Source organism: Passer montanus, unplaced genomic scaffold, assembly GCF_014805655.1.
Source record: "Passer montanus isolate IOZ18808 unplaced genomic scaffold, ASM1480565v1 scaffold5, whole genome shotgun sequence".
NCBI classification, from domain to species: Eukaryota; Metazoa; Chordata; class Aves; order Passeriformes; family Passeridae; genus Passer; species Passer montanus.
The window spans coordinates 61692-174922 of record NW_024369929.1 but is presented as its reverse complement, the minus strand read 5'-3'; the positions used below and the strand labels follow the sequence as shown (position 1 = coordinate 174922).

The window sequence follows — 113231 nt, the reverse complement described above, 5'->3', positions numbered from 1 at the left end:
GAATTTTCAGGAGTTATCCCATGCGCACCCCCCTGCCATGGGGCACAGAGGGAATTTCAGGAGTTATCCCATGCACACAGCCCTGCCATGGTGCCACACAGGGAGTTTCAGGAGTTATCCCATGCACACACCCCTGCCCTGGTGCCACAGAGAGATTTTCAGGAGTTTTCCCTCCCAGGTACCCCTGCCATGGTGCCACAGAGGGATTTTCAGGAGTTATCCCATGCACACAGCCCTGCCATGGAGCACACAGGGAATTTCAGGAGTTATCCCATGCACACACCCCTGCCATGGTGCCACAGAGGGATTTTCAGCAGTTATCCCATGCACACACCCCTGCCGTGGTGCCACAGAGGATTTTTAGGAGTTATCCCATGCACACACCCCTGCCATGGTGCCACAGAGGGATTTTCAGGAGTTATCCCATGCACACACCCCTGCCATGGAGCACAGAGGGATTTTCAGGAGTTATCCCATGCACACAGACACCCCTGCCATGGAGCACAGAGGGATTTTCAGGAATTATCCTTCCCACTCCATAACTTCAGTGGAGCAGAGCTTCACTGCCATGAAAACACAGCCAAGGGCACAGAGTATTTTTTTCTGCCTGCATTTTGTTCTCACTGGCACAAGCTCATCCTCTACAAACATGCAAACAGGTTAGGGCAGCCTGAGTCCTCCAGACATCCCCATCCTCCTGCAGGGAAAGGAGGATTTGTGCCACCACCCTGTGTGTGGCTCAGCAGCAGTGTCAGCAGTGCCCAGCACCTCAGGAGCCAGGAGATAAGGACAGGAAAGGCAAAAGGCTTCACTTGATAAGGCTGCAAATAATACTGAGATTAAAATAAAGCTTGTCTGGGCTTTGCTGTAGAACTCACCCTTGGGTGGCACTGCCTGTAGCCACTCAGCACCAGAAAGGTCTTGTGGTTATCCTAAATCCAAGGTTATTCCCTGCAGTTTGTTCCTGCCTGTGTCTTCACATGCAATTTGTGCTTGTGCTGATCAAGCTTTGCCTTCAGTTCTGGATCAAAACTGTCCCATCTGTGTGTCATTTGTTGCTGTGTTTAATTATAGGTGTTACAGAAAATCCTGCTGATGTCAAAAGCCAGCAGAGAACAGAATATGGCAGCAGAGAAAACAAGCTCATGGGCTCCAAATACCAGCTGAGAGCTGCTTGCTTTTTGCTTGTTTAGGTTCAGAGAAAGCTTTGGTGAGAGGAGTTGAGCAGGGAAAAGACAGAGAAGGGGGATCCAAGCAGAAGAGGAGGGCAGAGCTCCATGAGAACATGGGGAGAACTGTCTGCACTGCATGATGAAGTTGTGCTGCAATGCCACCATTAAGGACAAGCTGAACTTCCATTATAAACTGCTTTGTGGTCATTCTTCATCTCAGCTATCTAAGTTGACATTCTGAACACCTTATCTTTACCAAAAAGGGAATTTCCTTCTTTTGAAAGATAAAGCAAAACCTGCTGGCTTTGTAAACAAGAAGGTTGTATGTGAAGAAAAAGAAAAAAAAAAGAGAAAATGTGGTTTTCGTGCCCAGCACCTCAGGAGCCAGGAGATAAGGACAGGAAAGGCAAAAGGCTTCACTTGATAAGGCTGCAAATAATACTGAGATTAAAATAAAGCTTGTCTGGGCTTTGCTGTAGAACTCACCCTTGGGTGGCACTGCCTGTAGCCACTCAGCACCAGAAAGGTCTTGTGGTTATCCTAAATCCAAGGTTATTCCCTGCAGTTTGTTCCTGCCTGTGTCTTCACATGCAATTTGTGCTTGTGCTGATCAAGCTTTGCCTTCAGTTCTGGATCAAAACTGTCCCATCTGTGTGTCATTTGTTGCTGTGTTTAATTATAGGTGTTACAGAAAATCCTGCTGATGTCAAAAGCCAGCAGAGAACAGAATATGGCAGCAGAGAAAACAAGCTCATGGGCTCCAAATACCAGCTGAGAGCTGCTTGCTTTTTGCTTGTTTAGGTTCAGAGAAAGCTTTGGTGAGAGGAGTTGAGCAGGGAAAAGACAGAGAAGGGGGATCCAAGCAGAAGAGGAGGGCAGAGCTCCATGAGAACATGGGAAGAACTGTCTGCACTGCATGATGAAGTTGTGCTGCAATGCCACCATTAAGGACAAGCTGAACTTCCATTATAAACTGCTTTGTGGTCATTGTTCATCTCAACTATCTCAGCTGACATTCTGAACACCTTATCTTCACCAAAAAGGGAATTTCCTTCTTTTGAAAGATAAAGCAAAACCTGCTGGCTTTGTAAACAAGAAGGTTGTATGTGAAGAAAAATAAGAAAAAAAAAAGAGAGAGAAAATGTGGTTTTCCCTCTTTTTTATATGGTAGTTTAGGAGGCAATGGATTACTCAAGTGGTTAATTACAAAATGAGATTAGGACTCCTTAATAAAGGAAAGTGCTGGTGCTGTTCACTTGACAAAGGTGAAATACCCAGCAAAGGCAGGAGTGGGGAGGCAGAAGGTTCCTTCCACGTTTCCTTACCTGTGCCTGCCCTTCCTGGATGCCCCTCACCTTGTGCTCATCAATTCTATCCTGCAGGCACCTCCCTGGTTCCTGGCCAAGGACAAACTAAGATTTGCTCCTCCTCAGTGCCATTCTGGTTAAAGAGTGCCAAATTCTGGGATGCTCCTGGAGCTGAGCAGAGGGAAGCAGAGTGCCCAGCCCTGCCCCCTGTTCCCTGAGCCCACCCAGGGAATCCCCATGGATTGATTTTCACAGCCTGTGCTTTCATTTGTTTTCAACACTCTGCTGACCTTTGTGTGAGGGTTTAAACAAAGCTCTGCAGACCCTTGAGGCTGCTGCCTTGATAGTATCAGTTCATCACTGCAATGAATTTGCCTGGGTGGATGGCAGCCTTGTGTGTGTTTGTGCGGGGGAGGGATCCCTCACCTGGCTCCTCTGTGGATACTGAAGCTTTTTTTGGTGAAATCAATGAGAAACTGCAGCTGTTACTGCTCAGTGCTGCTGAGGCAGGGGCAGGGCAGCAGCTCTGGATGCTGCTTCCAGGGCTGCCTTCAGACAAGGCCGTGTCCCATGTGAATTGTAGACATTCCTGGAGCAGGACAGAAGCCAGGCCTTCCTGATTTCCCCTGAACCATTAGCTGACAGAATCAAATTCCTACTGTGCTTTCTCTACTGCCTGATGGTGTCTTAAATCTTCTGTTCAATGGAGCAGCTTCACCAAGATGCTTCCTGTGGGACATCAGGCAAACAGGGAAGGGGTATTTGCTTCACCAGCTGCAATTGAAGAGAATGAAAATGCTTCTGGTTTTTGGGTTTTTTTAGGAAAAAAGCTTGCATCTTTCTGGCAGAGTTCTGGATGATGTGACAGCACATGCAGCCCCACACGTGGCTGATCTGTGGTGGGATGAGGGGGAGCAGCAGTTTGTGGGTACCTGATTTTGGCAGCACTTCCCTCATGGCTCAGCTGCTCCCTGCTTGGCACACAGACTACCATGGTGCCCAGAGAGCCACCAGTGCACAGAAAGGTCCAGTGTCCTGCTCTGGCTGGCCCCCAGGACCCACACACTGCACTTCCACCCTTCTCTGGGGCTGGTAAAACCTTGCCTGAGGTGGCACAGGCCACGTGCCCACGCAGTTCCCCAGGTTATCTGTGTTCCCACAGAGGCTGGCACAAAACATTGATTTCTGCTGGCTCTGTTCACATCCATAGATCCAGAAAGCAGCTGAGTAAAGCCCACCCAGACACTGCCACCATGTCCTGCTCCCCTGGAGAGAGGTCAGGCTGAAGAGCACTGTGGAGTGGGGACATCCCAGGGCACACTCCAGCCCAGAGGAAGCACTTCAGGTGAAACAGCAACACAGCCACTGCTGTCCCCCTTCAGAGAAACGTCATGTCACAGCAGACACTTGACAAGCTGTGATCAAAGTCTGTTCCAGGAATAATTGTGTATGTTATTAGCTACTTCTGGGCTTGTTAATTCTTTGTTTTTCACCTTTCTGCAAAACCTTTCACAAATCCCTGTTTCAGTGAAGCAACAAACTTCCACTTCCTTGGATTTGCAGGCTGCGCTTAACAGGATTAGGTGCCAGGATTTCTGTGGAAATGTGTGGTGATGGAAACACCTCCTTCATGAGTAACGGGGGGAAAGCTCACACTTGTGTTGTTGCTTCTATAAATTCAGACTTCTCAGGAGGGGAAGGGGTTCAGAGCAGGTGTTTGCCCTTCCAGTACGAGGGAATGCTTAACTTTCCCTAGCAGGGACAAGACTGGAGTAGGATGGGCAGAGAAAGATCCTGCCCCTCCTCTTGGCTGGAAGGGTCTCCAGGTGCAGAAGACCCTCACAAAGGTGGTTAAACTCCACCCAGGACTTGTGGGAGCAAGCGTTTGCACCAAATTCAAGCTGAAGATCCTGTTCAGGGAAAAGAACTGGAATGCAGACTTTAACAGAAAAGATCCTGGCAGCCTAATCTTTTCTGGTTAAGCAAAAGGAAGTGTAAGTAATTATTTGATAATCATCTGTAAGTACCCACATGGAGAGGTGGAGGCCTGAACACGAAGGACTCCTCACACCAGCAGATGGAGTTGCAAAAGAGACGCTGCCTGCGAGCTCCACGCCTCCAGGCCAGAATTCAGTTAACAATTTTTCATGTTGAGGGCAACTAACCCCTAGATTGACACGATGAAGTTCTCGTAGATTCTCTGTCACAGGAAATTTCAAGCAGAAGATTAGATTTTTTTTTCATAAAAGGTCTGCCTTAGCTCAATCCCAGCTACTAGATTTGAATCTGCAATCAAATTGGGTCCGTCCCAGCTCATGTGGCAAAGGAAGCCAGAGTAAATGTTAATAATGTTCTTTTCTATATTGAATCCTGGAAAACAGAAAGGCAAATGAACAGGAATAGTGACTAGAACACTCACACCCTCTTCTGAGTCACTTGTGAATATGCTCTACTGCTTACATGCAGCACAAATCCCTAAGGAGTTCTGGCTATTGTGGGGCTCCATCCCTTTCTTTGTCTCCCCATGGCAGGACCTTCCCTTGCCCTCTCTGGCTGCTCAGTTTCATCAAAAATGGATTTTCCAAAACCTTTTGAATCTTCCAATGGGCAGTATGAATCAGATCTTGCTATTCCATTTATTGATGACTCTTCAAAGGTGTCCAAGAGGTTTGGAAACTCTCAGGACTCCTTTTGACCCTGCCCAAGTGGAACCAAGTAGATCCTTTGTATCCAAGCTCCTGTCCTGTAGAGGTTTGTGTGCCCAGAATTCAGTATTCTGGGTTTAGTTACAGTGATCTATTTGACCACTCTTTGAGTCTGCTTCAAAGGAAGACTCCCAGTGAATTCTTGGGGATTGTGTCTGCTTTTTGCCAGACTCTTGCTGGGAGCATGGCAATGTGATGAGATGCTGACTCCAAACTGAAACCCACAAATAGTAAATTCTGTTGGTGCAAAATGTTTGTTTTCCTGGAGAAAATGAAAGCAAAATAATGAGATTTCCCAGCCTGGGTAATTATATTGCATGAATTTCCAAGTGCAGTGAAGTCAGCTTCAGCCTTCATGTTTTATTAATGCCTCGTAGCTCAGTAAAATGAGTAATAAACTGGCACTTTGGAGAACTGATGGAGCCATTCCCAAGGCTGGATGACAAGTAACCATTCATTTACTGAGTTCCCTCCAGCAGTTTTGCAGGATACACACAAAGAACATCAAGGAGCCTCTGCAATAGCTCCTTTGCACCAAAGGTGCTGCTCAGAGTAGGTGCACAAATTCACTTCAGCACCTTGTGTCTGGTTTCTGTGTAGAGCAAATGAGCAGAATGGTTACCTTGGCCAGATTACCACAATGAAATCAATGCTGGACTCAGGATTCAAAACCTGCAACAGTCTTGCTGTCACTTTCAAATCATTCCTCACCATTCTGTAGCAAAAATCCCAATTAATTGGAGGGGTTCTTTCCTCATAAATCCACTCTTTGATTCTAATTCCTCTTTATAAAGGGACCAAGGAGAGAGGATCTGAAATAGGAGAAACAGAAAGAAGTGCTTTCAGATCTGTGTTTTCCTCCAGTGAGAACAGGAAATTCTCAGATATTATCACTCCCATGAGTACTCCTGGGACAATTTTCCTCTCTACTAAAAATTAAACCAGGGAAACCATATGCCCTGCTTAAATTTTCTGAGCAAGGCTCATTTGTAGTGTGTCAAGCTGCCAGCCTTTGTGACTGTTCACTGAAGCAAGTTTTATTGCTACAGGAGGTGAAATAAGGAAAATGCTCACTAGAGAGAATCCAAAAGATTTCACCAAGGCCTCTTTGCAAAGCAGTGGTAGGAACTAAACTGCAGGATTTCCTAATTCCTTGTGCCATAATCAGCCCACTGGAACAAGCCATTCCTCTCCACTTGTGCTTGCTCAATGCTGCCTCTTAAAAGCAGAATCCAGCTGTTGCCACTGAGCTGAAAGCAGCTTTTGTTAAGCATTTCCCTAAATGCAGTCCAAGGCAGGTTTGTTTGCACTGAAGCTGATGAGCAGCTGCCCCTGGAAGGGTCTCCTCAATCCCCAGCTGACAGCCACGTCCTGAGGAGGTGGCCCTGGGCACCAGGGAAAGCCCAGGCTGCAGTTTCATCACCTGACATCACGTTTTTCTGGGGTGGGTAAGGAAAGGAGTAACAGTGCAGCACACCAGAGCTGCACTGCATTGTTCAGAGGAGCTCCTGCACCTTCCACTGCTGTGCTGCAGATTCCATGCACTGGAATTAGGAACTGGGAGTCTTCTTAAGTCAAACAGAGCAAGTGGGATTAAGGAAAAAAAGAGGCAAGGTTTGTAGTCAGAAAAGGAGAAGGCCCTGCTGTTCCAAGGTTGTTCTGCATTTCAGATCAGGCAGAGTCAGCCAAGGGCTCTGAGCCCCCAGCAGGTCTCTGTGCCCCATCCCCCTGTGTGCCCCAAGAGCCTGAGGTAAGGAAATGGGGATCCTCTGGAGAACTGAACCTCACTGCAGCCCATGGGAATCACTATGCTGGGACAGTCCTTATCCTCCTGCTCTTGGCAGAGGTCAGTCTGGAATGCTGGAGGTGAGAGTGTGCTTCCCAGAAGGAGTGGCAGTACATGCATGCCATGGATTTATGCTTGCAATTCAATAAGTCTGCCTGCTTGAATCCAGCCCTAATTGTAGTGTGTCTCACTGATGATTTAGAGCATTTGATTTACTGATCTGATTTTACTCTTCCTGCAATTTCACCTCTTTGAGCAGATCTTGCCAGCAGGTTTTCATTACCAAATAGGTGGGTTTTTTAAATAGCACAATTGCAAGTCATAATCATAAATATCAATCTTCATAACTCATCCAAGCACTCCATGTTCTTGTAATGTCGTGTGTCAGGATTCTGCTGCAGAGATAAAGCCCCATCCATGCAGCTGCCAGCCTCTCATTCCTTTATTGATTCTGCCCTGGTTGCTGTAATTGAGTTTTTATACTTACCTTGCTCTTCAGTGTATAAATGCCCATCAGAGACAGGAAAAGAGCCAGCCCAGGGAGTTCCACGGCTCAGCTCCTCTCAGCAGAAGAGGGTGCTGTGCAATTCTGATTAAAATGGATACTTCAGCAACTGAGGCAGTTAAGCTGAGGATTGCCTGTCCAGGTATCAAACCATGTTACTCACACGTCAGCAGATGACTAGGAAAAAGTTTATATCCCTTATTTTCCACTGGATGGGATGAATAAGAGAGTAATCTGCAATTTTCCAGCACTGACTCATCTGTTCTGAGCTGCCTGTGTTAAAGCAAGCCTTAAAGGGAACTTTTTGTTTAGTTTATAATCCAGGACCCTGTTCTGAAATGTTTGCATGTTTAAAATCCAGATCCACCTCTCATTTAGTTTGGACTCAACTCTATTTAGAGGTGTGTTTGCAGGTGTGAGTTTAAGGACTGTGTCCTCAGCTGCCAGGCAGCCAAGGAGCCTCTCTGCTATTGCCACTTTTACTGCATGGAACAGTGAGCTAAAGGCAGAGCTGGGCAAGGACTTCACTCTTCTTTCAAAGTTTCAAGAGTGCAGCACAAGGGTTGCTCTGACACTCTTAAGAAGCACTGTGCATACACATATATACTGCACTGAACTACTCCAGCTTGGAACTGGCAACCATTGCTGGGGCTGTGCAGCAACAACGAGGTGTGAATGTGAGAGCTGGCCGGGAAGAAGCAGAACATTTTTGGCCTTTTTGTGCTTCCACCACTAGAGAGCAGGAGAAGGTTCTCCAGGGTGAACATGGAGCATGAAAGAACAGCCTGCATCCAGAGTTACAGGTGGAAGTTCTGACAATGTTCCACTGGGACAAGCTAATTCTTAATTTTTTCTAGCCTAGATGCCATCCAAGGAGTAGAATATTCACCATTAGGGGCTGCACTCTGCCGAAATGTACCTCAAATGAAGGACACTATATTCATGTGGCTTGTGGTCTGTGATAATTATCCTGTAGGCATTTTTGCAACCTTAGGAGAAGCGTCTCTCTGAACCATGAAAATTGGTTCTGTGTTTTCATCTTTTCAGTTTTTCCCAATGTTTTAGAAAATACAGGGTGAAACTACAGCTGAACTACAACTTTACCAGGTGGCAGATACTGAAAGTGGTCTTCACTCTCCAGTTCTGCTCTCCCTTCCCTTTTCTTTGCACGCAGGAAACTTTCACAAACGTTTCTATTTCCTAATCCAGAAAATGTAAGAGTTTTTTGTTTTGCTTCCTTAGCTGCCTGAGAGCTTAGAAGACTCCCTGAGTTTGTAAAGCCCTGCTGAGAGCCCGAGGCAGGGAAAGCAGCAGAGGGTAGGAGGTGGCTGGGGAAATGCAGCTCCCCCCGTGGAGCAGCAGTAACCTTTGGCTCATTGTGACACACAGAGCAGCAAGGTGAGGCAGAGATGCCAGGAAGGGACTCCTTGCCAGGAAAGAAGGAGAAAGAAGGCCTGGAAGCCCTGCAGAACACTGTGTCCTGGGCTCTGCCTGGGCACCATCAGATGGTACCTTCAGGGGAGCCTCAGGACTCTGGTTTCAGCTGTCACTGCTGCAAAGGAGCATGGAGATCTGCCTTCATCTGACCACAGAGAAAGGACAGAGCAGTGAAGACACAGTGAAGGAAGGTCACAAATGGATGCAGAGTGCATTTCCCAATCCACATCCTGGGCAGGGTCTGTGGAATATTGTTCTGCCTGCCAGCCACGTGGTCCTGCTGGCTCCTGGGAAAGGATGCTGCCAAGCTGCCTCTTACAAGGAAAGGTTGCCTGGGCCTGGAGTCATGATTGGTGTTTGCATCCAGCAGCCCTGTCAAAGCCATGCCACTGGCACAGGAGTGACACTGATCCATTCAGGCAGAATTCCTGGCATTTTACACTCCAAGGAGCTTGTTCTGCTATGGATTTTAGAGCACATGCACAGGAAGGACAGCGGAACAACGGCAGGCAGGTACCAAGTGGAGTTTCTCAGCTACTCCGAAGTCCATTCAAATTCCCTTCTGCTTTGTTCCTTCACAAAAGTAGCTTTTTCCACTGAAGTAATTTTCCCCACAGGTTGGGTCAGCAGCTTGTGCTGAAACCCAAGCCAGCACTTTTCTCGAGGGTGATAACCAGCTAAGGTTCCACTTCCCATATTGCTCATCTGTTCTGAGCTGCCTGTGTTAAAGCAAGCCTTAAAGGGAACTTTTTGTTTAGTTTATAATCCAGGACCCTGTTCTGAAATGTTTGCATGTTTAAAATCCAGATCCACCTCTCATTTAGTTTGGACTCAACTCTATTTAGAGGTGTGTTTGCAGGTGTGAGTTTAAGGACTGTGTCCTCAGCTGCCAGGCAGCCAAGGAGCCTCTCTGCTATTGCCACTTTTACTGCATGGAACAGTGAGCTAAAGGCAGAGCTGGGCAAGGACTTCACTCTTCTTTCAAAGTTTCAAGAGTGCAGCACAAGGGTTGCTCTGACACTCTTAAGAAGCACTGTGCATACACATATATACTGCACTGAACTACTCCAGCTTGGAACTGGCAACCATTTCTGGGGCTGTGCAGCAACAACGAGGTGTGAATGTGAGAGCTGGCCGGGAAGAAGCAGAACATTTTTGGCCTTTTTGTGCTTCCACCACTAGAGAGCAGGAGAAGGTTCTCCAGGGTGAACATGGAGCATGAAAGAACAGCCTGCATCCAGAGTTACAGGTGGAAGTTCTGACAGTGTTCCACTGGGACAAGCTAATTCTTCTTTTTTTCTAGCCTAGATGCCACCCAAGGAGAAGAATATTCACCATTAGGGGCTGCACTCTGCCGAAATGTACCTCAAATGAAGGACACTATATTCATGTGGCTTGTGGTCTGTGATAATTATCCTGTAGGCATTTTTGCAACCTTAGGAGAAGCATCTCTCTGAACCATGAAAATTGGTTCTGTGTTTTCATCTTTTCAGTTTTTCCCAATGTTTTAGAAAATACAGGGTGAAACTACAGCTGAACTACAACTTTACCAGGTGGCAGATACTGAAAGTGGTCTTCACTCTCCAGTTCTGCTCTCCCTTCCCTTTTCTTTGCACGCAGGAAACTTTCACAAACGTTTCTATTTCCTAATCCAGAAAATGTAAGAGTTTTTTGTTTTGCTTCCTTAGCTGCCTGAGAGCTTAGAAGACTCCCTGAGTTTGTAAAGCCCTGCTGAGAGCCCGAGGCAGGGAAAGCAGCAGAGGGTAGGAGGTGGCTGGGGAAATGCAGCTCCCCCCGTGGAGCAGCAGTAACCTTTGGCTCATTGTGACACACAGAGCAGCAAGGTGAGGCAGAGATGCCAGGAAGGGACTCCTTGCCAGGAAAGAAGGAGAAAGAAGGCCTGGAAGCCCTGCAGAACACTGTGTCCTGGGCTCTGCCTGGGCACCATCAGATGGTACCTTCAGGGGAGCCTCAGGACTCTGGTTTCAGCTGTCACTGCTGCAAAGGAGCATGGAGATCTGCCTTCATCTGACCACAGAGAAAGGACAGAGCAGTGAAGACACAGTGAAGGAAGGTCACAAATGGATGCAGAGTGCATTTCCCAATCCACATCCTGGGCAGGGTCTGTGGAATATTGTTCTGCCTGCCAGCCACGTGGTCCTGCTGGCTCCTGGGAAAGGATGCTGCCAAGCTGCCTCTTACAAGGAAAGGTTGCCTGGGCCTGGAGTCATGATTGGTGTTTGCATCCAGCAGCCCTGTCAAAGCCATGCCACTGGCACAGGAGTGACACTGATCCATTCAGGCAGAATTCCTGGCATTTTACACTCCAAGGAGCTTGTTCTGCTATGGATTTTAGAGCACATGCACAGGAAGGACAGCGGAACAACGGCAGGCAGGTACCAAGTGGAGTTTCTCAGCTACTCCGAAGTCCATTCAAATTCCCTTCTGCTTTGTTCCTTCACAAAAGTAGCTTTTTCCACTGAAGTAATTTTCCCCACAGGTTGGATCAGCAGCTTGTGCTGAAACCCAAGCCAGCACTTTTCTCGAGGGTGATAACCAGCTAAGGTTCCACTTCCCATATTGCCTGACCTAGTTAAGACACAGGCACAGCCTGCAGAGCTGCAGAAACCCAAGGTGGCAGGCAGGGGAGCACAGCCTCCCTTCCTGCTGGTGGGGAAGAAGGTGCATTTGCTTGCACACTTCAGCTGCAAACTTCCTTAAGTGGACTGCTGCAATCAAGGAACAAATTATCTCCATTATGGTAATGTGGTTCAGACAAAAATCCTGTTAGAAATCCCCACTAAGCAGCCATAGTTTCTCAGTTTAGAATGGACAGGTAGAACCCTCTGACCTGACCTCAGCTTGGTTTACAAATTAGTTTAGATTCTTTTTCAGGTTAACTAAAGGAAATGCTTGGTAGGAATTAAAGATAGAAAATAACTAAGGAAATTAAGATCTGACATGGCTTTGAGAAAGGGAGATATGGAGTAGGAATCTGTCTGTAAACTTCATTAGTTGCCCATGTTTTAAAGTTAAGGTTGTTCACAGTTAGTACAAAAGGTTATGTCATCTGCCTCCAACATCCTTAGGGGGAAACTCTGCCAGAACATACCTGGCTTGATGCTTAGGAAGTTCTTCCACTTTTCAGCTTAAATTTACTTGTGGTGCACTCATGGCCATGCACTCCTGTCCCAGTGTGTGTTAGCTCACACACAGATCCATGGAATGGTTTGGTTGGGTTAAAGCCACCTCCTGTCATGAGCAGGGACACCTTCCACTGTCCCAGCCTGCTCCAAGCCCTGTCCAGCCTGGCCTTGGGCACTGCCAGGGATCCACGGGCAGCCCCAGCTGCTCTGGGCACCTGGGTCATCCCCAGGCTGACCACACCCCACACCACACACCCCACACCACACAGCTCTGTGTCTTGGCAAACCTGCTGGGGGTTTTCACAGGGTGCCACTGTCCCTGTCACTGACAAAGATGTTCAACAGCACCAGTCCCAGTCCAACCCAAGGACACCACTGGTCCCTTGGACACTGAGCCACTGGCCACAGCTCCTTGGGTGTGACCATCCAGCCAATTCTTTACCCACCCTGTGGCCCAGCCATGAAATCCATGTCTCCCCAGTTCAGAGACTGGCATCATGCAGGACAGTGTGTGATGCTTTGCACAAGCCCAGGCAGATGATTCAGTTGTCCTTCCCTCACCCCTCAACACCATTATCCTGTCACAGAAGGTCACCACATTTGTCAGGCAGGATTTGCCCCTAGAGAAGCCACGCTGGCTGTCACCAATCACCTCTTTACATCTGCTGTAGTGCAGATCTGCTCCATCTTGCTGGGTCCTGAGGTGAGACTGCCTGGCCTGCAGCTCCCCTTCTTTCCCTGTTTAAAAATAAATATATTACATTACTGAAATTCCCTTGCTGCCAGCCTTGTCTTTAGCAGATTGAGTGGGATTTAGTCCTGCTGCAATTCTAATAACTTAGTGAGGGGTTACCACTCTGCTCTGCTTTTGTTTGTTCTGTTGTGATGGGCTTCATTAGAGTGATTGAGAGAATCTAAACCCAGCTAAACCCAGCCCCTGCTGCTTAGGCACTGCATAAAAAAAGTCCCCAAGCTGCTGTTTGAGAGGGCAGATGTTCTAGATGAAGGGTCAGGGAGCAAAGAGAGGCCAAGGGAGGGAAGGTGCTCCAGCCATGCCCACACAGTCAGTCAGGTGTAGGGCAGGGTGTCCTCAGCACCAAGCCAGGTCAATGTACCCACACTGAGTCTCTGCTGTGACACTCTGAGATGTCAGCTCACGTTCCATTTCCACAGCTCCCCCTGTCACTGCCTCTGGAAGAGATCACACCTAAACCAGCTCCAGTCTGAACAGATCAGGTCACACAGGGCAGCAGGGAATGTGTGTGGCTGCATTTGGGAATAACCCCGCTGTGCCCAGCTCGGGTGTGCCTGCACACACAGCAGGTGGAAGTGCTGCTGCTCAGGTTGCCAGGGCAGCTCCGAGCAGGCACTCCAGATAGGGGCCACTCCCCAGCCTCTGGGCCTGGGGTGTGAGGGCAAAGGTTGGTGCAGAAAATAGCAACCAGAGCTCCTGTCTTGTGTTCTCAGCTCTGGCTGTGACTCATTACCTGAATTCTGTTTCAACTGCTGTGCCCCAGGGGACTCCTACCAGCACCTCTCTCCATCCTGACAAATAAGCCCACCATCCTTCTCAAGTGGGCTGAATTTACTTCCTATGTACTATATGTGACCCTGGGCAACACCTGGGGCTTCAGGAGAAACTGGCAGTCAGTTTTCAGTAAAATACATCAGTAAAAGGGAAGAGAAAGCAAAGGAATTCCGAGGGAGACTCTGCAGTGACACTGCATTAAGGAAGCAGGAAACAGCAAAATTTCTTCTTTGTCACTGTGGTGAAATTGCATCTATAACATGGTGTTCTGTCATGGACTCCTTAGTGACAGAGTTTGTAGACAGTTCAGAAAAAATGACAGAAGTAATGAGGGAGCTGGAAAGACTGACTTGTGAAGAAAGATTAAATTAACACAATTAAATATGTACAGCTTGACTCAGCAATGACTGGGGGTCCTGAAAACCACGTGCCAAAAGCTGAAGGGTTTGAATACAGGAAGGGCAATCCAGTTTGTTACAGAGTGCTGTCATGAGAAGGGAAAGGGAAGGGAGGAAAGGCAGCAAGGCTAAAGCCCAGGAGTCTCCTGCCAGTGATGTATTGATGCTCCATGAACCGTGCAGCTGAGCAGACAGACATGTCCAAGGCTTGTGGAAATAAAAGACCAGAGCACAAATGCTGAAACAGCTCTGACATCCAGCACTGGAGCACAGGAAGGGAAAATGCTCTGAAGCCAGTGTAGAAGTCAAGCTCTGGACAAGTGTGTAGAGTCCTGAGTTGTGAAGAGGCACAAGGGAAAGGAGGCAGCGGCCCCTGTGAACCCGGGCAGTGTCACCTACCAGAGGTGTTGGCATCAGCAGAGGCCTGTGCACACACAGAGGGACAGCAGCCCTGAGGGCAGAGCTCGTGGGGACACTGAGGACAAGGATCTCCTCGGAGGACACTTGAATGAGTCCCACTGTGCTGAGTTTCCATGAGCAGCTGAATGCAGCTGAGAGCAGAGTCAAAACAGAGGGAGGCACCTTCTCTACCAGGGCAGCTTTCAGCCTCACCCCTCAGTTTTCTTTTGCACACATATTTTCAGTCTCAGAGCAAACTGAAACTGGTCCAACACTTGCTAATTGCCTGGTATCCCACAGAGCTCTCACAAAACCAGGGACTAATCAGAGACCCAAGCAGGGGAGTGTGTGTGTGAAGCACAGCTACACCTGTTCAGTTCCTGCAGGCAGCCTTCACAACTCTGCTAGAAAGCACAATGCTGCCATAGTGCAGGAGAGAATTTCACCTTGGACCTGTAAAATAGGAAGCATTACAATCCCCGACTTCTTCCCAATATTATGAACTTGATAATCTATTTGCAAAAAAGCCCAGAACTCTTGGATGAAAGAGCAAAGGGCTGATGCTTGTCCAGCTTCCCTGGACATTAGCAGCTGTGCAGACAATCAGCATTATGTTATGGACAAAGGGTAAAAAACCTCCCCTTTCTGCAAATTATCCTGCTGCCATTAACTGATACCTCCCAAACCAAGAACAATCAGTCCAGTTACTTCCAAATCCAGCTATTTATTCTTAGGTAGTAAAGGTCTATATCCAGTCATGCTGTCCGACCTGTACACACCCCAAAAGGAACAAGGGCCCAAGGGTCAGGGACAACTTTTTCCCCAGAAGCTCCTCAGACAGTCCTTTCCAGCAGGTCTGATTTGCAAGCTGCTGGAAGATCAGCTCAGAGTATCTTTGGAAATTACAAAGTATTGAGTGCACACCTTGGAGAAAAAGCAACACAGATAAAATCGGGATATCAGTTTCAGCTAAAACGCTGGGATTGTACTTGAAAGAAATCAAATGCTTTCAAATTACCGAGCTTATCTCTTTGCCTTGTGTTTTTCCTGTGCCTTGAAGGCGTCTGTGCTCAAAGCTTCTCCCTTTCTCCGGACAATGGGGGCTGCAAAGGAGCCTTTTCAGTGTCAGGTCAATAGTCCAAAGACTGAGAAGGATTTGTGCTATAGATAGTAACAGCATCAAAGAGGCCATTACATCTTCAGCACCAGTAATCCCCATTTTAAAAACTCCATTATCTGACTGGTTCTTCATTTGCTTGTCACGTAATCCTTGTTGTTGTGGTAACTCAGGAACGAGTGCTGGGAGCTTAACAGAGACAATGATGGAATTGCCTGTCCCTGGATTTAGTCAGGATGGTTATGGGCAAGACAGAAAGAAATCAGGGACTAATGGAGAGTTCAAAGATGATAACTGAGCCAGGAATACAGTCTGGGAAGGTGCTGCTGCAATTCTGAAATACTTATCAGACTTTCTTGGGGACTGACCTTTTTTCTGATTTCCATGAATCATTCAAGATCAAATCCCTGACTCTATTTTTTAGAAAACCATTCACTGTAAGTCATAAATAGTGAACAGGTCTGTTCTCTGGATTGCTGAATTGAGATTGCTGAATTTCTACAAAAATCAATGCCTGCTCCTGGGATGATGGAAAATGGCTTCTTTTATTAACCAGAACAGCAATTATTTGTTAATATTTATATCCTCTTCTAGAAAATTAGATGTCTTGGGAGAACAAAAAGATGCAGCACCTCTCTGCTCCTGGGCTGCCAGCTGTAGCTCAGCTCAAACTGGTCCAAAACTCAATGTCCTGACGTAGTTCAGCTCAAACTGGTCCAAAACTCAATGTCCTGACCTCCACAGGAGTGTCTGGCTTCTTTTGGAGGACATGGGCTGCAACTCGGGCAGCTGCCTTCTCTCTTTTCACTGAATTGAAGGCAGAAGTGGGACTCATTTCCCATCAAAGCCAAAAAGGAAGCCCAGTAGGTTTGTAAACCCACCGTGGCTTAACTGGGGAAGAATCCCTTTCTTTCAAAGACAGTTCTCAGTAACCAAAAATGAGTCACAAAGAAGAGGCTGAGAATGAGAGTGATCATCCCTCTGATCCGGAAGAGTCCATCAGGTGTAGAAAGACCATGCTGCCAAGTGCATTTATAGCCCAAATGCAACCTCTCCTCAGCAGAGCCCTCAGCAGCCCAGCAAAAACCAGGTTTCTGCAGGATTAGGGAGAGATTATCTCAAAGCTATCTTCCTAAGAACCTGCTAAAATAGGGAGCACAAAGAGAACAGTAATGGCACTAAACATTGCCAGATCATCTTTAACTCTCTGAAATCTGATGCAAAGTCTGTTTTAAAACAGCTTTTGTAGAGACAATCCCTCAGGCAGCCCCAAGGCACAGGACCCATGACTAAACAGCACCAAATGAAAAAATGTGGCTGCTCCCTTAACAAGCAACCTCTGTAGTGCTTCTCCTGGTGGGACTGAGAGGGCTCAGCACTCAGCTGGAGCATCCCATGGAAATTTTGGGGAACAGCCTAATATTTAGCCTTGAACTGGAGCAAAGTATCCTGTGGAGGAAAAGCCAAGTTGCCATGGCTAAAAGGATAGCTCAGGAGCTGTCCATTGAAGAGCTTGTGAATTATGAATTATGCTAAAAGTGGTTAGGAAATAAGGCAGCTTTTGGGTTGCCTCGAAATTAAATGGTTAGGAATTAAGGAAGAAAAGATATCCCACACGTGTGTGTGAAGGAGGGTAGGAAAAATGTTTCCTTTAGAAAAGGCTCCCAGTCTTTGGTCAGTAAATCAGATGCAAATTCTCCAGTGCTGTTTAATGAATGGCAGCTGGCACACATCAAGGGCTGAAGAGATATGATAGCTGGAATCTCCTGCCTGCCACTGAGGGAGGGGGCAGCATCATCCTTCACTGCCTCCACTGTCACGCAGCAAAGGTGTGACATCTCTTTCTGGCTGCAGTGTTTGGGCACCAAGCAGCCTCAACAAGAGTGATTTATTACTGTGTGCTCTTCATTTATTCAGTGCTGTGAATTTGCAGGAAACAGCAGTTAAAGAAATAGGAAGATAAACCTGCATTTCAAATTGCCTTGGTGTGACACTTCAGCAAACAAGCGAAGTGCTTTGCCATAAATTGCTTGTGATGGTCAGGCAGTGACTGGCTTCAGGAGATTCATGTCATTGGGATGAAGGGAACAGCAGCCCAGCACTGCCAGTGCCAGGCAGGCTGCAGGAGGAGACAGGGAAGGGAGCACTCATCTTTGAATGGCAGCTCTCTCTTCAAGCTGTGGAGCTGGGATCCCCGGTCCTGCAGCCAGTCCTGCCCTGGGCTCTGCTGTTTCCATGTTTGTTCCTGAATTCTCTGACTTTCCTGGACCTGTGATGGTCACCAGCCCTGTCCTGCCTTCCCAGCTGAGGTGCTGTGGGGCTGTGGCCCACTGGGGAGGATGCTGCCCCTGCCTGTGCCTGGGCTCCCTCAGCTGCTGACCTCCCCGTGGAACAGCCCTGCTCTTCCTGCTCCTTCAGCAATTCACCTCTTTGTGAGGGCAAGGGGTGTGTGCCTGAGAGGGGTGGGATGGAAGCAGCAATTCTGCCACAATCACCTTCTCTTCTGTAGTTTGCTGCTTTTGCATACATTCATCATGGAATTCACTGTCAGTAACAAAATGAAATGATGGTCTCAGGACTAACTGGGGTGGGGGATATGCTAAGGTGTGCTTCATGAACTTGGGACAGGGTTCAAAAAAGCCACCAGAGAATGCCAATGGCAAGCAGAGCCTCAAGAACAAAGCCAGCTCACACTGCTCCTCCTGCAGAGAGCCAGAACCAATGCCTGCACCTAATGACTGCACTGAGAACACTAAATGATTTCAGGTCTGCTCCCAAATTAAACTGCCTTGCCTATTGAAAACTGAATGAGCCATGGAAAGCAAACTTTCCCCCTTTTCAGAGCAGCGTATGCAAGGATAGGACAAGGTTTTCTGCTTGAATCATTTGATAAATATGCAAAATTCTGCAATTCTTCAGGGCTGCTAAATATTTATCATTATGAAAACCATACATTTTCAGTGGGAGCATAATCTGAAAGGAAGGCACAAACTTTTAGGCAGGTGAGTAATCGGAAGGATGCATGCCTCAGTTTCCCAAATTAAGCTTTTCACAACATAAGCACAAACTACTTCCAATGGGATGTGCCCCTGTCTAAGGATATTAAAGCATGAGTGCATGCACTGAAGTATGCTTCAATTCCATAGATGGATTTGCCTTCATGTCCTATTCAATTTAAAGTAATGAAATTATAAAACCTCAGTACAACAGAATGAAGAAAATGCTGTTCATGCTGCAGAGCTCACAGCAAATTGTACTCATGTCTCACTCAAGCATGTGAACTGCAATGATGCTCATTTCCCAGCAGTCTGCCTCCTAGGGAACTTGATAGACTTCTTGCCCTTCTTCAAGAAGAGGATTTTAATATCCCAAACTTGCAAATAGGGTTATATGCAATTCCATGACTCCCCCAAGGTTACACCATGTCGGCTTCCAAACCAAGCACTAGACAGTTCCTAAGCAAAGGAAATTTCAAGTGTAGCCCCCACACCGGGGAAGATGTCCCTGAACAAACCTGCCTTAAAGCCAGAGCAGATCCATCTGTGAGGATGGTTTGTCACACACTCAGGAGCCCTTTACTTGCTTTGCTCTTAAGTTTATCCAGAGAAAACAAAGGTCAGGATTTGTGCACTGAACTCTGGGCACTTCCAGCTTCTAGAGCTGTTGGACAATAGAGCCTGGATCAAACTTCAGCTGTTCAAACAGCCCCACACCCCACTGAAAACACGGAGCCCCCTAGAGCAGGACTGCCCGCAGCTCTGGAGCAGGGATTACAGCGATGGGATTGTGGCCCTCGGGGCACTCAGCTCATCAGAGCAGTTAGAAATAAACGACTTTTCCCGGCGGTTCAGAAGGCATTACCTCACTCAGAGCAGCACTTCACAGCAGAGGGACCCCGCGGGATCCCTGTGTCCCGTCCCGCAGGAGCTGGGGCAGGGCTGACACGGAAGGAGCCTCTCGGCTCACTCACCCGACGCCCATTAAACAGCAGCAGCACACGCACATCTGGCCAAAGGCTTGCCTGCATTGTTACAGCGCTTTGAGAGGTACATGGATGGATGAGACCAGTGAATAAGTGGGACAGTGGGAATGCTTCAAAAATAGCATCTCCTCCCACTAATAGAGCCTCTGCTCTGTACCTGAAGGGGAAACAGCCTGTTTGCTGAGCCTTTCTTCTTCCTCTTGTTGTTGCTACTACACAGAGCTCTGAAAATAGATCAGTAAACAGCTCTGGGGGAAAAGGTATAATTGATGATGTCTTGGACAGAGGCACCCTGTTGATCATCAGACTGGGATAAAAAGGCATTTTCTACACCATATATTTTCACTTTTCCCCCCCACCGAAAGTGACACGTTTGAGGTTCTTTTGAGTTTGTCAGAGGTATATATTAGCCATAAAGTATGTGAGATTGTACCACCCAGCCTTGACAATATTCTCTATACCCCCCTGGCCTGAGTCTGATAAACATTTCCTTTTGTGCTCCTTTACTAGCAAATACTGATTTCTCTAACTTGGTCTTTTAGCTCAAGCTGAACTTAGCACTGGTGGTCCAATGTTTTATCTTGTCAAAACCAAGACAGGGATATGGAAGCAGAACTCTCAAAGAGTCTAAAGTGTGATGCTCATTAAACAGCAAACACATGAAAGACACACAATCTGTTAAGTAATGTCTACCTAACAATTCACTCCATGTTTTTCCACATCTACAAAGTTATCTTTCACCGCCACTGCTCAAAATAACAACATGAATCTGTGATGTTTACCTTGTACTCTCAATTTGGAAGGTGCTGCATTCAAGAAGGACCAAATGCTTTACAAATAAAAAGAAAGAAAAAATTGGGATGTAACTGTGTTTTTGTAGGAGCTGTATTTAAACTGCCACAGCTGGCAAGCTCAGCCAGAGAGGCAAACTTAAAATACACCAGATTTCTCCAAGTGTGCTGCTGCTTACATAGAAGAAATGATGCAGGCGTCCTCTCCAGATGGCCCCAGGCAATTGGAATTCCTTATGCCACCACAGCATGTGGATCAATGAATTCTTCAAAATCTGATTTAATGGAAGATATTTTGGAGTATCTGCACTGATGACACTGGGATGGATTCCTGGCTGTTTGCTCAGTGAGCCTGAGAGCAGAGCTAAGCCCATGAACCCAAAGCTGAGCACGCTTTGGAAAAGAGGCTTCATACAAATGGCTCTCACCATTGCTGAAAAAAGGACCCCATCCAATTCCAGATTCCACAATGACATTAATATAGCAAAAGCACTGATTAATTAAGCTGTAAAGCTTCCACCTCCAGACCTCAGAGGCAGAAGGAATGATATAACCAATTAATATACAAAAGCAGAAATAAATAGAACAGGCAGCTGCCCGGAATCCCATTAAATTCTAAAATAAGCACAGTGCTGAAAATAACATTCAATTTTATGAACTTTTTACTTGGAAAAAAACTTACCTGATCAGTAAGATCTATGCAAGTAAAAGGATGATTCTAGGATTTCACACTAACAATAACAGAAATAATAACATAATTTAATTAATTTATGCATTTACAGGGTTTAATTAGTGGCTACTGAATAATTACTGACCTGGAGGTTATACCCAGCACTTATGTATTTGAAACATTAAGAAGTACTTGAAATTCAAACCCCCCCAGCCTAATTCTTGACTACTGGAGGACAGAAAACTTTCTGAACTCGTTCCTTTCCAATGGCTCTATGCACTGAGTTTATTAATGTGCATTAACAGTTAATAATTCTTAAATTCTTAATCTTAGTATAATTCTTCTACTAACCATGAAACTTCTACTAGCATCCCATATCCTAATGGATATTCTCCTAAGGCGCTTGATGCTCTAGAAAGCTGCAGCAGGGACTCAGGGTGCTGATCAATAAATTCTCAGACCTGCCACTTTCCTGAAGCTGCTTATGGAAGGAAAATGTACAGGATCTCTTGACCCTTCACAGAATCCTCTTTATGTTCTGGTTAGAATGTGTCCTATCTATGCATGAGATGGCACAAATAATCAATTTGTTTTTCTTACTTGAGACCTGTGCTCTGTCAAGCACCTTTTGTATTATGACCATGACAAGCTGCTTCCAAAGGAATGATCTGGAGATTCCAAGAATAAAGCAGGCAGTCCAAAGGGTCCTGCAGTGACACAATGCTGCTGCAGGGCCCTGTGCTGCTGTCCCTGCCTCTCTCGTGGCACCAGGACAGTGTCCCATGGCATCCCTGGCTGTCCCTGCCGTCCCCAAGGACACGCTGCTCCCTCACCACAATGGCCCTGCCAGAACAAAAAGAGAGAAGCCTTTGTGAGTCATGGGCAGAGCTTTCCAACAGATGCTACAGGAGCATTTCAGAACTTCACAGACAGGTAACAATTCCTCTGCCTGGTTTTTAATAGCTGCAAATCTTTCCACTGCCTGCAGTGAGCTGAATGCAGCAACAGCAAGGTGAGTGCTGCCAGAGGAGCTGTCAGTGCAGCATTAATGCACACTTAAATCTCAGGGAATTCAGTGGGAATGCTACATCCATTACCTTGCACCGAAACACCTTTCAGAGTGCTTGGAGCACCATGAGTAATACCTGTCACTGGTTCTTGCGTCCTCTCAGTAGGAGGAAAGCATGTGCAGGTCAGCTGGAGCCAGCTCCACCTCCCAGATTCGGTGTCAGATGTCAGGATGTTGTGCACCTCGCTCTGAGGCAGGAGGAGCCCAGACCTGTCAAGGTCCCTGGCTCCTTTCCAGAGGGTAACAGTGATGAATGCATTGCTCATCAGTGATTTGTTTGACCAGAGCCGGGTGCCTGCAGTCAGCTCTAAGTCATTGACTCATCTCTCCCCACAGTCAGTGCAGGCACAGCTCCACTGCTGCTGAGAACACAGAGACTGGGGAGACTCAGGCAGGCTGCAGAGTTAATTTTTCCTTCAATAAATAAGTCTTCAGATCGTTTTTACTATGAAATGCACAAGTTTGCAGATGCTTCTCTGCAGCTTTTAATTACGAACACCCTGAGCTGGTTTTGTGCAGCCTTGGGCTGGGTGTTCAGAATCCAATGAGAGTGTGTTTGACATCTCTGTAATGGTTTTTTTTCTGGGAATGGATGTGCCATTCACAAGGAAATCCTATTCAATAACCTTCTTGTGTCAGCACAGTCAGAATTAATCACGTCCTCCATTACACATGGGAGAAGTTGCCATATCCCACAGGAATATGCTGCAGCCTGGGTAGAAATCCTCTCCCTGAGTTACTGATTGTTTTGACAAGTAGGGTCAAAGTGTGTCCCACAATTACCCCGGGTTCTGAGCAGCTGCAGTGCTGGTGAGCTGAGGTGTGTATATATATTTATATATGAGCAGGAGCACTGAAGTGCCTCACAGTCCTTGTTTCCTGGATCTGACTGCACATCTGGAGCACACACAGCAGTTCCACAAAAAGCCTGAGACCAAACACACCAGCATTCTGCTGACTTCCTCACCTTGCTACTGCTCAGAGAAGTATTACAGAAAAAAACTCCTCCAGTCAGTTCCAATTGCTGGATAATACACTGGTCTGACAGCCTTCCCAACAGAAAGCTAAGTGGAAATCATTTGAAACTCAATGACTGCATGTTTTCAGAGGCAGGGTATGGACTACTGAGATTCTGACAGTGTTTCAAACAAGGAAAGGATGCTGCAAATTGACTGAGAGGAATCAAAGTAGCCCCTTGCCTACAGTTTAATAAAAACCAGCACTTCAACTGCAAACATTTGTACAAGTAATACATGAGCTCAACACCTGTAGGTGCTTCTGCTTCCCTGGGAATGTACAGGATATTGCTTAGCAAAGCTTCACCACTGGCTTCTTGTAGAATTAGAATATGGGGCAGAAATTACACTTCCCTATTCTCAAAAGTCAGCAAGATCAAACAGGAAATCAGATTTCCAAGCAAATCTGTCGTGGTGGAGTTGTCAAAACTGATCTGGGAAAAAGGAACTAAAATTCCCTGGATCCAACATTTAACACTGGTAAGAAAGCAAACAGAAATGTCCAACTGCACCCACAGAGAAACACACAAAGTAATTCAAATTAACTTCCTGAGGATCCACAGATAGGAAAGCTTTGCCAATTCCTTGTGGGAATGAACAAAGGTTTGCAAAGTGATAAATAACAATTTATCTGTCAGCACAATAGAGTGTGATTTAATACAGCAATATTCAAAGTCAAACATATAGAAAGAAAATACAGAACTATCTGTAGATTAGAGGTTTGTACCCTGACTGTGGCCGTAGAAAGAACTGCCTGTGTGAGGTCACAGAGCTTCTGTGACCATGGATTATAAGCAGCTGGGGAGTGAGGAAAAAAGAAAAACCTCTGTAAAATGTTAGCCAAAACCTCATTCCTTCCATGTACAGCTCAGGCTTCAGCAGTGTACTCCAGGCCACAGGCACTTGGGTGTGCCCACACTGCAACTGGTGAGTGCCAGGCTGGACTCTGCCCACCCAGGTCAAGGGTGTCCTTCATTGTTCTCCCCTCTCTGAGCTCAAGACTGAGCTGTCCAGGCTGCTCAGCTCGGGCTGCTGAAAGCCAGGCCTGTCCTAGTTAAACCTGTGTGCTTGCTTTCCTTGCTTTGCTTTCTGGAAAAAGCCAACTGGCTCTTGCCAAGCCCCTGTTGCCAGTGCTGCTAACAATCAGTGGCTTGTGTGGCTCCGGACATATTCCTGCCTCTGTGGCACGCTTCTGGCTAACAATGTGTCAGTTCAAGTTACAACTGCTCCCAGGAAAGAGCCTAAAAATAGAGGCCTTCCAGGTGGCTCAGCAGACGGATCATCCGCTGTACATGGCAGGACAAGTTAGCCTTTTCAGACTGTGCTTTCAGAGTCAAAGTACCCCAGAACATCATGGCAGGAGTCAGTGCCAGCCTCACACAAGAGGGCCTCACTCAGGTGCCTGGCTGCAAGCAAACACTGGAGCCCTTCTCCCCCCTGCCATCTCCTCCAGGAAGGTTTGGCATCTGTGTACTGGAGAGAGGGCTGGCTCTGCCCGGCCTGCACCTGCCCTCAGCTCACTGCTGTGAGGCTCTTACGTTTTCAGCACCTTGGCTAGGTAACAGCAGTGTCCACCACACACACCCCCAGCTACTCCTCACAACACGGACCATGATTCCACCACCATTCCCCAGCAGCCAGCAGGAAGAATCATTCCTACCAACCCTATCTCAAAGGGTTTGAGACACTGCAGTTTTTCCCTTCAATTCCTGTTGGACTCACATCTCTCTGCTTCAAGCCCAGCACTTGCATGAAAGCCTGCAGGAGCAGCTGTCCCTGGCCACAGCCATGCCTGCCAGAGAAACTGCTCCATCCATCCTACTCTGCAGGCCATCAGCCAGGGATAGATTCATGACTTCATTCAAGAACTTTGACATCATCTCCAAACCAGGCTGCATGTTCCCAGCAGAGTCCTGAATCCCCAGGAACCTGCATCCTGAGCTGTGCTCTTCCTCAGGGCAGTCCTTTTTTCCTGGTGTATGAATAAAGCACTGACCAACAGCACCTTCCTAAAGAGAGAAGATTCCAACTAAACTGCTCCTCTGAGGGCATCTATGAAATATCTCAATACAATTGTAAAAATAAATTGTGCCCTGTCACTGTGCAAAAGGAAGAAGAAAAATGAATATTGAACAGCCACAGATCCAAGCAGACATAGCTCCTGTCTGTCCCCCAGCCAAATTTATAATTACTTTTGCTATTTTATCAACTTTCAAGCAATGCACTTCAGTGGAAGAAGGTAACAAGAACAATTCTGAAGTCAACATGGGTGTAATGGAATTTGTAAACTCTCATATAAGAAAAGTCATCAGCTGGAACCTGAGCACCCTGGCTTGTTCCCTTGAACCAGCAATGACTTGCCAGTGTCTTCTGGATCTTCACAGCTTTAGGGAGTAGTTTGAAGAGAGCAGCTTAAAGAGAGCAGCATTTTGTCTTCTTTCTATTTAACCCCTTTCTGGACATTTATTTCTGGAATGTTCTCCTCACCCTTGCAATAATATATCCATACACTTCAATAATAGGTATCATGACCACTCTGGCACATGACCCAGATTAAATTCTAAAGCTACATTTGCTGAAGTCTATAATAGGTATCATGACCACTCTGCACATGACCCAGATTAAATTCTAAAGCTACAACATTTGCTGAAGTCCTCAGTTCTTACTGTCACACCATTAACAGACATTCTCACTTTTGTTGTAAATCAAAGTTGTATTTCTAGCCCTCAGACTCACAAACTGGAGTTTGGGAAATGTTATGCACACACCATGAGTGTGTAAGCTTCTGCCATCCAAGGAGGGGATGAAGTGGCTCATGAACTGCTGCTGATATGAACAGTGTTCATCAGTGCAGGTAAAATGCAAGGTGGGCTCAGGGGAGCAAGGGAGCTGCCTCCTGGTGCCCGTTCCAGAGGAACTTTGGGAAGGATGAGGCTTTACATCATCTCATTGCCACGTCACAACTCACAGTTATCCTGCAGTGCTCATGGAATGGAAGAACACAAGACTCTGCCCAGGGATCACCAATTGCAGAGGTAATAACAATAGGATGAACACTTAAATACTCACCTGTTAATTCTCGATTATTTTACTTTTCAGAGACCTTGGTCAGGAGAAAATATTATTCATTTCCATATCCAGGAGCATATGATACAACACTTAGATACTGTGACATGCCAACATTGCTTTGTGTGTGTTTCAATGAGAGAAAGTTCACATCATCTGTTGCAAACTTTTCCCCCAAGCATTGTCTCTGATCCTCTGGTTCTGAAGGTCATTTTCACAAATTCACAACCATTTTAAGAGAAAATTCTGAGTTCAAAATGTGTGACAAAGTGACCCTGCTGGTTGTCCCCTGGCATATTTCAGGTAGCTGAGGATTTACCCAGTTTTATCTGCTTTCATTCTGCCAACAGGGAGCAATTTGGAAATCCTTCTTCACGGAAATAATAACTAAGTTCAGAACTGAGTATTTGAAAATTGAGTGGCACTTCATGGTATACATTAAATACTGACGAGTGGTGCTTGAGCTTAAGCGGTTTGGCAAATCTAGAAAAGGTCACTGAGCAATTAAGTAACCCTCAGAAGTTGTTTCAGGACATGTGTTCTTGCTTCTGGAAGGCTCATTATGAAAGCAGGTAGGAGACAGAGAATAAAGGTGTGCACGCTGCTGGAATGGATAATGTGTGTGCTGTGCAAAATTCACTTCCCCAGCTGCTGGGTATGATATGCTGAGAGCTTCTTTTAGTTTGAGTTGTCTGGATATTTTAGAAGAATGAATAAAGGGATTTTATTCATTCCTTTAAAAAGCATGAATAAAATAGCTTCCCTCCCTCCCCCCTCAAACTGTAATATTAATAAAGATGGTGCCTGGGTTTGTGCCTGATTTGATTTCCTGCATATTATACATGGCTAATACAACATACATCTCTGTATGGTTTCTATCACTCACAGAAGCAACTAGAAAAATGGGATTTTGAGTAAGAAAATGTTATTGAAGTTGATGAACAGACATAGAGGTGCAGACTAAAGATTTGTTTAGAGTTCAGCCTCCCACATCAGCCAGTGGGCACATTCCTGATGCTCCTCAGGGTCTCCTGAGTCCTGTTTCCTCTGAGCAAGAGGGAGACCACCACACCATGTGCTGTGCCAGGCTGCATTCTTCCAGCCCTGCTTTTACCTCCCCATTTCTTATTTATATCACCCCAAAGCTGCACTAAGACTTTCTTATCAGCCAAGCTTACAAGCTTTGCTTCCCTGTAGCACCAGGAAGTGCCTGGGAAACCTCTCTCAGAATGCACCATCTCCCTGGATAGCCTGAGGAGGGGGCAGTGGCCACTGTCGGGAGCCTTTTGCAGGAAAATGCTATGAAAACACTTCCCTGCTATCCTCTCAAACCTTCAGCAACCTTTGGCTCCAGGGCTCTCTGGTTCCAAGGGTTATCCTTTCCAACTGTAATGGCCCATCACAGCTTTCTTCCCTGGCATTTCTCCAATTACTTTTCAGATCCACATAAACATTTGGCATTCACAACACCCAATGGCGAAGAGACCAGCAGATGAATTGTTTGTTTCTGTACAGTCAGGTGTGTGCTCTGTATTTTTATGTACTTTTCTTTAAAATAATAAAACCTTCTAAAACACTGAATACATTTTTGTTTTACAAGAAATTCTCAGATCAATGCACTCTACTTTACTTTATAAAACTTTAAGAAACGTTGCACAGCTTACTGGAGAACAGGTACAGATGGCTTTGAATGGAATGAAAAACCCAAACAGATTTAAAAGCTCATTGTTTCTTAATAAGAACAGTGCTGAACTTCACTTGCAAACACGAGTCTGCTGTGCACTGTCCAGTAATACCTTTAAAACTTTCCAACTGTTACTATCTCTGTTACTCTACTGTGGTATAATGGCTTTGCTCCACCAGTGAGATGTCTACAAAAGAAGACAGCACTCACCCTGATAAAAGCAGGGTCACCTCACTCAGCACCTTCCTCGTGGCACTGAAGTGTCCTTGAGACACTCTGGACTTTGATGGCAGAAGCACAAATCCTGGAGACAACTTCAGGCTGGTTCCCAGACAAACAGCAATTCCAGCAAACTCGCAAACTCTTTTCTGGTTTGAAGGGAATTTAATGCAGCAGCCTGGGTGACACCTTATTTCTACAGGGAGCATGAAATCCTGCTGAAGGATATGCAGGGATCACACCAAAGTCATCTCTTGGGAGAAGAAATAAATGCCAGCATGGCAGAAAGTTTAGGTGATCTGCAGATTCTCTGCAGCAGTGGCTGTCAATCCCAGAGACACATAAACCAGAGTTTATGGTAGCACAATAAATATAAAACCATTCCCTTTCAGTCCTTTACCCTCAAGTCAAAATATTCTCTGTCAGATTCTTAAAGCACTAATAATTATTTGACATCAGCACTGCTGGGATTAAGAAATTTTAAATCTACCTTTATAATTAATGCAGTGAAGCCATGAACATGCTTTTTTTGGAAAGCAGCTGTGTTTTGAAAATATTGTTTTGAAGCATGTGAGGAGAAAAAGCAGCTTGAGAATGATCTCCAACCCTCCACTGTAACCCCAAGCCTCATTTCTGTTCAGGTAGCAGAAATGCCTCTCAGAACTTACATTTTTCTTGATTAATGTGAGAGCTTATGTCAAATGGCATCTGAGTTTTCCACTGACATCAGGCAGTTGTTAAACGTTAGCAAACACTCTATCTCTGGAAAGCTGAGATAGGAAAACAAAATCTCTTCCATCACAAAAGACATTCCAGCTATCACACTTGATATTTTGCTGAGAATAACAACTAAGATTGGATTTATTTGCATCCCTGTCTATCCAGGTTTTGTGTAACAACCACAAATAAGACTGAGTGAGGCTCTCACTCTTCCTTCTATCAAAGAGTATCAGAAGAAATCAGCTGAAACTGGCAAAATTAGGCTGTGAAGTTGCTGGATGATCAGAATCATGCCCAGGTTCTGTACAGAATGACAAGAGACATCTCTCCATTTTCATGCAGAAAATAAATTAGACTGAATTGAGCAGCTGCCTTCTGTCTCAAAATTAACAAAACCACGAAGCACAGAGAAGCTTTTCCATGCTTATGAAATGGTGGTATTATCTTGGCTCCATAAAAGGACAGGAAAACAAAGCCAGCTCACGTCCAAGAGGTACAAAAGCAGGCTCAGAGATGAAAATGGATTACAAAACTATCCTGAAGACATGTCCAAAGTGTAATCATGCTTGCCCATTTGGCAAATGTCCCCTGTGAAGTCGGGGACAATGGAGGAGAGCAGGAGGATGGGAAATTCATATTTGCACTTGTTACAACTTCACTGATTAATTTCTTATGATGTACAGGAAGAGAGCACCCCAAAACAGGGAGATGCCCTGTGCCTGATGCTGACTGAGAGGGGACAATGTCATGGCACAGCCCCTTTCCCTGGGTGTCTGTGAGTCAGACAAACATTGCAGGGCTGTTTAGTGCAGTCACCAGTGAGACTCCATCAGTGTGGGCTGAAGGGAACCTGCCCCCCCCCAGTGCTGACAGGAAAAATGATCAATCTGTCTCATTTTAATTAACAAAAACAGACCAGTGTACATTACAGCACAGCATCATTTCTACACTGCACCATATGCAATCCAATAGCAAGGCAGGAGCCTTTGAGTGACAGAGACAAATCAGGCTTTTCCTTGTGTTTTAGGCTATGATAGCAAACAAGGAAAATCAGCACTGTTCTCGTCCACATCCCCACTGTGTCCTCTGTGGTGAGACAGGAACATCTCCAGTATCCCATATTCCAGTATTTGGGGAAGCTACACAGAGCTGAGATGCCACTCCCTGGCTCACAGGCCCCTGGCAGACAACAGAACTTGCACACAAGTTACTGCTCCTGCTGCAGGAGATTAGGCCCCCATTTGGTGGGTGGGAAATACGAGTAACTACATTAACCTTAGGCTGAAGGAGAACATTTTGTTATATAAGCACATCCCTGCTCCTGTAATGCTATTCATATTAATACAAAACACAGGGGAGATTATAAGCAAGTAAATTAAATTTATTAGCATTCTGCTGCTTGCTTCCTAACCAGTGTGGGATTCAGGGGACTAAAGGCTCCTTCTCTTGTGGCACAGATTCCAAGTTAGGTGTCAGAGGGACAGCAGAACGTGGCAAGGCAGGTTTCAGTGTCATACTTTTTAATGGAAGGAACAGCAACTGCTCAGGTGCATGTCAAAGTCTCATGTCACTAACATTAGACATTTATTTCCCTCTATTTTAAAAGGCTGAATATTAGGAACAGGAGCTGAAACATAATATTCTATTTCATTTTATTTTATTCAGGCACAAAGAGGCACAGATGTATTACACTAGCTAGACATATTTAGAGTCCTCTCTTCACCTGCTCCACTAAATCCTTGGTTGAACACATGATAATCCAGTAGTCTAGAAAGAGAATTCAGAATTAGGGTGGTGAGGAGGGAATATCCTTCTTTGAGAATGCACACAAGTTCAAGACATTTTCTTCCTCTTTATGCACACATAACTCTCCCTGACATCAGCTCTGGGACTGAGGCTTAAAGAAAGAATCAAAGATATATTTTCTTCTACAAGCTCACTGCAAGAACTGCTAAAATCTGTAAAATGCAACCTGAAGGGGAAAAAAATTTGATTTTTCTTTACAAAAGAAACAAACTTTGACAGAGGTGTCCAAATCAGAATTCCCTTTACTGCTGTATTTATATAGCAGTATGTAAAGGTTTACTTTAGGAAATGTTCCGAGTTAATCAGTGCAAGAGTTAAAAGCAGAGATAATTCCAGCTGCTCTTCAAATCCAAGACTGTCAGGAATTCAGTTTACAACAATCCCTCTAAGTTCAGACTCTCCCCCTGCTAGGGTCACTCTTCATCCAGTGGTTAAATGAAAAACAGAGTTGATTGTGATGGGAAGTCCTGGCAATGGCTTGGACTACTTCTCCTACAATCCTCATCAAATAAGGGGCACACAACAAATTGCTTATCTCCAATCTGCAATTCTCCCCTCCACCCAGCTGTAAATCTGAATTAATTAATAAACGCCCTAATGTTTTCAAGGTCATGGAAAATGAAAAGCACTCAGCAAAATGGATGCACTGACAGTGAAGGGTGTTTGTGGGTGGGGTTTTTATGTAAATGGAAAAGCTGTGAGGCAGCAGCTCCTTCATCTGTGCCCCAAGTGCTAAAGTTAGACAATTTACAAGAAAATAAAGGAAATGCAAATAAATTATGTTTTGAACAAATGTGACCTTCCCTGGAAAAAGTGCAGAGCTTTATGCAGCAGGCTCAAATCACACAAGGAGGTCAAAGACCCCATGAAGTCAGGGTGACACGCTGGCTTTGGTGTGTCCCTGCTGACTGAGGGACAGAGGACAACTCTGCTTTCTGTCCCCAGCACCCGCTCACCAAAGGCCTGGCACAGGGCTCGTCCCTGCCTGCCACACAGCCCTCAGGAGATAAAGCTGGTGTGGCATCTCTGGTCACCAAGCTGTCCCCAGCTTCTGGCTCTGTTTGAAACAGTCCAGCACAGCCCACGGCTGTGATAAGCACGAGCCACAGCCCACATGGCTCCTCTGTCTGTGTGTCCATAGCAGGCACTGCTGCGGGGGCTTCCACAGCTGCCTCTAAAGCTCCAACACCTTCACGGGTTGTGTCATTTGGGGAGTAAGATCATAGGAGCACAGAATGGTTTGGGTTGGAAGGGATCTTAAAGATCATCCAGTGAAGGTGTCACTGTGATATTTGACAAGCTAGGAATGTCATTCCCTAGATAAACAGAAACAAGATGTGAACTTTGGAGACACACTACAACTGAGTAACTTCTGAAAATAGAAAGGATAATGGAAGACACTCAGCTGGGAGCTCATGGTGCTTGAAGGGTGGATTCTCAAGCCAATCTTAATCTTGAGATGGCCACAGGAAAGAGTCTGTGAAGTATAACTGCAAATTACTTGGGGTCCTCAGCACATTACAGACCAAAGCTGCTGGAGCCAGTCCAGAGGAGGCCATGGAGATGCTCTGAAGGTGGAGCCCCTCTGCTCTGGAGCCAGGCTGGGAGAGCTGGGGGTGCTCACCTGGAGAGGAGCAGGCTCAGGGAGAGCTCAGAGCCCTGCCAGGGCCTGGAGGAGGCTCATAAAAAACAGAGGGAGGTTTTGTACAGGCAGGCAGTGCCAGGACAGGAGGCAATGGTTTTAAACTGCCAGCAGCAGGGTTCGATGGGATAGTAGGAATGAATTTTTTTCCAGAGCACCTGTGGCAGCCCCTGGATCCCTGAAGTATCCAAGGCCAGGCTGGACAGTGGGGCTTGGAGCACCCTGGGATAGTGGAAGCTGTCCCTGCCCATGGCAGGGGTGGCCTGAAGGACCCTTCCAACCCACACCATTCTGGGATTCTGTGGGTGCCAAACAATTAATCAGACTTTATTTCTACCTTACACTGATACTTGCAGTACAAGACATCAGAAACACATTGATTTGGTCTCAGATTTTCACTTGGGAAAGTAAAGCTTATTGCAAAGGGGTAGATTTTATCAAGGAAAAAAGTGAAGCAGCATAAAAGTGATGAGTAAAATTCAGTGCCTGCAGTTCCCACAGGTGAGTGTGTGAACACCTGACAGTCCCCAGGTCAGCAGAAGCCATGAACCAGAACAACACCAGGGCCTTGCTTGCAATTTGTGAGTAAGGAACCTCAGAGCCCATCTGCCCCAGGCAGAATCATGTTGACAGGATTGGATGAGGTGTTTGGGGGAGAGGAGGGTACAGAAGTGCTGTGCAGTAATCACAGATGCTGTGATTTCATCAGCACCGAGATCTGGGCAGGGAGGCTGCTGCCCACAGACCACATTCCAAGGAAAGCAGGAACAACTCAGTGAAACGTTAATTAATGCAATGAACCTGGGGAAATGCCACAACTCCTAACAAAGCAACTAAAGCACAAGACAGCACTAATTATTGCAGCAATCAAAGCAATAAATCAGATATTCTGAACAGAACCTTTCCAGTAGCCTTTGATTTATGCCACTGTGAGGAATCCCATTCATGCCTTGAGCACAGCTGGGCAGAAGCAGACGGGAAGTGGTCAGTACCACAGGGAAACTCCAGAATTGCTAAAAAGCACCTTTTGTTGCTCATTTCGATCCATTGCATGCATCTGCCACCCCCGATGGTGTTGATACATGGTTTGTCTAATCTGTGTGAGCTCCTCCAGCCCATCCCCAGCACTTGTGGCAAATCTAAAGTCACGGTGATGTGATTTTATTGCTGCTGTTATCACCACCATTGTTATTAAAAATCAATAATGTAGATTGTTCAGCAAAGCACCCAGTACCAGAATCGACTGCTGTACATCTAACAATTACCAGCACATTATCAAATATGGTGTAGGGAGGGATCTGTGTCCCTGCACGGAGAGCTCTGCTTTTGGCAGATTCTCTGATTTATTAACAGGAGCAGATACTTCTGCAGGGAGAAAATTAACTTGTGCCACTGCAGCCTGTGAAGTGTGAGGCAAACCTGAAGCACACAACAGTGACAAACCCTTGGCATCTAGATGGGATTTGCCATCTCATCTCTGATGGAACACATTTTAACCTGTCAGACTCCTGACAGCTTTTACTTGTCTCTTTCTTCTACATTTTATTCCATAATTTTTAAATACTGGCAGCTTCTTTAGCCTTTTACCAAAAAATAATTTAAAAATCAAAACACATTTTAACCATTTTCCTCTATGTCTACTCTCTGAATCCAGAGCTAATCATGCAGTTCCCCAAGGAAATCAGAATCTGCAAAGGCTGTGCACTGGTCTCAAGACAATGCTCATTTGACTTTATATATATTTATATGTAAAATCACACATTCATGTCAAAAAAAGTAGAAGTAAACTAGCAGAGCAAAAATCTATGAGGAGACTGAAGTATCTGGTGCTCCTGGTTTCCATCTGCCTCTCTCAAACCCACACCTTGACATTTTTGCTTTAGTAAAATATTAAGTTTTTGTTTTGTTTATGCAGAAGCCAAAAATCACTCTTGGAAAATAGTCACTGGAAACAGTTTTCCACAGAAAATAAATGCTGCAAACAGTTTCCAGCTAAAATAGGGGGAAATATTTTACCTAGATGTACTTATAACATTTTTCTCTGACAAAAAATGTTCAGCTTCTGTAGATTCCAAGAAAGTCCCAAGTCTACTAGCAAATTCTGAACGTTTGACAAGCACAATTTGAGAAAGCCTCGTGGGCAAGCAGTGATTAGAGAAGGCAACTGGCAGCTGGGAAGCCCACGCTGTATTCCCTGTTTCATTACTGATGTCTCTGGATGACCTTGTCAAGTCATTTAATGCCTTTCTGCCTGCCTTTCCCTATCTGCAAAATGCTTAGATAAACACCTCCCTTTTGGAAACTCTGTAAAATTGTTTATTTTGGAAATAGTTCCTTGGATGCTAAACTGGCTCTCGGGTGCAGCATCAGATGAAAAACACAGGGGCCACAGGACATAAATGTCAATCTAATATTTTCTAATTAAACCATCTAGATTAAACCATGCAGATTAAACCATCACAGTTTAATAGGTTAACCTCGTCCCTGAAGGTTTTATTTCAGATGAGACAGTAGTTATTTAATTTTATTTATATCAGCCAACACAACATCATCAATGCAAAGCCTACAGGTAAAGAAAAGCAGCAAAAAAATGCCATAAACTTATTTTTTCTGCTCATATATACCCAAGTTTCATCTTGGCCAGGTGCTTTGTATTGCAGTGGGCTATGCAAGAACAGGGATTAAAGGTACTGGGATGGCACCCAGGGGCAGGGGATGCCTTAACTCATGGTGATGGGCACCCACCAGCCCATTTGGGGCACTCCTGAACGGTCCCTGGCTCCCCTGGGCCCCCTCAATGACCTCGACCAGCTCATGCACATTTTTATTGTTAATGAGCCAAGGTACGTACTATAAATGGAATACCAAAGTGCAGTTATGTCACCATCACTCCTTGTGCAAGGGAAGTGCAGCATTACAACATTGTAGAAGCACCTAACAGCTGAAATGGGGAGGAGAGCGCAATTTTGATTTATTAATCCAGCTGTTTGCTCACTCTGGCTAAAACCATCACACACACTGAAAACAGCTTTTTTGATGGACCTCAATTCAAGTACCACAAAAAACCCTGTGGCAACTTTAGGAAGCAAACGCCATGAAGAAATGGAAAGGGAATTGAGAGTGTAAGACAGTGTTTTTACGGGGACTTGTCACATTCTACCTGAGGAAGGATGCATGCTGACACCTTGGCCAGGTTCCACGGGCATGTCACAGGGGCAGTGACAGACAGCGAGAGCCTCACATCCTCGCCCTCCTCCTTGCTGCGCAGCTCCGACCGCGCTCCCTCACGCCACAAAATGGCGGCCACGGCCTCGGCGCGCCTCTCTCCCCTCAGCGCCGACGGGCGGCCCCGCCACATCGGCGCGGCCGGGGGCTGCTCGGGAGCAGGGAGAGGCTGTAGCCATGCTGCCCTCGGAGCGGGAGAGGAAGAAGAGGAAAAGGAAGGAGAAGAAAGAGAGGAGAGAGCCAGGAGCTATGCGCGGCATCGCCGCGGCCAAAGAAGCGGCCGCCCCTCACAAGGACGGGCCGCCATGGTAGCTGCGGCGCGAGCCCCCGCGCGCCTCGCGCTGATTGGAGAACAATTCCCGCCGCTCGCCCTCTCGTCTTCCTATTGGCTGCTGCTTCCCGCCCAGCGCCCGCGCGCGGCCCGCCGCCGCCCCTCAGCGCCCTCAGAGCCCTCAACCCCCCCACAGCCCCTCAGCGCCCCGAGACCCTCAGAGCCCTGACCCGCTCAGAGCCCTCAACCCCCCCAGAGCCCCTCAGAGCCCTCAGCCCCTCAACGCGGGATGGCGGCAGCTGGCAGCAGTCGTGGCTCCCAGCCTGGGCTGGCTTCGGCTCCGGGCAGCGCCGGTGACACCTCCCTCCTCGGTAGCGCCACAGTGTGGCCCTTGAAGCGCTACGGTCGCTTCCTCCCCCCGAAGGACGGTGACGATGAGGGGCAAAACACCTCTTGGAAGGTGCCGGCGGCGCGGGGAGGGTGGTGGGATGGTGTGGGGTAACTGACTCTGCTGTGAGGCAAACACGAATAAATGAGGTCTTTCGGGTGTCTTTTTGCGAGTACAGAGCTAAAGCAGGAATCGGGAGAGGTTTTGCGTCATGAATTATTAATGACAATACATCAGTGTTAGTGGCCCACTTTTTTTTTATTCCTTCAGTCAGCAGTAACCTGTGGCATTAAAAACTAGAGATGAAGGTGGAAGAATCCAGAGGGTCCCAAGTAGTTAAATCTCTATATGGAGGTATAATTAGTGAAAAAAAAAATCATTTAATGTGCTTCCTGTCTGTGGGAGTGAAAGATAAGTTGCATTAGTGAGATAGGAATTACACACCTGGCTTCTAACAGCGACCTTTGAGACCTTTTATTTGGCACTAGAATGGGAATTGTAGGTTCTGTGCTTGCAGGGCCAGATTTTCCTTTGTCTGTCTTTTTAAAGGTGTTTGAATCAAATGAAGAATCAGGCCCTCTTGTCCTTACCATTGTGGAGTCTGGCCACTTCTTCATTTCCCAAGGGCGAACAGTGCTGGTAAGTTTGTCACGTATAATGAACATTTTTCCTTCATGTTACCATCAGTATTAACTTGGTTTCTTTTCTCAGCTTCATCTTCTCTCCCACTGAGTGGGAACTGTCAATTTTGGTTTGCTCATGGTAATTCTCATGTGCTGCTTTCCCTTCACATTTATCAGAATAATACTAAATGCAGTATTTCCTGCTGTGGATCAACATTTCTTTTGCAGTTCTAAAAATCTAGATTAGGAGGTAATGTTAAGTGTTGCTGTTGTTGAAATATATTTGGGTTTTTTTTTCCATGATTCTTCTGACTAAGAAAACAGGAAAATACATTGTTTAGAAACAGGTAAAACTATAATTTGCTATGTGGTCCAGCTGACTGCTTGCCTGCTAATATTTTGGTTTGACAATCTGGTTTATCAAAGGGTTTGTATTGTCTGTGCTGGATGATAAGATTTAACATACAACATAAGTTCCTTGGAGACAAAATCCAAACTTGTGTCAACTGCTTTTCCTGTAGCCTGCACTTGCTTAAGCATAACCAGCTACTAAACTAAAGATTGCACAATGGCACCAAAAGGAAAATTCTGTCTGGAGGGAGTGGGTTTGATGCTCTGACACAGAAGAGCTTGCTGGAAGGTGGAATTAAGTGTGTTCAGTGCACATCACCAGTACTCAGTGGTGATAACCACTAGGAACTGGCTGATAAATATGTTGGAAAGGTATTACAAACCACTGGAAGATGCTGCAGTGTAAAGATAGCAAAGCTTTTTTAACAGAATGTATAAGAGACTGTGTTGCAGCTTTAAATATGTATAAGCTTATAAATTAGTTTTTACTGTGCCTCTTAAAGGGTCATAAACTTATAGAAATTTAAGTATAGGGAGAACTATGGATACCCTTGAATTTTTTGGCCAGCGTGTTAGGAACATGAGCTAACAGAGAGCTGCTGTGGGTGGCCCTCAGCTCATTTAGTGAGGACAAGGTAAAAAGGGACCATGGAAAGTACTTTAACTGTTGTGTTGAATAAGAAAAAGGAAAGAGGTTTTGAAAATGTGGATGGGAATGAGACTTGCTGCCATCCCTTACCACATTCTGCTTGGAATGCCTCAGTGCAGGATGCTCCTGTTCCTGTTAGTGACCAGTGTCTGACATTCCTCTGGAAGTCCTTGAAGTAAACATAAAAGCTAACAGCAACTCCTGATAACTAACCCAAGTGCAGGAAAGGCACACCCCAGAGCTGCAGCTCTTCAGAGACTTGGCTGGCAAAGGCTGAATCTGGCAAGTACCAGGGCAGATAAAAGTGTGCTGTGGGGAAGGATGAGGATCAGAAAAGCTGCTAAAAACTTGGCTGAGAAAAGCACTTCTTGCAGCTCTTGTGTTCAGTGGCCAGTGAAGCTTTCAGGCAGCTGCTTTGCTTGAAATGCCAGATGAGGAATTTCTGGGATCTGTCAGGACTGTTCCAGCTTCTGAGAGACACTGAGATACTGTGGGAGCTATCACATAGTGCAGGAGAGGTGGAACAGACATGCTTGGTAGATGTGACCAAAATAGAGTACTGAGAGTTCAAAAAAAAAAGAAAAAAAAAGTTGTTTTGGTTTATTTCAGACATTTCTTTTGGCAGCGTTAAAGTTGACACACTAACATTTAGGATTTGTTAAAGAAAAGTTACATACAGTTGGTTTCACAGCCTGTTGACTGCTTTGGGTGCAGCTCTTTGGGCAGGAGTGTTTGGGCTGGTGGCACAGGTGTGTTCTGTGCCTGCAGGACTGAACTGGTGGGACTGCTGTGTACTGGCACTGTGTGTTTCTGAGACTGGAGCAGCTGCAGTCCTCCCACTTTCCTCTTGAACACACCTGAGGGGCTGAAACCCCCACCAGGTACCCCATGTGCTGGTTTTCATGGAATCCCAGCATGGTTTGGGCTGGCAGGGCTCATCCAGTGCCAGGGGCAGGGACACTTGCATGTCCCAGGGTGCCCAGAGCTCCCTCCAGCCTGTTCCTGAGCACTTCCAGGGATGGGGCATTTTGCAAACTCCTTCCAGAGATGCCACATAACAACAAACCACCTTGCAGTGCTGCTCAGGCTGATTTCTGCTGCAGAAATCATCAGAAATGGTTAGTCCCTGTGGTTCCATCTCTCCAGTCGCAGCTGTCAGTGCTGTCACAAACCTGTCACAATATTTCAGCAGGCTTTGCACGACTAAGTACAGCCCATGCCTGGAGCCTGTCACACTCCAGATGCACTCACTGGGGGTCCATTATCCTGTTCTGTCAGAGGGGATCGTGCACAACCCCTGCTCCACAGGGAATGTGTCAGCTCGGATGGAATGCTGCAGCTGGTGGCACAATTTCACTTGTGCTCTCATTTCCCCTTGCTGGCCTGGCCTGGGCAGTGTCCCTTGGATTGCCACGGTGTCCTGCCACTCCCGTGTGCTGCCTTCAATTGAAATCTCCTCTGTGTACTCACAGAACTGCAGCCTTTAAACTCTTGATGCCTTGTCTTTTGATCTATCTCCTAATCCCTACTTTCCAGCCCTTTTGATGTGCTCCAGGCTCCTGGTTTGAGGGAACTGGATAACAATTATTGTAGCTTTGTTCCTCTGCACAGGAACAAGAGCTGGGTCACAGGGACACATTTCCTTCTCAACGTGCAGAACTTCAATTTTTGTTACATTTTCATTGATGAATAATAAAAGGATTTTTTTTCTGTTTCTCACCTATGAACAACATTTGCACAAAACTGAAAGAGTTGTGAAGAAAAATTTCTGTTTTGCTGATGGCTGGATCAATATCCATAGTAGGAACAACATTCAGGTGTTTCTGATTGCTATCAAAATATTTTGTCTGTGATGGGTGTACTTACATATTCTCTTAGTCCTTTTAATTTTATTGAAGTAGGAAACTTAAGAACCTTTTCCTTAGGGCCCACGGGTTCTTTTATGATCCGTTTCTAAGAACAATATTTATAAAATAGCAATAAAATATTCACATATCCTAACAACTGTTGTTTTTAATAAATACAGAAACAACTGTTTTCCTTTTGAAATACCATCTATTCCTTGTGTAATGGAATGAAGAGGAGGTAAATGGAACTTCAGAGCATGGAACATAAAAATCTCTGATGCGTAATACAAATTAAAGAGTGTTTTGATTTGTTTTATTTTATTCTTTTTTAAACCAAATTCTTCATTTGGAATTAAATTGCATAATGTATTTTAGGAGCTCTTTTTGCTGCAGTGTTGTCTAACAGACTGCATATTTGATGGTAGAAAAACCTCATTCTTGTCTACTGTAGTCAATGGAATTTTACAGGAAGATCTCAACAGCATCTCTGGTAATTTCTGGCCATGCTCAAGACACATCATGTTCCATTTACCACAACTCTTATTTCCTTTCCCCTCTCTATCAACACATCATGGAAATTATATTTTGGTGTTTTATTCAGTGCAATTATTTCTGGTGCTAGAATTCATAATATCCTACAAATGAAACAAATTGAAATTGTGAAGAGGACTTACTTAATAGGATAAAATTAATCCAGAGTAATTGATTTGTGACCTGATCTTTTGAAGTGTAGACTGAATGTCCTCAGTGCCCTCGTGGTCCCCTCATGACTTCCAATAAGCTACCAGTGCTTAGGGTACAGTAGATTCTCACTCATTAATTAGGCAGGCATTCAGCAGGCATCCTCATGTTCCTGATGCTCTCTTTGCAGTGCCTGAAACTCAGGCACCAAATTTTGCAGATGAGATTCACAGCAGTGCCCTGGGCAGAGCTGGTCCCTGTGCAGTAACTGAGGGCTCCTGACAGAGAGCTGGGCAGTGAGCAGGTTGCTAATGCTGCTTTGTGGTGGAGCCCTGCAAAGCCACAGAAGGTTGTTCTTTTATTAAAGTTTTGCTGGATTATTTAGTACCACAATTGCAGTTCAGAAATCTCAGTTTCAGTCTGTTTATTTCAACGTGTGCTGTTGACAAGATTGTTTTGGACGAGCTGAGAGTATCCTTCTGCATCAGCTTTCCCATTTCTGTTCCATGTCAAGGGCTCCTGCTCTTTCCTTTTCTCTTGCCCCAATTCTCCTAAACCTAAGCTCTTAGAATTTTTTTTTGAGATTAGTGATTCTGTTAATGAAGTGTATTTACCCTAGAGTTTAATGTGTGCTACCAGTCAGTGAAGTACATATTTTATACTGAGAATGAAAGAATACATTAGTGGGATGCCCTGAAGACCTTCAGCCAGCTCATCCCTGAGCATCCAGTTCCCCTCTCTGTGTCACTGGGAAAAAACCCCAAACCAGCTCAGGCTGTCCCTCTGTGCTGAGGTAAGGGCCTGCCTTTGCTGTCAGGGGCTGTGCCCATCCACAGCCCTGCTCCTGCAGGCAGTGTGTGCCTTTGGCCAAAGCCACTGTGCTTTGTCCCCTCAGGGGTGGCTCTGTGTGTCCTGCATTCCCTCCCTGCCTGAGTGCAGCCCTGTGTGTTCTGTGCCACACAGAGCAACATAAGAGATGGAGGCTCCAGAACTGCCCTTGCAAAGCTTAACATCCTTTTGTTCCTTACTCCTGTCTCTCTGCCTTGATTGGTAGAGTTGGAATGTTTGCAGGGACAGCTTTGTGCTTCCCTCACTCTACAGGTTGTCTTGTTTGGGGATTTTTGGGGTTTTTTTTTGGTTCATGTTGTTCTAATCTTGACTCAGTTTTCAAGACAGCTCATGCTGCAGAAATCAAGCCTGATGTATTTGGCCTTACTTAAATATTGGAAATAGATACAAACATTTCTACTTCCAGGTGTGTTACAAGGTAGTAATGAAGACTGGAGTGAAATGATGTTAGAAGTTTAATTTTCACAACTTTATTCCACAGTCATTAATGAAGAATGTTTACTTTTTAAATAGAAAACTGCTTACTTTAGGAAAAAAAAGTGTAAAATGGCAACTCACATTCTCTTTTGGGAAGGCAAGGAGTTAGAAATTGCTATTTTTCAGATTTATGCAAGCATTTAACTTAGAATCTATATCATGTTTTAAGCATTTGCAGCTTTTTTATTATAATAACCTATTGATATAATAATTATAATAACCTACTAACCCTTACTAAAGTGATCACCATTGATCACCACTTACCTGTGAACACCTTCTCCAGTTTTCTGAAAGCATCTCAGTTTTGCCTGTTAACATTCTATATAATTCTTGAACCAGCTTCTTCACCAGCTTTTTCTGCCTGCCTGCTCACACATCTTTATTTTCCTGTCTCCTGGGGGAATGGTTATCAGCAGTCCTTGCAGCTCCACTATCTGGGTTCTGTTTTGGTCAGGAAGATCACTGTGGGGACACCTGGAAATAACATTACCATTGCTCTGGTGCCAAGTCAGGCACTTCCAAGGATAAGCAAGGTGTTGGGCAGTAAAAATGTTCAATTGTAATAATACCCACAATATAAGGGTCAAAAATGTGGGGATTGGAGCACGCTTTAAAGCCAGGCAGTGAGTCCTGACGCTGTCCCAGCGTGGGGAGCAGCCCCAGGGCGTGCAGCTCTGCACGGGGTGGCACAGCTGGGCAGTGTCTGTGCCTGGGAGGAGTGGCACGGGATTTCAGCCATCCCTGAGCTTTGGTGACACTGCAGGAGCTGGCAGGCTGCTCAGAGCAGCACAGCACAGCCCTTCCCACAAAAACTCTCCCAAATCCCTCCTTCTGCCCGGGCTCCAAGAGTGGAGCTGAGCGAGGTTTGCTGCCACTTGTGTAGAGGTGCCTTACCCTGGGAAGGCAAGGGTTAAGGAGCTGTCTCAGGTGCCTCCCTGGAAGCTTCGGAGGTAGATTGCTCTGTTTTCCATGGAATTGTGTCCATGGTGCTGCCCAGTGTCACAATGGTGCAAGCAGGATGTTGTCTGAGGCCTGTAGCTTTTCTCTTCTCCCAGCCAGCACCACCCTGGCAGCTGTGCACTACTCATACATTCAAATAATTAATAATAATTCATTATTAAAACAATTAATAAATAAACTAAAATTTTTAAAATTAAATATAATTTCTTAATTCTATAATTTATCCTTTAAAAACCTTATTAAAAATACATTACCATTTTATACTATATACTATATATAGTAGTATACTATAATATAGTATATTATAGTATACTATAGTATACTATAATATAGTATACTATATACTATATATAATAGTACACTATAGTATATTATAGTATACTATAGTATGCTATAATATAATATAATAGTATACTATATACTATATATAATAGTACACTATAGTATATTATATTATAGTATACTATAGTATAACATACTGTATAATGTTCTATATTACACTATATACTATAACATAAATAAAAATACTATATAATATATACTATACTATAGTCCTGTAGTTGTTAAGACACTCCCACAGCTTTTTAATTTGTTCTCAGCCACAGTGGCATGCTGCACATATTAATCATTCTGTTGTATCTTCATATGGGGGGAGCAAAAGTGTCCTTAAAACACTTTGTCAGCATCCATTAGGTAAATGCCAGCAATAAGAAATCTCCTCATTTCCTAAGCTATTCATGTTTACTGTCTTTGGTCATTTTAAATAGTGTTACCATCGCTCAGCATAGAATCTGAGTGAAATACTATAACATAAACACTATACTATAACAAAATACTGTAACATAAATAAAAACTCATAAACATCTACATATAAACAAAAATACCATCTTACCATTTAATCCCAACCTTAACAAAAAAACCCCAAAAAGCCCATTAAGTTGCAATCCTGTGTGAAGAACACCTGTCAGTGTTGAGACCTCCCTAAAGAAACAGAGACAACTAAAAACTAGAAAAATCCCCAGAGAAAAAAAAAAGAATTAAAAAAACCCCTCAAAAATCCCTACCAAAACACAGAGTCAAGTCCAGAGCAGGAACCATGAGGTCAGAAGCTGACCTCATCCTGTCCTGCAAATGCCACAGCTGAGTCCTTACCCTCAGCCCCTACCTTCCTTTGAGCTGTAAACTGAGAACACACTGCTGGATTTGCATTTCATGGGCCTGGTAGAAGGGCAGCCCAGACTGGAGATGTTTCTCTATAGCACTCCGGGCTTTAGTTTGTATTTTTAAATACTGGTTGTGAATTAAGGGCAGACTAGACCATGTTTGTGACCAAGGAAAAGCTTTTCCTCCTAAGCTATTCTTTACAGAGAGTTTTGTTTGGAAACATCTGCCTTGTGCATGAGTGAGTCCAAACCAAGAGATGCAAGCCAGCACAGCTGAACTGCTGCACAAATAACATTTCTTAGACACAAAGTCATTTTCCTTCAGATAGGCTGCAGTCTAACAAAACACAGATAATCTATTCCTGTGTTGTTTAGCTCCACAGGGTTTCTAAATGCTACAATAAAAAATATTCATAAATCACACACAATACCTTCCAGCACAGCTCACAGCCCTCATTACCCAGCAGGTTTCTGAATGCTCAAATGTGAAGTCAGAACAAAAGTATTTCCCAGGCAGTGCTGGACTCCATGGCTGTGAGGCTGGATCAGCATTTCTGGCTCCTGCCTCGTGGCAGCTGTGGTCACATCTTGCCTGCTTCCAAAACATTTGGGAAACATCTTGCTTTGTTTTCCCCTTCAGCTTAATTCCACTCAGTCCTCCCTCTGAGAAACTTAGATTTTGGTCACAGATGTAGGAAAGAGCTTTCCTTTACCCCACTTTTGTTACAAGTTCAGTCATGAAGAACAACAGGGGTGTGTGCCTGACTGAACATCGATGACCAAACTTAATAAAGTGCTGCCGTTTCTCTCCTCACATGGTGAACATTTGGGCTCTCGTGCCCCTGCCCCGTTCTAGGCTGTGTTTTGGGGATATTCTGGTTAATCTTACACTGCCCTCTGGCTTTGCCCCTGCCTGCCTGGCGGCAGCAGCCGCAGCCGCTGCCTGCTCAAGGGAAGGGGAGCAGCCTGGCACAGTTCTGTGCAGTCCCTGACAAGGGAAGGGGAGCAGCCTGGCATGTTCTGTGCGGTCCCTGCTCAAGGGAAGGGGAGCAGCCTGGCACAGTTCTGTGCAGTCCCTGACAAGGGAAGGGGAGCAGCCTGGCATGTTCTGTGCGGTCCCTGCTCAAGGGAAGGGGAGCAGCCTGGCACAGTTCTGTGCAGTCCCTGACAAGGGAAGGGGAGCAGCCTGGCATGTTCTGTGCGGTCCCTGCTCAAGGGAAGGGGAGCAGCCTGGCACAGTTCTGTGCAGTCCCTGACAAGGGAAGGGGAGCAGCCTGGCATGTTCTGTGCGGTCCCTGCTCAAGGGAAGGGGAGCAGCCTGGCACAGTTCTGTGCAGTCCCTGACAAGGGAAGGGGAGCAGCCTGGCATGTTCTGTGCGGTCCCTGCTCAAGGGAAGGGGAGCAGCCTGGCACAGTTCTGTGCAGTCCCTGACAAGGGAAGGGGAGCAGCCTGGCATGTTCTGTGCGGTCCCTGCTCAAGGGAAGGGGAGCAGCCTGGCACAGTTCTGTGCAGTCCCTGACAAGGGAAGGGGAGCAGCCTGGCATGTTCTGTGCGGTCCCTGCTCAAGGGAAGGGGAGCAGCCTGGCACAGTTCTGTGCAGTCCCTGACAAGGGAAGGGGAGCAGCCTGGCATGTTCTGTGCGGTCCCTGCTCAAGGGAAGGGGAGCAGCCTGGCACAGTTCTGTGCAGTCCCTGACAAGGGAAGGGGAGCAGCCTGGCATGTTCTGTGCGGTCCCTGCTCAAGGGAAGGGGAGCAGCCTGGCACAGTTCTGTGCAGTCCCTGACAAGGGAAGGGGAGCAGCCTGGCATGTTCTGTGCGGTCCCTGCTCAAGGGAAGGGGAGCAGCCTGGCACAGTTCTGTGCAGTCCCTGACAAGGGAAGGGGAGCAGCCGCTCTGTTCCCTGCTCTGCAGCCTGGTGGCAGCACCAATCCAGACGGAACACTGCTTTTTTCTGTGCCGTCGCCCACACCCCGAGCGTGTCGAGGGTCAGTCCATCACCTGTGGGAAGGCACAGTGGATGGAATCCCAAAACACTGCCTTGCCGTTCCCAGGCCTGCCCCACGCCCCGCTGCCGGGTGTTGGCAGGGATCCTCCTGCCTTCATGGAATCCCAAAACACTGCCTTGCCGTTCCCAGGCGTGCCCCACGCCCCACTGCTGGGTGTTGGCAGAGAGCAGGTAAGGGACACGTTCATTGTGTTCTCCCCTCGTGCTGCTCTGGTTCATTCAAGCAGGTAAGGGACACGTTCATTGTGTTCTCCCCTCTTGCTGCTCTGGTTCATTCCCCTGACTTCACACACCCTGCTCCAGCCCTGGAGTGACCCGGCCAGGCTTGGAGCAGCCTGGGCTGGTGGCAGGCGTCCCTGCCCATGGCACAGGGTGGCACTGCATGGCCTTTAGGGTGCCTCTCAAGCCAGACCAGGCTGGGATTCTGGGAATACAGGGACAATGATTTTAAAAATAAAGTGGTTATATTTCACTTAAATCAAACTTGAGGGTTGGAGTTGGGTAATCGGGAGTACATAAATAAAAATTCCAAACGCTAGTTTTTCCCACTTGTTTTACCTCAGAAACAGAACATATAAAAGAACCTGGGAAACATCAATAAAAAAGTTGGTAGGAAAATTAAACAGTGACTGCCTTCTGTAATTTCTTTGAAAACAGTTATTATTTATAGGAGACAACATTTGTTCAACCTTCATCTCCAGTGAAAGGAAAAACACTGTAAAACCAGACTGAATATGGGAATAGCTATATTTAAATAAACAGTTGGTGTGTCTCCAAAACAGAAACTACTTGAAATGAACAGAACAAGCACAAGTGGCCACAACTTAAAGTGGCCTCGTGAGGGAATGGTTCGGAATTGCTTCACTGACAGCATTTGGGGCTTGGTTCAGCCTCTCCCCGTTGCTCAGCAGGTGATCTCTCCCTGTTTTCTGGCCTTTAGTCCTTTCCAGCTTAGCACGTCCTGCCTTAGGGCACTTTGAGTGTGTTCAGTGCACAGAGACACTGCAAGGGACTGGCCCTCAGCTGCTTTGGCAGCACACAGGGCAGTTCTCCTGTCCCTCTGACCCCAGCTCTTTTGGGAATGGTACTTCCCTGCTGGCTGCATTCTGGAGGCTGTCACAGCAGAGTCTGTGATCCACTCTGCCTTTGCTTCAACTCTTCATGGGTTTTGAGAGATTCCTCTGTGAAGTGCAGCTAAAAATGCACATGCAGTTGCTGCATGAGACTGTAAAGCCAGTGCCAGCACAGCAAAGCAGCAGTCACTGAGGTGATTCCTGTTCCAGAATAGAATGGCAGATGGCTTTGCAGCCTGGACCCACCTAACACGGGTGTGACTGTGCAAACACCACTGGCCCTGCAGGACGGATGGGACTTGGGGGGTTTGACCCTTAGGACCCCTTGAAAGCAGCCTGGGCTCAAGCCCTTGGTCATTGAAAGTACTGTGAGTTTGGGTACAACGGGTGCCTGATTTCCTCCTGCCCTAACATTGATTAATTGTTTGGGTTTTCCCCTGACTTTGCTAAGTAGTGGCTCAGAGTGCCTTGGGACACACAGTCCGTTGCTTTGCAGTTGTTTTTCACTTGCCTGTGGTGCTTTTACAGGAGGCTGAGCAGCCTGTGGAGTTTGAGAGACTGACAGTGATGCGACTGGAGTACAAAAACATCTTTATGGTGGTGCTTTTACAGGAGGCTGAGCAGCCTGTGGAGTTTGAGAGACTGACAGTGAGTACAAAAACATCTTTATCCAATTAACGGCGCTGCTGCTGGGCTCCCTGAGCGGCACCTGGAGCCGGGGCCTCCCCGGGGCTGGGATGAAGCGGGGCTGTGCATTCCCCGGCTTCGCCTGCCCTCTGCTGCCCTCCCGGGCAACTTCAGCACTCAGAGCTCCGCTCGCAGCTGCTTTATTCTGCTTTTCAGGGCCTTCCATAGCATGCACAAATGTAAATGTACGGAGGTGTGGAAATGAGAACATACTTGGACACAGTGCTGCTACTGCATTTAATCCCTGGAGTGGTGAAACTTCCACAGTGCAGCTGTTTGACAGCTCCAAAAACTGCCTAGCTGCAGTGACTGGTCTTCATTAGGGCTTTAATTACATCACTTAAACTTAACTTGCTCCTGGTGCTGCTGTTTGCTGGGACCTTGTTTGTGCTTTATTTCAGGAAGGCTTTTCCCTGATTGATTGCCACAAGTGGCTGAAGATAGTGAGGAGAGCAGAGTGCCTGCTGCTCCGGGCACAGGCCAAGGTGAGCTCAGCTGCTTGCAACGTTCCTAATGCATAACACAGATGGGGAAAACCTCTGCCTTTTGGCTAAATTAAACTAGAAGGTGTAAATTATCTATGTAAATTAGAATTTTTTTTTACTCTAGATACTAAACAAGAATGGATTGAATATTGAATATCCTTTGTAACTGCTAATATTCAGTTTTCAGACTGCTCTCTGAGAGTTAGCTGCTAAAACAGCCAGCCTGGTTTTATTTCCCAATCTATCTGCCACAACTAACAAAAAGATGAAGCAAATATCTTCCAAGATTCCTCTGAGTCAGACTGCACTTCAGGAAACACTCTCTAACCAAGCAATAACTGAGCCATTCAATTAACGGCGCTGCTGCTGGGCTCCCTGAGCGGCACCTGGAGCCGGGGCCTCCCCGGGGCTGGGATGAAGCGGGGCTGTGCATTCCCCGGCTTCGCCTGCCCTCTGCTGCCCTCCCGGGCAACTTCAGCACTCAGAGCTCCGCTCGCAGCTGCTTTATTCTGCTTTTCAGGGCCTTCCATAGCATGCACAAATGTAAATGCACGGAGGTGTGGAAATGAGAACATACTTGGACACAGTGCTGCTACTGCATTTAATCCCTGGAGTGGTGAAACTTCCACAGCGCAGCTGTTTGACAGCTCCAAAAACTGCCTAGCTGCAGTGACTGGTCTTCATTAGGGCTTTAATTACATCACAGAACTTAAACATGCTCCTGGTGCTGCTGTTTGCTGGGACCTTGTTTGTGCTTTATTTCAGGAAGGCTTTTCCCTGATTGATTGCCACAAGTGGCTGAAGATAGTGAGGAGAGCAGAGTGCCTGCTGCTCCGGGCACAGGCCAAGGTGAGCTCAGCTGCTTGCAACGTTCCTAATGCATAACACAGATGGGGAAAACCTCTGCCTTTTGGCTAAATTAAACTAGAAAGTGTAAATTATCTATGTAAATTAGAATTTTTTTTTTTTACTCTAGATACTAAACAGGAATGGATTGAATATTGAATATCCTTTGTAACTGCTAATATTCAGTTTTCAGACTGCTCTCTGAGAGTTAGCTGCTAAAACAGCCAGCCTGGTTTTATTTCCCAATCTATCTGCCACAACTAACAAAAAGATGAAGCAAATATCTTCCAAGATTCCTCTGAGTCAGACTGCACTTCAGGAAACACTCTCTAACCAAGCAATAACTGAGCCATTTTGTGGCTCCTGGCACAGCAGCAGCAGACTGGTGGTTAAGGTGTTTGGTACTCAAGGAAACAAAATGGACATGGGTTTCTGGTCACCCACTCAGCTCTCCTGAGGAAAAGTGGTTGGTTTGCCTTTAAATAATCAAACAGCACCTTCTTATTACCAGTTTGTGTAAAAATCTCAGGGTTTTTTGCTCTTAGATTAACTCTGATACTCTGTAAGTACCTCAGTGTTTTCAATTCATAGGTTATGCCTGAAACCAAAACACCTGGGCACTCTGCTTTCTATCAGCTTGTTAGAAAACCTGAAGGCAGCTGGGGCAGGAATTGGTTCTGATGAAGCTGCAGGCTGTTCCTTCCCAGTTACCAGAGCCAGCCCCCCAGTGCAGCATCAAGGGATTCTGCTGCTCCTCAGCAGCAGGACAAAGCCAACACCACACTCACTGCCAGGCTCCAGCAAAGCTCTGAGGGGCACTTGGGGAAAGGAGGAATTTTAACAGCCTGAAGTTAATTTGGTGCATCTCAGTGTTTTCTTACCATAAATTCACCCAACTTCAGCTGCAGTGGTTTTACCACACAGCTTCTCTGCTTTATATCCTAACAGTGGATGCAGCTTCTGTGCTCATCTTTATGATAAATTTCTGGTTTATCTTGTTTTTTGTAAGTCATGAATATTGCATTTACAGTGGAACTTATTCATCCCTTCAAACAGGGCTTCAGTAGGGCACTGTGGCTCTTAGCCAGCAGAATGAGTTTCAAAACTATGAACAGGAACAAGATGAAAATTCTTGATAATTTTGCAATAAATCATTTCCCTTTATATTGTTTTTCTTGGGCTCAGCCCCCCACCCCAGCATGGAAGAGATACAAATGTAACAATTCCATGACATCAGGGTTCTTTAATACTTCAGCTTTTGCGTGGTTCAGGTGTGACTGCCCAGGCCTCAGTTTATGCTATAAACCTTGACATATCACAGCTCTCTTTCCACAAAGGAACAATGTTTAATTTTCAAAGTCCACTGTTGTTTATGAACTGCAAACTAAAGTATTTAACAGTCCTTGTGAGAAACCCAAGGGAGTCCAAATAGCTCAGCCTCAAAATTGATTTGGGGATCTAAACAAGCAAGTGCTCTTTGAAAGTGTCCTAAGGAAACTCCAGCCAAGTTCCTTTTGTGCACTGAAATCAGAACTCACCTGTCTGGCACTGCCTGGCTCTGAGAGCCTGCCCAGTTCCTTAATTAAAGAGGGCAAATCCAACTGGACACTGGCAAATGAGTGCTACACTTCACAGTAGTTTGACATTTTTCCCTTTAAAAAGCACTGAGACAGGCTTTTGTGCTCACCCTGCCCTAAACATCTTTTTATGGGATTCAAACATCTTCAGGCAGCAGGCATGTAAACACAGGGGCTGTCAGGAAGGGCTGCCTCATCTCTGAGACAGGAGCTGTGAGGTGAGAGGTGTCCTCGTGTTCCAGCGTGGGATTAAAATGGGCACTGAAAATGGGGTTGACATTGGAACATTAGGAAGGTGAAGACCTAAATAAGCCAGGCTGGGTCAAGAGAATTTGCTGCTTTTCTAGTACTTTAAGTTTTTTAAATTTGAAATTTCAAGATCAAACAGAAAGTTCCATTCATTTACTCTCTAAACACTGAATGTGCACCTCCCTTATGTCAGCTCAAGGTGCTTAGGCCAAGCTTATCACACACCATAGATTCCATCCCCATTTCAGGGCACTTTGCTGAACCTGGGGCACTTACTAAAAATATCTATTATGGGACAGCCCAACAACCTGCTCGGGAGGGGTCAGAGCTATCTGGGAGTTTTCAGTAATTTTTAGTATCATTTCACTCTTTGAAGTAATGCATTTGAATTTCCTGCACTCCTATTCAGCGTGCTGGTTTCTGTTCAGGGAACATTCGGGTGAGAGCCAAACTGAATGTGCTGGTTTAGCTCCACACAGGCAGAGCAGGTAGGGTTGACTTTGATGCATCAGGAACATAAACCCTAACTGGAACATGCCATTCCCAGAATTTCTAGTTCAGATCCAGAGTTAACTTCTGCTTACTGTTGTGTTTTTTGTCACAAATAACTGCAGAGCTGGCACACCCTTACAGGATACTACCTACAGCAACAATAAAACTTAATTTTCCTGCTACATTTAAAAGCTGAGTCCTGGCAAGGCTTGCCCACTTGGCTAAACCTTGAATTAGTGACAGGTGGCCCTGCATCACTTACCCTTTTCTTGCATATTTTCACCTGATTTTCAAATCAGCAGTCACAGTCTTCTGGTTAAGCTGCTGGGAAAAATGAAAATACAGCAGGAGAACCTGTTTGTTTGTTTTTAAATTGGCCCAGTTATCCACAAATCTATTGCCTGCTTCCCAACTCCAGCAAATATGGGTTTAGTCCAAGCAGCTGGAGGGGGTTCCGAGTTCATCTGCTGTCCCTGTGGTTGTGAGCAGAACGAGTGCCGCATGTTCCGCGTGCAGTTCGGAGGCAGCTGCAGGGAGGAGATGCAGGAGCACTGCTGCAGCTGCGTGCAGAAACTCAGCGACTACGTCCCGGTGCAGGGGGCTGAGGAGCAGAGCCTCAGCCAGGACACCCAGGCCATGGACACCGAGCACGCAGTAAGTGACCACACCCCCCAAAACCAGGCACCTCAGCCTCAGAGAGCTGGACACGAGGAGTTTCCCACAGCTGTGGGACTGTGCATGAAATGGGATTGGGAACTCAGCTGTACAGGGCCCCAGAGTAACCCTGGATCCTGGCTGCCTGCTGGGTGCTCCTGGTGTGCAGTGGCAGGAGCTGCTACAGCTGCCTGTTTACAATTTGAGCCCAACCTGGCACATCTAAAAGCAATCACAGGAGGAACAGAATGTTTCCCCTCTCCAAGTCCTGAGGTAACTGGAAAAGGCACAGACAGACAGTATTTTCCAGGGTCATTATTCCAAAATCTCTGCTCTCTTGGGTATTTGGATCAATGGAAAAGAAGCAGTGTGCTCTTGTGAGCATCCGTCCACAGCATTCTTTGAAGTTGCTCCTAGGAAGTTGTTTGTGACTTCAGTTTAGCCACGAGCTAACAGGCCTGTAGTTAAACTGTCATGTCTTTCATTTTTAAAGAGTGGAGCAGATGTGCATGCAGGTTCCATAAAAAGATGTCTTTTTACTGCAGAAGGTAGCTGAGCACATTCCCTTCCCGTCAGGGCTAAAAATGGAACTGCTTCCCCCCCTGCACATACCCACACTGCTTGGTAACAAGCCCTTATTTGCATTTGGTATTTTCTAGCCAGATGAGCCTCTCCCAGACTCCTGCACAAGCCTTGGAGAAAGAAGATCTGTAGCACAGCTTGCACAGGTAAAAAACAAACATCTCCTGTTTGGAGTCTGTAACTGAGCCTGAGAATGAGCTGTCTGAGATTCCATCTGGGAAATGCCTTCCCTGAACACTGGGATGCCATCATCTACACCAGCAAAACACTGGATCTGTGTAATGATGCAGAGCCAGGGAATAAGCAGCAGAACAAGGTGTTTGGTGGTGTAATCACCCCATTTGAATAGGAACAAATGACACACTGAGAGCAAACAAATACCCAGAGGCAACATCCAAATGAATGGCTCTGGCACTGGTTTAACTCTGCAGAAATGACTTGTGCAGATCAGAGCTGAAGCCTGAAAACGTCAATCAAGGAATCACAGAATATCCCATCTAACCCTCCTCTCTGGCAGTGGGAAGCCATTCTCCCTTGTCCCCAGTCCCTCTCCAGCTCTCTGGGAGCCCCTTTAGGCACTGGCAGGGGCTCTGAGGTTCTCCATGACCCTTCTCAACCCTGACCCACAGGAAAGCATCCCCATATTCCATGGACAGCTTCACTGAGCAGTTCCGGGTAAATACCTGGAATTAACTGCTCATTTACTGGAATTCAGGCCAGTGCAGGAGCAGATGGGCAGAAAACTGCTCTTTTCTGCTCTGCTTTAGTGCAGGTCCTTCTCTGTGTCTTCCTCCTTCGTAGTCATCACAGAATGACAGCACAGAATCCCAGACTGGGCTGGACTGGAAGGGACTCAAAGGTCACCTCATTCCAACCCCAGTGCCACGATGCCCAGAGTTCACCCACCACCATGGGAAAAAGCTGAGAGGGGATTAAACAGGGATAAAAAGGAAGTTTTAACATAAAAGCCCCATACCTTCTAAAAGACATCTGGCTAAATGAAAAGCTTGGAAGTGCACACTTGGTTATCCCTACACAATCCATGTGGCAGCATGTACAGCTCAGAGAGTGTACACTGATTACAGGATGGATACCCACAGGAAATTGGCATTTCCAGGGTCCACTTCCAACTGAACTAACTGCAGGGGCATTTGACAGTGTGTGAAAGCTACATGCAATCACACCTGGGCATCAGAGAAAAGCTCACACACAGCAATCCCAGCTGACTGACAGCACTCTGAGAGCATCTAACTCAGGCAGCTCCATGCTCCCCAGCACGGGGAGGGCTGGGGCTGGCTGTGTCCTCGTGTCCCAGCTCAGGGCTGGGACACTTCCAACTGAACTAACTGCAGGGGTATTTGACAGTGTGGGGCTGGCTGTGTCCTCGGTCCCAGCTCAGGGCTGGGACACTTCCAACTGAACTAACTGCAGGGGTATTTGACAGTGTGGGGCTGGCTGTGTCCTCGTGTCCCAACTGAAATAACTGCAGGGGCATTTGACAGTGTGTGAAAGCTACATGCAATCACACCTGGGCATCAGAGAAAAGCTCACACACAGCAATCCCAGCTGACTGACAGCACTCTGAGAGCATCTAACTCAGGCAGCTCCATGCTCCCCAGCACGGGGAGGGCTGGGGGGTGGCTGTGTCCTCGGTCCCAGCTCAGGCCCCTTCCCGCCCCGTTGCAGTGGGTGCTGCGGCAGCGGCCGGAGCTGCCCGCGGCGCTGCGGCAGCCGGGCTGGAGCGCGCGCGAGCTGGGGCCCTTCATCCGCCTGTGCCTCATGGACCAGCACTTCCCCGCCTTCGTGGAGGACGTGGAGAAGGAGCTGCACAGACTGGCCAAGGAGTGAGGCACGCCCGGCGCTCCGGGGTGCACGCAGCTCTGCTGATTAAAGGTTGAAAAATGAGACCTACAGCGGTTTTTGTCGGTGTTTTATTTTTAAAAACAGGTGAATCCACTTTTTATACATCATTGCACTTCAACAAATACACGGAACACGAGTTCATGCAGCTACAGTTACGCACATCATGAGAACCCTGGTAGGTCTATTTCTACAATCTTTAAATCATGAGAAATTACAGTGTCAAACTAAAGAGGAATAACTAGTTGCATAGAATATCACCATGCTGTAACATTTCATCATTTAAACAAAAAAAAAAAAAAAAGAAAATTATAAAAGTTTGCCTGAATTGAATGTACAAGAATATGTCGAACACATCAGTGCAAAAGGATTTGAGAATTTACATGAGTTAACAAAAAAAAAAAAATCACTTAAAAAGCAATCATATATATATATTTATAAACTGAAGGTTTGTTTTTGTTTCCAACTGCATCCCACCACCAGCAGCAGCCCCTGGCAGCACCCAGCCCCGACGCCCAACAGGACAGCCCGCGCTCCTTGGTTAAAGCCCTTAAGGAAATCCAATGGCCCTGCTGCGAGCACCGGCCGGCATCACTCCCTCCTTCCAGCCATACAGTAAGGAATGAATATCAGCAGCTTCAAAATGAACCACAACGACTTCTGGTTTCCCCTCCCCCAAATATAAATATATACTGTATATATCTTTAAGTTTTGCTGTACTTTACAAAAGAAGTCTCACTAGATGGCAGCGGTGCGGTTTGAGCGGTGCCGAATTTAACAGCTACAGGAAGTAAAAAACTGCGCATGCGTGAACCCGCCTGGCTACTGCTCGTGTCAAGAGAGGAAAGGAGGAAAAAAAAGCAACATTCACAGCACATCAAGCCCAAAAGAGTTTACACCTTCTACACGGAAGCATTATTAAAATTCATCTGGCTAGGTCATCCTTGCAGGAGAGGCTAAATAAGGCATGCGTTAGACAGTCATATTGTTGCTCACTTGGAAAGGAAAGGAAAAAAAAAAAAGAAATCAGACAGAACTGGAGTTCTAGAACCAAGAGTTCCAACCCTTAAATTTAGCAGGTCATATTGCCATCAGTCTCTCAGAAACTTAAAGCTCTAAAAAAGAAACGAGAAAGAGGTGCTAGTCAATGGTGAACAGCGCGAGCCCGCAGCCTGCAACCCCCGCTCCCACCGGGGCTCCCGACAGCCGCAGCTCCGCCAGCCGGGCTGGGGGGCTCGGCAGCTTTGTCTACATGTTAGCAAGCAGCTCCTTAAACCACCCGCCTGCGGGAGGAAACCAAGGGCGGTCCCGCGCTCCCCGAGGCGCAGCGGCAATGTTGAACAGTGTTGAACAATGTTTAACACGTTTAACATGTTGAACAATGTCTAACCCTTTGCTGCCGCGCCCCCAGCGCGGGCACCGGGGCTGGGCCTGCCCGGGGCGGTACTTACATGATGAGCATTTTTAATTTGTGTTTCTCTGACGTAAGTTTTTGTCTTTGTGATTGTTTGTAGAATTGGTTTTCCTGCAGAAAGGGACGAGAGAGAAATGCAGCAAAAATCAGGCACAGGTACAGGAAAAAGGGACGTTATTTGTGCTTCATTAGGCAGCGTTTCAGTCTTCCTTTAACTGGCTGAAGACAACACGGTTTTAGACTTTGCATTTTAGCACAATATTTGTTTTCCAGCAAGATGTTGCTTTTCTTTCCTGCAGTGCTAAGAAACGCACCAGACGGTCCAACACCATCTGTAATGTCACATGCAATATCAATCCTATGATTTATCACCTCCCACAACCCCCCAGATTAACCCAAGGAGTATTTTTTCCCCGAAAACACACTTACATTGGCCCAGCTGGTTCATCATCTGCAGCAAGCATCCCGAGGCACCCAGGCAGAGACAAGGGAAGGAAAGAAAAAGAGAGTCAGTGTTTGCAAGGGGCTGCAACATGAGCAGCAAAGTGATCTATCTACAGCATCAAAGGCCATTCCAGTCGGGAGTGCAAGGATCATGGAGTTACTGCTCTGGAGTCGGGTTTAATGGCAGGTATGTTGCTTCAATGGGTTTAGTTAACACTTGGAATGCTGGTCATGAAGGACTGCAACTGTAGCGGACAGATTGGTGCAACATGGTCAAGACTCATCTTGTCCCCAAGTTCCAGTGGTTCAATCTCATAAAAAATAGATGAGGAGACAAACCAACGGTTCAGTTGTAAAATCCTGCTGGATGTTTGCTTGCATTGACTTTTTTAAACATGTGGTTTAATTTTTAAGCCATTTTTCCACTGCTGAAGGGTAACTCCTGGTATATACCCTAGAGGGTATATACCCCACACTCATTTTCCCCCACAGATGAAACAACCTCTACCTTCCCCATTTTTCTCAATGTTTAATTAGAAGGGACCAGGTCAGGAGGAGGCTGAAGGGGAACACTCGACTCCAGCCCCAGCCATGGTCCTTGGGCAGCAGCATCCGATGTCACCAGGGGAATCGGGGTGCTGGGACACCTCAGGACACACTTCAGCTGCAGAGGACTGACAGCATCGTCCTGCCCATGGCCCTTGGCACAACTCGTTTAGGAACGGGCGGGGGGTGGGGGAAATCTGCCAATGAGCAATGTTTCATATTAACTCTCACGACCAATTGGGCTTTTTTTTTTGAATTCTCAAACACTGTTTTCTCCCACACTGTAGTACAGAAGACAAAAATGCATTTACACAACAGTACAAGAGTCAATCCAGGAGCCCAATGCTCCCACAGATGGATTTTGGGGGGACCAATTCAGGCCCTGCTGGCTTTGGCACTTGACAGTTGCCGTTCCCACCTCGTGCCGGAGGGATTTTTCAGGGAAGTCTTTGAGAAACTCTCAGCAGGATTCCACAAGGGTGCTTAGTGCACATGAAGCAGTTATGGAAATTACAGTCTTACAGTGTAGGCATCCGCATGAGCACACGCCAGGAGTAATGTCAGGGAGAGGGGACATTACTCCACCTGGGCCCTCCAGGCAACGGAGAGGCAAAGCCACCGCTAGCACAGACAGTGACCAGAACAAAAAATACTCCAAAAATAAAGAACTAACCACAAACCAAGAGCTTTACAGCCAAAGTAACAGACTAGCGACACACCGGTGTCCACAGAATTCCAGTACCAGCAACAGTAACTATCGGACACGGTACAGAGAACTGGGACCAGGAAGGACAGCCAGACATCAATGTGCTGTTGTATATACAGTGAGATATACAGAGACACATCAGGTACTCAAACACAAAGCACAGCAGAGGAATCTACGGCTTCCTTCCCAAACATCTCTGGGAATGAAGGATCCGAGAGCAGCCCAGCTCCGCGCTCCGGGCGGGCCGAGCCCGGAGGGACAGCGAGCCCCGGCCCCGGTGCCAGCGCTGCCTCTGGCACCCCGCTCGGCTCCAACAGCACCGCCCACTGCTTTGGGAGTTTGTTTGGTTGGACTTCAGCAATAGCAAACTGCACCGAGGACACTCGCTACAAAATACCCATTTCCCCTCCTCTGCTCAAAGATTTAAGTGCCTGTTTCAGATCAGCAAGTTTGTGTTGTCAAAAAAAACCAAACAAACAAAAAAAAAAAGCAGCTTCAAATTTATAAAGGCTGCCATTGGTGATTCCTCACGAAGATCCCACAAAAAAGCCTACTGGGAATACTTTATTTGGTGGATCCCCACCACTCCTCCCTGTCCCATCTCTAACCTAAACCAGAGACAAAAAGACCAAGGGAAATTCCTGGTCAGCCGTTAAGAGCTGGCAAAGCATCCCCAGTACAGTACAGACACAGACCGAACCCTCAGCGAAACCAGGGGCAACAGAACAACAGAAAAACCAGTACAAAATCAGACTAAAGAAAAGGTTCAAAACAGCAAACTGAAATCCAAATTAGTTGTGAACGTGAATGAGGAAGTTTTCAAGAGTGTTAACGTTATGACTTGTGCGTTGTATAGACTGAAGCGGAGGTTAAACAAACTCCAAAGCATGCAGAGCTCTCACTTACCACCATTTTTTAAGGGTATGATGCAATTGAAGGGGGGAAAAAAAAAAAGAAGTCATAGTAACCGACAAGATCAATATCACCCAAAGCTTTAATGCCACAGCCCTGCTCTAGAACAGTCAGGAGCACCTCGGGCAGGGGAACGTGCCCTGCTCCTGCAGCACCTGCAGCCTCCAAACCCCCTGAGAGCACAGCACAACCCCACAGCCAGGCCCTTCCTCAGGGGTGGAATGGCCTGCTCACGGGGTCCCAAAACTGCACATTCTGAGCCAAAATGGGGGAAGTGCTGCTTGGCTTTGACACAGGTAATCAATCCCTGCAGGCAGAAATAGCTGGGGATTAAAACTGGAAGATGATGACAAGTAGATCTCCCTTAGCTCCTCCACTTGGATGGGAATGTGTTTTGTGCCCCCCCTCCCATTTTCAGCCTTAATTTACAAGGTATTTTGCATGTCACTCAGTTTCTTTCACCGCCTTTGGAAAGCTACAGGGTTTATTTTTAGTATCAAATTAATCCTGGGTAGCATCTTGTGACTGGTAGAAGTTAAAAATGAAACACAAGCGGGTTCTTCCAGCACTAAGATGCCAATTTTTGATTCTGAAGGGATTCTACATCTCAGCCCATGCTTTAAAACCTGCAAAGAATCAATCCCAGACTGGTTTGGGTTGGAAGGGACCCTAAAGCCCATCCAGTGCCACCTTCTGCCATGGGCAGAGACAACTTCCACTATCCCAGGATGCTCCAATCCTGGGATCCAGGGGCAGCTCAATGCTCTGAAGGAGCAGCCAGAGCCCGTGACAGCTCAGGGTCCTGTGTCCATTGCCACTGGGACACAGCAATGCTGCTGGAACAGCTGATGGCCAAGGCCTCATGAGGTACCTGCCTCACAATCTGCTCACCCTGACACACCTCAAGTGTGGGAGAGAAAGAGGTGCATAAAAGGGAAAAAAAAACCCACCAAAATCACAGGTTACAAAAGGTAAATGGTTGCAGTTAAAACAGTTTGTTTCTTTCAATTACTTACAGTAATAGCAGGAACAGGGAAAGTCAAGAAAAAAGCAAAAGAGGGTTAGAAAGAATGTGGGGATTGGGATGGAGCTTCTGCAGAGCCAGGAGAAGAAACACATTTATGGGAAGTCTTTGGATTAGGCTGAGGAATGAGAGGGGAAGAATGAAAAGGGACATATTATAACCCAGTCACCTCAGGCTGTGGATTTACAAGTACAAACCATTCCCATTCCTATGGGGAACGTAGCCAAGAGGTTTTTGCTTTCTACTTACCCCAGAAAACACCCTTTAAGCCAGGGGCTGTGCTGACTTTACACTATTTTGATGCAACAACAGCAGAAAGCCCACTCCTCTAGCAACCTTTGCTAGGCTACACTCAGGTGGTGCTGGCTGATCTATGGAAACCAAGCAGCTCGAGCTGTCCTAGAGAGAACAAAGCCATTCCCTTCTCTCCCTGCCCAGGGCAGCACCCTGGCATTCCCTGCTGGCACCTCCTCGCGCCGGGCATGCAGCCACGTGCCAGGGCATGCCACACATGCAGCTCTCACCCCAAAGCCACGGAAGCTGCACGTGGCCAGCCCCCCAGGCTCTGCCAGCCCCCAGGCTCTGCCAGCCCCCCTGGCTCTGCCAGCCCCCCAGCTTCTCTCTGGGAATGAGCTGCATGCTGCCTTGCCAGTGTAAGGCAGGTCAGAACTCATGTTCTGAGAGGATGCAGGAATTCAAGCGCCATCTGCCCTCCCTTCCTCCTTCCAGCACGGGATTTGGGTGTGCTGGGAGAGCCCCTCATCCGCAGGCTCCGCAGCAAAGGCTGCTCCAGGCACCCCCTGATGCCACTGCTTTGGTGGAAACAGGGATTTCACGGGTGCAACACTCCTTTTTCTGCTCTCCAGCAGCAGGAAAAAGAATCAACTCCCAAATCAGAGTTCTGAGAAGGAGGAACCATCAGCGAAGGAGCTCCTGAGCAGCCCTGGCCCGAGGCACCCCAAGCAGCTCACGGGACACACAAAGCAAGGTCCATGCACAACCCAGGCCTGCAGTCAGGAAATGCCAAAGTTAAAGGAGTGTCCCTGCTCTTCCAGCAGGGCAGTGCTTCCACAGAGGGAACATCTTTACACTGAACTGCTCCAAGTGTCCATCACCCTCCCCAGCCTCCCAAGGGGACGCTGAAGCCTGGAGAACATGGAGATCTGAGGGAAAGGGAAACATTCAATTGTTTCTTTGGGCTGGTTAGGCAGAGTTCCCAGGTGCTGGAGATAAAGTTCCAGAGGTCTGAGGATCCTCTCACCCAGAAAAGACTCCTGTCCCACCAGTCACATCCCCCAGGACTAACTGGGCACTTGTGCCCAGCACCAGACTGGTCTCACCTGAGAGCTGACCCAGCACACCCCAAACCTTGTCATTTGTGTAGGTTTAACTGAGCCAGCCCTGAAGAATCACCTGGGCACAGCATGAGGTGAGAGCTCATTGTGGGCACCTGCAGCTCCCAGCACTATCCAAAACCAGCAGCTCATCCAGCACTGCCCCAGTCAGGAGCCAAGGTGCTCCAGCAGCTCATTACCAGCTCCTCCTGCTCCAAAAGCCTTTGATTTTCCTGAGCACAGGAAGTGGCCACGTTTAGCAGCAGTGGTTTTCTCCAAATTTGAAAAACAATCCTTAGAAGTGGTCTGAGTAAGCCACATTTCCAGTTCTCTGTGCACTCCTCAGCAGGCCAGATGGTGGCCAGGACACCTGAGGGACAGTGGCAGACACCCTGAGGTGATGTGTGGCACCTGCAGAGGGGGACACCACAGCTCCAACACCTGCAGCCCAGCCCTCGGGATCTTTACAGGGCTCTGCAGCCAGAGCCATGCCCCAGCAGAGGCAGGGGTAGCAGATCCACAGGGCCATCCACCCCCACAGCTGCTGTGGCACCTGGGCTGACACACACCTGGCACTGCAGAGGCCATGCCGGAGTTATCCCACCCTGGGAAGGGGGGTGATGCTGGTGGTGATGAAGCAATCTCAGTGTCTGAATTTGGAGAGGTCCCAAGAGGTCCAAGGAAGGGCAGCACCAGCTCAGTGGGGCTCTGCCACGAGCACATCCCTACAGGTGACCCCAGGACTGGGAAAGCCAGCAGAGATCCTGGCTGCTGCCAGCTGCTGTGGGTGCTGTGGACAAGGAGGGCTGTGTGTTTGGCCCCAGCCTGCTGCCTCAGCCACCATCCCTGATGTTCCCCCCAGCTCCAGCAGCAGCAGAGGTGGACGTGTGATTTTGGAAGGGGGAGCTGAGATCCCAAACGCCGAGCACGCCGCTGCATTCCAGCATTAACTTTGGCATTTCATAACCATGTCTTGGAAATAATGAAATTCAGGATAACCCGAGTCCAACATCCACACGTGGCCATCAGGAGGCTCCTGATGATTCCCCACGTGTGCACTGGTGTGAGCCCTGCTCCCGGGGCGTTCCCCACCTCGGCAGCACACAAAGCTTCAGTGCCAGGATGGAAAATGCACAACTTTCCAAGGAATGTGGGACTAAAGGGGGCATGATGCCAGTTGTGCCCATCAGCCAGGCAAACCTCATCCCCAGCTACGGACTGTCATACTCAGCATGGGTTTTTCCTCCAGGAAAGGGGACAGAGAACATCTGACCCCCATCGAGGTGTGCCATGTCCCTCCCCAGGGCTCTGCCTTCAGAACAGCAGCCCCAGTGAGCACTGGAGTGGCCTCAGCTCCTTGGCTCATCATCCTGGACAGCTCCAGGGGGATGATGAGCCTGGGTCCCTCGGGTACCTGGGGAGGGGCCAGACCAGCCAGGAAAACTCCTGCCTTGGAAAGAGGCAGTGAACTCTTCACCTCCAGCGTGGGCTCCCCTGCACCACCACAGGGGCTGTGCTGGGATCTGCTCACACCAAAGCCAATTCCTGCTGGATTCAGTCCATTTGGGGCTGTTTGCAAGGAATTTTTGTGTATCAAATTCCCAGGACCTTGTTTTGGTCCTTGTGAAACTTCATCCAATGAAAATTCTGACTGTGGTGAACTGTAATCACTGATGTGGAGGGGAAATGAAAATTGTCTGTTCCAAGTTTTCCAGGCTGGTGGAGATCCCCGAGGCCACGCTGAGGGCAGGACAGGCCCCGGAGCCACTGGAAGCTGTTAGTGATGCACAGAACATGCACTACAGTTCAAACGGGGCTCCACCCCGGGAGCAGCCCCCACACATGCTCTGTAAGCAGTTAGTAAGTGCTACTCAAGGCTCACAACCCAAGCTGGTTTGTCCAGGGATGCACTATTCAGCCAGTTCTGACCCAAGCCCCAGCCCTGCTCCTGTTACTCCATTTGCTGCGTTCCACGAGCTCCTCTCCTCGCTGTGGATCTGTGTGAGGCCCGAGAAGGTGGCAGTGCCCACCCCAACACACATCACTGGCTCACTCCTCTGTTTTCATGCCTTGTCAGGGCCCCCTGCAGCCCCACAGGCACACCCAGCTGCCCTGGACACAGCTCTCACTGGGAAGGGCTTGGCCAGCCCAGGGTGGAGCTGAGCATCACTCCAGCACGCTGCCCTCCACTGCCCCATGGATCCATCGTGTTCCTGCAGCACCACGACATTCCTGCTGCTTCTCCCAAGGAGCCCTCGCAGAGCTTTTCTCTCTAGACACTGGAGTAAGCTGCTAGCAGCACATTCAAGGCTGTTTCTCAGCATGGATCTTGCAAATACTCAGCCTCACACTGCCCCTTTCCCCAGCTGTGCACAGGGGAAGGTGTGCAGAAGAAGCTCATAAATAAAAGTTACTACTAATTGTATGTACCAAACACAGATGAATGAATGAATTATTGCTACCATCAAACCTGATAATAAGCCCTATTTTTATAAAATCTAATCAGTGGCTACAATAGATACAGGTTCCAGAGCATTCCTTAACTACAGATTCAGCTACACAGCAGAGTAAGAGCCCTCCCCACCTCTGAACCCTGCACACATTTAGTTTTGAAGCACCTTTGCAGCCCCAGTCCCTTGAAGTGCAATGATTCCTTGGCTGTTCCCTCACAGCCCTGCCCAGTGTCCGGCCACGGCGAGGAGGGAATGCCACCAGGGGTGAGGGTGCTGCCAGCTCTGCCCCCTTGGACAGGAAGGAGATGGGAGCGCTGCACCCCTCAGGCAGCACAGCTTCAGAGACACCACAGCCCCTCCCAGGCAGCCCTGGGCCTCGCAGCCTCTGGGCTCCATGTCCGGAGAGGGCAGAGGAGCAAGGCGGGAGCGTGGGGCGGGCAGAGGCTGCAGGTCCTGCTGCGGAGGCCGGGTCAGCGGCGGCGCGGGGCGCACTTACCGTCGGGCACCTCGTCCGGCCGCTTCCGCTTCTCGTAGATGACGATGATGACCACCAGGATGACGATCTCTGCCAGGATGCCCAGGAAGGGCCACAGCGGGGCCAGGTGGCTGCGCACGCGCAGGATGGTGGTGACCGACACGGAGCCCACCTGGTTGGTGGCGTTGCACTGGTACTCGCCGGGGTCCTCGTTGATCTGCAGGTTTGTGATGCTCAGCTCGGTGTAGTTCTCTTTGTTGGAAATGAAGAACCTGCCCGAGGAGTTGTTGATGTCCTGGCAAAGGGACAGGGGTGGGAACAGCAACAGCTTGAGGGGATTGGAGGGAGGAGCCCAGGCCTGGTGTTCCTCTCTCCAAACAGCACAAAGGGAACTCTGCACTCAGGGCTCTGGTCACTGCCAGCACTCAGCCACTCCTTCAAGCCTGCAGCCCACACTCGGCAGGGAACACTCATCCCATCCTGCTATTAGCTTCACGTTTTGGCTCCATCCATCCAGTCCATGCAGCAACAGGAAACAGCTGGGCTGGAGGGGCTGGAAATTCCCAGCTCCTCTGCTATTCCCACTGCTGGTCACATTTTCCTGCCCACTACATCACTGGCTACACGGAACAAACACATCACCCAAGCTCTAACAGGGATCACTGCCACCTCCTCATATTAAGTCTTGTGAGCTCAACCAGTAAAACTTGGAGGAATTTCTAACCCAATGTGGTTTTCAATCAAGTTTCTTAATTCAGTCTTGCAGTTTGTAGCAAACTCCAGAAAATGGCTTTCAGGGTAAGTTCTTAACTTTGCCCAGCAATGCAGTGAGCAGTTTTTTTCATGTATCAGTAATACAAATATCAATTTTATAAATTTATTTTTATATAATTCTATTTTTATGTATTTCTATTGATGTATCAATTTTAGATTCACCCATCCATCCTCACTACTGCCAAAAATATCCACCTTCACTCACACTTTGGAGGGCTGCATTTTGGGAAGTCACAAAGCCCCTTCAGCAGCCCATCCCCACCCCGGGGGGCTGCTCTGGGGGGCTCTGGCAGGGGGAGCCATCGTGCCCCTCCTTACCTCAAACACCCCGTTGACCTTCTTGCGCCACACCCACTCGGGGTGGGGGAAGCCCACGGACTTGCAGTACATCAGGGCCTCCTGGCCCTCGTTCTTGTTCTCACTCCTCTTGTGCCCAGTGATGTCAGGAGTGGCTACGAGACAGCAGAGCAGCTTGTAAGGACAAACAGGCTTCTTTGACCCAGCTGGCCACAAATCCCTCCTGCCCCCTGGAGCTGGGCTCTCCCACCCCGAGGGGATGTCATGGAACTCTGTGTGTGTCCCTGGGCACAGCCCTAAACCCTGTGCTCTGTGTGTGCCCCTGGGCACAGCCCTAAACCCTGTGCTCTGTGTGTGTCCTCAGCCCTAAACCCTGTGCTCTGTGTGTGTCCCTGGGCACAGCCCTAAACCCTGTGCTCTGTGTGTGCCCCTGGGCACAGCCCTAAACCCTGTGCTCTGTGTGTGTCCCTGGAGCAGCCCTAAACCCTGTGCTCTGTGTGTGCCCCTCAGCCCTAAACCCTGTGCTCTGTGTGTGTCCCTGGGCACAGCCCTAAACCCTGTGCTCTGTGTGTGTCCCTGGGCACAGCCCTAAACCCTGTGCTCTGTGTGTGTCCTCAGCCCTAAACCCTGTGCTCTGTGTGTGTCCCTGGCGCAGCCCTAAACCCTGTGCTCTGTGTGTGTCCTCAGCCCTAAACCCTGTGCTCTGTGTGTGTCCCTGGAGCAGCCCTAAACCCTGTGCTCTGTGTGTGTCCCTGGAGCAGCCCTAAACCCTCCCTGAGCAGCCCTAAAGCCCCAGCTTAGGCTGGCTCAGGGCAGTGCCTGGGCTGACCCCTGGCCCAGCAGATGGCCCCGGGCTGCAGGGCCCACCTTTAAAGCTGCAGCTCCTAATTACAGCACACGTGGCTGGATGTCTGATGGCAGCCCTGAGCTGTTAATCCAGCCCGGGCAGCCCAGCTGCTCCAGGAAACTGGAATTTCCTCCAGGAGCCTCCCCTGCTCCACCAGAGAACTCCCTGCACGTGCACACAGAGCCAGCAATTCCAGCTGCAGGCTGAGATCACGAGGGGAATTTCACAGCTCTGCTCAAAGGGAACAAAAGCTCTCCTGCCAGCAGACAGCAGCTGAGCCTGCTCTTCCCAAAATTACAGCACAAATCTTTGGGAAAACGCCTGGCAAGCTGTCCTGCTTCCTAACTGTGTTATGTCAAAGGGGTTTTGATGCAGGGAGCATCCCGTGCCCCAGATCCTTTTTGGGCAGTAACAGCATTATCCAAATGAGATTGGGAACCACAGCAAACCCATGGCTGGAGGAAAGCTGCAGCTCCTGCTGTGGGTGGTCACCTGGACAGGCACACCAGGAGAGGCCCCAGGCACCTCCAAGTGCCCACAGGAATTCCAACAGCATTCCCAACACAGCATTCCCAACACAGCATTCCCAGCACAGCATTCCCAGCACAGCATTCCCAGCACAGCATTCCCAGCACAGCATTTCGTTCCTGGGCTTTGCAGGAATCCTGACCAGAGGATGAAGCCCAGCCAGATACCAACTCATTAATTCCAAGATGATGTCAAAACCACTACACCATGATAGGTAAGAACAGGCCAAGAACAAACCCAAGGGGTTTATTTAAGAAAACTGACACCCAAAATGCATCTTTCCACATCAGACATCAAAATACCCTGAGAGACACAAAAGCTGACCTGCATGAAGGCACCAGATCCAACAACCCCCTGTCTTGTACAGAAAGGAGCTGCCAGAGCTGAAGGAAGCTGGGAGGAGCATTCCCCTCCTGCCAGGTGATCCCTGTGCCTGCCAGGGGCAGAACACCTGCAGCAAATGGAGCTCCTGAGCTGGACCAGCTCTTCAGGCAGGAAATCAATGAGCCCTGGGGCTGGCAGGGCTGTGCTGTCCTTCCAGCCCTGGCCCAGCCTCGCAGAGGAAAAGGACATTTATTCCAAGAGGGGACTGTCACCTGGGGACCTCCTGACAGGTGCCACCACCTCCCTGCTGGGCCTGGCACCTTCCTAAAGCAGGAGCTGGGTGAGCCCCCTGTGGCTTTTGCTTCCTGAGGAGGCCAAGGAGGGATCTCCTCCAGCCTAGGGACACGAGAGCCCAGCGGTGACAAGGACACCATCCCAGAGCTGGCCCTGCTGGAATGCCACCAGGGGCTGCCAGCTGGGGACATTCCCATCAGGAAAAGCAGCAGTGGCACTCAGCTGCACCCACCACTGGCAGGCCTGCAGTGCCACCCTGAGCAGGGCTGAGCCTGGAAAAGGGGACAGGGACAGCACTCCCAGCTGGCCCAGTTTGTGTCAGGCTGCTGGCAGGGAGGGGAAGGGACAGGCAAGGAGAGGGAACACTTTCTGGGACACCTCCACTCCTGCTCCAGGGCACACAGTGACATTGCAGGAAGGAGAGGCCAGCTCCCAGGGGGATGCCAGCTCCCGGGGGGATGCCAGCAGAGCAGCAGTGCCCAGAATACCCCTGCTCCTCCCTGGCTCTGCTGGGCCAGGGCTATTCCTGGAGCACCAGGGAGCTCTGTGCAGTGCTGGGCTTTCAGGGCTCAGTGCACCCAGACACCAAGCCAGAGTTTTCTCCTGCTGGCCCCACATCCCTGCAGCTTTAGAGGATTTCCCTGGGAAGCTTTTCAAGCCAGGATTGCTCCTTGCTCTGCTCCAGTGCCAGCCAAAGCCCAGGGTTGATTCCTTGGGCTGTAAGTTTTTCTGTTCTGGGCTGGTGTGCAGCTTTTAGCTTTTTATTAAGTGTTCCTGAGATCTTTTCACAGGGTGGTGAAGACAAAACAATCCTGTTCTAGCTGGAGACTCAAGGACAAGCTCTTCAAACTTCTGCCCCAAAGCTCAAACAACGTGAGAAGAGGAGGGGGGGCAAGCAAGCAAGGAGGATGGAACTTCATCACCTGAAGCTGTTAATTGGACAGATAACTCCTATATGCAAAAGGAAGTTATAGAAATGTGAGATCTCGTGACCAAGCTCTGTGTTGCTGCCATCTGGGCACTGCCAGGGTGTAGCTTTGAGGGCACTTCAATAAATCCCCATTTTATTCCCCTTAACTCCACCCAGCCTCTGCTCCAGCTCCCCTCAGGGCATCAGGGTGAGGCAGGTTTTGTGGGGAAGGATTTGGATTTCAGCTCCCAGCAGCACAGCCCCCTCCCTGCTCTGTCACTGCTGCATCACTGGCACCAGCAGTGATGGCAAAGGGAGGTTTGGATTCCTCCACGTGAAGCAGGAAAAATCCTCAAGGTGGGCTGGGAACACCTCACAAAGAGCAAAAGGAAGCAGGGCTAATTTAAATTAACTGCTACCAAAAAAAGGAAAAATTAATAGACATTCAGGCATGCTTGACATGAGAGGAATTCTAAGCAGCATCATTTTGAGAGCTTTAAACCAAAACACAGGAGAAAAGTGGCTCGTGGCAGGGTGAGCACGGGGCTCCAGTGCTCCCAGCAGGCACAGAACTCAGGGTGCTGCAGCTTTCTGAAGGGTTTAGGGGTCACACAGCCAGGAAAATTCATCTCCTCACACACAGGAGGCATTCAGCCCTTCCAAGCTCTTTACCACTGGAAAGGAGAGGGAAATTTAAATGTGTGACACCTCCAAACCATGGCCCAGTTACCTTCAAGTTTCTCATTAACAGACAAAATTAAAGCAAGGGCAGAGCACCTAAAAATATTCCTGCACTGCAAGCTGGGATGTCTGAGGGGTGACCTGAACAGGGCTCTGGAAAGTTCCTTTTTCTGGTTATGACTCCAACCCCTGTCTCCCTCTGGAGCCTGAAGGCACCAGGAGAAGGGGGCCAGCAGCACAGCCCCCTCCCTGCTCTGTCACTGCTGCATCACTGGCACCAGCAGTGATGGCAAAGGGAGGTTTGGATTCCTCCACGTGAAGCAGGAAAAATCCTCAAGGTGGGCTGGGAACACCTCACAAAGAGCAAAAGGAAGCAGGGCTAATTTAAATTAACTGCTACCAAAAAAAGGAAAAATTAATAGACATTCAGGCATGCTTGACATGAGAGGAATTCTAAGCAGCATCACTTTGAGAGCTTTAAACCAAAACACAGGAGAAAAGTGGCTCGTGGCAGGGTGAGCACGGGGCTCCAGTGCTCCCAGCAGGCACAGAACTCAGGGTGCTGCAGCTTTCTGAAGGGTTTAGGGGTCACACAGCCAGGAAAATTCATCTCCTCACACACAGGAGGCATTCAGCCCTTCCAAGCTCTTTACCACTGGAAAGGAGAGGGAAATTTAAATGTGTGACACCTCCAAACCATGGCCCAGTTACCTTCAAGTTTCTCATTAACAGACAAAATTAAAGCAAGGGCAGAGCACCTAAAAATATTCCTGCACTGCAAGCTGGGATGTCTGAGGGGTGACCTGAACAGGGCTCTGGAAAGTTCCTTTTTCTGGTTATGACTCCAACCCCTGTCTCCCTCTGGAGCCTGAAGGCACCAGAAGGGGAAATGTGAGAGGATTTTCATGGATCACTCCAGAATGCAGCTGGGCTCAGAGTGCCCCATTTAATTTGCTGAGGCAGCCAGGAATGGAGGAGCAGGCTCTTCCCAGGAATAACTGGGGAGCAGGGAACAGGAAGGTGCAAAGGGAGCTGCAGGAACCCCTTGATGAGGCAAGGGCAGAAGGGAAGGGGAATTCTAAAGGTCCTTCCAGCATCTGTTTCCTCTCCCCCTTGTGCCAGGATCCTGGAAGAGCAGGGGCACTGCAGAGCTCACAGTTTGGGGTTCTGTCCATCCTCAGGCCTCCAGAGCTCCACACCAGCACTGCAGGGACAGCCCAGGGGGGAATGCAGCAATCAAAAATCCCCTTCCAGGGGGCAGGAGGGGTGCCCTGGCCAGGCCTGGCAGCTGCAGCACCCCCACCCCACCAAAACCACCCCCAGCCTGCTCCAGTGCCAAGGAAAAGGGGACGAGATCCCTGCTCCAAGGGCCCCTTTCCCTTAACCCACATTTGCTGCATTCCCTAAATCCAGCATTTACCAGATTCCATAAACCCAGCATTTGCTGGATTCCCTAAATCCAGTGTTTCCCTACACCCAGCATTTGCTGGATCCCTAAATCCAGTGTTTCCCTAAATCCAGCATTTTCCTAAACCAAATATTTCCCAGATTCCCTAAACCCAGTGTTTTCCTAAACCCAGCATTTGCTGGATTTCCTCAATCCAGTGTTTTCCTACACCCAGCATTTTCTGGACTCCCTAAAGCCAGCACTTGCTGCATTCCCTAAATCCAGTGTTCTCCTAAACCCACGTTTGCTGGATTCCCTAAGTCCAATGTTTCCCTAAACCCAGCATTTACTGGATTCCATAAACCCAGCACTTGCTGCATTCCCTAAATCCAGGGTTTCCCTAAACCCAGTGTTTTCCTACACCCAGCATTTACTGGATTCCATAAACCCACATTTGCTGGATTCCCTAAATTCAATGTTTCCCCTAAACCCCAGCATTTCCCAGATTCCCTAAACCCAGTGTTTTCCTAAACCCAGCATTTGCTGGATTTCCTAAACCCAGCATTCCCCCAAAGCCAGCGTTTGCTGCATTCCCTAGATTCACCATTCCCCAAAGCCAGCGTTTGCTGCATTCCCTAGATTCACCATTCCCCAAAGCCAGCGTTTGCTGCATTCCCTAGATTCACCATTCCCCAAAGCCAGCGTTTGCTGCATTCCCTAGATTCACCATTCCCCAAAGCCAGCGTTTGCTGCATTCCCTAGATTCACCATTCCCCAAAGCCAGCGTTTGCTGCATTCCCTAGATTCACCATTCCCCAAAGCCAGCGTTTGCTGCATTCCCTAGATTCACCATTCCCCAAAGCCAGCGTTTGCTGCATTCCCTAGATTCACCATTCCCCAAAGCCAGCGTTTGCTGCATTCCCTAGATTCACCATTCCCCAAAGCCAGCGTTTGCTGCATTCCCTAGATTCACCATTCCCCAAAGCCAGCGTTTGCTGCATTCCCTAGATTCACCATTCCCCAAAGCCAGCGTTTGCTGCATTCCCTAGATTCACCATTCCCCAAAGCCAGCGTTTGCTGCATTCCCTAAATTCACCATTCCCCAAAGCCAGTGTTTGCTGGGTTCCTGCATTCCCTAAATCCACCATTCCCCCAAAGCCAGCGTTTGCTCAGGCTCAGAGCTGGGAGCTGCCCCCGAGCTCTGGGGGCTGAGCAGGAACAAAGCCCCCCCAGCAGCTCCGCAGAGCTGGCTGAGGGAAGGAGCCCTGGAATCAGCTCCCAGGAGAGGCACCCGACGCTGCCATTAAACCCTGGATTCCAGCTGCTCTCACACCTCTGCCCTATGGTTTTTTTGGGAAAAAAATCCCAGGATGGTTTGGGTGACTGGACCTAAAGCCCATCCAGTGTGCAGGGCCACTGCCCACAATGCCAGGCTGCCCCAGGGCCGTGCCAGGGCCAGGGGAGGTGGCCCTGCACGCCCCGGGCTGCCCCTGCCACAGCTCTGGGGAAGCTGCTCATGAGCTGGCAGAAAATCCCTATTTTTGGAGCACGAGCACTCTGGCATTCAGCACCCTCCTTCCCCTGTGCATCAGCAGTGAGAGCTGCACCCTCATTACAATCAGCATAATTACAATTCAATCTGAGTGTAATTGCTCGAGCACCAACAGGAGCCAAGCAGGTCAATCTGGAATTACAGATGTGCATGGCACCAGGGTGGTGCCACTGTCCCCCACATCTGCTCCAAGTGCAACCCCCATTTACATCCCAGCTCCCCAGGAGGGGAGTTTGGGTGTCAGTTACTGTGGGAAGTGAGGAGGATCAGCTCTCCTGGCACTTCAATCACAGAAATGGACTTTTCCTCCCCCAGAGTGAGCTCCCAGCTCCCTGCCAAGCTCTCCTGGCAGAGCAGCAGCCAAGCCCCCTGGCAAACACCCCCCAAGGGCCTTGCAGAGACCATCAGAGCTGGCAGAGACCCTGCTCCACTCCCAGAGCTGCATTTCCCCTCTCCAGGACTGGTTTGTCACCTAAAGCAGCCAGAGCAGGCAGCAGGAACTTTGCATTTTAATTAGGGTAGCATCAGGAAATTCAGCAATTAGAGCAAAAGGGCAGAATGGAAGAAAAGAATCCCCAAGAAAAGGAAAAGAAGGAAAATGGAACCCCTCCAGCTGTGTACCCTGAACACCCAGCCAAGCTCCTCAGAGGCACAGGGTGGTGGAATTCCCTTTCCCACAGACTGACAGGGGCTGCCAAATTCCACACAAATTCCCAGCCTCAGCCCTCCTGCAGCCCTGTGGGAAGTCCCTGAGAATTCCTGACATTTCCTGACACCTCTGTGGCTCCCCTCCAGCCACACTGGTGGCAAACCTTGCCCATTGTGCAGCTTTTATTCCCAATTTCAGGCTCTGGGAGGACCCAGAGGTGTTTCAGTGCCCCCAAACCCACGGCTGCTCCCATCTCCGAGCTCTTCCCTGAACGTGTGCCAGGCTTTCCCTGGGAATCACAGCTTTAATCAATGACAACAATGATTATTCCTGATGATGAACCCAGCGTGGTGAGGAGGCCTCTCGTGTGCTGTGGGGCTGCTGAGGGAGGCAGGGAGTGCCAGCCAGGGAGGGCACAGGGGCAGGGACAGGGGCACAGTACCTCTGATCTCGATGGTGGCGTTGGCCACGGGCGAGCCGGAGAACACGAACACACACAGGTACTCCCCTGACTCCTCTGCTCGGGCCTTCAGGATCCTGCAGGGACAGCACAGCTGGCTCACACCCACAGCACCGCAATTAACACCCCCTAATTGCACCCCTCACTGCTGGTGCAACCCGGGCACGCCCACCCTCCCCAGCACGCACTGAGGCAGTTCCCTCCCCCAAAACACTCCTTTTTTATTAATTTATTTTATTAATTATTCCCTTTTATTCATTTTATTAATTCTTTTATTTATTATAATTCTTTTATTTATTATTAATTCTTTTATTTATTATACTTCCTTTTTTATTATTTTTTAATCAAGCAAACAGGCCCCCGCAGAAGAGCACAACCCCTGCAATAAAATCATTTAATGACACGTGGGAACTGCTCAGACACGTGGAGAAAGCTGCTCACTTCAGTCCGAGCGCTGACAGCACTCTCACAGCCAGTTCTGGAGTTATGAAGTGAATTAATTTCAGCTAAGCAGCTCTGCAGTGGCAGAGCAGTTCAGTAGCAGTGCTGCTCTGGAGCTGCCCCGGGCAAGGCCCGGGTGGAGCTCTGTGCCTCTCCTGGGCTCTGGCTGCCATCAGTCACTCAGGAGCTGCACACTGACAGCCCGAGGCTCACTCGGGAGCTCCCTGCAGCAGGAGCAGCCACCCCAGCTGATGGAGGGTGAGGAGAGGTGCACTCCACTGCCAGGGCTGGAACAGGCAGGGTTTTTAATTGAAGCAGTTGAATCTCTAAATTTTGGAGCTTTCTGGATGATAGAAGTACACAGCTCTGAACTCCAAGCACCAAAAACATCTGACAGCAAAATCCCTGCAGCAGGAGCAGCCACCCCAGCTGATGCAGGGTGAGGAGAGGTGCACTCCACTGCCAGGGCTGGAACAGGCAGGGTTTTTAATTGAAGCAGTTGAATCTCTACATTTTGGAGCTTTCTGGATGATGGAAGTACACAGCTCTGAACAAAACATCTGACAGCAAAACTAAGTGACTGAAAAAAGAAGAGCCCGGGAGTTTAAGGGAAATAAACAAAATACAAAAGATGAACCAACATATAAAGCAAAATATAAATAATGGGGAGGGAAACACCCGCTGCTAACCATGGCTATGCTGCTGCTGCTTTCCACTGGGAAAACCTGGGATTCCTGGATTTCAAATGCAACCAAAGCAAAACCAAACGGCAAAGAGAGCCTGAACTCCAGCACCAGCAAAGCAGCCCAGGAGTGCTCAGCAATTCAGGATCTACTCTGCAAATGGAAAGCTGGGATTCCTCCGGCTGTCCCTGGGATTGCTGGGAGCCCCCATTCCCTGGGACAAGGGGGCTGTGGTGCTCTCCCACTTCCCTCCTTCCTCCCCCAGCAGTTAACACTGAAGCCAAGCCTAAACCCTCCTTTACAGAGGGGTGTGGAAGGAAAAATCCAGCCTGGCTTGGAGGAGCCTCAGCCTGGCCCTTGCTGGGCAGTTCCAGGAGCCCTGAGCACCCTCCCATCCAGTGACGGCTCCTTAGGGAAGCAGAGCCCCCAGGGCTGAACACTGCACTGAGGAGGGACAGGAAGGAGTTATGGAAGGACGTGAGACTCCGTTTTAATTGTAAAATTAACCAGTAATTCAGAATGAGCTAAAGGGGAAATGAAAGGACAAATCAGGATCAAACCCAACTTCCAACATGCTGTGGGTGAGAGGCTGCTTTGCTAAGGCCATGAAAACCTGGAACATGCCCTAATCCTGTGTCAGTGACGCAGGGGGAGAGGGGCCCCTCTAGAGAGAACACAGCTGGGGTTAAAGCATCCCCAAAGTGCTCTTCAGCTTGGCTTAACGTGGAACTGGAAGCTGGATTTGCTGTGCATCAAGGGGGAAAATGGCTGGAAAGAAAATACAGGGCAAGAAAATCCCAGAGGGAACAGACCTTGAGGGTATCACTGAGGGAGCTGCATGGGATCCCACCAGCTCCAGCCAAGGCCTGGGATCATCCCACAGCAGTGCTGTGAGCAAACAACCCCAGCCACACCTCAGGGACACCAACCCTGCCCTCCCCAGGGCAGCAACACCATCCCTGCCCATTCCCAATCCTCATTCCAGCTGGGATTTTGGGCTCCAGGAGGATGTGCAGCAGGAGATGGGCAGGATAAACCCCACTCACTCCAAGGAAACCAAAATCATGCTGTGTGTCTGCTTTTGTCAGGTGAACCCTGGAGAAGAGCTCTGAACTGACAGAGTTTTCCTGAGCCACCACTGTGGGAAGGAACACCAGATGTGCCCTTGTCCCCTGGCTTAGGCCAGGCCACCCACACCTCAGGGACACCGTCCTTGTCTATTCCCAATTCTCATTCCAGCTGGGATTTTGGGCTCTGGGAGGATGTGCAGCAACAGCCCCACCAGTGAAGGCCAGAGAAGAGCTCTGCACTGACAGAGTCTGACTGGGCCAGCGCTGTGAGAACACCAGGTATGCCTCTGCTCCTGGCTTACCCCACACCTCAGGAACATCATCCCATCCCTTCCCAGGGTAGAAAGATCATCCCACAGCAGTGCTGTGAGCAAACAACCCCAGCCACACCTCAGGAACACCATCCCATTCCTCCCCAGGGCAGGAACACCATCCCATCCCTCCCCAGGGCAGGAACACCAGCCCTCCTCAGGGCAGGAACACCAGCCCTGCCCATTCCCAATTCTCATTCCAGCTGGGATTTTGGGCTCTGGGACGATGTGAAGGCCAGAGAAGAGCTCTGCACTGACAGAGTCTGAGTGAGCCAGCGCCGTGGCAGCAGCAGGGAGCCCTGCTGGGCTGGCCCGTGCAGACCCACCTGTACTCGGTGGTGTTGGAGGCTTTCCTGGTGCCCGGGATCTCCTCACCGTTCTTCACCCAGTAGCTGGCAGCCAGGGGGCTGGGGCTGCTGGTCAGGTTGCACTGCAGCGTGACGGCCACGCCGACCACGTGCAGCACCACGTCCTCGCTGGCGTTGATCCGCGGCTCTGCAAGGCAGGGACAGCGCTCAGAGCGGCCCTGGGGACACTGCCAGCTACTCTACGTGGCACAGGGGCTGGGAGGGGAGGGCACCACACGGGGGATGGCACTGCGGGACACACGGAGGAAGCACAACCAAACCACAGAGGCCGGAGCTGGCGCAGCGGCGCCCCGGGGCCGCGCTCCTGGGGAGAGACACAAAGGGTTAATGGGAATTCCCACACATCGGGGAACACCAGCCACTCCTGACACCTCTGTGCTTCCCACACCAACTCCTGGGGCCTCAGTTACTCCTCCAAAGCTTCTTGCTGGCTGGCACTTGGTTCTTATCACTCCTGAAAGCCAGGGTTCAGTTGAGGTGTTGGGGCTGGGTTGGACTTGATGATCTTGAAGGTCTCTTCCTGGTGATTCTGTGAATTCTTCTCCTTGAGGTTTCAAACAAACCCATTTTTTATATAAACAGCAGTCAAATTTAGGCTTCTCAGTAATGTTCTGGCTCTGCCCCTGCCCAAAGGCTGCTGTGGCCCCAGGTGCACCCAGGAATTCCACAGGGCACAACTTCCCTGGTGTGTGGAACTGGGCAAGGCTGAGGGGGAGCAGCTGAGAGCAGCACCCAGAACCTGACAGTGAAATGTAAGGACACACAGCAGGCTAAAATCAGAGCTGCAGCTGGTTTGTGTCCACAGTAACCTCGAGCACAAACATTTCTAAAGAACAAAACCAGCCCCAGTGCATGAGCAGAGCCCAGGAGTTCTGCACTTTGCTGCCTGCTTTGGGGCTGTTCCACTCCACAGCCTCACCTGGCAACACCAAACTCCCATCCTTTAGGGCAAGGCTTTCAGAAGTGCTCAAATCAATGACTGTGCTGCTGTTTGAGAAGCACGCTGCCTTCAGCCCCTGCAGGTGCTGCTGCTCTCCAGCACACACAGCTGCCTGAGAAGCAGTCACAGAAGCTGCTTCCCAAACTTGGCAGAGACCTTTCTGCTGCAGGGCTTGTGCCTCACCTCGGGTCTGAAGCATTCTGTGAAAAACCGCCTCTCACAGGATGGCAGAGGTTAAAAATGTCTCAATTCTTGCTGTTAGTCTCCAAAACAAAAGGTTTTTAGGCTGCAGGCCACCCCAGAGGCTGCGTGTGTGTGGAAATGCTGCTGTGTGCCCTGCCTGGGATCAATTCCTGAATTCCTGACTGATCCCAGAGGTGCAGCTCCAGCTGCTCCTCCCTCCCTCCCCTCTGGATGCAGCAGGCTGAGCAAGCAGCAAACACCTCCCTGATTTCTGCAAGTCATGCAAGGAGTTTGGATTCTGGAAACTCTGCCTTGTGCTAACACTTTGGGATATGAATTTATGATCCATGGAGCCTCTGGAATGCAGGTTATGAAACACAAGGAGAGAACAGAAAATCCCAATTGTGTCAGAACCATCCCAGCCTTCACACAGGGAAGGAACATCCCTGTATCCCGTGGCACATCCTTAAATTGTGCCCAGGGAGGAAAAATATCCATGCTCTGACAACCTGCAGCACTCCAGTCCTGATATCCTTCTTGGAAATCCAGCTCTTTAAATCATCCTTTAACTGCAGAAACACTGCAGTTGCTGTTTGGATTGCCACATTTTTCACTCTGTTTCTGCCTCATTTCTCCCACACTGGGCATTTTATCCTTTCAGGGATTGTTTGGGCCCAGAATTGTTGTGTTATTCTCATATCATGCACCATTCCTGGCCTGCCCCATGTGCTTTTCCACCCCCAAAGAACTCATCTGCATTCCCACAAAAACACTGACAGAGCTCCGGGAATATTTTTGGAGTGTGTCTGAAATAGTAACTCAGTGACTGACCTGCAACCTTTTCAGTTTTAGTTTAGCAGAACTGAAGGCAGCTCTAAGTCTCATTTCCAGCTTCACCTGCGTTTATGTTGCTTTGATTTGGTTATTAAAAAAGCAAATTGATGGAGCAGTCTCCTCGTTTAATTAGAGGAGACAAACTGCAACTGGAACACTGGGACAGCAGCAGCCAAAGGAGGATGCTCACCTAGAAAATCACTTTTTACACATCACTTCAAGTGCCCATTTTATGTAAGCTCAGCTTTTACAGTTAAAACCCAAGCAAAGCAACTAAAAAAAAAACAAAACCCAGCAAGTGAAATTGTGGTTCCAAATCCAGAATGAGGTGGAAGGCAGATGGTGGTTCCTGGGTGCCAGATTTTCAGAAGCAAGCTGATCTCTGCAGAGGCCAGGACAGAGCCTGTGCTCTGTGGGGTTTGGTGTCACAGCAGGGCAGCAGCTGGAACTCCAACTCCACCGAGCCACACAATTCCCACTGCCAAGACAAACGGAATGGAAGGGCTGAGGCCATCTGGGCAGGCTCAGAGAAGGGGCTGCACTTCCAGGGACACCTTGGGAACCTCTGCCCTGTTTTCCTCCTCCTCCAGCAGGCTCAGGCAGGTGCTGATGTCCACGGGCTCCTCCTCCCAGCAGGAGCAGCTCAGCTGTCCCAGCACACACTGAGGGCACTCAGGGGTTTGCTCCTTATTCTCCTTATTTCCCTGAGCAGAGTGATCCCACAGGGCAGTGATCCCACAGAGCAGAGTGATCCCACAGAGCAGAGTGATCCCACAGAGCAGTGATCCCACAGAGCAGTGATCCCACACAAGGCACTCAGGAGGCAGCTCCCACTCAGCAGCTGGAAGGAACTGGGAGGGGAGGAGAGGCTGAGCTGCAGTTCCTCGGTGCCAGGGGCCTGAGGGAGGGAAGCCCCTGTCCCCAGCTGTGCTCCCCAGGGCTGGCTCTGCACAGCAGCAGGATTGTGTCCCCAGAGCTGCTCCGGAGCCCCAGGACTGTCCCAGGGCAGGGAGGGCAGGGGCTCTCCCCAGCACACAGCACTCCCTAGCAGACAGGTTTCCAGGATCATTCCCAGGATGGCAGAGCTGCTGCTGGGGGCCATGCAGGCATTGCAGTCCTTTGGCAGCCCAAAGGACACGGGAGGGCGAGGGCTGGGCTGGCAGCTGCAGCTCAGGGACCCGGTGTCACTGCAGCCACCCCCAGCACCGGGTCACCAGCCATTCTCCCACGTGCACTGAGGCTGCTTCCATTGCCAGAGGGGAGGTCTCTGATCCAGCAGTGCCCACGGCAGCACCAGGCTTTGGGGACAGCTCTGGGGGGGATTTTTCAAGGTACCCAAATAAAAAAATCAAGATACACATACAGAGTTTTGTACCCAGTAGGGCATGAAAGGGTTATTTGTGCACAGAGCACAGGAGCAAGACCACACTTTTGCTCTGCTCTTCTGTCAGCTGAGGGCACTGAGAAATCACCCAAAACAAGTTCTCCTGTAGCTGCACACTGTAGATTTAATCTCCTCCACCTGTAATTCAGCAGCCATTTCCTTAGGCAAATGCAATTTTTACATCTGGCCCAAAATTCTTCTCTACAGAATGTGACCGTATGAACTCCCAAATCCACCCGGGGTGGAAAGCAGAGTGAAGGCAGGAAAGCCTCCCCACAAGCAAGAACAAAAAGCAATTCTGGGCCAAGCACAGCCTCTGCTGCCAGAGCTCTGCTGCTGCCAGGAGCTGCACCCTTGATGGAGCCACTGAGCTCAGGTTTGGGCTCTGCACTGGGCACGATGTTCCCCCTGCTCCCTCAGGCTGGATTAGGAATGGCTGCACCTCCTCAGTGCTGCTGCATCAGAGAGCTCCTTAGGAACATGCTGCTGGCCAGGAAGGAAAAGAAACACAACTTCATGGAAAAATCCAACACGAAAGGTCACGTGGAACTGAAAGGGAAGGATTTGTCCAGAAGCAGATATGTAACCAAAACCGGGCGAGGAGGCATTCCCAGAAATTCCAAGAGAACAGAAGAAACCAAAACAAAACGGTTAGAGTTGGGAAAAGAACATGGCAATCAGAGAGAAAGGCACTGGTGGAGAAGCCAGGGAGGCTGGAAACCTCCTACAAAACTAAAGGGAGGAGGGAACAAACACAAATCCGACAGCGGGCTGGTGTCACACGGAAGCTCTACCCCACATCCCGAGGTTCTCCCAGGTGTCCTAAGGAGAAGAGACACGGGTGGCACACAGGGTCAGCACTACAGGCGAGGAGGAGCAACCCGAGGAGGAGCAGCCCGCGCTTGGCGACGACAGGACAGGGTGGCAGAGGGTGGGGACACGGGGGCGGGGTCACCAGACTGCCTCTAGACACTACAGTGCCACTACTGGGGGCCGGACTCACTCTGCAGGACGCTTATAGTAGCCTGGGCTCGAATCCACGTAATGGAGGGGTTTTGCCTCAAGTCATTCCTCCTGGGATCGTTGCTGGCCCTGCACTCGTAAGTCCCAGAGTCTTCCAAGGTAAGGCGGGTTACTCTCAGCACACTCACCCCATTGGCCCCGTAGGCAGTGTTAATGGTGACACGGCGCTTCCGAGCGCCATCCCACAGCTGTTTGAAAGCCTCTGCCCGGTTGACTTCTGCATACCACCACTGGATCTCTGGAGTGGGGTTCCCAACCACATCACAGTACAGTTCAAAGGCGTCCCCCGTGAGCTTAGTTTCTGACATGGGCGACTTGACAAACCCGGCTGCAGGGAGGGGCAGCAGAAACGCAGTGACAGAGCGGCAGAAAACAACAGAGCTCACACACAACACAGCAGCGGGGCAGAAAACACAGTTAGAGACATGGCATCGGCAGTGACACGGCTGGGACACCCAGGGCATCGGCAGTGACACGGCTGGGACACCCAGGGCAGCCTGGGGACACCCAGGGCATTGGCAGCGACACGGCTGGGACACCCAGGGCAGCCTGGGGACACCCAGGGCATCGGCAGTGACACGGCTGGGACATCCAGGGCAGCCTGGGGACATCCAGGGCATCGGCAGTGACACACCCACAGCACTGGCAGTAACATAGCTTGGGGACACCCAGGGCATCGGCAGCGACACGGCGGGGACACCCAGGGCATCGGCAGGGGCACGGCTGGGACACCCAGGGCAGCCTGGGGACACCCACGGCATCAGCAGTGACACACCCACAGCACTGGCAGTAACACAGCTTGGGGACACCCAGGGCACCAGCAGTGACATAGCTTGGGGACACCCATGGCACTGGCAGTGACACACCTTGAGGACACCCACAGCACCGGTGTGACACGGCTGGGGGACATCCATGGCAGCTTGGGGACACCCATGGCACCGACAGTGACACACCCATGGCACCAGCAGTGACACAGCTGGGGGACACCCATGGCACTGGCATGGCCCGGGGACCCATGGCACTGGCAGGGGCCAGGGCTGCAGGGCAGGAATTCCCGATATCCCTGCTGCTCCCTCCCCTGGCAGCTGCCCCTGGCACCCTCCCCGAGGGACTTCCAGGCCTTTTCCAGCCCTGGGCAGCTCGGGATGTGCCAGGGTTAAGTGTCCCTGGGCAGGGATCTGCTCCCTCAGAGGTTTCTTTACCTGACCCACCCAAGGGGCACCCGGGTAAAATCCCAAACCCGTGCCAGGGGTGAGCTCTGCTCTGACCTCCTCTCCCATCTATTTAGGACTTCCAGAGCAGGGATTCCCCAAGATACAAGTGCCCTATTTTCCTGATAGGGCAGCTCTGGGAAAGGGAATTTCAGTGGAATGAACGCTCAGAAGGTTGTTTTGTCAGGAACCCACAAAGGACCCTCAGCAGTGCCCCCGCTGTGGAGAGGGCTGACATCCCTGCTCAGGCCACACTATGGGGTATTTGGGATATCCTAAATCCTCCTGTACTTACCCGCCTCAGAGCCCCGCTGGACATTAAACTGTCCTTCAATCCTACTGCCAAAGATATCCAGGAGAACAGCAGTGCCTCAACACCAGGCCTCCCCCCAGGCCCCTCCTAAAACTGCAGGATTAGGGCACAGCTGGCCAGACAGATTATACAGCAAAACCCGTCCTGGTGCTCTGCTGGGGCAGGGGACATCAGCAGAGTGGGGAGGGACAGTGTCACACCAGGAAACTCAGAGCCTGTCATCCCTGTTCTCGGACTGTGCCATCCCTGGCCTCCCGTTCCTGGCTTGTTTTAGGATGAGAGGCAATCAATGAGGTTTGGAAATGGAAATGGGGACTTGGAGCACGCATTAAACAGCATTTAATGAGCGCCCAGTGACCACAGCCCCCTAATGATCAACAAGCTTTTAACGGCCACAGACACAGCCCCCAGTGACCACAGCCACAGGCTCCTAATGGCCACAGCCTTTAATGACCAACAGCCACAGACCCCAATAATGAACAGCCACAATCCCCAATGTCCAGCACTGACCCTAAATGTCCAGCACTGGCCCCAATGACCAGCGCTCCCTGATCCAAATGTCCAGCGCTGGCCCCAATGACCAGCACTGCCTGACCCCAATGACCAGCACTCCCTGACCCTAAATGACCAGCACTGACCCCAATGACCAGCACTCCCTAACCATAAATGACCAGTGCTCCCTGACCTTAAATGACCAGCACTGACCCAAATGACCAGCACTGCCTGACCCCCAAATGACCAGTGCTCCCTGACCCCAATGACCAGCACTGCCTGACCCCCAAATGACCAGTGCTCCCTGACCCCAATGACCAGCACTGCCTGACCCTAAATGACCAGCACTGACCCCAGTGACCGGCACTCTCTGGGCTGCCAAACAGCCTCCATACATAAATTAACAAATATTTCAATTACCAGGGGCAGCTGTGGGTTAATATTTTGAATTTCCAGCCACTCACAAACAGCAGCAGTGAGTGAGGGGATGTCACCAGAGGGCCACCACCCACGGTGACACCCAGCCAGGAGATGCACAAGGAGCTGGAGTCTACCAGCACTGAGCAGGAATGCTTTAAAAAAAACCAAAAAAGGGGAAAAAAGGTGAATTATTGCCAAGGCTGCAGCACATGGCAGCGGGAGGGGCAATGCTGCTGCCTTTGGGCCCTGCCAGCGGATTCCAGGCTGTCCCAGCACGGGCGGGTGACACTGGGCAGGTCCCGGTGACGCAGGAGCTGCCAGAGCCGGCCTTGCCTTTCTTGGGCCTGTCCCACAGCGCGGCTCCTGCTGCAGGGGCAGCAGCACAGCAACATCCCAAAGCCAGGCAGAGCCAGAGTGCAGGGCTGCCCCAGGGACTGCGCTCGGCTTAACCCAGAGAGCTGGGGCTGAGCTCGGCTTAACCCAGAGAGCTGGGGCTGAGCTCGGTGTAACCCAGAGAGCTGGGACCGTGCTCGGCTTAACCCAGAGAGCTGGGACTGTGCTCGGCTTAACCCAGAGAGCTGGGGCTGAGCTCGGCTTAACCCAGAGAGCTGGGACTAGGCTCAGTTTAACCCCAGAGAGCTGGGGCTGTGCTCAGCCTAATCCCAGATCTCTGGGACTGTGCTCTGTTTAAACCTAAAGATTGGGGACTACCCTGTTTAACCCCAAAGATTTGGGACTGTGCTTGGTTTAACCCCAGAGACCTGGGACTAAACTCAGTTTAACCCCAAAGATTTGGGACTGTGCTCTGCTTAACCCCAGAGACTGGGGATTGTGCCCGGTTTAACCCCAGAGATCTGGGACTAAACCCAAAGATTTGGGACTGTGCTCAGTTTAACTCCAGAGACCTGAGACTAAACTCAATTTAATGCCAAAGATTTGGGACTATTTTTCGTTTAAACCTAAAGATTTGGCACTCTGCTCTGTTTAAACCTAAAGATTTGGCACTCTGCTCTGTTTAACCCCAAAGTTTTGGGACTAACCTAAAAGCCCTTCTGGAAGTGATTTACTTATTCAGGATTTGATCTCAGTGGTGTGGATGGAGACAAGGAGAGATGAATGCCCTAAAACCAGGGAAATGGAACACAGAGTTCCACTGGAATTCCAGGGGCTCCTCACATTTCCAAACTCTTCCTTAAAATTTGTGTTGGGGAAAGAAAATTAAATCCCCAAATGAGAAAAAAACCTTGGATTTTCAGAGCTCAGAAATTCTTGTAAAATCTGCCAGGGTAAGGATACACAAGGCAGTCATCCCTGAACTGCAGAAATTGTTGTTTAATAATTAAAATATCCTTTTGGAACTCAAATTGCATAAGGTGCAAAAGAATTAAGGAGAATGGTCCTGGAGGAGAAAAGCAGGGAGAATTTTCATCTCCCCAAGTTAAGTCTGGTGGAAAAAAGGAGTTTAAAAAATAAAAGTGCTTTGCCTTAAAAGCCACATTGAGGAAAGATGTTAAGCCAGGCTCAAAGACAGCAAAAAAACAGGTGTAACATACACAAAAAATGGACAAATTAGGACCAAAATGAAGAAAAAAAAAAAGATTTCCAAGGAAGTTTTCAATCTCAACCAACACAACTGTGACCAAGGAACCCCAAAAAAGCAGGATAATGCTCCCTCCCCGTCCTGAGGCTGCAGCTCAAGTGAATTAAATAAATTAAATCAATTAAATCCCACTTAAATCACAGCACAAAGCACAGTTCCAAGCTCAGAACTGAGAGTTTACAAGGTTGAAGTGCAAAAATAAATGCTCTGTTTAACCCCAAAGTTTTGGGACTAACCTAAAAGCCCTTCTGGAAGTGATTTACTTATTCAGGATTTGATCTCAGTGGTGTGGATGGAGACAAGGAGAGATGAATGCCCTAAAACCAGGGAAATGGAACACAGAGTTCCACTGGAATTCCAGGGGCTCCTCACATTTCCAAACTCTTCATTAAAATTTGTGTTGGGGAAAGAAAATTAAATCCCCAACTGAGAAAAAAACCTTGGATTTTCAGAGCTCAGGAATTCTTGTAAAATCTGCCAGGGTAAGGATACACAAGGCAGTCATCCCTGAACTGCAGAAATTGTTGTTTAATAATTAAAATATCCTTTTGGAACTCAAATTTCATAAGGTGCAAAAGAATTAAGGAGAATGGTCCTGCAGGGAGCAAAGCAGGGAGAATTTTCATCTTCTCAAGTTAAGTCTGGTGGAAAAAAGGAGTTTAAAAAATAAAAGTGCTTTGCCTTAAAAGCCACATTGAGGAAAGATGTTAAGCCAGGCTCAAAGACAGCAAAAAACCAGGTGTAACATACACAAAAAATGGACAAATTAGGACCAAAATGAAGAAAAAAAAAAGATTTCCAAGGAAGTTTTCAATCTCAACCAACACAACTGTGACCAAGGAACCCCAAAAAAGCAGGATAATGCTCCCTCCCCGTCCTGAGGCTGCAGCTCAAGTGAATTAAATCAATTAAATCAATTAAATCCCACTTAAATCACAGCACAAAGCACAGTTCCAAGCTCAGAACTGAGAGTTTACAAGGCTGAAGTGCAAAAATAAACCTGATTTTCAGTCTGGAGCCACAATAAATAAAGTGTAACTGCTGTGGGACTGCATGATTTCGAGCCTGGCTCTCTTTACAGCAAAAACCCACCTGGAAAACCTCGCAGCACATCAAAAATTTGTATTTCATTGCTCTCAGGCCTTTAGCAGAGTTCTGGAGGTTTTCTTTCCCTCAATTATGCAGCCTAATTTTTTGAATTCTCCAAATAAATGAACAAAAGTGCAAGTGGAAAAGGGAAGAACTGCTCAGCTCTGCTGTGCCCTCACCTGAGCTGGTCTTTGCTTCATTCCCAGATGGACAATTTGATGAGAACATCCCAGAAAATCCAGGCAGGAGCTGCTCCCCTCAGCTGGGCTGTGTTAACGAGGTGCCCTGGCTAATTAACACCTTCTTCCTCTCTTAATTAAGTGCCAAAGAGTTCTGAGGGTGGGGAAATCTCACTTTGGCAGAGTGTTGCTGGAAAAATCCACCCTGATGAATGATTTGTTCCTTGCCAGCGCTCCCATCCACTGGAAATCTTGGAAATTAAACACACAAAAAGTGTGTTCAGGGACAGGCACAGGGATCAGTCCTAGAAATCAGGAATTTAGGATGGAAAGGATTCCTGAACAGGGATCAGTCCTACAAATCAGGAATTCAGGCTGGAAAGGATTCCTGAATGGGAAAAGGACACAGGGATCAGTTCCATAAATCAGGAATTTAGGATGGAAAGGATTCCTGAACAGGGATCAGTTCCATAAATCAGGAATTCAGGCTGGAAAGGATTCCTGAACAGGGATCAGTCCTACAAATCAGGAATTCAGGCTGGAAAGGATTCCTGAAGGGAGCCAGGACACAGGCCTGGGGATAAATCCCAGGAAGGCACTGCAGCATCCTGCCTGTCCACACCCATTTTCCACAGGATCAATGCTTTCCCATTCTGTTCTCACCAGGAAGCACAAAATGAGAAAATTGGCATGAATCCCATTAATTTTTGCCAGCTCCAGAGCAGCTTTAAGCCAGGCTTGAGGCAGGTGAGCCCAGAGCTATCCCTGGATTTAATTCCTGGATTGAATTCCTGCCCTCTCATCCTGCAGCTTCCCAGAGCTGGGAGAGAGGAGAAGCCAGCCCAGAGAGCATCATCTAAAATGCAGGAGCTGTGCCAGGGGCTCCTTCCACAGGCAGGGAACCTGAGGATCCATCCCACAGGACTGGGATTAAACACTGCCTGCATCCAGCCCAGCATTCCCCATCTCCCTGCACACGAGATTTGGGGGCAAATTAAACAAAAAACCTCATCTGAGGGGAATGGTTTGGGTTTGGCCATCCTGGGAACGTCCCCAAGGGGGAATTCCTGGCACAGATGGGACACAGAGATCAGTTCCTGGGGATAAATCAGGAATTTAGGCTGGAAAGGATTCCTGCACAGGGATCATTTCCTGGGGATAAATCAGGAATTTAGGCTGGAAAGGATTCCTGCACAGGGATCAATTCTATAAATCGGGAATCTAGGCTGGAAGGGATTCCTTAACAGGGAATTAGTTCCATAAATCAGGAATTTAGGCTGGAAAGGATTCCTGCACAGGGATCAATTCTATAAATTGGGAATCTAGGCTGGATGGGATTCCTTAACAGGGATTGGTTCCATAAATCAGGAATTCAGACTGGAAAGGATTCCTGAACAGGGATCAGTTCCATAAATCAGGAATTTACGTTGGAAAAGATTTCTGAACAGGGACAGGACACAGGGATCAGTTCTATAAATCAGGAATTCAGGCTGGAAAGGATTCCTGCACAGGGATCAGTTCCATAAATCAGGAATTCAGGCTGGAAAGGATTCCTGCACAGGGATCAGTTCCATAAATCAGGAATTCAGGCTGGAAAGGATTCCTGCACAGGGATCAATTCTATAAATCGGGAATCTAGGCTGGAAGGGATTCCTTAACAGGGAATTAGTTCCATAAATCAGGAATTTAGGCTGGAAAGGATTCCTGCTCAGGGATCAGTCCTACAAATCAGGAATTTAGGCTGGAAAGGATTCCTAAGCAGGGACACGACACAGGGATCAGTTCCATAAATCAGGAATTTACGTTGGAAAAGATTTCTGAACAGGGACAGGACACAGGGATCAGTTCTATAAATCAGAAATTCAGGCTGGAAAGGATTCCTGCACAGGGATCAGTCCTAGAAATCAGGAATTTAGGCTGGAAAGGATTCCTGCTCAGGGATCAGTCCTACAAATCAGGAATTCAGGCTGGAAAGGATTCCTCAGCAGGGAAAGGACACAGGGATCAGTTCCTGGGGATAAATCAGGAATTTAGGCTGGAAAGGGCTGTGGAAGATCCTCTGGCCCCACAAACCTCTCAGATCAGCCTGAGACCCTCCCACCCTGCCCCCCACCAGACACTTTTATCCAAGTTTCCCTGGAATAAAAAAAGGGATGCTTCCCTTCACACCGTGGAAACACAGCTGGTATTTTATGGTGTAAAACCTGACCTGAGCAGCCCCAATTCCCTGAGGAAACACATCCAGGCACAGCCCTGGGAGGACAGGCACACTTCCCCAGCTCCAGGGAATTCCCTTCCCCAAATCCCCTCCTGCCTGGGCTCACAACACAATTCCAGGGATTCTAGGTGACAATCCACCTGAAGGGGGCAGGTGAGAACTGAGACAAGGCTGGGATATCCCATGGGAAGAATCCCCAGGACAGGCTGTGCCTCCATAACCACTGACACCTTCTGGAGAGCAGGAGTGGAGATTTTTCCCAATTTTTAGCAGGGAAGAGCAGAGCCCTGGCAGTTCCCTAAATATCCCATGGGAAGAATCCCCAGGACAGGCTGTGCCTCCATAACCACTGCCCCCTTCTGGAGAGCAGGAGTGGAGATTTTGCCCAATTTTTAGCAGGGACGAGCAGAGCCCTGGCAGTTCCCTAAATATCCCATGGGAAGAATCACCAGGACAGGGTTTCTAAACTGTGCCTCCATAACCACTGACACCTTCTGGACAGCAGGGATGGAGATTTTTCCCAGATTTCAGCCAGGAAGAACAAAGCCCTGGCAGTTCCCTGGTTCCATAAATATCCATGGGAAGAATCACCAGGACAAGGTTTATGAACTGTGCCTCCATAACCAGTGTCACAGCTGGCTGCAGGAAAAGGACACAGGGATCAGCTGCTGGGATAAATCAGGAGAGCACAAATGGAGATTCTTCCCAATTTTTAGCTGGGAGGAAGAAAGCTCTGGCAGTTCCCTGGTTCCATAGAGATCCCACAGGGAATAACAATCAGTTTATAAACTGTGGCTCTGTGACTGGTGTCACCTGCTGGCTGCAGTCACCTTCTGAGAGCAGGACTGGGGATTTTCCCTGGATTTTAGCAGGGAGGAGCAGAGCCCTGGCAGTTCCCTGGTTCCATAGAGATCCCACAGGGAATAACAATCAGTTTATAAACTGTGGCTCTGTGACTGGTGTCACCTGCTGGCTGCAGTCACCTTCTGAGAGCAGGAATGGGGATTTTCCCTGGATTTTAGCAGGGAGGAGCAGAGCCCTGGCAGTTCCCTGGCTGCACACAGCAGCCCAGCCCATGAGGAGCCCAGACAGAGCCCTGGCATGTCACTGTGGGCACTGCCTGTCCCCAAGGCTCCCTCCACAGCTCCTGCTCCAATTTCCAGCTCCTTCCCTCCCCAGCTCTGCTGCTGACACCCATCTGCTCCCAAGCCCTCAGTGTGAACCACAGAATTCCAGGGCTCTGCACCCTGGGAATTTAAAGGGATGCAGTTTATGGAAGTGTTTCTGTCTTTTTGGGCCATCCTGGGTGCAGAATGATTTTTCTCTCACTGCAGACTTTATAACCAATATTCACTTTAACAAGAAGCACAGAAAATCTCTGATTTACCTGAAACACTTGGATCAGCACTCTGGAATAAATAATAGATGGATAAAGATGGAGCAGAGCCAGCTCCACCAACCTGTGACCCCAGATCCACAGCAAGTCCAGTGCCTCAAAAAGCACTTTTTTCCCCCCATATTTCCATGGAAATATTAAGGAATATCAGTGCAGAAGTGCTGGAGGAGCTCTCAGAAGATACAACAATTATATTTCCTGCCTGGCACTTCCCTCATGTGCCAGAAAAAAGCCAAGAACTTCCCGAGGCAATCCCACAATTTACAAACCCCTCTGAAACCATGGCTGCCAAAGGCACTCCAGGCAAATGGCAGCTTCCAGCAGCCCTGTCATCCATGGAAAAGGCAGCTTGGTGCTGCCAGGAGCTGGGCTGAATCCCTCCCAAGGAGATTTCCTCCCACAGGCAATTTGTCCCTCCTCTCCCACCGGTTTTCCCAAGGGTTGAAGCACCTCGTGCTCAGCAAAGGCAGGAATTGTTCTCTGCTCTCCCCATCCCTGCTCCTCCCTGGCAGGGAAGGATCCCCGAGGCAGCAGCACTGCTTCATCCCTTTTTCTGGGAATTCAGGAATTCAGTGCTGCAGCTGAGGAGTGGACAAGAATCCCTCCAAACAGAAAGAGCCAGGGCAGGAAGGCTCCTGGGAAGTGCCAAAAATTCCATGTTAACAGCTAAAAACCATTCCCTGGAAAGCAGTGGGAAGGGATTCAGCTGCAGCACAGGAAGCACAGTCGGAGCAGGCAGCAATTTCAATTCGTCTGCAGCAGCTGAAGATCTCCAAAAACTGCTTGTGGAAAAATACCCCTAAAAATGCAATTTTTAGCCAGGAGCTCAATGTGCACAGCAGAGGAAATCTGCTGCACAACGTGTGCCATCTCTGCTGCTTTTTAATCCATTTCCTCCTGCTTTCCTCTTCCCTGTGCCTGGAATTCCAGCATCCTCCTGCTGCTTGGATGCCCTGAGCAGCAGCAGCAATTCTCTCCCACTTTGGATCACCTCAGCCTGGGATAATCAAAGCATCTCCAGCCCACGTGCAGCAGCAGGGCCAGGATTTCCCACAGCAGGAGCTGAACCTCTGCTTCAGGCTGCAGAAGGTGCTGGGGACGTGCCATCCCCTGTGCTGCTGCCATTGCCTCTGCTCACAGAGGAATTATTTTTGTGGCTGAGCAGCTTCTCCTCAGCCTCTGTTACATAATCCCCAATTCAGCAAAGGGCATTTCTTGTGAAAGGTCGCTGCATGAAAATGTCCTTTCCCTCCCTCACGAGGCTGAGGAGCAGCTCCTGCTCCTGCAGAGTGAATAAAGGGGGGAAAAGCAGCTTTGCTGGAGAGAAATGGGATCAGTCTCCTGTCAAACACATTTGTTGGATCAGGAAAGGTCAGGGGAGAACGGGGAGCTCTGGAAACCTTTGGTTATTTAAAACCCTTGCACCACGCCATTAGAGAACCAGGATTTTACAGAGTTAATCTGACACAAAATCATTTTTATTGCCACCATTTGAGGTGTTTCCAGTGGCTTTGAGACAGAAATTTAATGCTATTTTAAATGTTTTTGAGGTCTTCAGCTTCAGCTGCTGCAGACGAATTGAAATTGCTGCCTGCTCCGACTGTGCTTCCTGTGCTGCAGCTGAATCCCTTCCCACTGCTTTCCAGGGAATGGTTTTTAGCTGTTAACATGGAATTTTTGGCACTTCCCAGGAGCCTTCCTGCCCTGGCTCTTTCTGTTTGGAGGGATTCTTGTCCACTCCTCAGCTGCAGCACTGAATTCCTGAATTCCCAGAAAAAGGGATGAAGCAGTGCTGCTGCCTCGGGGATCCTTCCCTGCCAGGGAGGAGCAGGGATGGGGAGAGCAGAGAACAATTCCTGCCTTTGCTGAGCACGAGGTGCTTCAACCCTTGGGAAAACCTGTGGGAGAGGAGGGACAAATTGCCTGTGGGAGGAAATCTCCTTGGGAGGGATTCAGCCCAGCTCCTGGCAGCACCAAGCTGCCTTTTCCATGGATGACAGGGCTGCTGGAAGCTGCCATTTGCCTGGAGTGCCTTTGGCAGCCGTGGTTTCAGAGGGGTTTGTAAATTGTGGGATTGCCTCGGGAAGTGCCAGGCAGGAAACACAAATTCCCATTTCTCCCCAAAGCCCTGGGGCTGGGATGAGGATGGGTTCCTGCAGAGCCCAGCTCCCCCCTCTCCCTGAGGTTTGATCTCCACAGCCCTACTGACACTGCTGAGATTATGGGGCCAGAAATAACCTGGGAGGGCTGTGCCATTCACAGTCTCTGGAAAATCCCTTCACCCAGGATTTTGCTCCTGGGAAGCTGGGAAGCCTCAGAGGAAAAGGAAAACAATTTTATCTCATTTGCCTCTCCTGTGTTGTGCTCGTGTGGAATGTGGTTGGGGATTGTTCACCCACAGGTGAGTGTTCCATTGGGTTCTGCTGTGAGTTGTTTTCACTCTTTGGCCAATCAGGGCCAGGGCTCTGGAGAGAGTCACGAGTTTCATTGTTATCTTTTTAGCCTTCTGTAAATATCATTTCTGTATTCTTTAGTATAGTTTAGTATTCTTTAATATAATATAAATCATAAAATAACAAATGAGCCTTCTGAGAACACGGGGTCAGAGTGCTCAGTGCTCCCTGCAAACACAGCACAGGGCCTGAGCTCCCCATCCTGAGCTGCAGTTCCCCACAGGAGCCACCTCCCCGGGCTGGGCACTCACACCTCACAAAATTTCTGTGCTCAAGGGCAAAAAGAACACCCCAAAATGCCAATTTGTGGTTGTTTTTTTTGAGCTTGAGGGGGAGCCCCACAGCTCTTCCCAGAGCAGCTCCCACAGCTTTCCCAACAAAAGCAAAATCCAATTAAAAGCCAAGCAGATTTGGACTCTTTAAAGAGGCAGCAGGAAAAAAAAAAAAAGAAAACCACACTGAGAGAAGCTTCCTTTGCTCAATGTAAATTTAAAAAATTAATATCACCACCATGGTACCAACAATAATTGTGTTTAATCACACTGCAGGGATTTTGTGGTGTCTGAGAGGAACAGAAATGGTGACCTAAACAAAATCTCATTTCAGCCATGTCCCCTAACCTGAGTAAAAATATTCTACTTGTCTTTTATATCCAAGAATTCTGCTTGATACCCAAGAATTCTTCTACATACCCCAGAATTCTGAAATTCTGCTTTATACCAACTAGTTCTACTTTATATCCCAGAATTCTGCTTCATACCCCAAAATTCTGCTTTGTATCCTGAAATCCTGCTGTACACCCAAGAATTCTGCTTTATTCCAAGTCCTAAAGGCTCTTCCCTCACAGGGTCCCTCGTGCTCTCCAACCAGAGGCCACCTTCAGTTTGCAGCAATTTTACAGCAGCTTTTAAAGATTTTTTTCTTAAAACACCAGGGCAGAGCCCTGCTGTGGTTTTGGCTCCATTCTCCACTAATTCCCTTCCTGCAAACCAAACCCCACTTTTTTTTTTCTTTTTTATATTTTTTTTTTCCTTACTCCATATGGCTCAAGATTGGGGTCACCAAATCACTACTAAAAATAGGAGCTTTGGGAGCCTGAGACCCCAGAGAGGCAGCTCAGAGCCTGGGGTGAGAACAGCTTTAATTCATTGCATTTTTATCTGACAGGGTTTTCAGCACTTCTGAACTGCTCAGCAAAGTGCTGAAACCCTGTCAGATAAAAAATGCAACAAATTAAGGCTGAAGGAAACCATCAATACAATACTGCAGCCTCCCATCAGCTTCAGCAACCTCAAAATTGGGGAGAAATGGGAATTGTCCTGGCTCTGTTTTGGAAGCAAAAAGCCAATTATAGTGGGAAACAAAGATCTAATCACAAATCTCTTATGAAAAGGAATAAAATATTGAATTACCCTCGTGGCTGACAGGGAGCAGAACAGCTCTCCCAGTACCCAGGGGTTACAGCACCACTCCCAACCCTGCTGCATAAAGAACTGGCAGGAATGGGAGAAAACTGAAATATTCCCAAGAAGACAGAATCAGAGGTGACACTGGAAGGGAGAATCCAGAGGTGACCTGTACCCAGCCCTGAAGTGTGCCTGGGACACACTGGGATTTTCCCTTTCTAAAGGGATTTTTTACCTTTATTGGAATTAAATAAATCCCACCTGTTTCTGAGGCGTCACACAGCACAAAAGAGCAGCCTTGGATTTTGCTTCCCAGCAGGAAAATGCAGCAGAGCAGGCAGGGCCCGGCTTCCCAATCCCATAAAAACAAGAAGAGCCACCAGGAGAGCCCAGAGTGCAGGTGCAGGCTCTGAGTCACAACCCTGAGACGTTTGGGGGCTCTGGGATTTGGGAAACACTCCCCAAGGTTTGTTTCCCAACCCCCTGCAGTGCTCAGCTCCCAGTTTCGGTGGCAGCAGGAGAGGAGGGAGCTGCACAGCTCCTCTGGCCAAATCTAATCCAAATGAGCTCTCCAATAATGAACTTCCAGTTTATTCCCTGGAATCCTGAAGTGGTTCCAGACCCTGAAGTGGAAACCCAGCTGGCTGGTCAGTGCAAACTGCTCATCTTCAGCTAAAACTGAAAAACATTTTTATTCTGTTCAATCCAGCAGGCTGGGGTGATAAATATTTCCAGCTATTTCTTTTCTCTGTGCCATTTATCCCTTGGATGCCCCAAAAGGGGGCTGGGAGAGCTGGGGGGGCTCACCTGGAGAGGAGCAGGCTCAGGGAGAGCTCAGAGCCCTGCCAGGGCCTGGAGGGGCTCCAGGAGAGCTGGAGAGGGACTGGGGACAAGGGATGGAGGGACAGGACACAGGGAATGGCTAAAAAGTGAAACAGGGCAGGTTTAGGTTAAATATTGGGGGAAAAATTCTCCCCTGTGAGGGTGGTGAGGCTGTGGGATGGGATTCCCAGAGAAGCTGTGTCTGTCCCTGGATCCTGGGCTCTCCTGGTGGCTCTTCCTTGTTTTTATGGGATTGGGAAGCCGGGCCCTGCCTGCTCTGCTGCATTTTCCTGCTGGGAAGCAACGAAATCCAAGGCTGCTCTTTTGTGCTGTGTGACCCAGCCCCTCAGAAAGGGCTGGGGTTTATTTAAGGACATGTCCCAGGCCAGGCTGGACAGGCCTGGGCTAGTGGAAGGCGTTGGAAGGCGTCGGATGAGTTTTAAGGTCCCTCCCAACCCAAACCACCCAGGGAAATGTGAATCACCCTGATCCCATGGGGAGCTGCAGTCCCTGATCCCATGGGGAGCTGCAGTCCCTGATCCCATGGGGAGCTGCAGTCCCTGGTCCTGCCCTGGTCCCATGGAGAGCTGCAATCTTTAACACTCTTTTGAGACAAAGTCTCTTTTTTTCTTTCATTTGAAGAGAAAAAAGCAAGCAGGATGGGATTCATAACCCAAAGCTGTAATTAGACAATTAACTCCAATATGCAAATGGCCCAAAACTCATAAAAGTGAGAGACCCCATGACCAGCTGCCCATTTTGGGACCATTTTGGTTCATCTTGGGTGCAGCCCTGGCTGGGCTCTTGTGCTGCCCAAGGCTGAGGAGATCCTTGTAATAAATCCCTGCTTTATTCCTGAGCTCAGTCTAGTCTCAGTTCTAGCTCAGCCTTCACAAGGCATCATTTTTGGTCAGACCAGACCAAAACCAAGCTGCAAACGTGTATTTTAGGGATTTTCTAACCCTATGACCAGCCAGCAGCTCCCTAACACCTAAATCCCCACCACCAGCAGGGATTTCACCAGGCCAACAACCAGAGCAGCTTTTAAACCCCTCCAGCACCATTTCATCCACCCCAAGCAGCTCCAAACAGCAATTCAAACCCCATTTCCAGCCTGACCCTGAGGCTGAAGCACCACAAAGCTCTTCCCAACAAACCACAGGGGGAGGAAAAAAAAAATAAATCACCCCCGGAGTGCTCAGCCAAGCTGGTGCACGCTCAGGTTTAAAAATGCTCCGAGCATCTGTTTGCTGCAAACTCCTGCTGGCCGCCCTCGGGAATTCTTGCAGGCTGCTGGGAGCTCCGAGCGTGCCAAGAGCCCTCCCCGGGCACTCCAAGCCAGCCCTCGGCACTTCCAAGAGCTGCTCTGCCACTTCTCCCATGTTCCTGCAACTCCACGTGCTCCCAGCTGCTTTTCCAGCTCAACTTTTGGGTTTGAGTGCTTTCTTTCCAGGCTCTGATATTCCCTTTCCTCGTGTTTTCCTGTTCTAGGAACACAAATGCTGTAATTGTTTTGCTAATGAATAAACTGCTTCTAATAAACTGCTTTTTTAATAAATAAAGTTATTTTAGGTTTTCAAACCAGTGGAAGAGCCCAAGATTCCTGTATCACCAAAATACAATTAGCTACACCAGTGACTGCTGTGGATTTTAAAACATGGAATGCAAAAATTAGCAAAAATCCTGATTTTTTTCTTGTTTACTCAAACCAAAACAGGACATTTCGATCTATTCTTCCTCTAGAAAAATGTCTCACGGTGCAGATCTCTAACACCAAAAGAAAATGCAAATTTCCAACACCAAAAGCAGCATCAGGCATCAAACAAATGTTTATTAACCTGAAGTGAGAATAAATTGCCATGAAAATAAAATCACAGCAAATTATCATTATTTGAATGATTGGATACTGAATTTGATAGAGTTTTGTTATGTTTTAACAGCCAAACTCTCTCCTCCAGCCTTACAGAAGACAGGATTTGTATTTTGGAATTAACTGGGGAAAAAGTCTGTATTTATTCCCAAATATTCCTGTTTTGAGGAGTTTGAACACACAAAGCCCATCCTGAAACACCCAAAGGATCAGACTGTGGAATCCCACACCAGCCAGCCCAATTCCAGCCTCCAGAAGGAAGAATTCTTCTGGGAAACTTGGAAAAAATGGCAAAAAGGGCTTGGGGTAAGGCAGACCCACGCTGTGAGGGCTCCCTGTGCTTTGCTGCCCCTCCTGCTTTAATCAAAACCAAACTTTAGAGGAACTGGAATTGTCCTGATTAGAGAAAAATACCCCAAAAAATAAAATCTCACTACTGGAGCCAAGTGCAGCACGCGTGTGAATTTCAGGAGCTGCAGTAACGACCAAAAGGAAAATAAAATCATAAAATAAAATCCATGATGAGGGTGACAAAGCCACCTTGGGCTGGGGACATAAAGCAGCAGGAACAGGGGAGATCCTGCCTGGAGGAGCAGGAGGAGGAGGAGGAGGAGGAGAAGAGAACTTTGAACATTCTCCTCGCTGCTCAGCCCACACTCAGGCTCCAAAAATGCTCACATTTATCTGGGCACCAGGAAAAGGCACAGCAGAGCTCAGGTGCTGAGCAATCCATGAGGTTCAGCGGGCACAAAAAAGGATTAAAGCAAAGTTTTGCAAGAAGAAATTCATTTTCAGAATGCAGGATTAGCTTAGCTAATTTTCCTGATTTTATGGTCACTTTTATGCTGGTTTCTGCCAACAGAAAATCCATATTCTGGTTTTAGCCAGCTGCCTCCTTCTCCATCCACACAGAGCATGAACTCAACAAGCACCACCTGCATTAATTTGGTTTTATTTTCCCTCACGCCCAGCTCAGAACAACCCAAGCAATTTTAGGGTTTAGAAAGGTGAAGAATTCTCTGCATTTCAGCTTGCTTGCTCCCACTCTAACTCCTGTGTTGCTGTGCTAAAAAACCACTGCAGATTGCCCAGACTGGGGCAGCCCAAGCAGCAATTTCAGACAATAAATAACCTTTAAATCCCAGCCACTCTGGAGTGGAATTATCACTGCACCAAAGCCTTTGGTTTCCCAGCTGCTTTTTTGGAAATAAAGATATTTCAAAGGTGAAACAATGATGGAAAATTCACGTTTTCCTTCCCTCCATGCTTGGAAGCATTGAAGTGATTTTCCAAGAGCTGCCCTGAGAAGGGCAGTTAAACACAGATATTCCTGACTGGCTTTTTCCAGCTCTTCCTCCTCATCCCTCCCCATCTCTGCCCCAGTTCCACCAGAACTCTGCTCTGGATGTAAGCCATGAGCACAAACTGATCATTTTGCCAGTAAAATATTCAGGAAAAGTTCAATTCCTGCCACATTTCCCTCAGATCTTAATGTCTTTATGCAAGAGCTTTCAGAATAAAGCCACCCGAAAAATAAAACCCTCAAAATAAAACCTTTTAAAATAAAACCCTCCTCCCAGTTTCAGCAAGATTTAATCCACAGGTCAGCCTGACTGCAAATATTCTGGGTTGCATTAAAGTCTGGAAAATTTACTGGGAATTCAGCAGTGATCAAATAAAGTTATTTTAGGTTTTCAAACCAGTGGAAGAGCCCAAGATTCCTGTATCACCAAAATACAATTAGCTACACCAGTGACTGCTGTGGATTTTAAAACATGGAATGCAAAAATTAGCAAAAATCCTGATTTTTTTCTTGTTTACTCAAACCAAAACAGGACATTTCGATCTATTCTTCCTCTAGAAAAATGTCTCACGGTGCAGATCTCTAACACCAAAAGAAAATGCAAATTTCCAACACCAAAAGCAGCATCAGGCATCAAACAAATGTTTATTAACCTGAAGTGAGAATAAATTGCCATGAAAATAAAATCACAGCAAATTATCATTATTTGAATGATTGGATACTGAATTTGATAGAGTTTTGTTATGTTTTAACAGCCAAACTCTCTCCTCCAGCCTTACAGAAGTCAGGATTTGTATTTTGGAATTAACTGGGGAAAAAGTCTGTATTTATTCCCAAATATTCCTGTTTTGAGGAGTTTGAACACACAAAGCCCATCCTCAAACACCCAAAGGATCAGACTGTGGAATCCCACACCAGCCAGCCCAATTCCAGCCTCCAGAAGGAAGAATTCTTCTGGGAAACTTGGAAAAAATGGCAAAAAGGGCTTGGGGTAAGGCAGACCCACGCTGTGAGGGCTCCCTGTGCTTTGCTGCCCCTCCTGCTTTAATCAAAACCAAACTTTAGAGGAACTGGAATTGTCCTGATTAGAGAAAAATACCCCAAAAAATAAAATCTCACTACTGGAGCCAAGTGCAGCACGCGTGTGAATTTCAGGAGCTGCAGTAACGACCAAAAGGAAAATAAAATCATAAAATAAAATCCATGATGAGGGTGACAAAGCCACCTTGGGCTGGGGACATAAAGCAGCAGGAACAGGGGAGATCCTGCCTGGAGGAGCAGGAGGAGGAGGAGGAGGAGGAGAAGAGAACTTTGAACATTCTCCTCGCTGCTCAGCCCACACTCAGGCTCCAAAAATGCTCACATTTATCTGGGCACCAGGAAAAGGCACAGCAGAGCTCAGGTGCTGAGCAATCCATGAGGTTCAGCGGGCACAAAAAAGGATTAAAGCAAAGTTTTGCAAGAAGAAATTCATTTTCAGAATGCAGGATTAGCTTAGCTAATTTTCCTGATTTTATGGTCACTTTTATGCTGGTTTCTGCCAACAGAAAATCCATATTCTGGTTTTAGCCAGCTGCCTCCTTCTCCATCCACACAGAGCATGAACTCAACAAGCACCACCTGCATTAATTTGGTTTTATTTTCCCTCACGCCCAGCTCAGAACAACCCAAGCAATTTTAGGGTTTAGAAAGGTGAAGAATTCTCTGCATTTCAGCTTGCTTGCTCCCACTCTAACTCCTGTGTTGCTGTGCTAAAAAACCACTGCAGATTGCCCAGACTGGGGCAGCCCAAGCAGCAATTTCAGACAATAAATAACCTTTAAATCCCAGCCACTCTGGAGTGGAATTATCACTGCACCAAAGCCTTTGGTTTCCCAGCTGCTTTTTTGGAAATAAAGATATTTCAAAGGTGAAACAATGATGGAAAATTCACGTTTTCCTTCCCTCCATGCTTGGAAGCATTGAAGTGATTTTCCAAGAGCTGCCCTGAGAAGGGCAGTTAAACACAGATATTCCTGACTGGCTTTTTCCAGCTCTTCCTCCTCATCCCTCCCCATCTCTGCCCCAGTTCCACCAGAACTCTGCTCTGGATGTAAGCCATGAGCACAAACTGATCATTTTGCCAGTAAAATATTCAGGAAAAGTTCAATTCCTGCCACATTTCCCTCAGATCTTAATGTCTTTATGCAAGAGCTTTCAGAATAAAGCCACCCGAAAAATAAAACCCTCAAAATAAAACCTTTTAAAATAAAACCCTCCTCCCAGTTTCAGCAAGATTTAATCCACAGGTCAGCCTGACTGCAAATATTCTGGGTTGCATTAAAGTCTGGAAAATTTACTGGGAATTCAGCAGTGATCTCCCTCTCAGAGGTGGGAAAAAAGCTTTTTTTTCCCACAAACTCTCAGCATTCCAGTGGGGAATTTCTGCTCTAGGAGAGTTCCAACAGGTGCTTGGCCATTCCTTCACCACCACCACTTGGACTATTCACCTTTCATCACTCTGATGGCTCCACATCAATAAAGATAACAAATCCCTGCCCTTTGGGATCCTCCCAAGCACACACCCACAGGTGAGAAGCTGTTTCCAAAGGACATCTGAAGGAATATCCACCACTGAGGAAATGGCTGGACCTGTTCTCCACCCACAGGGGAATTGTTCTGCCTCAGGAAGCTCCTCATGGGCTGAAAAAAGCTCAATTCCTCTGCAGCACGGCGTTTTTACATTAAACTTGGGGCAGTGATAAACCTTAGCCACAAAGATCTCAAAACCTTTCACTTGGCTCGGGGTGCTCCGCCCCTTCCCAAGCAGATTTTCATTCACCTGAAAGTGTGAGCTCTCACAGCATTACAGAAACTCGAGTCTCCCTCACCACTTCATTAAAAATATCAATTAATCAGCTTCCAGGACACACCAGCGGGCTGCAATCCCCCTCAGGCCAAGGTCACTTTGGTGGGGACAAAGCCCCTTTCCAGCTCTCCCCAAAATTCTCTTTCTCACCGACCTCCAGACCCCCGAGTGCTGCCACACGCCAAATGTTTGCAGCGTCCCGCAGCCACCGGGATTGTCACCCCAGCTGCTGGCACCTGACACCTTCCCTGCACGAACACACGACCCATTTCCATTTAACTCCTTCCCTCCCAGGGCTGGGATTTCTCTGGGAACTCAGCAGTGCCACGGGGAGCGCAGAACCACATTGAATCCTCAGCTCAGCCCATCCAGCCCCGTTCCCGGACCCCTAAATCGCACCCAGCTCCAGCGGGGTGTTCCCAGACCGCCTCACTGTGCAGAGAGCCTCCGGTTTTCCTTCACAGTGCCAAACTCTGGTTACAGAGACACAAAGCTCGCTGCTGGCTTCACGCTGCAAAACCTGCAGGGCTCAGGGAGTAACTCCCACCTGGGATCTTTGGGACAGCACTTTTCCCATCGGGATATCACTGTCAAACACCCTGAGAGGCTCAGCGCTGGCCTGGCGGAAGGTGTCCCTGCCCACGGCAGGGGGTGGAATGGGATGGGCTCTCAGGTCCCTTCCAAGCCCAACCAGGCTGCGAAATTCCACACTCCTGTGACTCCAGGATTCCCCTGGAGCAAAGAGCCAAGGCGAAATCGCCCTCAACAGCCGGGAGACTCTAGGGCTGAATATTGTCTGCAGAGCAGAAGGGAAGGAGACAGAAAGGAGGGCGGAAGGCTGGAGCCGAGGTGGAATCGGTGTCTGAGAGGAGCAGCCCTCCCTCGTGGGCAGGTTCTCCCCGCGGGCAGGTTCTCCCTCATGGGCAGGTTCTCCCTCGTGGGCAGGTTCTCCCTCGTGGGCAGGTTCTCCCCCGAGGGCAGGTTCTCCCCGCAGGCAGGTTCTCGCCGCCCTTGCCGGCTCTCGGGCCGCGATGCTGCACCAGGAGCACACCGGCCTGGCAGGGGCTCACCGGCATTCTCCTCGGCGCTGCGGGATTTCCTTGGAGCTGGAGCAGCCTCTTGGCCCCGCTCCTCTCTGCCACTAATTGTCATGCACTTGGCTGCGAGCTCGCCGGGGAGGAGGCAGCCGCGCTGGATTTAGCTCACGCTAGCCCACAAGGAACGGAGAAGGCTCGGGGTGTGGTGGGTTGGTTGGTGCCTTTTTTTTTTTTTTTCCCCTTAATTCCTTCTTTTACTCTCCTATCAGAAAGACCTCTCCAGTTGCTAAGGAACTACGGGCTTTATTGCATTATAAATGATTTAAGGCGGCCCGGCAGATGCAGGTTCAGTAGGCGGGAGGAGATGTTCCATTTTACCGGCGGCACCAGGCGCCTCAGGAGGAGCCGGGGGGGCCGTGCCTGTCCCCCCCCAGCTTTTCTCCTCCTTCCCCCTTTCCCTGAGGGGCCCCAAATCGCCAGGGATTCCCCCCAAACCCGGGCTCGCCCCCCACCCGCGGGGCTGCCCACAGCGCACCCGCCGCCATAGCAACGCGCCCCCCCCGCCGCCGCCCTCCCTCACCGTTCTGCGCCGCGGCGGGTCCCGGCAGCAGCGCGGCCGTCGCCAGCAGCAGCGAGAAGGCGGCGGGGAGCGGCCCGGAGCGCGGCATCTTCCTGAGGCAGGGGCAGGAGGAGGAGGAGGAAGGCGAGGAGGCTGAGGCGGCGGCGGGAGCGGCGGCGGCTCCGTCCGTCCTTCTCCGCCGACCTCCTACCGCAGCGCAGCGCCCGCTCTCGCGAGAGCCGCCGGGGGCGGGGGGCGACGCCGCCGGGGAGGGGAGGGGACGGGCGAGGCGGGGGGGCGGTGTCAGCGCCCGCCCCTCGCCGCCATGTTGGCCCCGTTCGGCCCCGTCCCTTCGGCGTCGTCGCGTCGTCTATCTCGGAGCTTCGCCTCCTTGCCGGGCTCCTGAGCTGCCCCTGCCCTTTCTGCCGTGCCCTCAGGGACGCCATGGCGGAGGCCGCCTGAGGCAGCTGTTCCTCGGGCGCCATGGCAGAGCCCGCCTGAGGGAACCGTGCCTTCAGGGTCTCGGTGGCGCAGCCCGCCTGAGGGAACCGTCCCTTCAGATTTACCATGGTGGAGCCCACCTGAGGGAACTGTCCCTTCAGATTGACCATGGTGGAGCTCACCTGAGATAGCTTTCCATCAGGAGCCTTGAGTGTGATGGCGTAGCCCCTTCTCAGGGATATGTCCCCTCAGAGACACCATGGCAGAGACACCTGAGGCATCTGTCCCCCTCAGGGGCGCTGAGGGTGCCGATGGTGCAACCCCTCTTCAGGGATCCGTCACCTCACAGATACCATGACCGAGCTGGTGGAATCTGTCCCCTCTGGGGCACTGAGGGTGCCATGGTGGAGCCCTCCTTCAGCGACATGTCCCCTTAGGGACACTATGGTGGAGCTCTGAGGGATCTGCTCGCATAGGGGCACTGAGGGTGTGATGGCAGAGCCCCTTCTGAGGCCACCTTCCCCTCAGGGCAGCATGGTGGAGCCCCTGCTCTGGGACACCATGGCAGAGCCCGCCTGAGGGATCCATCCCCTCTGGGACACCATGGCAGAGCCCGCCTGAGGGATCCATCCCCTCTGGGACACCATGGCAGAGCCCGCCTGAGGGATCCATCCCCTGAGGGACACCATGGCAGAGCCCGCCTGAGGGATCCATCCCCTCAGGGGTACTGAGGGCACTGCGGCATGGCAGGGTGCTGCCTGAGGGATCCTGAGACGCCATATTGAAGCCTGGCTGAGGCATCCTCGCCTCAGGGGCACTGAGGGCAAGATGGCGGAGCCCTCCTGAGGGGTCAGCAGTCCCTGCAAGCACCATGGCAGAGCCCACCTGAGGCATGCTCTCTCAGGGACAAAGAGGGCACCATGGCAGGGCCTGTCTGAAGGATCCATCATCATCTCAAAGGCACTGAGGGGGCCATGGTGGAAACCACTGTCGCAGCAACTCCTCAGTGATTCATCCCTTCAGAGGCACTGCAATGGGGTCTCTCCTCAGAGGCAGCATGGCAGAGCCTGCCTGAGGCATCCATCCCCGCAGGGAGACCATGGCAGAGCCTGCCTGAGGGATCCATCCCCTCATGGGCATGGATAGCACCATGGCAGAGCCTGCCTGAGGGATCCATCCCCGCAGGGAGACCATGGCAGAGCCTGCCTGAGGGATTCATCCCCTCATGGGCATGGATAGCACCATGGCAGAGCCTGCCTGAGGCATCCATCCCCTCATGGGCATGGATAGCACCATGGCAGAGCCTGCCCGAGGGATCCATCCCCTCATGGGCATGGATAGCACCATGGCAGAGCCTGCCCGAGGGATCCATCCCCTCATGGGCATGGATAGCACCATGGCAGAGCCTGCCCGAGGGATCCATCCCCTCATGGGCATGGATAGCACCATGGCAGAGCCTGCCTGAGTGGTCCATCCCCTCATGGGCATGGATAGCACCATGGCAGAGCCTGCCTGAGGCAACCTCCCCTCAGGGCTGCCATGGCAGAGCCCATCTGAGGGATCCATCCCTTCAGGGCCACCATAGCAGAGCCCACCTGAGGCAGCCTTACCTCAGGGGTATGGACAGCATCATGGCAGAGCCCACATAAGGCATCCATCCCCTCAGGGACACCATGGCAGAGCCCCTCTGAGGGTCCCATCCCTTCAGGGGCATGGATGGCACCATGGTGAATCCTGCCTGAGGGGTCCATCCCTTCAAGGCCTCCATGGCAGAGCCTGCCTGAGGGATCCCTCCCCTTCAGAGTCCATCCCCTCAGAGACACCATGGCGGAGCCCCTCTGAGGGATCCATCCCCGCAGGGGCAACGACAACGCCATGGCAGAGCCCGCCTGAGGCAGCCTGCCCTCAGAGACACCATGGCGGAGCCCCCCTGGCTGGGCTATGCAAAGTACCACACTCCTCATTTCTGGTCTTCACGGGCTTAAAACACTGGTAAATACAAGGTAAGAGCTGGTATTTGGCTCTGTTTGGGCTGCCATGGCAGAGCCCATCTGAGGGATCCATCCCTTCAGGGCCACCATAGCAGAGCTCAGCTGAGGCAGCCTTACCTCAGGGGTATGGACAGCATCATGGCAGAGCCCACATAAGGCATCCATCCCCTCAGGGACACCATGGCAGAGCCCCTCTGAGGGTCCCATCCCTTCAGGGGCATGGATGGCACCATGGCGAACCCTGCCTGAGGCGGCCTCCCCTCAAGGCCGCCATGGCAAAGCCTGCCTGAGGGATCCATCCCTTCAAGGCCTCCATGGCAGAGCCTGCCTGAGGGATCCCTCCCCTTCAGAGTCCATCCCCTCAGAGACACCATGGCGGAGCCCCTCTGAGGGATCCATCCCCGCAGGGGCAACGACAACGCCATGGCAGAGCCCGCCTGAGGCAGCCTGCCCTCAGAGACACCATGGCGGAGCCCCCCTGGCTGGGCTATGCAAAGTACCACACTCCTCATTTCTGGTCTTCACGGGCTTAAAACACTGGTAAATACAAGGTAAGAGCTGGTATTTGGCTCTGTTTGTACCCACTTCAGAGTTTTTGTGCCTTTCTGCAGGGGCCACAGTGTGTCAGAGGAACCCAATTCCACCCCAAATTGTTCAGCTTAAGGTCCACGCATCCACAAAACACTTACATAATTTTAAATACCGTTCTATCCATCACTTCTATGCTTCCACACAAAAGATTTTTCAAGGGCTGTGTCATTTTTGCACAAGTAGGAAACCGAGGCCGTGTGAAGCAAAGGTGTTTGCTCCGTGTTAGCAGTGGAGTTGTGGGCAAAGAGCACAAAAACTCGCTCGTGGATGACTGGACAAGCCAGGCATGCTGGAAATCAGCTGTTGTTGAGCTTTGTGTGGCTTTTCTCTATTTTCCTGTCATAAATCACAGATGCCAGGTCAGATTTGCTGCTTGCTTTTGCTTTGTTCTGAGCCCAGCTGATGGTGGGGAGATATGAGGCTTGTAGGAGACTGTGGGACAGACCAGCAGAGAAGGAGACTGGGGGAAGAACCAGCAGAAAATCCTCCAGATCAGATGTTCAGCTTTCTGCAGAGCCTGGCGTCACCAGCGTGCCCAAAGTGGGGTGGGCTGGGAAATAATGGGTGGTGACATCCCAAACTGCTCTGGCTCCTTGACTTTGTGTCCCTCCTCCTTCGCCCTGCCCAGGTCGGCCTCAGCTGATCAGCAAACAGACTCCACGTCCTTTTGTTGCTGCTGTGAGTCACTGGAAGCAAGGCTCAGGCACACCTTTTCCATGACAACGCTGCTGAAATCCCTGCCTGAGCCCTTCAGGCCTTGGGTGAGGATGGCAGGGCCGAGGCCACACGTGAGGAGCAGCTTTGTGGCCGTGTGCTGGTGCTCCACGTCATCCCGGCTGCCCCTGGCTCCCCAGGGATGCCAGGTTTGGTGAGCCTCAGAGATTCCACTGCGCTGGAGAATTGCCACGGTGCATTTCCATGACTCACTGTTGGTGCCAGCTGATTCATCTGTGTGACACTACGCTGCTTTTTCTCACCGTGGCATGGAAACATCCTCTTTTTTTTCCCCTCTGTGTGGAACAATCCTGCCAGCAGCCCTTACAAACCACACAAAAAGGGGAACAGAGACCCAGAAATCCACTTTTTACCCAGCGCTGCCCCTCGCACTGCTCTTTGCACTCTGTTTTCCCAGGATTTTGCTGTAACTCTGCTCCTTGCAGACACCCACTCTCTATTAGGCCTTACCTCCAGTGCCTGTTTTCCAAGTTTGGAAGGAGTGAGCGCTGGGAGCAGGCTCTGGATCTGCTCAGCAATCCTTGCTCCGTAACCATGGCAGCTCAGGGTGACTCACGCTGCCACAGGCCCGAGCCCAACTTAGCAGGAGGAATTTTTTTCCCCCCCCTGCTCTGTCACCAGCTCGGAGTTTCTCTCCACAGTTGCATAACTCAGCTGTCACTTGTGCTCCTCTGGTTCTGCCCTGCTGTCACCTGCAGCATCCCTGGAAGGTCTGCACTGGAGGTTGTTCCCCAGGCAGGGAATGAAGGCTCTGCACACGAGCCTTCACAAACCCGAGCCCCTCTGAGGGATCCATCCCCGCAGGGGCAAGGACAGCGCCATGGCGGAGCCCGCCTGAGGCAGCCTGCCCTCAGGGATGCCATGGTGGAGTTCCCCTGGCTGGGCTATGCAAAGCACCACACTCCTCATTTCTGGTCTTCACGGGCTTAAAACACTGGTAAATACAAGGTAAGAGCTGGTATTTGGCTCTGTTTGTACCCAAAAAAACAGAGCAGAAAGTCCCCAAGTCCTCATGGGTCTGATCCCAAGTCTCTTGGAGCACAGAGTTCCTATAAATCCCTAAAATATATAACAAAGTACTCAGGTATGCAGCCATATAAAAAACCCCTCGTGTTGTCCCGTGGATGAGGGAATCCTCTTACAACTGGAGGTCTGCAGGAAAAGGGGATTTGCCAGCCCCAGATCCACCACGGTGGCCTGGCAGTGAGGAAAACCCTGGGATTCCAGCAGATGGAGCCTGAGCAGGGTGATGTGTTTGCCTGATGTGGGAATGGTGATTTCTGGCCTCAGGAATGCCAGAGAAAACTCAGTTTTCTACAAAGTTTCCCAATCCCTCCGTTTTCCCTTCAAGCAGGACTCATTTTCACGTGGGGGGTGTCTCAACTTTGATTATTCTCTGCTTATTCCTTCAGAACGAGGAAGACAGAAAATCGTGGAAGCCAGACAAGCAAAGAGGAAGGAAAAAAAAACCCCATAATCAGCAGGAAATTCAGGAGAGTTTCAGTTCTGAGCGAGCAGCAAAGAGGCATCATCCTTATTCTCTGGGGGAATTTGGAGCTTGTCTTCTTGCAGCTGTGAGTGTTTGAGAGTTCCCTGTTATTTGGATGTATCTGGTGATGTGCTTTGGCACTTGGAAGCTTTCACAGCATGGGTTGGGGTGGAAAGGGTTTCAAGGATCATCCCATTCCACTCCCTGCCACCTTTGCACTGTCCCAGGCTGCTCCAAGCCCGTTAATCCTGGCCTGGGACATTGTCAGGGATCCAGGGAATTCCACCCCACAGCCTCCTCACCCTCAAGGAGTTTCTTTGCTTTCCTCACATGGACTCACTTTCTTTTGAACCTGTTGTGGGCCGGGGCAGAGCACAAAACAGAGTCCAGCACAAAACTCCTCTTTTGCAGCTGCTCTCGGGCTGAGAAACCCTGGATAACATCAGATAATGCTCCCACAGGGCCGCTTGCCAGGAAAACAGCGATCCCAAAAGGTAACTGCGACCTCATTAATGGGTATTCATCTCCCCAGAGGCACAATGGCAGCTGGAGAACGACATCAACCCCATGAGATAACATCGGGGTGAGGCTCCACAGAGGCCTCATTCACACCCTGCTGCACAGGTGACCCTGCAGTTTTCCTCTTAAACAGCCAGGAAAAAATTAAACTGAACAAAACCCTCGTGCTCTGAGAAATGAGGGAAGGGAGGGATTGTAAAATCACACAGTGACACGCTCTGAGGGAGAAGACTTAAAGGCAAAACTGCTCAAAAAAAAAAAAAAACAACAAACAAACAAAAAAAACGAACCAAAAAAACGCTGAGAAACCCTGGATAACATCAGATAATGCTCCCACAGGGCCGCTTGCCAGGAAAACAGCGATCCCAAAAGGTAACTGCGACCTCATTAATGGGTATTCATCTCCCCAGAGGCACAATGGCAGCTGGAGAACGACATCAACCCCATGAGATAACATCGGGGTGAGGCTCCACAGAGGCCTCATTCACACCCTGCTGCACAGGTGACCCTGCAGTTTTCCTCTTAAACAGCCAGGAAAAAATTAAACTGAACAAAACCCTCGTGCTCTGAGAAATGAGGGAAGGGAGGGATTGTAAAATCACACAGTGACACGCTCTGAGGGAGAAGACTTAAAGGCAAAATTGCTCAAAAAAAAAAAAAATCAAACCAAAACATTAACGATCTCAGGGTAGTAATTAAAAAAATCTAGAATTTTTTTTTAATCTCTGCAGGAAGCTGAGTTTCCCCTGCCCAATCCCGTGGGCTGTCCCCAGGCAGCTCCCGGGCTCCCAGCTGCTGTGGGCAGTGGTCAGACCGGAGCCACTCCATGCACAATTTGCTTTCCGTGCCGAACAAACACAGGGTGGTTCGGGGCCGGCAGGTTTGGAATGCATCCCCGGAGCCCGGGGGAATCTCAGCCTGCTGAGATCAGCTGCTAGGACAGAAAGCTGGAGCTTGCCTGACCTTATTTTCTGCAGGGAAGGAGCAAGAGGGACACAAACCAAACTGCTTTCCCTCCTCTCTGGCCCAGCCCAGAATTATTTGTCTCCATTGCAAATTCTTCACCCAGCTGAGCCACACTGAAATGTTTTTCTCCACCCAGTTTTTTAGGGAATGGGGTCCAATAACTCAGCTGTTCCCTGACCTCATTATCACCCTGAGGGAAGGGATAACTTTTGTTGGGAGCAGCTCCTCCCAGCCACGGGCAGCTTTGCTACACCCCAGCTTGCTCCTGGGCACCATGAGGGTCTCCGGGAATGCACAGGGGGGAAAAACTTGGGACAACTGGAGGAATTTTCAGGATGTGGCTGATCCGGCAGGAGCAGACGGCAGGTGGCACCCCTGGATTAGCACAGGGCTGGCTCCAGCCGGGCTGGGCACTGCCTGCAGCTGGGCTCCTCTCCAGAAACAGCAGGGATTTGGGCTCTTGTGGTGGCTGCAGGGACAGCCCCGTGTCCCGGGGGATTCCCCGCGGGACACTCAGGATGCTCCCGTGGAGTTTTAGTGGCCTGGGGTGTGGCTGTGGGCACGGGGTGCCCTGGGGGGCAGCAAGGAGGGAAGGGAAGGGGAAGGGGAAGGTGACAGTGCCGTGGCTGGCAGGGAAGGAGAGCAGCCAGGAGTCCACACATGCAGCTCCCTGGGGCTTTGCTGTGATGGCCATCACTGAGCACCAGGATTCCCTCCTGGCTCCGGTCCCACACAGTGCGTGTCCCCAAGGGGTCACTGCGGGATGTTCAGGGCTGGTTTGGGGACTGAGGACAGCTCGTGTCGCAGCCATCGATGGGATCGGTGCAGTAATGGCCATCCCTGAACACTAGGCTCCCCTCCTGGCTCCTGTCCCACACAGTCCCTGTCCCCAAGGGGTCACTGTGGGGTGCACAGACCTGGTTTGGGGACAGGGGACAGCTCGTGTCGCAGCCATCGATGGGATCGGTGCAGTAATGGCCAGCTGAGCGGCCCCAGCCGCCGCAGGGCGCAGGCAGCCAGGCAGAAAGGCCGATAATCCATCAGCCTAAAGAGCAGTGATTAACATGAAATGAAGACAATGAGCTGCGATCAGTGTGGCAGTGACACAGGGGACAGCCAGGAGGTCACTGGCGAGCTGGCAGCAGCAGCACCGTGCTGCATCTCATACTCTTGAGGGGGATGTTTATTTTCCCCAGCCCCTGCAGCCCATCCCACAGCAGATAAATCCAAATGAGCGCTATCAGTTGGCCTTGGAAATGATAAATATCATTTTCCTAGTCCTACATTAGCCAGGACTCCGGCTCACTCTGATCAGCCTTCTGTTCTCTGCTGCCCTGGGGCACATTCCCTTCAGCCAGTGATGCAATAAAAGTGATTTAATGAAACCTGGGGCTCGCTCTCTCGGGAGGGTGACACCCAAAATAAACCCCAGCGATGAGAAAGAGCAGGGGAGCACTGCTGGATTTTAATGGCCTGGAGCAGCTTTACCGGGACCCCCACCCAGCACCACCCTCTCCTGTTGCTCCGTGTGGGCCCAGCCCCTGGGAGCTGTTCTTAGTTTGAGCTGGAAGGTGCTGAATCCAGCCCAGTTTGGGCTTCCAGCCCAGAAAGGGCCATTTTCATCATGCTGGGATCTGCAAGGACACAGGTGGGGTGCGAACTGTCCCAAAACTGAGGTGTGATGCACAACCCACGTCCTAAAAACCTTCTCCCACTGGCTGGGGGTTACCAAAACCCCAAAGTCACCTAGACCAGCCCAAAATCATTGTTAGAACCCCCCAAAAGTGGAGTCAGGGGTAGATAGGTGCCACATTTTGGGGTGTCCTGTGCAGGGCCAGCAGTTGGGCTTTGCTGATCCCTCCAGCTCGGGGTATTCCACAGTTCCGTGCCCACTAAGGGCTGGAAATGGGTGAAATTGGGAGAATTGGGGATTCTAGTGTGCACTGGGGACAATGTTTGGCCGTCAGGCTCCTGAGAAACAAGCTGAGGAAATTGCAGTGCAGACGATTGGGAAGAGCTGGATGCACACGGTAAAAGAAAAGCAATTTAGGAAGAGAAGATTTTTTTCTCAACAGGAGAAAATGAACAAGAATGAGTGACCAGACTGGGCTGAATGTCCCAACTATTTCACCTCCCAAAGCTCAGAGGAGTGACAGGAGGGGAGGTTTAATTGATGGCAAGCATTACAGCTGGTGCTGAATTCTCCAGCTTGGCCAGGAGAGACTTTTATAGCAGGCAACACAGGAGCATTGTGAAAGATGACTGTGATTCTTTGGGCATTTCTGGGTTAGATTGCAGCAAAATTGCAGCAAAAAAAAAAAAAAAAAGCAATTTTGCTTTAATCAACTCTCTAGAAAGCCCCGACATAGTGAAGAGCAGAAGGCATCAGAAGATAGGAAATTGTCAGCCTTGCTGGAGCTGAAAGATAAGATTGTACTCCCTCCAGCTACAATAAGAGAAGATAAATTATCCATGGGGGCAATTCAGAGAGAAAATAATGTACAATTAAAGTTGTTTGAATTACACTTTTAGGGAAGCACGAGCGCAGGAATGAAACAGCCTCAGTGGAAAGGCTGAAACCTTCCCATGTGCTTTTATAAAGCAGAACTAGGGGGGAAAATAATAAATTTGGGGAAGAGTTATTGTCTTGGTTTGAAAAGACAGGTGTCTGCACAGGAAGGCAGCAGCCTTCCTTGAAATGGAAAATGTGAACACCCTCCCTCTGAATTGTTATAATTTTGAAATTAAAGGGCTCTCAGGCAAAGCTATGTGAGCAGGAATAACAGTTTTTTATTAGGAAAATTGAAAACACAAATGCAACAGTAATTTGATCAGCCCTGCAGGGACACTCACTGGCCATGAACAGAAGTTAATTAATAATTAATGGCCTTTTAACAGAAGATATTTCCCGGAGGGAGGATTGGTTGTGGAAGAGATAAAATTGCCCAATGAACAGAGGATAACTGCCCCACCTCTAACAGATCTCAATAGAACACACACCAGAGCTAAATTTTCAACCTAAGACAATGATAAATTGGGGAGGGCAAAGTTAAAGAAGAGCAAAGGATTGTCTGTGAAAAGGACCCTGGAGGGAGAGGCTGGGCCTGGGGGGAAGAAAAGCAACTTTGGGATCAACGGGAATGAGAGGCAGGGCTGGGAAAGGCTGGGAAGGGGCAGCAGGGCTGGAAATCTGAGGGTTGTGAGAGGCTGGAGAGTGGAAATCTCATCCCTGAGGGTTGTGAGAGGCTGGAGAGTGGAAATCTCATCCCTGAGGGTTGTGAGAGGCTGGACAGTGGCAGCAGGGCTGGAAATCTCATCCCTGAGGGTTGTGAGAGGCTGGACAGTGGCAGCAGGGCTGGAAATCTCATCCCTGCAGCAGCTTTGCCTCTCCAGAGCTGGGTTGGGTGTGGAGCTGGGGCTGTGCAGGAGCAGCTTCACCCTCTGTCCCCATCCAGGGGCTCCAGCACTCGCTGCTGCTCCCTGATGTGAAAAACAATGTTTTCACTTCTTAGAATATTTTAAAGTTTATTAAGGGACAAACGGGATAAAATGCAGTGCTGAGGTGCTTGACTGTTTTCCAAAAGCACACAGTTAACTTAAACCACGTTCGATATATATTGTTAAATTACAGGGGGTACATACATATTCATAAGATTTTTTGCATGTCCAAACATTTCTTTGAATTTAGATGGTTTGGTTAGTTTTAACCTTTGACTTGTCTTCATGCCACCTTATAAACCAATATAATATATTTTATTTCTTCTTGTGGTTTCATCCTGTTGTATTTTCAGTCCCTGATAACGAGGGTCAATAAATTGTTTTCTTTTTTTTTGTTGTTGTTGCTCTGGTTTCTGTTTCACTTATCTTGCCTTTCAGATAAAATAATCCCTGAATCTGGGAAGTCACCTAATTATTTTACACCATTTTCTGAGTTAGTTACATGAAAAAGCATTTTAACATTTTACAGTCTTTATTTTGCTATATAATCTAAAGTATTATATATAACACTGCTATTTATAAAAGCTAATCAGTGCATACATAAACTGGGATTGGTTGTGGAAGAGATAAAATTGCCCAATGAACAGAGGATAACTGCCCCACCTCTAACAGATCTCAATAGAACACACACCAGAGCTAAATTTTCAACCTAAGACAATGATAAATTGGGGAGGGCAAAGTTAAAGAAGAGCAAAGGATTGTCTGTGAAAAGGACCCTGGAGGGAGAGGCTGGGCCTGGGGGGAAGAAAAGCAACTTTGGGATCAACGGGAATGAGAGGCAGGGCTGGGAAAGGCTGGGAAGGGGCAGCAGGGCTGGAAATCTGAGGTTTGTGAGAGGCTGGACAGTGGCAGCAGGGCTGGAAATCTCATCCCTCCAGCAGCTGTGCCTCTCCAGAGCTGGGCTGGGTGTGGAGCTGGGGCTGTGCAGGAGCAGCGTCACCCTCTGTCCCCATCCAGGGGCTCCAGCACTCGCTGCTGCTCCCTGATGTGAAAAACAATGTTCACTTTTTAGAATATTTTAAAGTTTATTAAGGGACAAACGGGATAAAATGCAGTGCTGAGGTGCTTGACTGTTTTCCAAAAGCACACAGTTAACTTAAACCATGTTCGATATATATTGTTAAATTACAGGGGGTACATCCATATTCATAAGAATTTTTACATGTCCAAACATTTCTTGAGTTTAAATGTTTTGATTAGTTTGAACCTTTGACTTGTCTTCATGCCACCTTATAAACCAATATATAAACCAATATATTTTATTTCTTCTTGTGGTTTCATCCTGTTGTATTTTCAGTCCCTGATAATGAGGGTCAATAAATTGTTTTATTTTTTTTTTGTTGCTCTGGTTTCTGTTTATCTTGCCTTTCAGATAAAATAATCCCTGAATCTGGGAAGTCACCTAATTATTTTACACCATTTTCTGAGTTAGTTACATGAAAAAGCATTTTAACATTTTACAGTCTTTATTTTGCTATATAATCTAAAGTATTATATATAACACTGCTATTTATAAAAGCTAATCAGTGCATACATAAACTGACAGATTTTACTCTATCCAAAGCAATAATTACAAACTGTACTGTGTCAGGATTTTTGTGATCAATAATAACTTGCAAAATCTAACACATAAATGCAAAAGCCAATAACTACATTTGTTATTTATAACACAGGGATCATGGGAATGACTTCCAAACTTTGGGAAAACCCCGCTGGTGTTGGGTGCAGAGGTTATTCCAGGCCTTGCTGACACCTGCCCTTCTCTGGGCTCTGTTTGAGCAAACAAGCAGAGTGTAAAGGTTAAAAAAGGCTCTGTGTTTCCATGGAGAGCTGCCCCGGTTGGAAAACGCCAGATGTGGCTGTGGTGTGTGTGATGGGAACATGACCTGCTCATTTATAACAGTGTGTGTTCTGTTGACATCTGTTAGAGGTGGGGCATTATCCTCTGTTCACTGGGCAGTGCTCTTTATCTCCTCCATGACCCAGCCTCCCTCCAGGAGATCTCTGCTGTTCATGGGCCATTAATTATTAATTATCTTCTGTTAATGGGCCATTATTTATTAATTATCTTCTGTTCATGGCCAGTGAGTGTCCCTGCAAGGCTGATCAAATTCCATCATCCCACTGGGAGAGGCTCTGCCCAGGGGAGGAGCCAAGCATTCCTACCTGGATACAATCTGAGCCTGGAACAGCACAGCAGCCTCTGCCCCCTGCATTCCCAGAGGAGCAGCTTTCTCCTGCCCTGCATTCCCACAGGAGCAGCTTTCTCCTGCCCTGCATTCCCAGAGGAGCAGCTTTCTCCTGCCCTGCATTCCCAGAGGAGCAGCTTTCCCCTGCCCTGCATTCCCGGAGCTGCAGAGGAAATCTCCCCTGCATT

The 113231-nt window shown here is 49.0% G+C and overlaps 2 protein-coding genes across 2 annotated transcripts; one reads left to right on the top strand and one right to left on the bottom strand.

The window, feature by feature from the left end:
- Positions 1–35950: 35950 nt before the first annotated feature.
- REC114 (REC114 meiotic recombination protein) lies at positions 35951–54217 on the top strand. Its single transcript, XM_039723099.1, has 6 exons — positions 35951–36121; positions 36599–36688; positions 47817–47900; positions 51554–51718; positions 52378–52446; positions 53987–54217. The coding sequence occupies exons 1-6, from the start codon at positions 35951–35953 to the stop codon at positions 54146–54148; spliced, it is 741 nt and encodes a 246-aa protein (XP_039579033.1). The 3' UTR covers positions 54149–54217.
- On the bottom strand, positions 54214–79887 carry NPTN (neuroplastin). The gene is made up of 8 exons (XM_039723101.1): positions 79389–79887; positions 75003–75171; positions 72154–72248; positions 64561–64694; positions 63490–63763; positions 56004–56025; positions 55612–55685; positions 54214–55275 (listed from the first exon to the last, which is right to left on the bottom strand). The coding sequence occupies exons 1-7, from the start codon at positions 79870–79872 to the stop codon at positions 55625–55627; spliced, it is 1239 nt and encodes a 412-aa protein (XP_039579035.1). The 5' UTR covers positions 79873–79887; the 3' UTR covers positions 54214–55275; positions 55612–55624.
- Between the last annotated feature and the right edge of the window lie 33344 nt (positions 79888–113231).

What these genes read in the sequence shown, in the direction of transcription:
- REC114 (XM_039723099.1), top strand. Translation starts at nt 35,951, where the DNA reads ATGGCGGCAGCTGGCAGCAGTCGTGGCTCCCAGCCTGGGCTGGCTTCG. An exon ending in CCATGGACACCGAGCACGCA is followed by an intron (nt 51,719 to 52,377) that starts GTAAGTGACCAC and finishes GGTATTTTCTAG; the next exon opens with CCAGATGAGCCTCTCCCAGA. An exon ending in CTGTAGCACAGCTTGCACAG is followed by an intron (nt 52,447 to 53,986) that starts GTAAAAAACAAA and finishes GCCCCGTTGCAG; the next exon opens with TGGGTGCTGCGGCAGCGGCC.
- NPTN (XM_039723101.1), bottom strand. Translation starts at nt 79,872, where the DNA reads ATGCCCTGGGTGTCCCAGCCGTGTCACTGCCGATGCCATGTCTCTAAC. An exon ending in AGGTCAACGGGGTGTTTGAG is followed by an intron (nt 63,764 to 64,560) that starts GTAAGGAGGGGC and finishes TCCCTTTGCCAG; the next exon opens with GACATCAACAACTCCTCGGG. An exon ending in GCCGGACGAGGTGCCCGACG is followed by an intron (nt 56,026 to 63,489) that starts GTAAGTGCGCCC and finishes TGCTTGCTGCAG; the next exon opens with ATGATGAACCAGCTGGGCCA.